The 144,179-nt window shown below is 43.4% G+C and overlaps 3 protein-coding genes across 8 annotated transcripts; all 3 read right to left on the reverse strand.

The window, feature by feature from the left end:
* Nucleotides 1–8,200: 8,200 nt before the first annotated feature.
* On the reverse strand, nt 8,201–71,755 carry csnk1g2b (casein kinase 1, gamma 2b). 5 transcript variants are annotated; one of them, XM_083766433.1, is made up of 12 exons: nt 71,460–71,755; nt 66,438–67,224; nt 38,152–38,221; nt 22,079–22,227; nt 20,131–20,365; nt 19,835–19,920; nt 18,082–18,166; nt 17,807–17,952; nt 17,527–17,607; nt 15,729–15,830; nt 14,927–15,033; nt 8,201–11,274 (listed from the first exon to the last, which is right to left on the reverse strand). In XM_083766433.1, the coding sequence occupies exons 2-12, from the start codon at nt 66,663–66,665 to the stop codon at nt 11,220–11,222; spliced, it is 1,344 nt and encodes a 447-aa protein (XP_083622559.1). In that variant the 5' UTR covers nt 66,666–67,224; nt 71,460–71,755; the 3' UTR covers nt 8,201–11,219. The 5 variants fall into 5 exon arrangements, with proteins under 5 accessions (XP_083622559.1, XP_083622557.1, XP_083622558.1 ...); XM_083766431.1 differs by having other exon boundaries at nt 17,807–17,955; XM_083766432.1 differs by having other exon boundaries at nt 17,807–17,955; nt 71,435–71,755.
* Nucleotides 71,756–101,011: 29,256 nt separating this feature from the next.
* On the reverse strand, nt 101,012–119,214 carry rexo1 (REX1, RNA exonuclease 1 homolog). 2 transcript variants are annotated; one of them, XM_083767786.1, is made up of 16 exons: nt 118,892–119,214; nt 115,600–117,770; nt 115,265–115,360; nt 114,779–114,992; nt 114,384–114,532; nt 113,893–114,030; nt 112,065–112,188; nt 111,684–111,809; nt 108,647–108,787; nt 107,234–107,347; nt 107,050–107,123; nt 106,299–106,409; nt 105,162–105,277; nt 104,460–104,598; nt 103,710–103,830; nt 101,012–102,489 (listed from the first exon to the last, which is right to left on the reverse strand). In XM_083767786.1, the coding sequence occupies exons 1-16, from the start codon at nt 119,082–119,084 to the stop codon at nt 102,401–102,403; spliced, it is 4,116 nt and encodes a 1,371-aa protein (XP_083623912.1). In that variant the 5' UTR covers nt 119,085–119,214; the 3' UTR covers nt 101,012–102,400. The 2 variants fall into 2 exon arrangements, with proteins under 2 accessions (XP_083623912.1, XP_083623911.1); XM_083767785.1 differs by having other exon boundaries at nt 112,065–112,203.
* Nucleotides 119,215–125,789: 6,575 nt separating this feature from the next.
* On the reverse strand, nt 125,790–142,555 carry mknk2b (MAPK interacting serine/threonine kinase 2b). Its single transcript, XM_083766430.1, has 14 exons — nt 142,435–142,555; nt 141,196–141,406; nt 140,683–140,773; nt 140,204–140,305; nt 139,975–140,072; nt 136,788–136,867; nt 136,141–136,214; nt 135,846–135,950; nt 135,273–135,328; nt 135,030–135,125; nt 129,932–130,126; nt 129,379–129,543; nt 129,227–129,267; nt 125,790–129,079 (listed from the first exon to the last, which is right to left on the reverse strand). Exons 2-14 carry the CDS (start codon nt 141,244–141,246, stop codon nt 128,806–128,808), a joined length of 1,428 nt encoding a protein of 475 aa, XP_083622556.1. The 5' UTR covers nt 141,247–141,406; nt 142,435–142,555; the 3' UTR covers nt 125,790–128,805.
* Nucleotides 142,556–144,179: the final 1,624 nt, after the last annotated feature.

Here is a 144,179-nt window from a genome sequence, read left to right on the forward strand (position 1 = left end):
GTTTGTTATTTCACTACTGCCAGTACTTCTGATTGCACGCACACACACACACACACACACACACACACACACACACACACACACACACACAACACTACCCCGTGTCCCACACAACACTGCCTCGCGGATTTAAGCTGTCAAACCATACAGCATTGTCATATTTAAAAGGCGCTTTATAGCTTCTCTCAGCTCAAAGCGTATGAATAAGGAGATAAATGAACAGCTGATGGGAGAAGACGTCAGCTGTGTGTGTGTGTGTGCGCGCGCGCGCGCGTGTGAGAGGGACGATAAACAGTCAGCAACATGTTAAATTTCTACTTCTACTAAAGAAAGAGGCAGCAATGGAGCCATAAGTCCATATCCATAAATTCGGGGACTTAAATTGCGCAAAATACTGTTAAACATGACGGCATCAGCCTGCTGCATCCTCCTAGTAGTACGGAAGCTTAGGGCCATATTTTAGAGAAATGTGGACACGGCTGACAAAAGCGCCACATTTTTTCCACATGTTCTCCATAACCATACGTTTCATTTTGGAAGGGGAGCCACGTCATCAAGATGTCAGAAGGCGGCCATCTTGGCGTTCAAAGATGGCCGCCATGTAATATCTATAAGTGCAGCTATCTCAGCTTCTAAGCCACCTAAAAGGTCAAACTTGGTGTCAATATATACATTTTCTTTGTCAAGGAATGCAATATAACTATAGGGAATATCAATAAGTGACTAAATCTGCCAATAATAGATAATTTTGTTCATTCTGGCAATATATGTACACAATTATGGTTCGTTTTTGGACTTTACTTTGATGTATTCCTATTCTGTTTGGTTTTGGTGCTCATGTAAGTGATGGTGGACAGATTACAGAGGGACCCGCGTCTGCCACCAACCTCTCTCGGGTTTCAAATCAACCAGGAGAAGAGCATGTTAACTCCGACACAGTCTATAGACTTCATCGGTATAACACTATACCAATCTCTTTCACAGCTCGCCCGAGCCAAGACAGAATAGAGGCAATAATACATTCCGCGGCATCATTCAAGAGGGATCGTTCGATTCCTTTTCATGCATGCCTCCGGATGGCGGGGCTTATGGACTCAGTGGTTCACATAACCCGCCTAGCCAGGCTGAATATGAGACCTTTTCAACGCTGGATGACGCATACCTATGCACCATCGCCACCAGAGGGTAACATTGACGTCACAATGAGTGCTGGCCCTGAAATGGTGGGCAGACAGACGGGCTCTCTCAGAGGGCGTCTCTATGGGCAGACCTCTGACCAGGAAAGTCGTCACCACAGACGCCAGCATGACTGGCTGGGTAGCCACACTGGAGGGCACTACAACCAGAGGGATGTGGACAGAACAACTACGGTCCTGCTACATCAACTATCTGGAGCTGATGGCGGTATTCCTCGCTCTGAGGGATTTCGAACCGCGCATCCGAGGTTGTCACGTCCTGGTCAGGACGGACAACACAACAACTATGTGCTACATCAACAAGCAAGGGGGACTCAGGTCCCCTCGCTTACACCAGCTGGCTCTGAGACTCACGATGTGGTGCGACGCTCGTCTACTATCCATCACAGCGTGTCACGTCCCGGGTGTTCTAAACACAGGGGCGGACCTGCTGTCCAGAGGACCCCTCCGCTACGCAGACTGGTCGTTACATCCCCAGGTAGCGAACCAGATCTGGGACAGGTTCGGGACACCCAAGGTGGACCTTTTTGCCTCAGAGCAGGACACGAAGTGCCCTCTCTTCTTCGCCATGGGAGGACCATCGACATTGGGGCTAGACGCTCTAGCACACCAATGGCCCAGGTCCCTCCTATACGCCCCACTGAGTCTCATTCTTCCCACTCTGGACAGAGTGAGGACTCGGGGTCTGACGGTACTACTAGTAGCACCAGCCTGGGGCGTCTGGAGGACGGAGATAGCCCCCCACCTCTACAGCCAACCATGGCAGCTCCCTCTACGGGCGGATCTTCTCACGCAGGCGGGACGAGAAATCTTCCACCCCTTCCCCAAGGACCTAGACCTATGGGTCTGGCCCGTGAGAGGCTAATGCTGACTGAGGCCGGTCTCCCTCCGAATGTTGTCGCAACAATTCAGAAGGCCAGAGCCCAATCAACAATGACCCGCTTTCTCAGTTTGCATACCGGTGGACCTCTACAGGCTTTCCACCCCCCTCCCTTCGCTACTGAAGAGGACAGGAGGCTGCACTGCCTTTGCCCAGTGAGAGTGCTCCGCACTTACATGGACAGAACAGGCCCCTCAAGGATAGGTCATCAACTGTTCATATCCTGGGGTGACAGAACCATGGGAAAACCTGTCACAAAGGTTACTATCTCAAACTGGATAGTGCAGGCCATTCGCCTGGCCTACACCCAGCTAACGCTAAAGGCTCATTCCACAAGAGGCATGGCAGCATCCTGGGCACTCCACAAGGGTGTCTCAATCGAGGATGTCTGCACAGCGGCAAGCTGGTCCTCCCCCTCGACCTTCGCCACATACTATAACCTAGATGTGGCAGTGCCCTCTTTAGCGCACGCGGTCTTGGGAGCTGCCGCACCATAAATGGACTCTGATCAAGTCCATCCCACAAGAGCTCTAGAGGAAATGAGGCAACGCCCCTCCTCCCTCTATAAAACCCAGGCTGCCTGGGGCAGTCTCCGCCCTACCCCAGTTAGCCGCTCCGGGAAGACACTGACAGTCTAAGACTGTCACCTTTCCACCCTGTGGGACCGGGCTACAAACCTAACGTTTATCCCCAGCCCTTATTTATCCTCAAGTCCTAGGACTCACTGGCTAGTTCAGGATACGGGAGTTCATAAGGTCCCATAGAGCGAAATATTTCGCGAACACAACTTAAAAGAACATTAAGGTTACTTTAGTAACCATGGTTCTTTAAGTAAGTGAGCAAAATATTTTGCTGAACACCCTTTTGTCTTGCTCTTGGCAGAAGTGTTCGAGTGAGGCGGTGACGCAGACACAGGCCTTATAAACCCTGAGGCTTTGGGCGTCTGACGTCACCACTCTTAAACCCACAGGACATTAATGATGCCCTGTGCTGAGTTCATAAATGAAATTCTGTACCTCGGTTTCGGAACGAAAACCTCCCGCCACTGGCAGGGAGGAGTCTGAGAAGGTCTTAAAGAACACTTAAAGACGCCACAACCTTATGTGTCTTTAAGTGTGACGCCAGTCAGGGTTTGCCCTGACTGGCTCTCACAGGAGAGCCAGTCCTGTGACAGGTTACAGGTGCTCATGTAAAAGGCACACTGGAATTGCACAGCTCTTTGCAGTTGTAAATGTAACAGATAATTTGAATGTTGTTATCATTCACTTCATGCTCCATTTTTCAATGTATCTGACTGCTAAAAGAGTTGAAGATGATGTAAATATGTTGCTAGAATGACATATTTATTTGATATTGGCACAAATAAACATCTAGTGACATTCTCAATGACCTTATTGCATTCCTTGGCCCAGATAATGTATATTTTGACACCAAGATTGACCTTCTAAGTGGCTTAGAAGCTGGGATAGTGGCACTTATAGATATTACATGGCGGCCATCTTTGAACGCCAAGATGGCCGCCTTCTGACATCTTGATGACGTGGCTCCCCTTCCAAAATGAAACGTATGGTTATGGAGAACATGTGGAAAAAAATTGGCGCTTTTGTCAGCCGTGTCCACATTTTTTTGCTAAGCTGCCTTACTATAGCTGTTGTGTGCTAAGCTAAATCACATCATACAGGACCACAACAGTCAACTCTGACCAGGGTTGCCACATTGACTGAGAGGGAAACAAGCAACCAGGTCTATGAAAATGTTAACAGGCCAGATCAAGTCAGAAACTGTCAAACATCATTGTCCAATGTTGTTTTAGAGCAGTGGTTCTCAAACATTTTCATGTCATGGACCACTAATATTCTATATATATATATATTTATATATATATATATATTATATATAATATATATATGTACTATATATATTTACTATATATACACACCGGTATATATACAGTGTACACAAACCGTATATCTAGGTGTGCCCCCAGATTTTTAGGCTATGAAAAGTGTGCCCTGGGACAAAAAAGGTTGAGTTAAGCGGTGCCCAAAAGGTAGATCACGATCTCGGCCAGCGCCAAAAATGCTCCCCGACAGCATAATCGGAGCAAATACCGGGCAGTGTGTATGAGCCATAACGTGTTGACTACACTACACTACACTAATAAGGACACATAATAATAACTAATAACCCATCCGTTACTACATGTGGAGTCAACTCCCACAATTTCCTTCTTCCCATAGTGCGCGGCAAAGTAACTCTGGGATGAGCGGCCGCGAAATTCTAGTAATCCTATATAGTCTAGTAGCCAGAATGTGAACCCGGACATGTTGAGTAGGCTACACCAACGTTTTATGTTAGACATTTTTAGTACGGGTCCCCAACATGTAGAAACTGCCGGATGCTAACTTGCATATGTTGAGCAATTTTCATAATTGGCATAATATGTGACCATACTATGGTCAACCTAGAAGGCAAAATATTCAAAATTTCATCATGCTTTATCTAGCATGTGATGTGTCAAACTAGGGGTTTTTCCATGATGCTGAATCCATTCCAAGCATTAGTTTACCAAAAAAACACTCATTGGGCTTAAAATGCCATGCCCACTTGCCCAAATGCGCTGACATCATCACATTATGACGGCATTGGCCGTTTTTAGCCCAATGGGTGTTCTTTTTGCAAAACTAATGTTTGAAATGGATTCAGCATCATGAAAACCCCCTAGTTTGACACATCACATGCTACATAAAGGATAAAGCATGATGACATTTTGAATATTTTGCCTTCTATAGGTTGTTATAGGTCACATATTATGCCAATTATGAAAATTGCTCAACATATGCAAGTTAGCATATAGTTAGCATCCGGCAGTTTATACATGCTGGGGACCCATACTAAAAATAAGAAACTACCTGTCAGTGGGGAGTGTTGGCTGATGAATGAATATCAACATCCTAATACATCCTAATACTGGGGGGTCAAATTATAGATCCAAGTCTGGGTTATCTGAGTGGAGCTCCTGATAGATCTAAGTCGGTTATCTGAGTGGAGCTCCTGATAGATCTAAGTCTGGGTTATCTGAGTGGAGCTCCTGATAGATCTAAGTCTGGGTTATCTGAGTGGAGCTCCTGGTAGATCTAAGTCTGGGTTATCTGAGTGGAGCTCCTGATAGATCTAAGTCTGGGTTATCTGAGTGGAGCTCCTGATAGATCTAAGTCTGGGTTATCTGAGTGGAGCTCCTGATAGATCTAAGTCTGGGTTATCTCAGTGGAGCTCCTGATAGATCTAAGTCGGTTATCTGAGTGGAGCTCCTGGTAGATCCAAGTCTGGGTTATCTGAGTGGAGCTCCTGGTAGATCTAAGTCTGGGTTATCTCAGTGGAGCTCCTGATAGATCTAAGTCTGGGTTATCTGAGTGGAGCTCCTGGTAGATCTAAATCTGGGTTATATCTGAGTGGAGCCCAGACTTAGATGTGAGGAGGAGTAGGACTAAGGCCCTATACGTCCTCTCTGGGGGGGGGGGGGGGCACAGAAATACTTCAGTGCACAACATGTGCACATGTGCAACATGTGCCAAATCTGGTGCTTTTAGAGTAGACTGATTAGCGTGAAATATCCTTAAGGACCTGGACTAAAGAGGCCAATTTTCATAATATAAATTATATAAAAGTGGTTCCTTCACAACCGATCTTAAATCTGAATATTTAATTGTATTTCCCATATGAATAAGGACATTTCAGTCTATTTTCTACCTTGTTTTGCCAAGCATATATGTATTTTATTATGTTTCAGCACAGTGGTGGCCGCCATCTTTAAATGGTCAATTTTGAGGGCTTAGCAGCCATTTTTGAGCTTTACGTAATAAATTAACACGATTTGCCTTTGGGGTTCATATTTTGGGGTAACGGACCTAATATGAGAGTTTTTTGTCATTAGTCATGTTTTCAAACTCTCCTTGGGTGATTGTAATCCGTGGAGAGTATGTCTCTGATGTCTTAATTGGTACAGTAGGCAGACGGTTAGGAAGTGTAGCTCAGTCTCAGGCTGGTGGTTGTGTTAGTCCCAGAACACACAAGTCAAGTACCTTCAAAAAAGTGAAGTTTAATAATCAGCCACTAGATGGTAGCATGGCTGCATCCTCTACAGATAAACATTGAATTACACATGAAAAGAATAGACTTTAAAAGATGTAGGCCTATCTAAGAAAAAACAAACAATCGTTGAACAACCAAAGAATTTAGCTTTAAACTTGCACAGATTGTGAGATTGTCAGATTGAGAGATTGTGAGAGAGTAGTATGGAAAGTGAAACATAATTATCCTCCAGTAGTCTACTGCAATTTTCAGTGTCAATTGTAACTCTCAGAATGTTCAAATGCAAGTTTCTGTAAATATACTCCTTCTCTGAAACTAAACTTGACGACTCTGTAGAGGACTCTTGAGATAGAGATTGAAGGTTACACAGTCATCAGGAATGATAGGGATCGCAATGGGGAAAGGAGGGAGTCTGTATGTATGTACTGTATAAAAAGACTATATAAAAGACTTAAATGTGTGTGAAGTGAATAGAAATACTTGTATTGATCTGAGGGGAAATTGTATACCCCAGTTGATCTCATCAGTAAAAGGCAATACGCAATATAGATACATTCAAATTAATAAAACTATATAAAATATTGCACACGTTAGACCTATATTGCACAACACGTAAATCAACACCCATAGATAGTAATGGCCACACGCATGAATGACCTATGCTGCTCAGTAGTGCATTCTGGCATATAGGGAACGAATGTGGTTCAGTCTCACTGAACGTGCTTCTTCTGTTGACTAGTTCATCATGGAGAGGACGGGAGACATCGTCCATAATAGCATGACACTTGGACAGTCTCCTTGTCTCTGGCACTAAGAACAGGGAGTTGAGCTCCACTCCCACTCCTCACTAGGCCTATATCAGTTTGTTGAGGCTGTTGGTCTCCACAGGAAGGCACCGATCAGCAGACTCATAAACTAAATCCGGTAAAACACTGTTGTAAGGAGATGTATACAGCAGCTGCATGTCTCTCAGTACAGTGACATTCTGTGATTATTTGCCATAATCATATTAAACAAATGATCATTTTCGGCCAAATACTACAAGACTGAGCGTTTGGGGGTGTGTCAGCTAGGTCAGGAGGTAACAGGGGGTGCACGGACAAAAATGTTTGTGGACCACTGGCCTATGGCTCGATTGGGCCGGGAGATATTAGACTTTTGAGGCCATTAGGCTGAGGCTGTGAGCCACTTCTACACACACAATCTTACCTATTCTGGGGATAAATGGCCTATTAGAAAATTGAGAAAATAGTTGAAAAGAATCAAGAAAGTTCAGCAGAGACCTCATGTTATGACTATACCCGTTATGACCCCAAAGGGCAGTGGCTCTGTGGTTGGCTTGTGACCTCACCTGAAGTTCCACCTTAGCATCGTCACTGGACACCAGCTCTGGGATGAGGCAGAGGTGGTAGATCTGAGTGGCTGCCCAGCCAAACTGGACGATGATGATGAAGGGGGGAAGTGGGTCAGCTGAGCCCACTGCAGGGTGTTGGCAACTTGGCATCAGAGGCCAAACACGGGCTAAAGACCAAGGGGAAAGAAACGAGCACGCAAACCGTTCCTGGAAAGAGTGCCACAACATAAGCTGCTGGAATGATCTTCTCCTTTTCGCTACAGTGAAACTATGGATGCAAACAAGAGCTGAGATGTGTATTAGTAAGATTTACGTTCTGGGCAAAGTTGTCAAAAGGCAGCAATCAAGAGCTCAGGGGAGGGAGCACTGATAAGTAAGCTGTGGAATACTTACCCAATAAATGCCAGGATTTTCTCTTGCCATATCCTAAGAATCTATGTGTTCCGACAGATTCGTATCCAACAAGGGGTGTGCAGATTCCATCCGCTATTTGCCCAATAAGCAGCAACACACCTGCATATGTGCCCTCGAATCCTAGCACGGCATGGTAATATACTAACAAATAGGTGAACCACAAAGAGGCGCAAAGGTCGTTTAAAATGTGCCCCACCGCATAACATACACGCTTGTAGATCGGTTGGCTGGTAGACATAGATAGCTCCATCCATGATTGATTAATTTCCCGTGATAAAAGTTCCTTTATTCACAGTTAAAGTTCTGTACTTTTCATATTTACAAATACATGATGCAAATGGTTACACTAACAAACGTTATGCAAACACAGTTCAACCTTGGTCTGAGCATCTCCAAATAAACGCTTTCCCAAAAATCTTGTGAAACCATAAAACAAACCTAATGCAAGATTATGCCAAACTGGGTCCCACGCTGGTCAGCTGAACAGGTTTAGCACCCAGAGTCAGCCTAATACCCTAAAGACAGGATGCCAGATTTCCCTCTGAACCATCAATGGACCATTGGTTCCATTTTTGCGCTGCAGTGTCTTCAGGATATCCTGAGATGAATTCTCCCCCGCAAGGGTCTATTATAGAATGCATGTCATCATACACTTGCGCAATGTTGATAACTCAAAGTAGTCAAAAATAACCAAATAACAAAGCTGTGGTCATGAAAACTCGTGAGCATCAAAGCCGTTTGCAGGGGTGCGTTCCCTTTTCACATGAGTGAGTCAAACATGGTACACACTCCACTTGAAACCCAGTTCTTGCTTATACAAGTCAAGTTTCATTTCCCTTCACACTAGACAATTTAATATCAATTTAAATGGTTTCTAGACAATTGGAAAATGAGAGCCAACCCTCAAGTTGACCAATTAGTTTGTCACGGTACACCCATAAAATAATATGCAACATAATTTTCATATGATTACTAAAACGTTAAACAATTTTGTTCCTCATACAGTTAGGTTAACCCTTAGTGGCTTCAGCAGTGTTTAAGTGGAATACTTAATTTTTCAGCTTGATCTCAAACACCCTGGAGTTGACCATTTAACTAGTCTCCAGTTTAGAAAACATTTTAATAAATCATACCAGTCCTGTTTTTCTCCAGAAATCAAAATTATGGATAAGAGAAATAGTTTTTGTGGGAACATAACCCAGAATAAAGAGTTCATATGACAGATGTATACATTCTGGCTTCGAATGATTACTCATTTCCAATGACTCAAAACTTGCTGTCATGATGAAAACAGTCTGGTGTAATAATTCAACCTAAATATTTTAGATTATTTACAATGCAAATCACAGATATTAGGAGGCTCTGTTGGGACAGTGACAAATTCAAGGCCATAAAATTACTATCTCCAATATAGAAACTTAAGCAGAGTTCTGAAATGGCTAACTGTACATAACGTAGATGACAGAGCACCAAGTTGTGGGACATACATTTCATTAGGCCGGGGGGGAAAAAGATAAAAAATAGAAGAAAATGACACATTAGTATTGAGATGCCTAGAAACTACTGTTACCAGCAGCAGTGGTTAAAAAAAGGGGAAAAGTTGATTTTTCATTCCAGTACTAATGATTTGGTGGATTCTTCATTTTAAGGCCCAGCAAACAGCAGTCCCTTCATTTCAGAGACAACAGACCCTGTAAATAATGAGACTACCTCACAAAGCTGCTTGTCCAACTGTGGCCTTCCGATAAATAAATCAAACAAACAGAAGAAAAGACAAGAAAAAAAAAAGTACAAACTGGTTTGAGTTGCTGTCATCATAGTCTCCTAGGTTCCCCTGAGGGTCCTAATCTTTCAACAGTAGTTTACAGTAGGCTCAGGACACAACAATCCCCCCACTGTATGGATGCTTTGATTGTCATAGCAGAGAATGAAGAGAGATGTGAACTCAATATGTATGAGGAAGGGACCTACACAGTACAATCCGGAGTGTTTAATTTACACTCCAGATTTGACTGTGCATGCACTTGTCCCATGACGCACATTAATTTACAATACATCCATAAATGCAAGCCCGCACACAACACAGTTATACAGTGAGCAACATTTGGGACAGATCAGATAAAATCTCATCGCGGGACACTCACTTGAGCTTTGAACATTTTACTTGGAAAGGCACAAACTATGATTTCCTGGTAAATTACCTTGTATAAAGAAATAAAAATCGAATATAATTTTATGTAAATTGACATTTCACGGCCATAATTCAGATAGTCTTGTGAAGGACTCATCCTAGTTCAGTCTTTATTAAGATTTTTCCTTAATCATTAATTTCAAACCTAAAATTTCACTTAAGTTTTTTTCTTACTATTTTCCCCAAAAGTGCAATATAATAATAATAATAATAATATAACAGTAAGAGAGCTTAATATCCATTTCTCTCAATCTTCCACAGTACCTGAGGCCAGTGACTGTGCTACAACATCGACAGACAAAAAAAAAGCCAAAGTGAGAAGGGGGAAAAAATGTATTCCAGAACAGAAAAAGGAAAAGTCTTGGTTTCAATCCAGGGATTTGACTTTGAAAACTGAAGATCCATCTATGAAAAAAAAAAAGTAAAAAAGAAAAGAAAAAAAAGAATTATAGATGAAATGCTTCCTGTCATGTCTTGCAGCGACTGCAGTGATATCATTAGTATAGTTCAATCTTGATCCCACAAATAAAGAACTATTCTCTCACGCTCTCTCTCTCTCTCTCTCGCTCTCTCTAAAAAAAGAAAAGAAACGCAAAAAAGAAGCAGATTTCTTTCAACTCGACCCACACGACAGTTCCCTCAGACCAATGGCTGACTGTTGGAACAATACATGTTCTGTATGGAATCTAGAATACAACTGTTTCAAACAGTATTGTTATTTTTGTCTTTTTTCATATTCACGGTTCATTGTTACAGCTTTTTTCCTCCTTTTTTCATTTTCATTTTTAAACTTTTTTCTCGAGCCCCTTCTTATAATGCAGGTACATTTGTATTTCTTTGACAAAGGAATTAAGTGTCTGTTGTGAAGTCGGTAGGACCACAACATTCCTTTACCCGCCAGTAGCAGGGGGAGCACTGAGAAAGAGAAGTGTGTGTGGGGGTCAGGGGGCAGAGAGTGAGCGATGGTGGGGGTGAGGGGGATATACCAATTGATGGGGATTTGGAAAGAAAGATGGTGATCTTGTGTAGTTGCTTCCATTTAAAACAGTGACCAGAATGTTTTCAAGTCCTCCCCGTAATCTTTTATGTCTTCTATTTGTGCCTCTGGAGGGCTTTCCTCTTTCTCCTCTTGAAGAAACAACAGCACCTGCAGGCAGAAGACAAGTGTGTTTGGCAGAAAGGGACTGACAAGGTGCAGGAATTCAAGCATGGAAATACTAATAGTATTAACTACTAACAGAGTAAAAATTACACTGGTGTGGAGAGGAGGGGCGCTCACGTTCCGTGCTCAGCCAATCAGCTGAGCACATTTCATGCTCCTACACGCAAACACACAAAACTGTGCATTCCGGGCCACACACCCACACACACACATAGGGGCTAACATAGCGCCCCTCAAAAAGTCACAGTATACACTGCCCCCTACTGGCTGAAATATTTATCTAGGCTGCACTGCTAGTGGCCACACCTAATCATGAATCATCATGATGCAGTAGTACCCGTTTGTCCTCAGGTGTCAATGGTTACACATTTACCAATACATCATGAGTGAAGTGTGGCCAGCAGTGCAACCTACTGTAGTTGAAAGCTTATTATACATAGCTTGGTTGAATACTTGATTCTGATTGGTCAATCGCAGAATTCAGCTGTGTGTTATTTCTCGATAACAGACCCATGCCTAATCAAACCCTCGGAGCACCTGCTGTGCCCCGCTTGATTTACTGCTGTTTCCAACATGACAGTCATGTAAACACACAATGTCATTTACAGCTAAACATTGCTCTCAAAAATGTTTTTGAAAACATTTGAGCGATAAATAGACAAAGCAGTACGCGAAAATGGATTCTATTTGATCAACTCACTTCCTTGTTGACAGTGCTGCAGCTGGGCAGACGCCGGCCAGCGCGACACTTTTATTAATTTAGGTATTAAGTAGCCATGTAATAAGCGGGATAATCTCTGCCTAGGTGGTGATCAGCCTTTGTCCCTATTGAGGTGTTATGGAAGCCCAGGTTTGCTTTGATAACAGCCATAAATGCATTTGTATTGTTGAGTCTCATGTCTCACACCTTCCTCTTGACAATACAACCTAGATTCTCTGTGGGGTTCAGGTCAGGCCAGTTGGCTGGTCAGTTAAGCACAGTATTACCATGGTCAGTACACCAGTTACTAGTAGTTTTGGCACTGTGGGCAGGTGCCAAATCTAACTATTTCCGTAGACAACGCCCTGGTAACGTCTGTCCCAACAGCCAGGAATCTTGGAGTTGTCCTGGACAGTCAGCTCTCGTTCAAAGCTCACATCACAGCTGTCACTCGATCATGTAGGTTCACACTCTATAACATACGACAAATTAGACCGTTCCTCACCCAGGAATCAGCCCAGCTCCTAATCCAGACAACAGTCTTGTCAAAACTCGACTTACTGGCCTTACTGGCCTACCAGCATGTGCACTTAAGCCTCTCCAGCTGATCCAAAATGCAGCAGCTCGCTTGGTCTTCAACCAGCCAAAATTCTCACATGTCTCCCCCCTGCTCCGCTCCCTCCACTGGCTCCCGGTCGCTGCCCGCACAGAATACAAAACTCTGATGCTGGCATTCAAAGCAACCAAAGGTATGGCTCCCCCATATCTTACAAGTATGATTGAACCCTACAAACCCTCCCGCGCACTCAGATCAGCCAATGCAGGGAAACTGGAAGTACCCTCACTAAAAACGCCGGGACAACGCTCCACACGTCCCAAACTCTTCTCCCTTCTGGCTCCAAAACTGTGGAATGCACTTCCCATTGCAGTCAGAACTGCAGCATCACTCCCAATCTTCCGCCGTAGCCTGAAAACCCACCTTTTCAGACTCCATCATGGCCCATAGCACTTACCCTAACCCCTTAGATAGCAATTCTGTTGGCTTAGATAGCATTTGACACAGACTTATAGCATGTTATGTAGACAGCACTATAATTGTATTGTATATAGTCATAGCACGCCATAGTACATATGTATAGCATAGTAGTAAATATGTATAGTTTATATGTATAGTGTATGTATAGTTTCATTATATAGATATTCCACTGTTACTTTCTTAGCTTACACATGTTTCATGATAAATGCTTTTATGTGATGTATTCCCATGCTTTTGTTCTTGCTTAAATGTAAATCGCTCTGGATTAAGAGCGTCTGCTAAATGCCTAAATTGTAAATTGCAAATCGAGCTGGAAAGGAAAATTAGCATCTCCATGAAGCCTGTGCATACAGGCACGATGTACTCTAAAAAGATGTCCGTGTTGAAACCATTGTTAAGTTTTCACTGTCAGTGGATCAACACCATCAGTTAACATGTGCCAAAATCACTGTGTTTTGTCAAGCCCAGAGTCTAAACACAACCAGCTATTATATTTTACAGCACTGTGTGTCTTCATACATTGACAAGGTTTATGTTGATCTTCCTTTTCAGGCAACACTTGGCACTTGGCATCATCAAGATTAAAACAAAACAAATGTTTTAAATACTTTATGCACAATGAATTGAGAATATATGAAAGTTTCACTTTTTGAATTATTTTATGGAAGAAAATCAGCCATACTGTTACAGTCTGATGCAAACACATTTTATTTCTACTAGTACCATCTTATAGCTAATTATTCAGCATTTAAGTCCGACGTCATTTTGTAGTGCTACGTTACGTCCGGGTCCAAGTGGTACCAGCTCCCGTCCGCATCTCATTGTAAATAGAATATCTAAATGCGTGAATCTTTTTACAATGACGTTATTTTTCAGAAAGGAAGCCATTGAGGGTTAAAATGGGTCTTCTAAAACGGGTAGTCCCAATACTTCATTGTGATTGGCTGGTTACCGTCACGTGACCGGTGTAAATTTCACCGATAACCCACTCCTGCAATCACTTTGTATCAAACTGCAGCCTTGTAGCGCTATTCTCCCGTCACATAGCCTACTTGCCGAGCACAACAAGGAAATGATGTTGCTCGCTCTGGTGGCGCAAAGCGTAGCTACTTTTGTGAATTCAATAGTTTTATTAGGTTAATATTGCTATATGTTTGTAACCGTTTTATTAGGTTAATATTGCTATATGTTTGTAACTGGCTGGGAGGTAGAAGACCCTCGGCTGCGCCTCGGGTCTGCCTACGCCCCCAGCCAGTGTAAAATAGCCGGTAACCTGAGACCTCTCGTGGCTTATTGCTTAATTAATGCTTCCAACTCAAGTAGAATTATTAATGTTTTGTACAAGTGTCCATGACAACAAAAATATATGATGTGGAGACAATAAAGACCATTATTATCATTATTATTGAAGGTGGCTCCATTTGCTCTGTAAAATATTTCGGGGGCATATTTAGAATGTGTGAGTATGTTGAATCTAGTTTGCATTAATGAGGATTTAGTTGACACAATAAAATAAAATGGCGATAGTATTCCATGTGGGGCAGACGGCCTGTCACAGCCAGATTAGGGAGAGCAGCGCAGCTTTGTTGTTGCGAGGAAAGCAGTAAAATTAGACTTTCGTGGTTGTTTTCGTCTCAGATTTAGTCCGACGGAGCGTCACAGTATAACTCTATGGGGACACAAAAGCGACACAAAAGTAGGACCCGGAAGTATCTCAGGAGGGGGCGCTCACGTCACAGCTAAAATACTTTATAGGCCAACAATAGATGATTCAAAAGAGGACTTATTCTCCCATGGTATATTAATGTATTCTAAAAGCTGCAGCAACCTGGTTTAAACTGTTCTGACTATTTGATTAATAACCGACAGAAACCCTGTGTAAATCAGAATATTAATCTTACTTGGTTTCATCTGCCACTTCGATCTCGGTGGGAGCAGTGATGGGAGCATTGGAGTGTCCAGCGGTGGGATCATCAGTGTTTAGCTCGCCATTTGTTGAGCTCATCACCTGCACGCACCAAAGAGCAGGAAACAAAATGTGTTTCACCTACACACATCACGTCATCGGCTGCGTTGGAGACCATTACAACATTCTTATGAAGTCATGATCGTGTCGTAATTCCAGCCGTGCGAGTGGAGAAGCATAGTATAACCCATTTCCTTTTTAGGGCATAGGATGCAATTCTACCAACAAACACTAGGTGGCATGTTTATTCCACAAAATTATGTCATAAAAGCCTTCTGACCCCTAATAATGAACAAATGGCTATTTACCATGTGGTAAGTCATGAAAAGTTCCATCTACAGACTGGATTCCTCTTTAATATAGATATTCACAATGCTCACCGGCTATGCTCATCGAACTTGACAATGGCTATGCTGTATTGTATGTATTCCCCTCTTCATAAAGGTTTTGAATGACAGTAGCTGCTGGATGTCATGTCTGTGATTAGCCTAGAGCAAATTAGCCACACCGCACATACATGAGCAAATGCAGACGGAACAGGCCGAGCAGACGCAGCCATTGAAAATGGTGTGCGAGCACACAGGTTGATAGACAACCTGGGTGGACAGGCAGTGTGGAGTCACACAGGTTGATAGACAACCTGGATGGACAGGCAGTGTGGAGTCAGTGTTGGGAGAGGAAGCAGAGACAGCCATGCAGCGTCATGCATTAAGCTAGCTGAGCAGCAGCAGCAGTACCTGAACAGAGCCCCCCAGCCGCTCAGCTGTGAGGTGCGACCCCAGAGTCTCCTTATTGGTCACGGGAGTGGGCTGAGACTCACTTCCTTTGGGCTCAGGCGACTGACGCAAAGAGCAAAAGGGGTGGAGGCAGGTGTTGGTGGTCGGATGAGAATGGGAGGGGCGAGGGGGTTGAAGGAGTGGAGGGGTAGAGGGAAGTGAGGTGTTGGGGTGGTGGTGGTGATGAAGGAGGGGGAGGGAGGGTGAATAAAAAAGTGGAAAGAAACAAAAACAAACAAAAGAAATTATAGAAGACATCTCCCAAGCAGAAGCAGGCTTGTTAAGACAAATCTATGTTAAAAGGGGACGGTGGGGAAGCAAAAACGCATGTAAAGCACAAATCAACACACTAATAAATCATGCAGGAATAAAAACAACAGCCTTGATCAGACAGATACCACCTACAGTGAGTACAGATGTACTTTTTAGCTCTGGATATTATTTATCCACTATTTAGCAATTTACAAGTGGTGTCTTATAAAAACTAGTTCCATTTCATTCAATTTCCTTAAAAGGGGAAAGCACAATAACAGCCCTTCAAGAATTCAAGTATTACTCAAAATATTTTCACTTAAAACAGGACCTAATTTGCCGTACAGAGAAACATTTTCATATCAATGTGCTGCCAATATACAGGTTTAATGTGTGTTTTTAGTTAAACAAACGCCATTGACAATGGACAGAGTTTAATGTTTGTTTAGTCGCGAACACAAACATTAAATGCTATTAACAATAAAGAGAATTTAATGTTGGTTTTGTCTGCGTTTGTTTTACATCACCATTACATCACATAATCATAGCAACATGAGTTAACTTTAATATATTAGCGCCCCTCTCTTCACACGGGTGTGATTTTTGTGTGTAATCTGCTGATTTCTGTATAACTCAGGATTTATAACATCATCATTTCAAACAATCGCTCATTGTGGAATACATATTTTGATGCTAAGGTGTGCATAAGCATAAGTTAGGGTTTAATATTGTTAATATGCCAATCACACTAGAGTGGAGAGTAATAAATGGGGGCTAGAGTCCACAACAATAAGTCAATCATAAAACCAAATGTTATGCTTACTGTAACTTTACAGGAAACCATAAGTGAGACTGATCAACAATGAAAACCTGATTTGTACCACATGAGTCAGCAATGTTCAAAAAGTATTTTAACCTGAGACCCGAGTGAATTATCATTTGTGTCCCAACTGATAACATGGCAAGATCAAGGCGTGGAGAGCATGCTAATAAAGGAATTATGGAAAGAAAATAAGGAAAAAGGTATAAAGCTCGTCACACACTAAGCAGCATAAAGCTTGTCATTATTGGTATGAACAATGCCCTGTGCATTTTCAACTCATGCATGCAATGACTAAAGCTTAGGGTGGTTGGGTGTGTGGCATACAATGCTAAAGCCAAAGAAAACGATGCTTCGTTTTACAAATTGAGCTGCAGAGCTTTCAGGATCGCAACGGTTATTTTGGGTGAAATAAGCAGTTTTTCTTTCTAACAGAGCAAGGCTAGTAGGTGAAAGCATTTCATTATTTAAAAAAAAAACGAATGTAGAGTGTAACTGGAGGAAATAGGAAGAGTAGGAGGGGTAGAGGAATCGAACAGCGACCAATTATCTAGCAAGCTTCTGATAAGTTTGGGTCAATAGCAAACTGGGTAACATGACTGACTGACTTGACTAGGTACATGGTTCGTTATTCGCATGTGCATGGTTGGGTGTGGTAGTAGCAGTGGAAAGCAGTGGAAAGCTCACCTGGTTTTTGGTCTGCTGTTGTGCTTTGTCTCTGCTGGGCTGTACAGGCGTGTCACTGGGGATTGGACCTATTGGTGTGGGCTATGGAGGACATACGGGATGAACAGACGGAGAATGTGAGGAGAAAAACCTAATATAAAGTCAAATTCAGAACAAAACACCCACAAGGTGAGGATTGTTGAGATGCCAGGCTTTGCTAAAAGTATGCATTCCCATTATTCATGTCAGAAGCCTGAACAAAGTAGGAGAGGAGAGGGAGATGAGATGATGAATGACTCACAAGTGGCTTGCCGACCCAGTCATATTCATAATCAAAGACATAGCTGTTCCTGTCAAACAGATCAGTGAAGAGTTTCCTCAAGTAGTCGTAATCAGGCTTTTCGAAGAAGTCCAGCCTCCTCACATAACGCAGGTAGGTGGCCATCTCTTCTGCAGCAAAAGGCCACAAATTAGTATCATGTTTATAATATATAAATATCAGTTACAAGTAAAGTGAAATTAAAATGGTGATGAAAAGGTGATATAACAAAAGACACAAAGCCTGTTTCTACTGACCGGGGAAGCTTTCACAAAGCACTTCAATTGGTGTGGCTCGTTTTGTGTCACCAATCTTCTGATACCTCTCCTTCAAAGTGTCCGCCTGAGAAGGGAGAGAAATTGTCAGTTGACAGAACAATGATGACAGTAAGGTCACAAAATAAATCACATAGTTAGTTTATACAGGGACACGTGAGTCGCTTGCCAGAGCTGTAATCAGCTGTCAGTCAGCTGATTGTATCAATCAGCCTAGCTTCATATTAGTCATTCACATCTCAGCTGATCACGTCACACTTCCATACTCCAATCACGCCTCATTCCCTCAACAAGGCGGCCCCTTTAAAATTCGGCTCACTGCTTCACAGTAGCTGCGCTTCCATTGCTTCTCGGACGCTGCTGCTGCCAAACTTGCCTCCACCACCCCAGCCTCCACCTTTGATCAGAGTCTGGCATAGGCTCAAATACTTTCGAATTTACTTCTGCTGATGAGACAATTTGGCCAATATCGATATTTAATTGCTGTTCATGGCTGATATATTACCGATGTCGATATCTCATTCCGTATTAAGTCAGATTCAACTTTATTACCTTATATTTAATATTGTGAGATTGTAGATCTGTTCAAGCTGTTACTTTGGGCTTGTTTATGCTGCTTTGACAAAATTCAGAGAATATCCCAGAGTGCGGAGCCTTTAACGCCAAGTTTAACTGTATACCATTTGTTGCAATAAATGGAGAATCTACTTTGACGTGAGTGTTTCCTGTCCAAAGTAAAGCCATGCCAAATGTACAGCAATTTGGGGCATTGCATAGCTGGTGGGGCAAATTAATTGAATAGGTATAATAATATTTAAATCTCATACACAAGGTGCTTTGTTGTCAACTGTTATTTTCTCTTCTACAACTAGTTGTTGGCACCCCCCCTCAATGTGCATACTGTAGTGGAATCCCCGTCACTGCCAACCGCTACTGTACTCTGGGAAGGGTGTAGACATCCATGTCTCTTCTGTCAGTAGGTGCTTCTTTTCAAGTGACAGTGTGACGTTTCACTGGGAGGACACGCTATCCCTACCCAGTTTGGCTCCCTGCCTAACAGGCGCCCTGACCACTCTGTTGGAGTCACTAGTGCAGCGACAGAGAACACCCTCCACTGTTAAATTATGTTTGTTGGAGTGTCCAGCCAAGGAGTCATCGGAGGAATCGAACCTCATTCTCCAAGTACTTTAGCCCTATGCCCCCGTCAAGGTGCTTTTTATTGCAAATGCATTCCCAAGCCTTTTTTAATTTTTTGTCATAGTCACATGGATATGCACTGGCTACAGGGGGTTCTGTGTTTGACTTTACCAAAGGAAAGAACTACAGCAACGTTTTAAGCATTCATAAATCCATAGATGATAATTCACTTTACGCAATTGACCATGTTCACACAGCGGCCATTTTGCTCAGTCATATTCCTGAAAGGGTGGGGATTCCCTAAACATATGAAATGTGCAGTCAGTGTTACACACATACACACAAATATACAAAAATAGAACACCAGTGTGGAGACCTTCCAGTGCCATCAGGGTGTTAGGAACGGCGTTCTTTTCCTGGGGAGGTGTAAACTTTAGTCTGTGTGCCTGAGGCCATGCGGATGATATGTACGAAACAGGACACCACAGACCACACCAAAGAGAGTGTAAGAGGAAACAGCACCTCTCTGCACGCCGCATTTAAGTTATTATAGAACTCTGACGGCATGAGGGGGACATCCAACAACATGCAACCGCACCTTTAGGCCCTGCCAGGGAAGGCTCCCTCGTAGGAAGTACATGAACATGTGACCCAGTGCTTCCAGGTCGTCCCTTCTGCTTTGCTCTGAAAAAGACACACAAGGTGGGTGAGGGTTGTACGTGCGGGAAAGCCGGAGAACATTTTCTTAAGTGGCTGCTAAGGACAAGAGAGAGTGGCAGGGTTTGTTACTGTACATTTTGGGACTGCCTTCCATTTTAAATAGAACAAACCACTGCAGTTCTCAAGTGAAATGGTTCATCTGGAGTACTGCCTGTCGGTCTTGTATCTCCTCACCTTTGCCCAGGTGTGTGTTGATGCTCATATAGCGTGCTGTGCCCGTCAGGCTCTTGTGCTCCCGGTAAGGGATGTGTTTTTTGGTCTCGGGATCAATGTACTCTTTGGCCAGACCAAAGTCAATTATGTGGATGGTGTGCTGCCGCTTGCTTCCCGGCCGTCCCACCAAAAAGTTCTCTGGCTTGACATCTCTGTATATCAAGCTCTTGGTGTGGACATACTCCATCCGTGTTATCTGGTGGGCAAAAGCGAGAAGAGAACACTCATTCAGAGGCCATTTTCAAATGTAAACATGAGGCTTACACTTTTGCATAAATAAGCTCACAATGAACTAATGCAGCACATAGTACATCAGCACTTTCTCCTGCCAATGTTGTCTGCTCCTTTTACCTTTTAATGTTTTTTAAAAGGCTTTGCCTTTTTTTAATGTGTCTATTGTTTTTAAATGTGAAGCATTATGAGCCGTGGAGAGCGGTATTTTGCTCCCCTGTATATGTGTAGTGTATATTGTGGATTGATAGTAAGCTTTCAATCCTAAAATTAACTAGAACTGCACTCTGTCGAGTGCATACTTGCTTGTTGCACACTAGTAGGCCATAAATGGCCTACTAGTGCGCAAGCAGAGCGCGCAAGTACTTTCGACCGCTACAAACTGTCAAATCTCAGTTTCTCTGTGAAGGAACGTTTGAAATGTTGAATTATTAGGTTTAACTATATGCTACCTACCTACTTTATGCATGTAACTGACTACTTGTGCCTGATATGGCAGTGGTGCCAGATTACATACATGTATACATAGGAGCATTACCTTTAATCCTCCCAACACTAAAACATATCGTCATTACGTCACCATCGAAAACCAATTGCACTCTGGCATTGGGTCCTTTAATCCACATCTTTATTACGTCATCATTGAGAGCTAGTTATACATATACTATGTATATGTATGTAATTTGTAAGTTGATTAGCGGTATACTGTGGTTACTTTGCGCCGTATGCACCGTCCCAGCCGTCCCGCCAATTTTGTTGCGTATGGACCATCCCAGCAATTTTGATGCGTATGCACCGTCCCAGCAAATTACGTAATGACTAATTGTGCCTAATATGGCAGTGGTGCTGCTAGATTACATACATGTATACATAGGAGCATTACCTTTAATCCTCCCGACACTAAAACATATTGCCATTACGTCACCACCATCGATTTTTTTTTATACATATACATAGTATATGTATAACTAGCTCTCAATGATTACGTAATAAAGATGTGGATTGGCCCAGGCCGTAGCGTAACGGTCTGGGCACCGGACTGGTGATCCAGTCGCGGTGTGCCGCGGGTTCGACTCCCGGACCCGACACGGCCTTTACCGCATGTCATCCCCCCATCTCTCTCCCGTTTCCTGTCAGCCTACTTTCTATCCCTTAAAAAATCAATAAAAGGCGTAAGCCGCAAAAAAAAATATCTTAAAAAAAAAAAAAAAAAAAAGATGTGGATTAAAGGACCCAATGGCAGAGTGTAATTGGTTTTCGATGGTGACGTAATGACGATAAGTTGTAGTATTGGGAGGATTAAAGGTAATGCTCCTATGTATACATGTATGTAATCTGGCACCACTGCCGTATCAGGCACATTTAGTCATTACGTCATTTGCTGGGACGGTGCATACGCATCAAAATTGCTGGGACGGTTCATACGCATCAAAATTGGCGGGACGGCTGGGACGGTGCATACGAGTCCCGGGCGAAACTAGTACTTGCACGCTCTGCTTGCACAAGTAATTATGGAGCATAAAATCGCATACAAAATGTACATTGAAGGGCCTCATTAATCCAGTGATGCAAAACATATTTAGAAAAACCTCTGACAAAGTATGAACCTCAACTTCATGGTCACTTTGCAGGTGCAATTTTACCACTAATGCTATGGCTGCCCTCCATACATCCTTACCAGCTGTATGGCTATCATGAGGACGGTCTTGAGGGAGAAGGTGCGGTCGCAGAGGTCAAAAAGGTCCTCTAAACTAGGCCCAAGCAGCTCCAGCACCATGGCATTGTATTTCCCACAGGGGCCAAAGTAGTACACCTGAGGGATTCCCTCTATGGAGACAAACACACAAATGGATTATGTTAATACATCTGCAGTACACTATTAAAATATGTTCCAGTGGTAAAAGATTACCAACACTCAATGTGCACTTGGAGAGCACTTGTTTTTCATGACTGATGTCACCATTTTGCATGCCATACACATTCGGAACAGCAGAGTTTAACTACGTGGTTCTGTAAGCTTTTTCTTTAAGCTGGCGTTCAACAGCATTATAGCAGTAATGGCAGCCTAGATACAGTTAAAGCTGTGGACCTCTGGCTCCGTCCTCAAGCTCCTCACAAAAATAGTGCTCTAAATGGGGGGGGGGGGGGATATATGTTTCACATAGGGGGGATTTATTCATCCCGAATATAGATGAACTTAGATGAACCTCTAGTCAATTGAAATATGCACAATTCCCAAAATGCCCCACCAAATCCAGGCCCTGCTGAACTTTGTCTCACTTTCACACCAAGCTATGATGGGGAACTTGTCATTTATTCTTGGTCATCAAGCTTCTGACAGGTTTGCTAAACCAAGAATTGTAATTTAAAAAGGGGTATAAAAATAGGGTAAAAAAAAGAAAACGAATAAAAAAACCCATTGTGATCATCAAGTGAGACCTCTTATAACAACACCACTCAAGGTACCTGTCAACACCCACGAGGCATCTGCTATTAGCCACCACACCCCGTTTGGCTGTTGTGTGCATGACTTGAGAAGAATGTGGATGGATCGACATCACAATACGCTTTCTCCAAACATAGGCCAACTAGTAGGTTTGACTGTGGGCTAATAGGGGTGCGGTTAAAGAGAACTTCAACAGAATCACAAATCACATGCATAGTTGCCCTCTGCAGACCACACCTAGTAGTGATGCACAGGTCCCCGTGGGGTGGGTGGACTGGTCAACATTTCAGATGCAATTATAGCGGGGCGGGTCAACACATGAAAAACGTGTTAATTATTTGATCAAGTATATGCCTCTAATGATATCCCGGCTGCAGGTCAACTAACTCTACATTGTCATTTAATGTTCCCTCATGTAGTGTACACAATTACAAAGGACAGGGAAAAGATTCATCGTCTATACCCTGAGCTAAACCAAACCTGCAGCATAGCCTTTTAGCCTACCTGGTGCTGAATATACCGTTCCGTTGACTCCAGTTTCCTAAATGTCTCAACTGATTGACTTTTATTTTAATCACGCATCACTAACACCTTCTAGAGCAAGCTCTTTCTCTCTCATATAAACACAAAATGTAGGAAAGAGTGCCCTCTTTATTAATCCCTCATCTGATTGCAAGGCCTTTTGTGCTACTGGGAGAAATATTGTTAATCATTAAGAGTTTTATAAGACACATACTGGCATCTGGCAAACAATGAATTTTATTATTACAACATGTCATGTTTTCCTTACTGAAATCATGAAATCACTGGAGCAAAAATGAATGCTCCCCAATTTCTGCCGACTACAGGAGAAAGAACACCCAAGTGTAGCCTCCGGGTGACAGAATGAATTATGGACTGGAGGAGTGGAGGTCCAAGTTGTCACAACATTTAAAGCACAGTGTCTAGCCCACATTTAGCAAAGTCTCTCAGATGAGAACTTTCTAGTGTTCCGAATAACCTTTCATTTCAGACCCCTCGATACACAAACAAACTGACTCGGTCACGACCTTGTGCTCCAGGCTCCAAGGGTACAGTGTTTCAGGCCATGTTAGTCCTAGCAGAGCTGATTCTGTCACCTGCCACCCATACAGAGCCATTCATTCTGTTCCCTGGAGCTGGACAACAGTGGAGCCAAAACCACAGCATTCACCATCCAGGCTAATACCCGAGGGCACACACTAATCTGCTGGCACAACAGGAGGTGTGAGAGATAGATGGTGAGTGAGTGAAAAGAGGATTGAGGGGGTGGGAATGAGAGGGTGATAGTGAGTGAGTGAGAGAATGAAAGTGCAGATTGATTGTGACTAAGTGTCAATTAAATGAAAAACTCCCTGATGTTTTGCATCTATCTTTTCTCATTGTGTCCGACCTTTCCACGTCAATAATGTCATGTCATGACATGTCACACTACAAGAGGAAGACAAAGGTTTGTCGTTCCCGGCGTTACCGTGGCTAAAACAGAAGATAATGGAAATGTGCACGAAACAGTGTTTAGCAAACGGGCCTAGCAACCGGAACGATTCCAAAAATGGAAAACAGCGAGGCTTTCTTATATCGATTAGAACGAGTATACTCGTCCTGAGCACAAAGAATATTTTTTTGATAGGATGAGTATACTTATGTGTGTTAATAATTGGGACGAATTTTGTGTGGAGCATGTTATGGACATTATTTATCTGGGCTGACGGAAAACAAATTATGAGAGGGGGGGGGGGAGCAGGAGAAGGTGACTTAAAGCCCTAGCCATCGCAGGCTGTCACAGCACTGCACACACACACACACACACACACACACACACAGCACAGCAGATCACGTAACGGTTCGTTTTAGGCGCTGTACATTTACTGAGACGATTTCACAGAAAATATTCAAAAAATAAATGTTCAATTAGACTTTATTTAATATTTAATTTTCAAGGCATTTTTTTCACTGGCCAAACGGGGCCAGTGTATGGCGCCATCTAGTGGCCCGGCCGTTCTGAAAAGTACAACCGGGCCAGCAGGCCAATTGCAATGTCGAACCCTGATCCGGACAGTGAATTACTTATTTAAACTTCAATAGTTACACTGTCCATCTCCATCTATCTTCCCCTCAGTGTGCACGAGCAAGAGGCTACAAACATTAACCTTCTAAAAAGCAGGGACCTGCAACCAAAAGCCTTCCTTTTCAGGCTAAAACTAAGCCTCGGCCCCCGAGAGGACGCATTGAAGCCAAATGGACATACTGGCCAAACGTAGGTACTGCAGCTCAAGCGGAACTGGGCCTAAAATATGAACGCATGAACGACTCGTGGTAATTTCGGCCCGGTGCGTTCATGCATGCAATTCTATGACGTTTGGGTAGAGTGTCAGTCTAATGACTGTCGGACTCTTGGTATGTTGGAAACAAAAGTGGATGGGAAGGGAATTCCAGTGTCTATTATTTATTATTTATAACTATGACTAAAACTTCCAAATATATGTCATTACTAAGCACGTATCTTTGTCACGCGTGTGTGTGTCAGTGCGTGTGTGAGAGAGAGAATGCAAATGTGTACGGCAAGCACACAGTGTTAAGGTATGTGTATTCTGGCATCTGACCAGAGGGATTACGGCTGACCACCACTGACACAACGTCAGTACTACGGAGAAACAAAGTGCACTGCGCATGTGCATCCTCACACTCACACACACCTGCCTGTGCTTAGGCTGGAGGATTTGCCTGGTAGTGATGCCTGTGACAGACGACGCCGTGACAAGTGATCAGTGGGGGGCTGACTCATCAAAGCCAGGCAATAATCTGGAGGGCGTTCAAAAGCCAACAGAGTTAACAGAAGAGGAATGCGTTTTGTGTTTATATCAACGATCCGTCCCACTGGGGAATAGGAATGGAAAGGAAGATGGAACAGCCTACAACCGTGGGCAACAAACGTCACATGAAGGAGAAACAATTGCCGAGTATAATTTGTTTCCCTTTTGTTGAGGACAATTTCTGTATGAGGTCTATTGTGACACAGGCGGCTGCAGAATAGTTAAGCGACTTCCCAAAACTGCTGCCACGGCAACTTGCCAGCGACAACAAAGGCGGTGTAGAACTGTTCTCCCACGCGGTGACCGTGTGCCCCTCCCGTTAATGGTAAATAGCAAACACTCGAAACGGAACATAACAATTGAGCATGATGAGCCAATTACCTTCATCAGCAGAGAGCAATTTACTCACCACAAACTACAGGACAATCAGGCTCGACTACTTCTGTGGAAGAGTCCTTTCCCATGAGACACAGTAATAAACCCAACTAAATCCAGCCTGCAATGAAACGTGTCTATATAAGCCATTTTGCTTTTTCTTCAAAGCACTTTTTGCTACTACTACTCCTACACATTTTGTCCAAAATTCACACAAATTAGTACACAATCTCTGGAATAATGTGATCAAGATGTATCAGTCATTTTTTATATTTAATTCCGATTGGCTACGACTAACATTGCAGGCCCTGGGTAGGCAACCTGGCCTGGCGAAGACCTGCGCACAGTCTACTACTCACACCTCACACTACTCACACCCTTTACTGTGACTTTAAGTTCTAGCAATAGGTAGACAGGAGTCAGGACACTTGTCTATTCAGCACAATGGGCCCTAAACAGAATGAGAATGTCTGCAGCCATTCCCTGGAATGGAAACAGTGCTGCTACAGCCACACACTTCTTTTTCTTTCTCTTTATAGTGACTATAGAAAAATGCGTTGTTGTTTCGAGCACAATCCAGCCCATTGTATCCCAGGCATGATCTATCGAGAGAGAGAGAGACCTGTATGATGTCAGCTAGAGACAATGCTTTACAATGACATGTCAGTTTAGGGCGTGTCATGTAGAGACTTGAAGGGGATGAAGAGGTGGTGTGTATTAAAGATTTAGATTGTTTAGTGAACTGCACAGAGAGGAGGTAGGTGGAGGAAGAGTGACTTCCATTAGTCACTCAGGAGATGTCCTAACAGGGCTGAAATGTGATCAGGCGTGTGCAAACTTGAGCTATAGACTAGTGTACACAAATACCACCAGCATCCAAAAGGACAAAGATCCTACATGACATAGCAAACAGCAATACCCAAGCTTAACAAATCTGTATGAAGTTCCACTAATTGTTTTTCTCTTGGCACCATGTCACTGGTACCATCTCTGTGTCAGCCGGGGCCTGTGTGTGTGTATGTGTGTGTGTGTGTGTGTGTGTGTGTGTGTGTGTGTGTGTGTGTGTGTGTGTGTGTGTGTGTGAAACCTATGGGAATGGACTGACTGCGTGGGGACTAGGGCTGTCACGACTTGATTCAACTTTAGATTTTAACCAATTTTGGGCGGGAACCCAAAATGCACGTAACTTTTGGAAAGTGTCAAAGTAGCTTGTTTACAACTGAAACGGAATTCCTGCACACTAACTTCCTCTTCAACATAAGAGCCACATGTAATGATTAGTCAACACTAGTTTTATTTCTAAGTCTACTTACAGAACATTAACATCACATTTGAGTTCCTTTTGAATGCCTTAAGATTCGAGTGCCAACCCTAACGAGCGAAGGTTCGAACCCTGAATGTTCGGGGACAGCCTTAATGGCCTAACATAATTTTCAGATGTTTTTTAAGATGATGAGATGACAACATTATTGTTAAGCTCAACTCTAAGTAACTAAATAAGTTAGTAAATAACACTGGTGGTCATATGCAATCTGCTTGGGACTTGGTGACGTGGTTCTAGACGCTTATCAAATGTTTAAACCCAGTGTTTTCCACCACTGAAAGGGGTCGCATGTCTAAGTTTCTACTGTAATATAGAATGTGTAAAGGCACAAACACCAACAATTCCCGAGAGGCACGATAAGCTTTGTTCAACAACATCACCGTGGAAATGTCTTTAGTACAGGTCAATTATGTGGGAGTTGGCTCTAAACGAGCCTGGAATTGTTGGCTGTGTCATCTTTGGACAGATCTATATCTTTGTCTTTGTGATAACTGCTAATATGCTGGCTCATATTTGTCGTTTTGCCAGGCTGTGGTATACGGCACTCGTGGAGGCGGCGCATACCCGACAAACCGTAGCCGCTTCCTTAACGATGCGTTGTGTGCCTTCATAACTCACTGGACAGTGGGAAGCAAAGATATGTCCACACTTTTGACTCGAAGGAAGCAGGATGGTTTTCCGATTCTTCTGTCTGTTAACTGTAAACACTACTGGTAGCCTATCATCATGGCTGACTTAAGCAGTGGCCAGTGAACTGAAATCTAAAGTGAAGCAAAGAGACGTGCGACACGACACTACAGAGGTCTCCGTCAACGTATCTCTCTGCAGACCACAGTGTGTGTGGGTCTGTCCTATGCTCCTGTCAGTGTCGTATTTGAGAATATATGAAAGTATTTTTTTTATTATTATATTAGGAGAAGAAAATGAACTTTTACACAATATTCAAATACATTGAGATGGAGCTGTATTTGCCTTGACTAGTAGGAGGCTCAGTTAGGTATGAGTGACTACTGTGTGGCAGTTATGTTGCGTTCACACGAGCAGATGCAACGACGCAGTCTACCATTGTCAATGGAAGCCAGCAACCTGAAGCTATGAAGCAAATCAGACCCTTGTAGCTGCTGAAAAAGCTACAACATCCACAAATACACTTTGTAGCGTTGCATCTTTGTGTCTGCCCGTGTGAATGCAGCATTACTGATATTGCTATCGTGCAGCTGGAGCAATCTGTATTAGCAGTTGATCATTAATGGTCTGCTATCTAAAGAAGGTGCACTTAGGAGTTAAACTGTCAACCACAGAAGAATATAATTTCAGTCCTGGCCTCAGTCCGGAGTTGTTGGCAGGTACAAATTTAAACATGGCATTAAAATCTCAATACAGTTCAAACATGCAGCTTTCCTATTACTGATAGGGGTGTCCAACCGATATCCGTTAGTCGTTAAGAAATTGGTAACAGACAAACAATTCACCGCTATGATATAGGGGAGGAAGCAAGAGTGAATCCACTTTATCAGTATGGCTAAAGTCAGGCTAGAGGCTTGGGGACTGAAGATATTTGTTTCCAATCGCTTCACTTTGGTTGTGCAGGTCAGTGTTGGTTAAAAACAAAAAACCAGTCCCATCTCGCCAGCTCACTCTTTTTCCATGCAAGATCTGTAGCCGTCTTCACCCTCCCTCGAGTGGTATATTATTGATATATGTTCATATAAACGGATATAAAATGTACACAGTAATTTAACGTTGGGTGTGTAACCAAATTGACCCGCTCATTCCATTTTGTGGTCTCGAAACACCTTTAGGCTACTGGGAAAGTGTGGTCATCACAGTGCATGTGTTCACGATAACACACGTAATGTTGTGGTTGCCAATTCCTCCATCCGGGCGGATTGGGACGCGAAAGATCCTGTATGTTTTTTTTTAATGGTTAAGAAATAGCGATTGTTTTCCATAACGGCTAACGGTTAATTATCCCACAAAGCCTAACAGTAACCAGTTAATAAAAATGTCTCCAAATGGCCACCCCTAATTACTAATACTAATCGATCTATGAAGGAAAGTCCAGATTTTTTTCTCATGAATTATCATCTTCCACATCCACTTTCTCTGGAATATTAATAATTAGTGTAAATGGGAATGTTGTAACGAGTTGGTGAGCACAGGAGCAGGATTCCCCAGCAGCTGGGATGTGTCCAAGACAGGAGAGAATTAACACTGTCTACATAAGCTTCTCTCGGCCATTAAACACCGAGGAGTCCACGCTGTGACATATTTGAGGCCGAGTTGCTCTGGGATCACATGGCCCCTTTGACTATGTTGACAACATAAGTAGATTTAAGCTGCTGCCCGGATGACTGTACGATGCCAAAGTGGGCCCTCCAGTTGCATCGTTGAATAGCAATATGCAGCCACCAGTCTGAGGACAATCCTTGTTTCAACTCATTTCATTTCTGGGCCCTAGATAGGCCAGTATTGTAGTTATGTTTTAGCGGCAGCCAACTAAATGCCCCGTTTTCTAGCCTGTGAACGTGGTTGAATCTTGTTCCGAGTCAGTAATATCAGTAAAGCGAGTTTTACTGATATATTCACTGAGTTTTTGGGGGGGCGCTGTGGCACAGTCCAAGTCGGTTGCACTGTCGCCTCACAGCTAGAAGGTTGCAAATCCTGCCAACGATGCTGTGGGTGCTGGGAGCGTATTCTCTCCTCTGCGTCATCAATGCCCATACCTAGGTTGGGTTGGCAAAAGGACCTTTCTGTGTGGAGTTTGCATGTTCTCCCTGTGTCCACTAGGGTAGGTACTAGTTACCCTCACAAAAAACATGCAGTAATCCTGGTCTCTATACTGCCTCTCCCTGGTCAGCCGGGGCACCTGATGGAGGGGAAAGGAACTGGTTGGAATAACGTTGTTCCTTCCTCATCCTACCGGGTAAACTCCACCCCGTCAGGTGATAAGCGGCCTGCATTCCTCATGCATTGTTTGGGGATCTCCCCAGGTTGGCAGGGGAGAGTAGCACACAGGATTACAGCTTCATTACAATCAATGGGGTGTGTGTGTGTGTACACATTGTGTTACTAGTAGGCTACGCAAGCAAATAAATCATGGTCAACAGCTCAAAAACAAGTACAGTTGACATGCCAATCCCCTGAGGTTATCCCCTCATCCCCTCTTAGCAATACATGCTAGGAGTTTCTCTTGGCTTTCTTCACCAGCCAACAGTCAACCATGAAGGCAGGGCAGAAAGACATGCACTCTGGCTGAGAAGGCAATCCGAGTAGATATACGATAATGGCCCTACTGCTTGGAGAAGGCCATCTATAAATAGGTTAGGACAGCCCTAATGCCCCAGCTCCCTATTAACAGTTAAGGGCTGTTGGCACATGCAGCCAGGGAACTGGCAGGTGAGCACTATACTAGAACACCACACACTTTTCAAAAAGGTGTGCGTGCGTGCGTGTGCATGCATGGCTGGGGGGTGGGGACATACAAACTGATGTGATAACAAAAGTGAGCGTTCTGACTATATTAACCTTCCTAGATACCAAATAAAGAAGTCTTAGTTTGATAGCTGTAATGGCCAGTAGTTAGTATGGTGAGGGAAAAATTATAGTTATCTCATGTGGACATGACATTGTATCGTATCTCCCTGGCCCTTTCCATTAGTTTAATGCTAAACTGGCTGCTAGCAAGACTATATCCTTAGAGTGAACACCAACCAGAGTATAACAGATATAATGCTTATCACTTAATCAATTCAATCTCAGTTCATAGTACTAAATTCATTATAGAACAGAACAGAACAATACAATACAGCAGTGTGATATATGACACTGTCATTTGGCTACACAATAACTTCAACAAGTACAACATGACTGTTACACTTGAATACACGTTATTGTCTCAACAGTCATCAATGGAAATCAGCCATAGGCTACATGGAGACAAAGCTAGACCCTATTCAGTCACAGAGATGCAACAATACTGCAACAGACACGCCATCATAGCAGGGTCAAGCAATAGGCTAGATTCACCCACTTGCTCTCACATGGATAAGCCCCCTCTACAGCTAAATGGATCATTCTCACTTTAAAATGATTGTTTGGTAGGCGTGTGGGGAAAAAAATATTTGAATTAGAATCTCTATTCTCGTTATATAAGATTCAAAATCGATTCATAACTTCCAATAATAGCAACAAGAAAAACCAGTTACAGGAGTTTTTACTATATGGTGTTTGTGATATGAAATGCAAGTTTACCATAATCACAGTAAACATTATCATGTCTTCAGTCAAGTGACCCCAGTCACTTCAGCACAGCAGTTGGAGGTGTGTGTCACTATCCAGCTGACCCTCGTTGACCCTCGTTAAAATTACTTGCACGAAAGCAATAATGTTGTGTTTCTGCATCAAATAGAAGTACCATCAAAGCCAAGAATCTTTTACACTACCCTCTATATAGTATTATATAATTTTTACTAGCTAGAGCTAGACTTGGTTTTTAAAGTCCAGAACAATAAGAATACTTTTGCCTGATTAAGACCTAAAGGGTTGAAACATTGCATTTTTGCCATTAAAAAGGTAAGTCTCTTGTGGAGCTCTAGAAACAAGTGTGCAGATGTTTCTTCCTCCTCTCAGAACAAGACTGAAATAATTGAGATTTTTAGTTTTTTATGATAATCGATCAATTTTGTTTGATCTAATCGGGACCCCAAGAATCGTAATCAAATCTTGAGATAGCAGAAGATTCAGAGCCCTATTGTTTGGTTTGGTAGGCAGAGTAGAAAAAAAAACAAATTCTACAATTCTGCTGTCCTCAAAGATAACGATTATACACTTAATGTCTGCTCCTATAGGATCATCAGGTCGCTCATATCACAGGAAATAGTGTCTGTCTATGGAACTATAACGTTTTAGCTCTCGCTGTCGCTTTGACTAAGTAGTGGTCAAATGTCAGCAAATTATTTCTGAATAAATAATGAGGTGAGGTTCCTGTAAGGCACTTTGATGCAAATGTCGTATAATTTTCTATAAATTAACTAACTAAATATCTATGGTACTGTTTTTACTGAGTCAAGTAAACTGGTTTAGTGGTCACAGACCAAAAGGTCTTCTCACTCCGGGGCTTCTGACTAAATTTAACATCTATTGTTCTAAAAAACCTTTGAAGCAGCTCATAGGTGTGAATGAAACCAGATCCTATTGTCTGCCACAAGAAAAAGGGGAACAGTTGCTAAACCATTTGGTACTGGTAAAGAAAGCCACAGTTAAAACTCAAGGATTATATAAAAAAAAAAAAAAAAAAAAAAAAAAAAAAAAGGGGGGAGGTTAAGAGGAAAATCACAAAAGAATATGGATTTTGGGCCCCATATCTCTTAGAACAAATTGATCATATTGTGGGTCGATGCACGATTTGCTTGACAAACAATGTGAGAAGGGGGGTATTAACAGCACCAGGCTACATACCCACGCCAAAGGGCCCAATGCAAGAACTGGTAATAGATTATGTGGATATGATCAAACCCATTTCGGGCAAACGATATCTGCTTGTAGTCGTTGACAGGTTTTCAAGATGGGTGGAGGCCACACCCACTAAGAGAAAGGATGCACAGTCAGTCGCAAATTTTTTATGCAGAGAAGTGTTCCCGCGGTTCGGGATACCACTTCGGATTTCATCAGACAATGGAAAAGAATTTGTTGATAAAACAGTAAAATTGATTCTGCAGAAACTATGTATAAAGCAGCGTTTAGGAGCCGTCTATCATGCCCAGTCCCAAGGCATGGTGGAATCAATGAATGGCGTCCTGAAGAATCGACTTACTAAGATTTGTGAGCAAACAGGTCTTAATTGGATGGAAGGCTTACCCCTGGCATTGATGGCGTGCAGATCGAGTGAAATTCGACACCTGCACATGACCCCGCATGAACTTGCAATGGGCCGACGGATGAATACCCCTGGCATTCATGTAGGGGGGAAGGGTCCAAGCCTCTCAATATTAGAGGATGAAGTGAAGGCATATGTAAAGTATATGTCAAAATTGCATAGAAGCATATATTCTTATGTTTGTACCAAACAGGAACAGGAGGAGAAGGAGGAAGCCGGGCGCACACCATCTAACACTATCCTGCCAGGGGACAAGGTGTACGTAAAAATTTTCCGCAGGAAGTGGTTCCATGGGCGGAGATCCGGACCGTTCCTAGTAACCAGGTGCACTGGTACAGCATTACAGGTGGAGGGGTCACCCACGTGGTATCACCTAAACCATTGTGTGAAGGCACCAGCAAACGACAGCCCAGACCTCATCATCCGACGGAAGGAACCACCACTCGCAGCGCGCTCTCAGGATGACAATGATGGCACTGAGGATGATATGGATCGGCCTCACATTCCTCCAGCAGACATGGAAGACACCAACCTCGACACCGGCGGCCGCTTCAGCACCATCAACATCGACTTCGTCCCTCCAAACCCACCTGCCGACGGCAACAGCCAGGACAGCAGCGCTGAGCCAACTGGGGTTCCGGTCCAGGGGAGAGAACCACAGACTGCTCTCCCCAGGGACCCAAGACCAGTCCGAGAACGGCGTCGGCCACAAAGGTACAATGTCTAGTCCATTCAGTACCAGTACCCAGCAGCCCATGTCCACGGCCAAGCCTGAGTACTCCACACTCATGCAACCGGTACAGGAGGCTCATTTTTTACCAATCATCCAGCCTCACCGGGAGTCAGCAGGCTCTAAGCCGACCCAGACTCCTGTGAAGCCAATTCCACGCGGCAGCAGCCGGCATCCCTCAAGTCCATTGTCTAGGTTGAATGCTATTTTTGGAGTGGTTTCATTCCTTCAGGAAATATCTGATGCACCTGTAACTTCCATTGTCATTACACATCACCTACTCAGCCCGGCAAATACTCCCCGTAATGCTCCTACTAGGAATCCTCCCACCCCCCCAGGTAGCGTTACCTCTCCTAGCCCAGCGTTAATATATACCAACTCGGTTGGAACTGAGTTTCCCCTTATGGAAAGTACTTTAGGTAGTTTTGTCACCTCCACAATTACGTCGCCGGTCACTCATGCCTCCAGGGTACGAACGGACGACACTCCAGAATCCAACAATAAGCCCAGTGTAAAAATAGCTAAGCATAGAATTGTGAGAAAGGTCACTCCAGACGATGAAAAGATTGCAAAAGCAACTGGCTCGTTTCATGTGGGTAGTTTGTTTAACACAAACCCAGGTGACATTCTGGAACCATTATATCACATGGCACGAGCTAATTCTTGGTATCAATGGAGCGTCTTTTCTACTATGGCAATAGGCAAGTCAGACTGTTACTTCTGTGCACAGGCACATCAGACTCATCTCACTGTGTTAAATACACGTTTCAGTTGGAGAAGTTGTGAGAGAGAAAAGAAACAAGCTATACTAAGTTCTAATGGAGTATTAACTAATGAATCTGACCCAAGTTTAGTGCCTCCCTGCCTGGCAGAATGCTTACAATATATGGGATCTGCCGAACATTATGACGAGTCACTGCCAACCCAAGGAAAGATGTCTAGTGAACTGGACATACAGGTGCAAACAGAGCCTTCTACAATCCCTAGTGGAGTGCTGAAACTAGTGGGTACGTTCGAATGCTTTGAAAGGGGTAGACTGGGGACACAGACAGCATCACTAGTGGAGATGGGGAATTTTACTGAGGAACGGTGTGAAGCAATCTGGGATTTATCATATGCACCCCAGGACACCCAGGTTTATGAACATCTGTGCCAGCCCAAGAATGGGAAATTGCCCAGACTTGAATTAGGGGCGATGCTAAAGGGAAAGGTTACGGTCCCAGCTCCCCAAGCATGCCCACTTTACTACGCCACAAGGGCTGTCACAGATCAGTTCTGGCTGTGCGGAGAAAATCATTTATACAAAACATTGCCTTTAAATTGGACGGGTAGGTGCGCCAGGGTACAGGTGGTTCAACCAGTAGTCATCATTCCAACAGAGAAGGTCAACGCTAGGGTAGGGTCCGGCTCTAGGAGAGTCCGACGAGAAGAGGGGCCGCGGCCTACCCCCCAGGTATATTTCGATGCATTTGGCACACCCCATGGCGTACCAAAGGAATTTAAAGCCATTGATGAAGCGGCAATTGCTTTTGGTAGCCTGTTTTCCCCGCTAATTGGAATCGTGGTGGACGCAGAATGGATTAATTACATGTACTACAATCAACAGAGATTTTTGAATTTTACTATCTCTGCCATGGGGGCGATTGGCAAACAACTGGCAGCCACCAGTCAGATGACGTGGCAAAATCGGCAGGTGCTGAACGTAGTTCTAGCCGCCCAGGGAGGGGTATGTGCCATGTTTGGCGATTTTTGTTGTACATACATCCCAAATTCTACAGCGGTGAACGGTACGTTCACTCAGGCAATGGGACATCTACACCAGCTGAGGGCTGAACTTCATGCACACGCCGGAGCCACTGTCGGGTTGACTGGGTGGCTGGAAAATCATCTAGGCGGATGGGGGGCATACTTGGCCACAGCAGGAATGGGAATCGTAGGATTACTCGTCATCGCAGCGATCGTGTTATGTTGCTGTCTACCAATCATCCGAGTGTTGGTGATCAAAGGGCTCACGGGGGGAACGAGCGGAACGATGGCACTGCAGGCCATCCAGATGTCCGTACTCACCCAGGGTACCAAAGACATGGAAGCGAGAATGGACGATGGAACGGATGTATCATTATACACGGATCTGGAGCTGTGTAACTACGCAGAGGAAGTCTGAGGAAGATTCACCCTGTCACTCCCCCGCACAGTTTCGTGCTTGGAAATATTGGCCCAAAGTACCCAAAAAACCCCGTCTGTGTCACTATGGCATGCCCTACCTTTCTGTCACTCAACTCTATTCTAAACATCTGTCCCTCTATCTGTGCTCTGAGGTCCGGCCGGGCCCACCTCGACTCTTGTGCATTTTTTTGGCATGAGAAGAAAAGAAAATAGACATTCTGTGGTTCAGAGTTATTTTGTTGAAATTGGAGTTTAAAAAAAAAAAAAAAAAAAAAAAAAAAAAAAAGTGTTCTATTATAATGTCTACTTTAAGTATATTTTTTATGTGTATTTTGGTTTAGATTGATTAGTTGATGTTCTGTTCATTCCTCCTATTTGGTTTAACCGACAAGTTTTGGTCGGTTAAAAGGGGGGGGGGGTAAAAAATGTGTTTTATCAATTTAGGTTTTTTTTTTCCATTTTCTTTTTCTTTTTGTGGGATTTTTAAGCATAAAAGGGAGGACCTTTCTTACAGTTCATTTAGTTAAATTGTTTATGGAGCATATAGCACCATAAAAGGGAGGAATGTCGTATAATTTTCTATAAATTAACTAACTAAATATCTATGGTACTGTTTTTACTGAGTCAAGTAAACTGGTTTAGTGGTCACAGACCAAAAGGTCTTCTCACTCCGGGGCTTCTGACTAAATTTAACATCTATTGTTCTAAAAAACCTTTGAAGCAGCTCATAGGTGTGAATGAAACCAGATCCTATTGTCTGCCACAAGAAAAAGGGGAACAGTTGCTAAACCATTTGGTACTGGTAAAGAAAGCCACAGTTAAAACTCAAGGATTATATAATAAATCTAAAACTCTAACTAATTGTAGGGAGTTTAAAGTCTCCTGTAAAAGGTATGATAAAGAACATAGGGTTTCGTCATGTTTGTGCTTAGTTTTAAATTCCACTGGTCACACTGTTCTTAATTCATTTCATTTAGAGTGTTCAGTTTTCACGTTATAGTTTCGTAACATTTTCTGACTACAAGTGTTTCCATTCCATTTTTATATACTGTTAAGGTATGAGTAACCATGTTTATAAATTGTGTACAGTTACGTTCAAGTTTTGTTAAAGTTTAAAAACGGTTTATCAGCTAAAGAGCATCGCCCAGTTAGAACCGGATCAGGTCCTTTGTCCTCTCTGTGACTAGTCCCGCCTCTCTCTAGACCGGAAGGAGCTGGGTCTCAGATCCCATTGGATCTCATTGGCAAAAGTCAGGAAACGCCCGCTGCATGTCCAGTAGAGAGGAGGACCTAGTTATGCTATTTAAGGCCAGGTTTGCCAAGAAGAAAGGGTCCTGGGTCCGGTTAAAACTCATCATTCGGCTAAGAGTTGTACTGTGTGTTGCGTAAATCCAGAGAAACCACGGAGAATTTCCTTTTGTTCTCATCGTTTTGTCTTGACTGCTGGACGGCTTTTGGATACAAAAATAAAGCTTTTCTTCAACCTCGTCACATCATATCCTGTTTCCTTTGTTATCCACCGCCGTACACTGGAAAAAGAGACGACACACATGACAGATGAGCCTAGGCAGGCAAGCAGGCAATGTTGTGAAGCCTTCCAGGTCCCCGTCCCTCCCAACCATCTGATTCTCCCCCTGAGCAGTGAGCCGGTCAACCATCCAAGATCAAAGAGCTGCCACTGCGCGGCCATAGAGAGCAACAGCTAATGCATCACAGCACATTGCCATGGGCTGGGCACTGGGCAGCACTGCTCAAAAAGCTATACATCGTATTGAAGGCAAACAAGGAAGCTTTCACTCCTTCCACTAGTTCCTATAGTGGTGCGAAAGCCCCTTCAGTAATGTGTGTGTCTGTCTGTCTGCCTGGCTGCTTTGTGGTATGTTTGGGTGTGAACCCATAAAGTACATTGTTTTTAAAAACACATCCACCCAGTGTGCAGGCCCAGCCCACATTCACTCAGGCCCCAGAAACATAATGGCCCTATACAACAATCCCTCTTACCTGAATTTCCCAACTGTTTGTAAAATCTATACTCCAAATGGAGCTGTGGCGCTCTGGACTTTATGGGTTCCTGAAAGATGAAGGAAACAAAGGGAAGGCATTAGACACAACATTCAGAATCCACAGTTGAATTAATATGCAGCATTAAATAAATATTTGAGCATTCCATTTTCTGTAGGGTACTCGCGTTTAGGGATGGTTGGGTGTTGTAGTGGCATTTGCTCAGGAAAGACAACGTGACAACTCAAAATAGCAAATCAATAGAAAATGTAATGAGAGCCAAGACTAAACAAAGACAGACTCAGTCAGCATTATAGACAGTTGTCGTCTTTGTCATATAATGTAGCCTATTAAATTGACTATTTTCAGGAAAAAAACAGCACTTTAATTGAGTACTAGCGATGTTTACAGTATAGGCAACACCATGTATGATCAATGGCATGGTGAAATGGCTATCCTACCCTACCCTATACTAACTGAAATATCTGCTGTCGAGAAGAAACCACCTAACTCCAAAATGTTCAGGAAATGAAGAAAAAAATAATTATATATATAATTATATATATATATATATATATATATATATTTAGGAAGTGAAGAAAAACCTTATATTTTGAAAACAAAGCGTGTTGTGAATTGTCAATATTGCATGAGAGGGGGAGAGGTGGTGGAGTTAGTTGCTTTAGCAGACAGTTTGAGGGTCCAATGGAGTTAAGGTTTTGATCCGAAGCACTTTTTACTACTTTTCATTGGTTCTATATTTTTTGGAACCAAGCACCAAACACAGACGTAAAGGGTTTTCAATAGCACTAATTTACCAAGACAGGTCGGGTGGCGTTATAATAGGCCAATGTGAAAAGGGTGACATTTCTTCATACGTCTTTGATGACAATTGAATGATTTGAGGCATTTTGTTCCAAAAATGTGTTTTGCAAAAATCCACCTGCTGGTGGCGCTATAACAGACCAATGAAACCGTGAAAAGGGTGTGATATATTCCTCAGCCTAGTAAGAAAGTGTGTGAAAGATTTCACATAAATTAGACTTCATGATTTGAGGCTTTTTGTTCAAAAAGGGCCAATCTTGCAAACTTTGAAAGCCAAGGTTAGCCAATTAGGATGGAATATGAAATATCGGACAGATCCGTCTTGAGCACATGACTATAGACATACTGCGTAACGATTTGCGAGATTTTTGGACAGAATCTGGAGGAGTAATATAAAAGAAAATGTGGTTTACAAAAGTCGGCCTCCTGGTGGCGCTATAAAAGGCAGATGTGAAAAATGCAGGTCAAAGGTTTGTCCTTGGCCTCTAGAGAGTTTGCATGCAACGTTTCACGCAGATCAGTGCTGTTATGGTAAAAAATGTGAAAAGCTGCCTCATGGTGGCGCTATAACAGGCCGTTCTGGAAAATGTGGGGCAGAGGTTCATCGTTGGAATCCAGGGTATGTGTGTGCAAAGCTGGTAACGGACAGAAGGACGGACACACACTCTCCCCATGCCTTCGGCCTGGTGGAGACAAAAAGGAGTTACCGTAGGTGGTTTCCTCCCGACAGCAATGATTTATGCTTATTATATTGGAAGTTGAGCTGTGGTTTTGGTTGTTTGATGCTAAAATTACTATCAATGTACTTCTACTCTACAATACTGTGAAAAATGTGAGGCTACAGAGCCTAAAGTGATCAGCTCTGCATCCAGTGTATACACTAGTCTACTCCTTAACATTGGAGCGTACTGAAAGTGGACGTATTCCACATAATGTTGCAGTGGTTTTCAACCCTTTTCATATTAAGGCCAATTATTGTCTCCACCAGGCCGAAGGCATGGGGAGAGAGTATGTTTTGCACTCCGTCCGTGTGTGTGTGTGTGTGTGTGTGTGTGTGTGTGTGTGTGTGTGTGTGTGTGTGTGTGTGTGTGTGTGTCCGTCCTTCCTTCCGTCCGTTACCAGCTAATCTCCGGCACCATTGGCCCGATCCATGCCAAACTTTGCACACACTCCCTGGACGCCAACGACGAACCTCTGACCAAAATATTCCTCAACGTCCTGTTATAGCGCCACCATATGGCCGGTTTAGGCAAAACACATTTCTGTACATTACTCGTACACATTTTATCCATACATCACACAATTCTCCTGCAAGCCCCGTCTCGCCAATGCTTCATTCTATGTCTCAAGTACATTCCCTGTGATAATTATATCACGTCATTGTCAATACATTGGAGAAGCTCTCTCAGGGCTCGAGATTAACGGCGTCCCGACGTCCCGGGGCATATAAAATATCTATTTGGGAATTAAATGTATCTAATTCGGGAGGTTTCGGGACTAGAGGAGTTTTTAACATTGAAAATGCGCATAACGTGTGCAGCGGCGAACAGCATGAGACTAGCAGCGCTGCTGAGACTTTTTGCACTGTCTGCAGTGCCGTCAGTCAGACAAGTTGACAACAACACACCACCATTCACCCAAACTAAAGGAATCAATATCATATTGCTTTTGCCCCGTGGATGGGACATTTAAATCGGTTGGAAGCGTGGATAAAACCATGGTTGTGTCTTGTGTTCCATATGGACACGGGGCTACCGCTACACTACACCAACGTTAGCTTCCATGCTAGGCTTGCTAGCATGTCTCTTTAACATGTCTCGCATAGAACCTCTCCCTCTGATAGAGCTACATTATAACGGAGGTTCCATATGGGGCTAATGTTATTCCAAGTCCAAGTCAACTTCAAGTAGGAGTTGCAGCCACGTCGGTCCAACCCACAGCTGACCAGATAAAACGGTTACGGCACATTAAATAATATGTTGGTATCCTCTGAAGCAACAGATGTTTTCTAATGCTCAGATTGTTCTGGAATTGCTGCCCCAACACTGTAGAATGCACTCCCCAAAACGCTCTCATTCCACAGTTTTTATTGATTTTATGCCGTGTTCCCCCTAATAAAGTTTTTTATTTGTTTTCTCATGCCACCTATATCCATTTGAGTATTCATAGACTACCTGCATTACTGCACGTTTATCTGTTGGTCTTGATCAAGCAGCATACCACCAGAGTTGTATAAGCTACTGTAGTCACCATTCATTGATTCACCAAAATAACAATCCATCTGAAAATAAACATCACTGTTCTCAATCTCAGGTCGAATATTGATATGTGATTAATTTAGATTAATTAATTACAAAGCCTCTAATTCGACATTTTTAACCCAGCCCTATTTTTCATCTGGGAGCATTTTGACTAAAATCAGTGTATTTTCTCCATCTACAGAAGAAACATGAAGCCAAACAAATAATGTACTGCATGTAGGCCTATTGTATTTATATTACAATAGGAATACAGTTATTAATTTTGCAATTTGAGTGGTGCTTCTTTTTTTTTCTTTTTTTTCTCGGGACGGTATAAATTTACTTTGGGACGGTTCAAATTGTATTTTGGGACAGTTCCGGGACGTAGGTGAATTTTTTTTGTCTGGAGCCCTGAGCTCTCTCTCTCTGAGCAACCTTGATTATACAATACAATCAGTGTGTTGCGTGCCCTGGCGCAGTGGCCCTGCTGCCTATTTTCATACCCAATCAGACTTTTCATAAAGTACTTAAACGAGATGACCACCTTCTCAGCAGAGAAGGGGCCACAACACTGCTCAAAGGGTGAAAGACCATGTCTATCTATGTGAAGACGAAGTGCGGAAGCAATATTCGGCTGTAGTGTGCAAATGTGATTGACATAAGTTCCGCAAACACCTTAAGGCCTTGGTGACGAGCAGCATATATATAATCAACCATTCAGAACATATTTTTCATTACATCTCTAGTAGCAGCTTTACAACCTAAACGTTAATCTGATGTCATGGCTTTTTCGGAGCATTCCTAGCTGCTAGGGTTGCAAACAAGAAATGTCAGAATGTATGCAAGAAAAGACAAAGTAGGTAAATGAGGTGTGGGGAATCTCTTTTCTGGGCTTTGGCAGACTTTGCCGATGCAGAGTACGACCCAATACCAGCAGTATCAGTGCAGAGTGCAACCCTAGCTACCATTCTTTTCAATCGTACAGTACACTGACAGCAAGAGAGGGAGAAAGAGGGAGACTGGGAGAGTGGGAGAGCATGAAACAAGAGGGAGTGAGAGAGTTAAAGTGAAAAATACTGTAAGACATCCAGTGACAGAGACCGTGTGTGTTTGAGAGTGGAGTGGAGTGGAGCATAGAGTAGGAGGACGACACATGACCGGGCTGAGACAGGCAGGGCGGGGCGACACCGTGACATCATCCACATCCTATGTGAAACTGGGGAGATGCGGGCACATGTCACGCAAGTCAGGCCATGCCGAGGAGGAGGAGGCACAGTGAACGAACGGCGGTGGGTAAAATATATATATAAATAATAAATCAAAACAGATGGCACCGAACCACAGGACCTTCCAAAACAGCTTACAGTGGAAAACAGAGGCTTATGGCAGCTTTACGTACTTAGACTCAACTCATCTCCCGGCATGATAGACTAAATGACTAAGGGCAAACCAGGAAATGTCTGATGCATTATCTTTTGTCATGCAACAAGGATTCAACTCTGAAATATAAAAAAGAAACAACTACCATGTCCAACCACTGTGTTATAAAACAGCAGACAGATTTCGGAACTGTCATTCTCATCCCAGTTTTCAGGTCATCGCAAGCATAATCGTTCCCTTCAATATAGTGGTGCTGAAGTGCCAACACCAGGGTAATGTTGAAGCACATTGTCATGTTTTTTCCCCCTAGTATTCAAATCCTATTTAATTTTCTACTTTCTCTGCATAGGGGTACCATTGCCGAAGGGGCAACACAGATTTCTCTCACAAGACACTTTTAAATCAAAAGCATTGCCTGGTGATTGTCCAACACAATCAATCAAGTTTTAGATTTTTTAATTATTCTTGCCTTTTTAATCATAGTTACAGAGTAGAAAGACAGGAAACAAGGAGAGTCGGGCAGTAACATGCAGCAAAGGTCCGTCTGGCCCGGGGATCCAACAGGGGCCTTGTTATCAGGCATCAGAGCCTATGTGGTATGGGTCTTAATAACCACTTGGATAACCAAGTTGATGTGAGCGACACTCACATCAACTTCCAACTTGGTTCCAACAACAATTATCTTGTAGCATGGACAGGTTAAAGCAAAACTGTACATATCAAAACAATCAGTAGTCATGTCAGTTGTACACAGTGCAGGGCTCCAGACAATGTTTTCCACTGATAGCACCGGCGCTGTACTGTGCTGTGACTCAGGGTTGCCTAGCAATGACATCAAGTCTGAGACCTTTCAGATCTACAAGCTAACAAGGTTGTGTGTTGTTTCCGCTAGGATGAAGTTGTAGTATTTCAAGCACATGATTATATTTTGTTGTGTTGTGGAGTCATTGTAATTGACTAAAAGAATAATAATAATAATGAATTGCATTTTTTTAGCGCTTTTCCAAGTGCTCAAAGCGCTTTACAATGGTTCATTCATTCATACATTGGGAGGTGAAGCGGCAACTTCCACCTCCCACATTCACACACCAATGGTGGAAAGCTCACACCGACCAACTCATTGGAGGCAATGTAGGGTTCAGTGTCTTGCCCAAGGGCACTTCGACATGTGGACAGGAGGAGCCGGGATTCGAACCGCCGACCCAGGGATCATTGGACGACCTGCTCTACCTCCTGAGCCACAGCCGCCAAACCATTAAAAGATGGTAATAAATAATGTGATGTCGGACGCATCGCAGCAAGATCAAAGACGGGTTTCACTTGCCAACAATTCCTTTTTACTTGCCCCAGGCAATTACTTTAGCATCAAACGCTATGGCAATTTAGCCAGGAGCTTCTAAGATGTCTTTGTTTGGGACTTAAAAGTTGGACAGACAGAAAGACCAACCAATATCTCCAGGGCTATACAAGGTCATAAATTTAAAACACCATGGCCAAAGATAGCAATCGCCCATAATTTACCTCGTCATGGAAAAGCACAGATGTGATGGAAAGTTGGAAACAAGCTACTAATTTTGGCAGTTTGAATATACCAGTGAAAGTTGATGAGAGGCCACTGTAATGTGTACCTGTCCTAAACCAGGGACTAGGCAGTGGTAAGATAATCATCTTACTTTTCACCCCCAAGGCCATGTCTTCCAAAAACAGTCTCAGAAGTTTAGAGGAACACAATGTTCACGACAAAGACCCCGTAAATGTAACCATTCAAGACCCAACTTTCTTTCTTTTCATAATCCTTATATTAGCACAGAGCTGTAAATAAACATCTGGAGAAAGAATCTTTTGTTTGCATGTTACAAATTAGGGGAGAATTATTTTGATCAGATTGCTTGGTCAGAACTACTTTGTATAATGTAGGATACTGGTAAAGAATAACAAAATTCTACAACATAACTTCTGGATGCATGCATACGGTCTCGTGGTATGGATGAGAGAAGAGCTGTATTTAAGGATAATCAGCATTTCAAGATCAACTGTAATAGTACAATAACTAGTACTATTATAACTATGTCATAGCAGATATCTGTCTGTCTGTCTGTGTCTGAAGAATGCAAACTGACTGTGAAAAGTGGACTGGTTAAGTAATCAATTGGCAGGTGTGGGGTTGCCATGGCAATCAATTGTCTGAGGCAGAGGCTGGAAATTGCACAGGTGAGAGGAGTTGGCCTCATTAGGCCCACTGGCAGAGCCTGATCAGAGCCTTAGTGGTATTTCTGGACAACAGTGTATGCCACCGACTCGAGGCCGAGTACTGCATTCCCTGCGGGGGTGTGGAACGCGTGTGTCGAATTTGAAGTCGGTGGGGCAAACGGTTCTCGAGTTACGTGCATTACAACCATACACGCACACACTTGTGTGGCGCATTTATAGTAGGATAGGTGGCGCATTAGACGAGCACAATTAAATCAAGTGTAGTTATTTATGCATAATAATAGTAGCAAAACATATATTCAAACCACTTTGAATGATGAAACTCGTTAAAGACGTGACGAGTGATCTAGTATAAGCTTTTTTATCAGCCTTCTCTTAACACAGCCCTACAATAGGTACTGTGTGGAGCCTGGCCCTTGGTGTCACGCATGGAGCAGCATTTTGCAGAGTGTGCTGCTGGCCCATGTCCAGGACAGCTGACCCACAGACCAGAAGGAAGGGCTCTTCACTGTCTGACCTGCTGCTGCAGCAGCCGGCGCTACACGTCAGCTGCACTATACCTCAGATCTGAGCAAATGGATGTGAGGAGGATTTTCTCAAACTCTTGACAAGTCCATAAATAAATCAGCATATCGATTGATGGAATAATAATCATTTTACCATCCATCACTCTTAAGTTCTACACACCGCAACACTATTCTTTAAAGGAGACGACATCGTAAGAAACAAAACCTGGCATTTGTTGATATCACCAAAATACTTAAAATAGCACAGCCCTGCTCACATCAAGGCCTGTAGTTATAGAATCACTGGGCTGGGCGTGAAATGAAATGGTCGATGCCATTTCAAGCATCCATGATTAGTATTCTAACTGAGAGAAAAGCGCTCTAAGCTCATAGGGAACATATATCATTATGTCATTGCAGATTAGATGGCGGATTGTATATTTTAACCTGCTGTGGCCTCCCTGGACTTGTGTGAACATTGACCCAACCTTTGCCTGGGATTAAACAGCTCTCCATCTGATGTCAAAAAGGCTAAGTATGATCTGCACCACAGCTCAGGGAGATCAGAACAGGTCAAGCAAATAAACCAACAATGAATGAATGTACAATGAAGAATGAAGAATGAGATGAGGATGGAACTACGGCAGAAAGACAAAAAGTAGCACAACATCAATATCCATTACAAGCCTGCAGTATCGACGGGGTAGTTCGGACAGATTTGTCCAAACAAGAAGAAGTTAAACATACATTTCTTCAGGAAATTCAGGACTGAATTTGAAATGCTCGCACAAGTCTCTGGCCTTAAAATCAAATCAGATCATGACATTACATTCCTAATTCTGGACAAGAAACTAAAAGAAAAACTAGAATATGCCCCATTGTTCATATCACAGTTGCTAATCTGCAATTGTAATGCATTGGTCAACTCCTGCCTAGATAACAAAGGTCTGGAAAAGTCTGAAAATCACCTTCCCTGACCATCTGCTGTGGTGGGGATATATAATATACCCGTATCACTCTATAATTAAGCGAATGTCTGAGTGTGTGTCTGTCTGTCTGTGTGTCAGAAACAGTGCCGTAACTCCTTATTGCCTGCACCAATCGCTCCCACTTTTCACACAGGCATTGACCATATGAATATGGAGGGCGTAACGAAGCCCTTTTTTCGATTTGACACATTAATGATTATTAATTAATTTATTAGTGAATTAAAAACGCACCCGGGTGCAGTACCCCCCGCAGCCACAGGGCGGCAAAACTCCTCTCCCCAGAAATCACGTGTCACCAGTGTCACAAGTGAATTGCATTTTGGGATGGTCACTGATTAATACTGGGACACAATTTTCCGCGTAACTTGAGTTGTTTCGCCCGCTGTCAATTTTGCTCGCAATAGACAGCGGGCGAGCGATCGGGATATTTCCAACCCCCTTACGCATCGACACAATTACTACATACAACAAACAACATGCCACGAAGAACAGCCTCAAGGACCCTAGCGCATTCTTCCACGCACCTACCCTTTTTCACACCGCCCCCAGCCAACACGGAGGTTGTGTGTGTGTGTGCAGACTACTTTCGCTGTGAGCATGTGTGTGTGTAAACTACTTAAGCTGTGAGTGCGCACGTGCGTATGTGTGCACGTGCGTCATCGCGTGGCCGTTTTCAGTTCGCTATAAACACAACACGAGATACAACTGTCTTGAACATAAGCCACACACACACACACAGCGTGAAGTGGCTACAGCGCACGCTCTGGTGAAAACAGCTAATCTACAAGCTCACAACATCACAGGTTGCAAAAGCCATGAGTTCTCTCAAGCCAAAGCTCACAATTGAGACCGTTTTGGACGCAAATCCACCTGCAAATTGGATCTGTGCGACTGTCCATATATAGGTGCATGTCAAACTGGGGGTCCTTGATACTTTTCAAATGGGGCTCTGTGGGCTAATAAGTGTAAATGTTGCGGTCCTTGCTCTTGCCATGAAAACGTTTCCCTACCATGCATTTGGAAGAATACTTTAAAGTTATACTGCTGTTTTTATTCATAAAAAAAAAAACACACACACACACACACACACACACACACACAAATATATTATACAAGTTGAAATCATATGCGCATTGCGCACACAATGTAACGCCTTCGCTTGAGTTATACTTCACCTACTGTAGTCTCGCGTAGTCAGACAACTATTCCACAACCTCCGAATACTATATAGTCTGGAACTACACCTCAGAGTAAGGAAGCTGCCATTTCCATTCACGAAAATATATTTTAAAATATCTTTATCTTTTTATTTTTTAAGATGATGTTTTTTGGCTTTTCTGCCTTTATTGATAGTATCAAGTGAAGATAGACAGGAAAGAGGGAGAGAGTGAAGGGGAGAGACACGCAGCCAAGGTCATCATGAACGGGACTCGAACACGCAATGCGCTGTCAGGCCAAAGCCTATATGTGGCATGGGCCTGGACCACTTGGCCAGCGGGCGCCCCTCCGCTTTAGATTTTACTCATGATTGCAGTTAGGCACTGGGCAGACATCGAACACAGGCCTTTAACTAAAGTACTTTTCTGCAAAGTACTTTTTGACTAGTAACCAGGGCCATGCTTAGTTGTAGGCAAACTAGGAGGCTGCTTGGGGCACCAAACAGTCAGGGGGGATTCACTGCATCAGACGCACGTTCTATGATGTGTAATTTATACTTCTGCAGTACGACGGTTTCGTTCACCAAAAATAACAAATCTACAAGCTAACAGCGCGTCGCTACTGCACCGCAATGCAAGGCAAAGAAGGCATAGTTTGCTCGGCTGTGTTCTGAGCACACCAAAGTCCCCGCTGCCTTTCTACTGGGCAGAGAGGGAAGCAGGAGTTTGTCTACACTCACTGCGCTCTGAACAGAATAATATGTAAAGAAAGACGAAAGAAATGGACGGCCAATTATACTCAGATGTCGAGCGAGTGGAGGTTGAGTAAGGGCTAGTTCCCCAAAATAACTGTACGTCAGTATTAAGGATTCTCGGTAAGGGACACGGACCAAACGAACATTATTTTCAAACTCCTCTAGTTTCGCAGAGGGCCACTTCATACTTGAAAAAACACAGTGTGTGTGTGTGTGTGTGTGTGTGTGCGCTGACTGCGCTGTACACATCCGTCAGTGTTCTCCTCCCTTGCTCTATAATGTAGCCTACATTAATCTGCTCCGCCAAAATTCAAGAAACTTTCATAATGACAATTTAAAGGGAATCCTACTTGATGCTATGTGCGTCCATTGATGGTAGCCTACTCCTTGTAAACTGAGTTTGAAACGTTGCCACGTTCAAAAATGTATCCAGCATTCCATGGGAGCAAATGGGATCAACACTTGCAAGCATAACATTTTAAATCCCTTTAGAGAAAGTAAAACCACAACATAAAGCGGAGTTTCACTTAGGAATGACATGAGGTATTCTTTTTGCCTTGAAGGGCAGTAAATTAAGGCAGTGTGTTGACAAAGCTTAGCTTTTTTGCCTTGAAAATCATGAAAGGCAGAAAGGCATGGTTCTGCTCACTCAAGGACCCCTAAATTAATATGTATTTGACTGCGGACCCCCATCTGAAAATATTTTGTGTGTGAGCTTGTAGATCGGCTATTTTCAAATAGCCAATGTGTATGATTAAAGTCGTTAAATAGATATTTATGATATTCATAAATTTAGCTGGGGACCCCTGGTACTGCTGGACCCCACTTTGAGAACCAATACCATAGGGTGTAGGTTAATCACTTTTCTTAAATGATTTTGCCGCATGAATTCACATAACACCTTGCATATCCCATCGCATAATCAATATTAAATAATATTTTTGCCTGCGTTTTTCTGGAGGGTCTACTAAATGGTATTTAGTTTTTTGTTACGTTGTACTGTTAAAGGTATATTCAGTGATTTCACTTAATTCAAATATCACTTATTTTTTTGTTTTGTTGTGATAATCCTACCTACTATAGAGTGTGCTGGCCATATAAGGAGTTCCTCCCTGTCCCCAGTTAACCCCTGGCGGTCAAAAAACCTTGGGTTTCGTTTTTGACTCTCTATCCTGATTGGACGAAAGGCTGGGTCCCACAGCCAAAAACGAAACCTAAGGTTTTTTGAGTGAAATCACTGAATATACCTTTAAGTAACTTGAAAATAACAATAAGAAATCACACCCGTGTGATGTGAGGGTCACGCTGATTGCTATGATTAGGTGACGTAAACAAACGGTGTCAAAACAAACATTAAATTCTCTTTATTGTTAATGGTGTTTTTAAAACAAACATTGAACTAAAAACCTGTATATAGGAGGGGCAAAACGCCCGAAAAGATATCGTAATAATATAGTTTATCGCGATACGGCTTGAAAGAATATTGTGATAATACTTTTGTCCATATCGCCCACCCCTAGTTTGATCCCTAAGCACAGCCCTGCTAAGATTACTAGAGGTTCGGGCCTCACATCTTAAGAGTTCAGGTCGCTATGCGGCCGTCATTGATAAGAAGAGATATCTAAAATCCCCTCTTTCTTTTACCAATATGTGATGAAACAATATTTTTTAACCTGGCATTATCCGATCCAGGGCTCGAAATTAACTTTTTTTTACCTGGTAGCACTGGTTAAAAATGTAGGAGCACCACAAGTTTTTAGGAGCACACACCAAAATGTAAGCACCAACAATATGTAGTCAATTTTCTTTTGAGGCCTATGTCCACCAAGACAAAAGTGAGGACGCAAATTGTGATTGGCCAGAATGAGATGTATGATGACGAATGATGATAAGAGCTCACTTCAAACAGATGTGATTTTTTTTAAATGAATAAAAACAACAATATAACATGAAATGGTGAAAGTAGCCTTACAAAGCATGCAATTATTATTGTACTGTGAGTATGAGGGTCCTACAAGTACTATAGACGAACAGTTTAAGTCCACACTAATTATCCATAACGTATAAATGATGGATAAGGGGTCAGATAACGAGCCCTTTTCGTGGAGGGTTCAGAATAAAATTTTGACTTGTTATTCATCTATATTAGTACTAGTGATGCACCGAATATTCGGCCGCAGAAAATATTCGGCAGAAAATGGCTAAATATGCATTTTCGGCCTATTCGGTTTCGGCCCAAATAGGCAGAAAATATATCACTGAATAGTGTATGCAATTAATGCATTCAAAGAGCTGAATAAATGTTTTATGGATCCATAATAGTGATTATTATTTAAATTAAGTTTTGCCATAACCATAAAATAACATTTGTAGAATCAAACTCAGGTTAATGGGTTAAGTGAGGATACTAAAACAGCGATATTCAGTTACACTTCATACCAATGATACTGTGCGGGTGTAGGTATGTTAAGTGATAACCACTTTCAACATGGCATTATAGGCAAAAGCTTTCTAAATCTTTCAAATTTTCCTAACATCTACAAGCTTGTAGGTCAACAATCTTTGCTATTTGTTGTACAACAAAGTATATAGTGCTTAAAGTGGCATTCTGGACTAGACCTGTCTGGCTGGAAACATTGTGGTTGCAAGGACTGCATTTCTGACCTTTCAGCTACAGGACTGTGTCAGTCATTACCCAGTGATTGAGAGATTATTTATTCTGTACTTACTCTGTATAAACATACTATTTTAACTAGTGATGCCCCGAATATTCAGCCACAGAAAATGTTCGGCAGAAAATGGCTAAAAATACATTTTCGGTCTATTCGGTTTCGGCCCGAATAGGCAGAAAATATATCACCGAATAGTGTATGCAATTAATGCATTCAAAAGGGCTGAATAAATGTTTTATGGACCCATAATAGTGATTATTATTTAAGTTAAGTTTTGCCATAACCATTTATTTTGCCATAAATCAGGTAGCTTTAAGGTACGGCCATGACAGCAATGGTAGGAAAAAAGATGTATAATATTAATCATATTCGGATATTTGGTATTCGGTTTTCGGCCAACTGTTTCCTATATTCGGTATTCGGTTTCGGCCAAGAATTTCAATTTCGGTGCATCCCTAATTAGTACTCATTACTGTTGGCCTCAAACTTTTTCATGTCAAGGAGCAAGGACACCAAATTGACCCCCATTTGAAAATATATGCCAGGGCTCTAGCAGTTGCCAAACAGCTACTACTTCTACATTTCCCACCCAAACGATCGCGTTTCACAATGCACACTTCATTGAGGTTTTGAGCTACACAACTGGATCAAATGAATGAACTACCGCCGGCAACGAGTGACGCGCATTCAACAATGCGATGAACGAGCACCGATACACACTCGTCAGCTGCTGGGCTCAGACAGTCACCGTAATTAATGTGAGACACGTATGAATTATTCTGCTCGGAATGATCTCATTCTGAGTGGAGAACTAAAATCAATCTATAAACTAGAAAAAGTGCCCTTCCGGGCACAGGTCTCCACCAGGTTATCCACAGATCCGTGCAGTTAGAGGTAAAAACACTTTTCGGCCAGTTATAGCGCCACCTTGAGGCTGAGTTGAAATTGTTCATGTGGCATTTCGTCCTCGGCCTAGTGGGAATGTGGGTGCACAATTTCACGGAAATCACGCGATGTGTTCATGATTTGCAGCATTTTGTTTGAAACTGAGCACTCCTGTTAACTTTGGAAGCCAATCTTAACCAATCAGGATGGAGTCTGATAAATGTGAAAGACCCGTTTCGTTGAATGGCTCTAGAGAGACTGTGTACCAATTTGCGTGATGTTTGGACAAAATCTGTAGGTGCACTGTGCAAAAACTTGTTTTGCACAAAGCGGCCTCCTGGTGGCGCTATAACAGGCCGTTCTGGAAAGTTTGGGGCAGAGGTTCATGGTTGGCATCCAGGGAGTGTGTGTGCAAAATATGGCATCGAAAAACTTGTTTTGCACAAAGCGGCCTCCTGGTGGCGCTATAACAGGCCGTTCTGGAAAGTTTGGGGCAGAGGTTCATGGTTGGCATCCAGGGAGTGTGTGTGCAAAATATGGCATCGACCGGGTTAACGGTGGCCGAGATTAGCTGTTCACGGACACACGGACACACGGACGGACACGCGGACGGACGGAGTGCAAAACATACTCTCCCCACATGCCTTCGGCCTGGTGGAGACAACAAAGGTCTGCTATATTAGCCTTGGAAGTGACAGCCTCGTATCAAGCTTGTTTATGCATATTCATTGATGCAATTGATTAATTGCAAACGTTTTGTTTCTAGGCTATAATAGTTGCGGGGGAGGCTCGGAGCTATAATAGCTGCGGGGGAGACTCTGAGCTATGTTCTCTATCACATCTTGTTTGGTTTATTGCATCGTTTTCCCCCCCTTTTTTATCAAGTCACAGAACATCACTCCATTCACGACTCTATACACTAAAACTAAACAGTATGCACACAAAACAGAGCATGTCGTTTCACTTTCATTCTTTCACCCACACCCACTTCTTCCTCTTCCACAATGATCGATTCACTTTGGCCGCGCTGATGATCAGCGTTGTTGAGCACCCTTCAACACACAACCAGCCGCGGGGGTGATAGTAGCCTACTTCACACAAGCCTCCATGCTTGGATCATGATGTCACGTCAATAGTAACAGTAACAGTTTGCGATACCATTCTGTATTTTATTCTGCTTGTGTATAGTAGACATGTCATTGGTCACGTTAATCAAAGAGGTTATTTATTTACTTCATTATAAAGACGCTAAAATTGTGAAATTCCAAGGGGCTTTTAACATGGGTTCCAGTGGGAGGGATTTGTGGCCACTAGTCCGCTCCGACTTCACACAGCATTGAACAGGCTTTATAGAGCCTTATAGTTGCATTTTCGAATATTATCACAACTTTGTCATATTAAACTGAGACAAAGTAGATGCCAGCGTGATACTCTGCCTTCAAGTAAAAGCAGTGGCGGTTCTAGGCGATGTTGGTTGGAGGGGCTGCCTAAGAAATCTTATGCTACGGGCCAATATACGATAGTATATGCTGATTGATTTATTAACAGTTTGCAGAATTACAGTACATTTCAAGTACAACTCAATACAAAAACATGCTATCCATTGTTCACCCTATACTACAGCATGTTCACAGAATACTGGTCTACAGCAACAACAGCATCAACATCACATTCCACAACAACCCAGCCAGTACCCATGCAGTGCTACTCAGAAAATCTATTACACTATGCTACCCAACTAGTTCAACCTGCAGCAATAGCATCATATTCCAGATATCAAAGTACAGCAATGACACTACTACAGGCCTATACTTTGTTACAGCAAATGCTCCACAACAACAGAAGTGCATGCCCACAACAAACACTCCACTGAACATTGTTTGCATTTGTATGTACAGATAGCTGCTCTTATACTGTCATTAATAATAACAGTACGCATGCACGCACGCATGCACGCACACACACACGCGCGCGCGCAACTGGCGCAAACGGGCCGTTTGCGCCAGTTGCGCTGCGCGCGCGCGCGTCGGTGCCGTTTCGAAACAAGCAACTTGCAAGGCACACACACATGCACGCACGTGCGCACGCACACGGCACCGAAACAACACTAACACACGCACACAAACACAGCCTCTCTCTCTCTCTCTCTTCCCAACTCAATGAAAGCTCGAGCCACTTTCAATGTGATTAAACCAGCGATTATGTTTCTTAACTTTGTGAGATGAATGAAGCAGACCACTCTACCTTTCTGTGGGTCCGGTGTGCGGTCAGCTCACTCAGCTGTCTGCCCCAAGCAAGAATTTCAAACTCACAAAACGTATTTTGTCTCCTTTCCTTTTGTTATATCCAAAATGGACGATATGCTCCCAGTCTCTTAACTTCATTTTCCCCTCCACGGACACGGGACAAAACGGATTATAAAGTAAATAATAAACTTATTTCATTAAAAATAGGCTACTTCTTTCACATCATAAACAACCACACACGAGCAGGTGGCCAGGTGCTGTGATTGGTCAATAGCCAATGACCTCAGGGTCTGAGGCGGGCCTTAGGGCTGAGCACAGCCCTCTATTGGCTCTGGGGCTGAGAGATTTTAGCCCCAATGGCAAGTAAACCAAGCAGGCGTGTCTTGGCAGCTGTCAATCATTCAACGCAATGAAAGCCAATGGAATCATTTTGGGCTGTAAAAAATCAGCCCATTTTGACCTATTTTGTGTTTTTCTTGTAACTATTTGATGCTGTTGCTGCTTTATATTATACCAGAATATAAAAGTATCTATTCTAAAACATTTTAATAATAATTTCTCATCTTTCTCATAAGATAGGGGGGGCTCAGCCCCCCTTGCCCATAGATACGAGCCATCCCTGAGTAAAAGTATCAATACTGCAATATAGATATACTCCGTTACAAGTAAAAGTCTGACATTCAAAATGCACTTTAGTAAAAGTACAAAAGTTGGCGTCACAATGTACGTAAAAGTAAAAGTTAATCTCACTCTGCAGAATGTCTCATTTCAAGTCGTCAAATGTATTTAAAAATAACTATTTTGAAAATAGACGATTTACAAGTTCGAAACGCATTGTGAGTTTGTATTTTTGTTATTGTCAAATGGCCGAAATGTATTTAAGGTTGAAGTGGTTAATGTATGTTTTGTAATAATAATCCAAATCTACAAAGTAACTAGTATAGTAACTAAAGTTTTCCTATAATGTAGTGAAGTAGGGGCACGGTGGCACAGTTGGTAGTGCTGTCGCCTCACAGCTAGAAGGTCCTGGGTTCGATTCCCGCTGGGGACGCTGTGGGCACTGGCGGCGTGTTCCCTCCTCCGCGTCATCAGTGCCCATACCCGAGGCGGGGGTTGGCGAAAGGGCCTTTCTGTGTGGAGTTTGCATGTTCTCCCCGTGTCCCCTAGGGTAGATACCCTCACAAAAACATGCAGTAATCCTGGTCTCTAAAACTACCTCCCCCTGGCCAGCCGGGGCGCCTGATGGAGGGGAAAGGAACTGGTCGGAATAACGTGTCCCTTCCACGCGCTACGTCCGGCCGGGGAAATTCCCCTCTGTCAGGTGAAAAGAAGCAGCTTGGACTCCTCATGCATAGAAGGAGGCATGAGGTCAGTCCGCTGCCCCCCCAGGTTGGCAGAGGAAGTGTAGCGCCCAGGATTACATTAGATAATTGGCACTGGGTGAAAAGAAAACTGGGTTACAAAATCGTGGGATAAAAATTTAATTTAAAAAAAATAATGTAGTGAAGTAAAAGTACAATATTTGGATCAGAGATGTAGTGGAGTACAAGTAAAAGTATTGGAAATATTCAAGTAAAGTATAAATGCCTCCAAATTGTACTTAACACTACTTTTGCCAGGGGATTTTTCAGAATAAAAGGTGCTAGAGTGCAAAGCCCGCCTTCCATTTCCCCCCACAATCGGGAGGTGTAATGTTCCATTACTACCTCACGCTAATAAGTCTGATCTCTCTTTAGAAGCGTTAATATTCCAAACGAGATGCTTGGTTAAGTCGTAAATTAGCTCAGAACATCGGCGTCTGATCAAAACCATGGAGAGCACCATAGATTTAGAGAGAATAGCAAGTTGTGTCTGCCCCAAGGAAGTGAGTGAATGGCTGTGCGCATGCGCAAAACATGTCCGGGAATTCTGAGCAAGGCGTTGCCTAGCAACGGCCGCTGTCAAAAAAGGAATTCAGCTATACCGTTTTATATCATTAAAAAGGACCTAAAGACTTGCATACACACACACGTCCAAGGCACCTCACGGTTTTAATTGAGGACGTCATTAGAATAATAAGTGTTAAAGGGACACTTGCAAAAAAATAAATGTTAATGACGTTTAGAAGTTTTAGAACACTTTCCTGGGGGTCTTTATGTGTGTAATGTGTGGTTTTAGATATTTTAGATTGTAGCAGTGAGCACAGTGTCTCTGATGACATGGACATAAAGACCCCCAGGAAAGTGTTCTAAAGCTTCTAAACGTCATTAACATATATTATTTTGCAAAAAGTGTCCCTTTAAGTACAGTACCTGAGTAAATGTACTTAGTCACTTAGTTTCCACCACTGTTCAGCAGGGTGTGGAACTATGTGGAATAGCCTCAATGTCAAAACCTGCTACCGTGACTGATTTCTAGTAATGTTCACCCGCAGCCCAAGTGGGAATCAAAAGTGTCCGTTTACCATTAGCAGCATGGCGGTGCTTGCGTTTACAGAGTATACAATACATGTTAATGTTTTTAGTCCACTGGAAATAAGACCTGGAATAGATCCTTTGTCTGACTTCAGTTAAACATTTAATCTAAAACTGGCTGTGATATGACATCTCATTTTAGAAACAGCAATTTAAAGTGCCTGGAGACTCCATCTCTACCACCAACCTGCTAGGATCTGCATTGCCAACTGTATGAATCAAGTGAGTGGAGAATAGGCATGGGAATTATCGGTTAACCCATTAATTTCCCTCAATGTCTAACATAAAAATCTACATTTTGCTGCTCTCTCCCTGTAGGCAGTCTTTATGGCCAGAGGTGTCGAGTGGTGTGTGTGAAAGCAACAGCTGGCCGATGGCCAGTCTTTCTCCTGTTTCACTCTGACTTAAAGCCCCCAGGTAGAACCCTCAGCTTCCCCCAGTTCTGTGAAACCTAGCCATTAACTTGAAATTATTAGAAGGGACACTCCATTAATATCTTTGATTAGAGGGCTGCCGCTGAATTTAGAATGGGCATTTCCTGTAGATGTTGGAGGTATCTTGTCATTTTAACTATCCAGCCATTTCAGCAGATTCATCACACTGGAAGGAATTGTTTTCCACTGCTTTCTTTTCGATGTGTACAGGTATCTAAAGAGCATAAAGTATGTTTCTGAACGTGCGAGACTGTCAATCATTGACAACCAAATATTACATTACTGCTGAGCTAGAAATTATACATGGCAATGTTGAGATGCCTCAATACAGTGTACTGTAGTGTATATCGAAAAACAAGTGGTTGTTAGAAAACAACCTATGATAGGTTTTCTTTTATATTCCTGAACGATTAACTGACAATTAAAGGACGCAATTGCTCCAAATAGTGTTTGTTCACAAGCTGGTCCAGCCAGCCCTCATTGACTCCAATGCATGTCAATGGCCACGTGGACCGACCCAGAGTAATCTAGTAAGAGAGTAGCGACACTAGCGTTGACTCCCATTGTAACAATGGAATGCGGAAGTGCTCATTCTATCTCAATGGGATAGTTCCAGCCATAGGAGCAATGTTTGGAACTATAGCCATGCGTATTCCGTTTGCGTCCCGAGCATAGGCATGGTAACGCCCCGCCTGCCTTTGATTGGCCTACCAACACTGCATGTCTTGACTGTCCTCCGAGGTGGATATGCTGGATAGTCTGACGCGAGGTTACTCCGTGGTGGGAAAAATACAAGTTTATCAAACACAGGATAAGATGTAAATTCCTTTGTGCAAGCACATACCTAAGAGTGTCGTCGTGATGAATGGTAGAATGTCTTGATGTCATCCTGCCGTCTTGGTGATGAGTGGTGGTGAATGGTGGGAGCTGGATATGCATCATCAGTAGTGTATCCTTGGATCTTGGGATGTTTCGGCCCTAACACTATACACCCTCCCCAAGGTGGCCAGCTACAGGCTGATCAGACCTGAGCTTGCGCTAATCCAGACTCGTCACGAGAAAGAGAGCCATGCACCGGCGTCATCTCCGGGGGTGCAGAGGCGCAGCTGCACCCAGTGGCATTCTGTTTAGCAGAATATGCACCCACTGTCCTTACTGAAATGTCATGTATTCAGTAGTCACTGTAAGTCACATAGACACATACCTTACAGGGTTGGGGGAAGCTTGTGCGGCGGGCGCGGGCCAGATAGGTGTTGGGCCGCCGCCCATGGGCATTCAAATGCTAATAAGGTGGCTTTTGTTCTGCTGCCAGGTAGAGAGTATAAATGTCGCATACATTACAGTACAGGATTTATTTCCATTTGACTACGAATCTACGATGATGAAGAAGCCACCTCCAGGCAAGAAGAGATTTCTCCAGTCCATGCTACAATTCGGCGCCGCCGCTGCCGCCTCAAAGACCCGGCTGCTCCCACCAGAGCCCGCTGCCACATCGACTCCAGTGCCCGGCGCTCCTGCGCCTGCCGCTGCCAAGACCCGTCTCCCAGTCGGGCGGGATCTGGGAGTCCCAGAGGAGCTCGCTGTCGCCACACCGACTCTACAAGTAGCTGCCGAGGCTGACAGCACTATCAGCGCCAACACAACGGCTCTTTTAAGAGCTAATAGCAGCCAGCCGCCACGCAAAAGCCGCAAATATGTACGTTAAATGGTACGTCAATAAGCGACCGCCACAAAGCGACTGCTTGCTGTTTATCATTGATCATGCTGAAATGTTGAAACAAGATGCTGAAACAATTTAATGTTATAGCTGTAAGGACTCTAGAAACACTTTCCTCGTAAGCGACCGCCACAAAGCGACTGCTTTACTGTTTATCATTGATCATGCTGAAATGTTGAAACAAGATACTGAAACAATTTAATGTGTTCGTTGTGAACTGAAACACTGTGTTCATTAGCAAACTGTAAATGAAGTACCAACCGAAAAAACAAAACTCGTTTTATTTCCACCGCTAGGGGGGGGGTGGGGGGGGGGCTGCACCCACCGCCGTTATATGAACCCGACGCGCCTGGAGCCATGCATGGCAAACTTCTCGTGGGACTATGCATGGCAGGCGCGTCCTATTCCCTGAGTCAAGCCAAAGCTGACCGCATACCTCCTGGTTTGCTACTTCGGTGCCCAGCAGGGGTCTTTCCTCCTCATGAAAAGCCACTGGCTGCTTCTTTCGGCTGCCTCCGATAAAGCTTTGATGGCTGAGCGCTGGTTCTGGCCTCTGACTCCCAGGTCTGCAAACAGTCTGGTAGTAGATCTTGCCACAAACCCTCTGCATCCCACCTCTACTGGGCGGACCTCAGCGTTCCAGCCAAGGTGTTGTGCTTCAGCAGCAAGCTCGGCATAACGGAGGTGTTTTCGCTCATAAGCCTCATCCATAGTAGTATGGTATGATACAAGAGAACGCTAACGTGTACGTTTTATTTTTGTAGAAGAGGCAAACTACCGGTAATATTGTTTATGCCGTTTGCTTTGATGGAATAATTGATTGAACATGCACGCCATAATATGATTTGGGTGTGTTTATATACTTTATTTAGAACACACCCAAATCAAATCATAGTACAACATAGGCGTTATTCAATCAAAGCAAACGGCATAAACAATATTAGTTTGCCTCTTCTACAAAAATAAAACTTACAAGTTAGTTACAAGGCTGCCTTCTGTTGCGCATGCCAAGCTGTCATTCTCTTGTAGCATATTATTTATTTCTCAATCTCACCATGGAGTAACCTCTCGTCTCGGAGGACAGTCAAGACGGGCAGTGTCAGTAGACCAATCACAGGCAGGCGGGGCATTACCATGCCTCAGCCATGCCTATGCTCGCACACAAAGGAGATTCACGCATAGCCCATAGGCACCCGCTTTGCGGTGAGATCAAAGCATGTCGCCACACTCTTACTAGATTACTCTGGACCTACCATACCTTCTTCTATCATAGCCTTGATGAAACCATGAACCTTTAACCATATCCCCCTGCATGCATGGCTGCATAAACATTGGCTTTACATCATTTGTGAACACCACAAAATACTGATATCTGGTGTCCCAAGTAAACTAACATTGGAAAATAATAGTTTCTGGACACCTCTGATTTGGAAAAGAAGTAGAGCAGGGTTAAGTATTGGAATCTATGATCTAGTGACAGATAAATATGGATACAAAAATAAAACATCCATGGCACAGTGCCAGAGCCCTGAATACATAATGATATCAGGGGCTGCATAATCAAAACAATATTGTGAAAAATATGGCGATACTCCTGGTGCCTGGCAGCTCCACCCTCACTTGAGCACAAGGGACAAATCATCTTTTTAAGTCAATAAAGCAATCAGGCACTATGACTGCAAGTGCAAACATGGTGTGCCCTCTACAAGTGGATTCTTTAACCAAAACATCTTGAATGCATATTTATGTTGAGGATCCTACATATGGAAAATGGTATATTTTAATGACTTCTGACAACAACGCTCCACATTCGATCTCCTATTTGGTCCGTTATGAAGAAGCTCAATAACTGCTACACTTTTAACTGGTGAGGGGCTTGTAACCAGTCAACTCAGTTCCCATGATTTTATTTATTTTATACAGGCCTGTCACAATTATGACGCATCACCTAATCACGTTTTTTAGCAAAATTGTTGGAATCGTTTCATTTAAATTCATCGGTTGTTCATACATTTTCAGAAATTGTGGAAATAGATCTACAAATCTCAATGCGTTGCGATATGTAGATGACCCACCTGAAAATGTATTCTCTCTTGGAGCTGGAGAAATAAATATACAACACTAACCATACTGTTAACCTGCCAGTGGTAAGGGGTTTTTATAGACAGGAATGCATAGTTGCATACAATATTAAAAATGCACTTAACTCATCAGAATCAAATTAATATTCTACCTGACTTCGGTTAGAAAATGCCACCCTGTTCTGATGGCCTAGAAACTCACTTAATTTAGCCTAAATGGCATGACTACAGCTTCAGCATAACTACAAAAAACTCCCAATGGAAAATATGACGAATGGCTTTCCATGATCCAGGAAGTAAGCTTAGTAGAGGCTACAATTACACACCGCTCTCAGTGCTATACAGGCCCACACCCTGTGCCACACTTAAATCAATGCCTTGTGTGCAAAGTCAAAATTTGCAGTCACATAATTCTGCACAAAACATACATGGTTGCAGTAGCTACCTGCAAATCAACATCAATTAAGCTCTCCCTGGTTACTTTTATAACCGCTACTAAATCAGTCCTCAAATCTATGTCATGCACGTGTGTGTGTGTGTGTGTGTGTGTGTGTGTGTGTGTGTGTGTTGAGGGCTACTGACTACTGATTCATTAGAGGACCGGCTTGATGACTAAAAGGAGGCTTTTACATGATGTTGACATCCGAGGATTTACATTCAGCATACACGCCAGGGAACACAGGCAGAGGGACGGAGGAACTTGAATCATCAAAATGCCACTTTAATTCCAGCCAAAACATGCTGATGGAGCTTTTGTGTCTTCACACTACTTCTACGACTGCCCCATGGTGAGCTTCTGTAAGCTGCTGAGCTTGCCTGCAATAAGAGCTGCTTGTTATGATTCAGTGGGAGGAAGCGAAAAAGAGGAGGATACAGCAACTCAGATTTCCTCCAGTCAGACACAACTGGCCACGATGCACTAGCCTCTCTTGGATAAGCTGCCTCGTTCTCTTGTGCCTTTGCATCTTAGCCACGTCAAGCAGATGAATAGCCTATCGGTTAAAACAAGTTATTGTCTGGCATATACAAAATGAATAATGTCTATCATACAATTTTGTAATTATTAAACATATTGGCTCAGCCCTAAATACTGGTGGCAACTTTGTTACTGCAATGGACCACCACTGCTGAGCCATACAATGAGAGCACTGCTCTTTATGTACATGACCAACATAAAATGTACAGTGGGCCAATGAGTTCACATTGCTCATGTATATACTCAAGTTATGAGGCACAAGGTCATTCTGATATCACCCCCTCTCCCTGAGCTGTTGGGAGGCCCTTCAGCAAGAGTCTTCATAAGTGTGACTCACTTATCACTCTCCTCCAATGTCCTGGAAATATTATGGCCCGCAGTTACAGCCCAAGTTGTCCATCACTGTCAAAGGCTGGGCCCGGCCCACCTACTCACCACCAGCGTATTACTTATTGCTATTGCTGGACGTCACTAAACTAGTCTATCAAGCAGCAGGTTTAATGACCACCCCATACGTCAGTCTGTCAATGAATGACTAGGTATACAAATGGGGACTATACTGAAATACATGCTGAATAGAAATAACTCTCACCCCTGCCGTACAGAGGGGATTGCCAAGCCCAGATAATATATTGGATGGGTGCATGTACAGTATGTGTCCTATCTTCATGCCCAAGGCAAACACAAGCATGGGGTTATAGAGGGAGTTGATAAGTTGATATGCCCAAGGTAGAGGGAGAGAGAAAGATAATCACATGGCTAAGCCAAAATATGCAGGGTGCAGGAAATAAAATATGTTTAAAAGTCATGAAAAGATAATTACATTTGAGAGGCTTTTAGAGATTTCCTCATTGAATTCAATGGTTATGTCACCACACTGAAAGGGACTGGGGGGGTGAGAACAGCAAAGCACCCAAATCCCTTAAATGAGTCTGATGGGTGGTGGTTCTTGCAGTGAGATGTGTTAGTCAGCAGCCACTGGAAGCTCAAGCTGGTGTTCCTTTATTAAGGCACTGGGATCTCCCCCATGGGAGTAAAGCCTGCAGTGTACTTACAGAAGCAGCTATCAGACCCTGCCTCCAGCACACAGACGTTTGTCAGTGTGAGAAAGTGCCCAGCTGAACCAAAGACTGAACCACTGTGTGTCGACAAGGTCTGCTAACAAAGACGACCTTTCAACGCTCAGCGGTTTCTTCTCTCTCCCCCCTCTCCTTCTCTGGGTCTTTTAGCAGGAACATGTACTACAGTTCCAGTCCAAGTGACAGAAAGCTGTGCACAGGACCCACTAATACACCTTTGTCCGTCTCCACTATCACATGGTGGAGAAGGGTGACACTGGCATTCACCTTTGTCCCAGGTGCAGTCAGGCACCGCCTAGACACCCACCAATGCAAAGTCTGTCAAAGTACAAAAGGCATTCACAACATATACAGTATAAAGGAACAGATCTTCTAGAGAGTAATAAATGCAGTATGCAAGAATTAACTTCCCCCTAATGACTTAGCCTTGTTTCTTGCAGTTTAATTAAAAAAATATATACAACCTTCAACGACATTGTAAAATACCACTTATTAAGAGTCTACCAATCTTTATAAAGACATTTAAAAAGTGTCATTCACATTAGTTATTGGCTCTTGGCCATACCATTAATTTGGTAAAATATGTGTGGAGTCCTATATTTTTTTCATGGATTAATTTCTTAACTATGCGCCCTATTAACACATTTCATATACTTAATGTGTAATCATCATCATCAAATTGCACTGCCACTCCAACTACTCCATTGTCCAAATGGTCATTATAGCCTGCCTAGTATTCTATTCACTTTTGTTACCAAAGTAAATGGCAAACAAAGGAAATACTACTCCTGCCAGGCATGCACCAACAGGTGCTCTCGGAGAACAGGCCTGCTATATGTTTTAGTCCATAAGGAAGAGCTCAGTAACAGCCTTTGACAAAAGAGAGGCCTTACTGGTCAGGCAGTGACATTCACCGGGTTACCCCGGGGAGCTGTGAGATCAGGGACAGACAGAAACATGTGGACAGACAGCTGCACCAGATTGGACGGTCGCCAAGGGATTGACAGAGGAGCAAGACTCAAGCCAGGCTTGGGCTAAGACCTAAACTTGTATTCTTCTCAAAGAATCCGATCCAGATGACACATGGAGCAGTAGAAAATGCATTTACCTAAGAGATTTTAAAAACATCACACCTGTGTAAACTGAGCGGTGCAACTATACATTTATTGTTACTGTACTCTACTGTGCTCTGTACTGTATTGTAGTGTACTGTGCGTGGGTCCCCGGAACATCCAGACCCCCAGGAACGTGCTTAGGGTGCCGGCCCGTGTGGGGGTCCCCGGAACATCCAGACCCCCAGGAACGTGCTTAGGGTGCCGGCCCGTGTGGGGGTCCCCGGAACATCCAGAGCCCCAGCAATGTACTGTAGTGTACTCTGTGCCACTTTACTCTGTGCTGTACTGGCCACTTTAGGTGTTGCAGCTTTACGGGCTCGGACATACATACGGACACACATAGCTGGCAACGCTCAAAAAGCTAAGAACCAAAAGGTGTAAACTGTAATCGCACTGAATTGAGTGAAACTCCAATGCCATTGGCAGTAATGGTAACTTAACTGACAGCTACTGTCACAGGGGCACAAATAAATATGCATCCAACTACAGTACGCAGAAATACACAACTATTAGGAATAACGCATTCTGTACTGAGTGTACTCAAACTGAAGAAATCATGGTTGCAAACATTAAACAAAAAAAGGTATCCTCCAGAACCATGTTGAAGGAGTGAACACTATTAGCACACCTCCTCCTTGCTTCAGGGTTCATTCAGATAAAACACTGGGAGCAGAGAGCCACAAGAGCCATGCAGCAATGTTGTGGTCCTAATGCCAGATCCAGATATAGCTGGACGTCACAGGGATAAAAATACCCAAACAGATGGGAGGGCTCACAGGCAGGAGAGAGACAGTGGTGGCAGCAGCACGTCTAAAGATTTCTAGAGAAGAGAACAGCAATTACAGCCGTATGCTAACCTAACCTCTGCTTTACGTGTGGTTAGCAAAGCCTTCAATGGATGCCTGTTCGGAGATAATGACCTCCCTGGAAGATACAAATGTAAGGATAATCATACACAGACCACTGAGGCCTGTGGAGGAGATGATGCCAGGCCCCTACTGTATGGCCTGGGGTTCAGTTAGCAGGCACCACCAGCTACAGTACAACTTAACTTGAGACTAGGGCAGAGCTAGATTACTTCAATTTAAGGCGTTGTCCGAGAAGAATAGAATTATGGCCCACTACCCACTATTAACTTTAAGTGCATGATGTATGGACATTATGGACAAATCAGTAGGGGTGTAACAATTCCAAGTTAAAATCAGAAGCACATTCTTAATTGTCCCAGGAATTTTCTCTCTCCATCCTGTGTTTAAACTTGATGCTTTCCTTACAATTATTATACAAACACGCATTCGAAGACAAATAAATAACACATTTTACAAAAGAAGCCGCTAGTCCCGCTACTAGTTAGCTTACTGGCATCTTGCATTAGTTTTTGCGATGTCATGGCCATTGCCAGAGATGATGGAAACAGAACTGGAAAATCCAAGCTTCCCTCAAGTCACCACCGGATGGTGTGGCTACATTTATCCTGCAATATGTAAAAGTTATGCCGATACTATCTTCTCAGTTATGACTTCATCCACTGTTTTTCCTTTCTCGTAATTTTGCTTTTCAGTGCAAAACATAGCACACACACACACACACACACACATACACTAGTGCAACCAGCTGACCACAAAGGTCCATCTCAATGTTTGTATCCAGTACAAAAAGGTTAATAGGTTTTGATAAAGCTCTCAACTGTTTAGGTGTGTTGTTGTCGTTATAGTTAAGATCCACTTTGATTAGCACTATTGGAAATAATAATAATTGTCAATAATATACTCCGGTTTTATTTCTGAAGACTACCAGAACCAGTCTACTGAAAGTAGGATGATTAATTTAGAATATGTGTACATAACTTGATGCCATTGGGAAGAAATCAACTAGGAAAAATAAACAAACTACGAAAGTGTGCTCCCCTCGGCCTGGCAAACTTGCCAGGCCGAGTTGCCTACACAGCAAAGTTTGGAATGCTGTTATAGCTAATTAGTAATGAATCTGAAAGATCTGACGGACACATCTTGGTCACATGACCAGAAACAATGTGTACCGATTGTGTGAGTTTTGGACTAAATTTGTAGCAGTAGTAGCAAAAAGTGTGTTTTGAAGAGAAAACACAAAATTACAGAAAATTTAGTCTAGCATAAATGGCTGGGGCCTATGTAGGAAGTTCCATGATACAAGGAAGCCAAAGAAAAAACGTTTTTGATTGTACAACATACAAGCTCTAGAGTTATAAACCTAAAGTGTCTAGTCTAATTTCCCAGTTTATTATTCCCTCCTCTTTGATAAACACAAGCAGAGCTTGGTTGAGTCATTAACAGTACATGGGACCAAGCTGATTACTTCCTGTCTCTCTCACTTAGTCAGCTACACTAGGATGATGCGTTTAATATATTCAATCGTTGGCGGTATTATTGGCGAAACAAAATTAGCATAAACTATATACTGTGCCATGTTTTGCCGTTGGGAGTGTCCCAGAACAGGTGCATTGTGAGTGACTGGAATCCTGCATTCATTACAAAATAATATGTTACAATGCCGAGCCTGCAAATTCATGAAGCAGGATGACCTTACCAATTTGATGGCCACATATTCGTTGGTATAGAGGTTCTTTCCCAGCCGCAGCTCTCCAAAATTTCCACAGCCAATCTTTTTCCCAACACGGAAATTTGGGCCAACCATAAGAACTCCAGAGTTGGTCCCTGAACTCCGGCCCACATGTCCAGTCCTGCTGCCGGCTGCTTTGGACATCTTTTTTCCTTCCTCTGTCTCTCCCTTACCCCCTCTCTTATCAAAATCCATAAGCTTGTGATACCCTGGCCTCTCCACGATTATTCCCCGGCCATGCAAACCATAGAAACTCCAAAACAACGGCCAGAGGACACTTTAGGGAGGGGGAGGGAGACAAGTAACACGAGACAGAGGAGAGGTGCTGCAGTTAAAATGTGCACAGTATCAAAAGACACTTAAGTGGGGTGAAAATGCAGCTAAAGCGCCCGTGTTGTCTCAGGCAGCCCAGTCGCCGAGTGCTTCCCTTTTGTTTCTTCTCGTCCCTCGTTTAGCAAAGAGGTTCCTTTGTCGGTTTCTCCAGCTCCACTCTCAAAGTAGCATATCCCTGCCTGAAGTGGGCAGGCTGTGCTAGGATGCGCCCACGCACACAATACTAGTCATAGATAAACACTTCAAATCACAGCTACTGCATCCACGAGGCCGCTTGGCAACGTCCCCCACAGCGCCTCATTCCTTCGGGTCAATCCTTGGTGAGACACTGGACATTCTCCATGGTGCAGGGTCAGGGCGAGGGAGGCCAACAACGACGTCGTGACTGCAAGTCCTCCTCACTTCGATGTCAGAAAGATATCTGAAAAGTAAAAAGAACAAAAACTGTTATATACCAATCAGTTACTCGAGTCCCTGGGCCGTACGTAAAGTATCGTTATCTTTGGCTTTTTTTGTGCGTGTGTGTGCACGTGTGTGTGTGTCCTTGACCCTTTCATATGTGCACCAACTGTTTCTTGCCCACAACAGAGATTGTGTTCAGAGACCAGTACAAATTAAAATGAACAAAGCAAATGAAAAGATGGTAAAGTATTGGGAAACACACACACACAGAATCAATCATCTATTCTCACAACTCCTCATCATGACCCGACGATATAGTGAATTATTCAAAAATATAAATCTTCAACCTTTTACTTGGAGATCATATTATGTCTACAGTAGCTGTTCCATACTACAGCTGAAATGGGATCTTGTTCACAGACAAGCACAGGGTAAATTCAATAAAGCAATCAATATGAGCGGAAATATTCCACAGTAGACTTAAAGGCCTCTTGTAAAATACAGCCTACTTTTGAATGCACCAAATAGCATCCCAGCAGAAAAGGTGATCCCTTTAGAAAAGGGCTTAAACCAAAAAGCAGGATTTTCATAGAGCCTAAGCCAAATACCATTATTCAAGTCCCTCTCTCATACACAGGGCCTCATCATGGTCATACGGTCTAGTATGAGTAACAGTTTGACTTGACTGTGTTAGGGCCGATTCATACTCCTATTTTACCGCTGTTTCGGCGCTGTAGTGCCGAAATGATTTCGGCTCGTCAGAAATTTTCAGTAGCACCGAAGAGCCGACTTTAGGACGGTACCCGCCCCCCCGAACCTCAAATTACGTCAAATTGTAGGCTCTTCAGCACCGAACCGACTTTTATTCGGCTCTAAAATAGGAGTATGAATCGGCCCTTAAAAGGCCACAAACTCACATTGCCTGCCTACACACATGTTTATGTGCAACACAGCAGGTGTTGAGTGAAGTATAGGCACTACTGGCAGACAGATACCTTTTCCAAAGTGTATAATACTGATACAAATTTTAAAAAATGATGGTGTCCCAGTCATACAATTATTATTATTATATTATATATATTATATGTTTTCAGGAAAACATAACATTTCACATAAATGTTTCAAATCAAACCTCTTTTTTTAAGCGACAACCATAGAAAACCACAGAAAACCAATAGTGGAAGATTAATTGTCCAAATTAATGTGTTCGTGTTGCCAATTAATATAGATTGCCCAATGCCCTATTCCAATATTTCAGGCTGGCAAATGGAATTAAAATGTGATAACCTGCGTGTTGTTGTATGTATGTATGTTATGTCAACAATTCCACAAATCTAAAATAAAACACAATAATTAAAACACATAATTATGTGTTTTATGGCATAAATCATACGACCAGAGCCTAGGAATGAAACTTTCTGGCCCTACTAGAAAGTATTTGTCTGTATTATTTGTATGTACAGCAACAAGACAGAGGCATGTGTTAAAGGCAGGTATGAGCCAGGTCAATCATTAAATCACTCCCTTTTCCTTGTAGCATGACACGTGTTACAGAACAAGTGAGAGACAGCTTAGCCTCTTGTCATCTTGTCTGGTCACCAGATAAGTACAATGGAAAAGTTATTAAAAGCTCAAAGTAAGCTAATAAGGACTAAAATTACAAATTACACAAAGTAATGATTATGCACTTAAATTGTCAAGCAGCCATGAAGAGAATAGTAAGAAATGATTGTTTGATTGCTTCTGAGTGAGACAAATGTATTCTTCCAACTAATGGAGTCAGTCAAGTCAAGATTGCCCTGGTTGTGGATGTTAGGGATTGTTGATGTATGTTACTTAATGTCATATTCGTGCACTCAAGAAGCACTTTGTATTTTTATTTTCTATGTATTGTACTGTTGGACCCAGAGTAGGACATGAAACTGAGCAGAAACTGACCCAACCCCACAAAGCTCGAGGTCACCACCACAAGCCACAATTCAAATGTTAGACATTACAATGAAAATAACCATACTGCAGGGGTAGCCGCAATTTGCAACTCTAGATTTTTGAGTGGTGCAACCACTCCTACAACCAGCTTGCAATGTCCTCGTACGTGTTTGTGTGTCTGTGTGTGTGTGTCTGTCTCGTACTTGTTTGTGTGAGCATGAGTATGTGACTTAAAAATAGCAGTAGGGGGCGCCAGAAACAGTGAGAGGGGTAGTGACTCTAATGAGAGAGAGTGAGAGAGGTAGTGACTCTAATGAGAGAGAGAGATAGAGAGAGAGAGAGGGGGGGGGGGGGGGGAATTGCACCACTCAGTTCACACGTGTGTGTTTTTATATAATGGGATGAATCTAGAGTTGCAATACTCTCCATTGACTCCCTACTCATCCAATTTTCATCTGCGATCTGCTTGTATTAAACGCCGTTAAACTCATCAACATTGCAGCTCTAGGCCAAGCTTGAATTATCCTCTTTCAATCTGCCAAGCTTTTGTGTCATAAAAATCCACCAAAAAATCCACATGTTATGAGCTACTTTCTGTCAAGAAATTCTGTGCAGGTGATAGTCATGGAGTTTGGAAGCACTCGTCGTAAGTCACTGAACGGCCCTACGTACCACCTGTTTCGCATTTGCACATATGAAACGAGTGATTCCAAACTCCAACACTGAAGGCTCATACCAGCCCTTCTCTGTTTTTACTCACCACCGCTCAACGTTATTTCGCGGTGGTCAGCTCACCACCGAAAATCCATATTATGAATAGGCCTTTAGAAAGATTATCACCTGCACAGAATTTCTTGACAGAAAGTAGCTCATAACATGTCTACAATGGATTTGTATTAAACAAAAGCTATGCAAATTGAAAGAGGATAATTCAAGCTTGGCCTAGAGCTGCAATGTTGGTGAGTTTAACGTTGTTTAATACAAGCAGATCGCAGATGAAAATTGGATGAGTAGGGAGTCAATGGAGGGTATTGCAAGTCTAGATTCATCCCATTATTTAAAAAATCTAGAGTTGCAAATTGCGGCTAACTGCAGGGGTATACATTAAGGGAAATTTGCCACTGGTACTTATTATTTTTAATCAACACATAACAGTCAATAATTAATGATGGGATCACAGAACGCAATGTTGTAATTAACCAGACAATTTCACAAAATCAAGTGGCCCTGAGTAAGTGGAAGTTGGGTAACTTCTGCATGTTCTACTGGTCGGAAGGTACTCTAAATAGTACTTCCGGGCCAGCATGCCATTTATAATGTCTATCCCTTACTTGTCACTACATTACACAGATATATACATGATAATAACGCCAAATAGTTGCAGTAGGCCTACTACGATCTAATAAAGCCAACAGTGCCCTGGATGTTTTGCTAAAATATGCTTCTACTACTAGCTAATTTTATTGCAGACTCCTTATTAAAACACAGGCTGCGTTCTGTACTTGTACACACAATTGTGTTTCATGTACGACCAGAGGAGACGAGGAGTGAAACTAAAGTGACCGTTGGGCTAATGTTAGCTGGGTCGACTTGACTAGGCCAGATGCCGTTAAGCGATGTAACATTATCCAACTACTATCTAGATAATAGCCATGATTTGTACGCAACATCAATTCATTTAAATGTCAACCACTAGGTCCAGTGGGTTGCCGACCTGCCGTTAGCCAACCTGGCGACCATAACGTCGCTCTTCTTGGCCTTTGCTGATAGAAATTAGAAACCCAACTAGCCAACGTTCAACTAGCCATTAGCAGGAAACCCAGTCCTACTGTAAACACTTGAATTTGGCTAACGTTAGCCAGCTACGTGAAATATTCATAGAAGCATAACGTTCGCCCGTCCTGTAGACAGCCAACTCTTCATTATGACAGTAAAATAAACATTTTCCACAACAGACACTAGTGTTCATAATTTCACCTGAGAGAGAGAGAGAGCAAGAGGTACGTTTGTTTCGGACAACTCCTCATTTTCTAATAATACTTAATAGAGCAAGAGTGTCACTCCCAAAAATGACGTTTTTTCAACTGATAAAAGTGTGGACACCCGATCATTTAAAATTGCGGAATTTATGTCGAGTGACACGCTCGTGCGACGATGTATAAGTAGCCCTTAAAAGCTCGTTAGCAACCATGCTAGCGCTAACGACAGTGGACGTAGGTTAGGTTAGCACTAGCCTGCATATGCATTGCGGCGCGACATAGCACCGTCGAAAAGAAGAACTCATACAAAAATTAACTTACATCGACGAAGAAACCCATCTCGTACCTTTTCACACGTGAATCATCGAAGTGTCGTCAGCGTCACGGTTGTTCATTTATTGAGACGCATTTTCAGAATGTATTTGTCTGCTGCTGTTTCCTTCCTGTGGTTTTCTGCTGTTGTCTCTGTCTTCATAAGCCTCCCCTCCTGCCGATAAGCAAAGCATTAGCGTCGCACTCGGCAGCAGCCAACACTACGTTACTCCAGAGCCTGCGTTACTACTCCAATGCTGACAAATGAGCGTGAGCGCTTCTCCCTTGAAGAATACAAGCCAACACATCAGGGAGACGTACGCAGTTGCATTGCATGCTGCGCTGAGAGGAGACTACACTTAATACAATTTTTGCACAACAGAGACAACATTAGACCCCGTACCGCCCTATTTCTATTCTTAGCTCCATCAAAAGTGATGGCAATTGGAAAAATGGTCTATGAATGAACAGGTTGAAAAGTATCTTTCCAATAAAGAACTAATGTACGAATTCCAATCTGGCTTCAGAACATATCCCACTCCACTGACACATGCCTCCTTTATTTGAGCGACCATGTATCAAACACAAGGTGGATGCTGGCAAATACTGTGGCATGGTCATGCTGGACCTCCAAAAGGATTTCGAAACTGTAAGTGTAAACCACTCCATACTGAATCTGATTAATAAGCTATTTCTATTCTTAGCTCCATCTGTTAAGTGATAGAACTAATAGTCTATGAACAGTTTGAAAAGTATCTTGCCACAAAAAACGAATATGTACGAATTCCAATCTGGCTTCAGAACATCCCACTCCACTGACACATGCCTCCTCTATTTGAGCGACCACATCAAACACGAGGTGGATGCTCGCAAATACTGCGGCATGGTCATGCTGGACCTCCAAAAGGCTTTCGACAACGTAAACCACTCCATACTGATTAATAAGCTAAAAGCAATTGGTTTTGATAGCTGGATGCAATCCTACCTGGAGGGGAGAGAACAGATGGTGGAGGTGAATGGAACACTGTCCCTCTCCTTTCCCAGTGAGCTGTGGCGTTCTACAAGGAAGCATACTAGGACCATTACTTTTCCTAATTTATGTAAACGACATGACATTAGCTTGTGACTGCAACTTGTTCCTGTTCACGGATGACTCAGCACTGCTGGTCTCTGACAGGAACAAACTGCAGGTTGAAAAGGCCCTAGGCTCTGACCTCATAATCTGCACGACTGCACCCTGATAACAAACTGATAACAAACTATCATTACACCTGGGAAAAACTGAATCCATTCTCTTTGGATCAAATAGTAATCATCTCAGCAAGGCCGATGGCTTCTCAGTTAAAGTGGGTGACAATATTATCACACGAAAAGATGAAACTAGAAATGTACTCTCTCTCTCCAACTTGCGCCTTGCACACAAGTAGGCCATGTATGGCCTACTTGTACGCAAGCAGAGCGTGCCATGAGGTGCGCTCACCACTGCTGGTACGACTGCTGCTCTGAGTCCTAAAGCTCTCTGCTGCTGTCTGGGGACGACTGCTGCTCTGAGTCCTAGAGCTCTCTACTGTCTGTCTGGGTACGACTGCTGCTCTGAGTCATAGAGCTCTCTGCTGTCTGGATACGACTGCTGCTATCACTATTAAATCACTATTAAAAATGTACAAAAATCCATAAATTATGCCATTAACTTATCAGTGCTTTACTGCTGGTCATGTTTAGTTTTTGAATAAATTGATGATTAATCATTAAAATAGCATTATAGCTCTGTCCCCAATCGCACTCAACCCCGTTACACAAGTCACTCTCCCCTCCATAAGAATACTTAACTGGCCCTTTAGTGACATCACCAACAGGAAGTGGCATTCTAATCTACAAGTCTTCTGAACAACATGCTGCAGAAAGAGGCAATCTCACACCTTATTTTACAATGTTTTAAGAGTAATTTCTACTCTCACATATGGTCGTAAAGCATAACAGCTCAACTCCGTTACATGGAATAAAGATAGAAAACAATTATTTGTGAATTTATGTTTGTTATTTCAACAATATAGGCCTACCTGTCAAAATACTTCCTTAATGTCAACGAAGTCCACACTCACAACACCAGAGGGAGTTCAACAAACCATATGCAACCCAGATTCTGCTTAAACAAGGGTTTAAATTATTTTCTCTCCTTCATCCATCCATCCATCCATCTTCAACCGCTTATCCATAGTCGGGTCGCGGGGGCAACAGCTCCACCAGAGAGCTCCAGACTTCCCTCTCCAGAGCAACATTAGTGACTTCCTCCTGGAAGGCCAGTGAGTCGATGTAATCCCTCCATCTGCGCCTTGGTCTACCCCGGGGTCTCCTCCCAGTGGGACGTGCATCGAGGACCTCCCTAGGGAGACGCCCGAGAGGCATCCTAACCAGATGCCCAAACCACCTAAGCTGGCTCCTTTCCAGGCGAAGGAGCAGTGGCTCTACTCTGAGTCTCTCCTGCGTGACTAAACTTCTCACCCAAATTCTCTCCTATGCCACTAAAAAGTGGAACACCCTACTATTAAGCTATTAAGAAATGTTAATCCCTTAATGACTCCTTCAAACCCATGTGTCAAATGATGCAAATGATTACTATGTATGACAGGGGTGTCCAAAGTGCGTCCCGCAGGCCAAATGCGCGGCCCTGGGACGAATTTTATATGGTCCGCAGCTTCATACCTGAATTGTATTATGGGCATTTTACCTTGCTCGTGTGGTTATATTTGGTAATGTGACATTTGACTGAAAAAAGTCTGAGTTACACTTTTTGTACACGGCACACACCTGACCATTAACATTGAAATTAAATATTGATGATGATAGTTAAATAGAATCGTTTAAATGCGATGCATATGTATGTGACTTTGTTATATGTCCAAAGGTACATTATGTCAGGAGATGTAGTTGGCACTTGGGTGTTTAAATATTTTCTAATATGGCCCCCTTTGAAAAGGGACACCCCTGATGTTCTTTTTACTGTGACACATGTAGCCTACTGCCTCCAATGTAGCAGGTAGATATTCACTGTAGACATACAGGTAAATAGGCTAAATAGCGTCACATACATGGTTTTTATTTTCTGATGCACATCTTTTCTCAGTTTCACGTAAACTAGAACTCACATTTGATCTATTGGTCCTTGAGATATTCATTACTGTGGGCGCAGAGAGAGAGAGAGAAATTACAATGTTACAAATTACTGTTACAATGCGACAAATATAAAGACATCAGAGAATCATTCTTCCCTACATTTCAACAAAAATATAAAGAATTTGAATCCACGATTAATAACTCATCACTTCAATATGTTCTGGGAGAACAGTCCAAATGCAGTTTTGGCAGCAAAATACATGTGGAGTTGTCATCAACTGAGGGACAGCCAGTGGACAGTAGAGCCAGGTACTGTATATCTGGCTGAACAGGGTCATTAAGTTGCTGTTATGTTTCTGTCTGTTACTTTATTTTCATTGTTACTGTATTGCTTGTTGTTCATTATTGTTGGGATGTTTGTTGTTGTCTGTGTGTGCAGAGAGTTGTTGTCTCTGTGTGTGCAATGTTGACTTTTGAGAGAGAGAGTGAGAGATATAGGCGTAAATTCATCAAAAAAGTATTTTGATACAAATACTGGGTCAAAAAATTTATCACAATACAAAATATAAATACTGGTCTGAGAAATGTATGAGATACAAAGATGTATAGGAAATACAGGAAAATACATTTTATAAAAATGTATCCAATGATTAGTAAGGTCGAAGATTGCCATTAAACATAAAACATAACACACTTTATATTTGAAGCAACTGTGCACACACAATATTGAGGCCAATATTTCTGATATGACAATAGATATATCCACAGTTGGCCCTAAGGTTTATTCATCATTGTGAGAAAAACAAACTCACATCATGCTTAAGAGTTTGCATATTTTTATGGAAAATCATCTGATTTAGTTTTAAATGTGTTTTGTCTGTATTTTATTCCACAAAGTATTAAGAATTATTAAACAACAGTTCATATTATTTCCAATGTTCACATTTTCAAACCAATCATTTGTGTTACTGTATGTATTTGTTACATAAGAAGTGCTGTGCAACCCCAGTGTTGTCAGTGTCATCAGCATCACTTTGTTGCTACATGTCAACACATACCCTGAAGAAGGCAACTAGCTTGTCGAAACCTCTCCTTTCTGTTATAAAGTTTGTTTCCCGTGGTCAGCACCTCCCTACTCTTGGTGTGCGTTCCTACCATTTTGTTTGACATGTCAACACATGACTACTCTTGAAATATAATACAAAGAATGTTATAGGAACATATTCTAATTGTGATATTTTGCCTGCCTTATGTCATGAAAAAGAGTCAAGTCATAGCTTCAACGAAACAGAGACATAATAACATTGACTGAATTAAAAACCAGTATAGGGGTGAAGAAGACAATTAATCTGCCATCATTTACTATACAACCTCCTCCGAGAGTACTGGTGACACAAATCCCCCACTCTACACTTTACAGCCCTTTTAAAAGACAGGTGTACAACACAACTCACTGAACAGCTTATGCAGCCCAAACTCCATCTGTGTTCATGTTGATGCTGGTGATGCAGCAGCCTTTCTCTGCCTTATTATTCAATATTTTCTGCTAATAATACCGTGCACCTGGGTCCACATGTCCACAGCCCTGAGGACAGTGTTTGTTGACGAAGGGGTGTGTGTGTGTGTGTGTGGGGGGGGGGGGGGGGGGGGTTACTTCAGCAAGCAGTTTGAAGGGGACAAGCTACAGTTTTTAACAATTGATGAGGGAAGTGCCCCTAAGGCAGGGCTGTGTTGCTGTATGATGGGCCAGAACGCTGGTGTGAGGGGGAGCTCCATGGACAGCATTTCTTGAGCCTGTGGACATGGTAGGTGGCTGTGTCGCTCCCCGTTTGCAAATTGATAAAGCAGAGGCGAGTGTATTAGCAGCTGAAGGTGGGACTGGGAAACATCAGAGTCTGTAGGGGAGGAACGAGTGGGAACATCCTTGATTTCTGCACGAGGTGTGTGAGAAGGAGGACTCTCGTCATCTTCGTCATTGTGTATTTTGTTGATGTCGTTTTTGTCTTTGGACCTCCTGACCTCATCTTTTCCCATCTTGCTGTAGGGTGTTTCCTCCAGAATGTAGTCCCTGGAAAGCGGGGAACATCTCTGACCTTTACGGAACTTTGCCCTCCTGTTCTTGAACCACACCTGGATGAGACAGAACATTGTTTCAGTGTGAGCAGTAGTTGTTTATTTTTATTTCTTTATTTGCAGTTGAACAAGTGTAGCAAAGTGACTCAGTGTACTCTCCGCCTGAAGACCTGTTTGGCTTTAGTGTCTGTTCCTATGTGGGAGGCCCAGGTTCAGTTCTCAGTTGTTACAAAAGCAATGTAGTGAGACATTAAAGAATAGTTTCTATTAGTTATTCCCTAAATTCAGTTCATAATATAAGCAAAGGAGGCATATCAGCACCTTTTCCTACACCCCTCCCTAAAAAAGACAATCATAAGACACTATTGTTGACAACACTCATGACTGAAGCTAGAGAACAATCAATATAGGTGTTTGTTTAGTTTCAGGTAAGGTTTGATCTTGTGAAGAGTAGGCTATCATGTTATGCTGACCTGAATTCTTGCCTCAGGCAGGTTGATGCAGACGGCTAGTCTCTCTCTCATGCTGACATCTGGGTACTGTGTCTGTTGGAAGGCTTTCTCCAGAGCTTGAAGCTGGGACACCGTGAAGGCTGTGCGGCTGCGACGCTGCTTCTGATGGTTGCCATAGCGAGCTTCTAGAATGAGCTCTGCTGGGACAGGGACAGAATGAACCTGTCACCAAAACAATCAGGACTTGTTGAAAGGTAACAATGTGGACCATGATGAGAAGCATTATGTATGTTGACCCACTTATTCTCATAAATTCATAAATTGTATTGTAATTGTATGAAATTCCTCAATTGCTACATGCGAGATGTCATGACCTCAGGCCTCTTGTCCACCTCGAAAGGCAAATATGCATGATGATATAATATCATTGCCAAATTAGCCATTGGGGCTGTGGCCCAGGGACCCTTGGCTCTCAGTGGCCCTTCGGGGAAATTGGGCTGCGCGGTACTGCGTTTGAGGCCCTGAAAAGGGCTCCTGGGGCCCTTCACTAGCCAATGATTTTGTTCAATTTAGGTCAAAAAGATGATAACAAAAAAATCATGAAAGTTCTGCATGCCCGCGCAGGCCCCCAGAGAATTACCAGCCCAGGGTACCTCGTGGGGGTTAATCCGCCCCTGTATAATATTTGACACTGTAATTAATAATAACCCTACTGGCATAATTGCATTATTACAATATACACTACTTTTGAGAGTGAAGGCGAAATAGGTCATCTTTGAACAAACTTTCAGGACTTTCAACACTTGAAAAAGATACGTAAAAAAAATACTATAGGCTTAGTTACATCACCTTTGTTGATAAGATACTATAAAGAGGTAAGCCTATATTAATGTTATTACATGTGAGAAGTTCTTCTGAGAACCTACCTGCCAGTCTCTCAGCAACAGCAAGGGTGTGCACTGTGGGACTGGCCGAAGAGTAAACTCGGTACTGTTCCGCCATCTGGTGGTGAAGGTCAACCAGCATGGAGTTGAAGCCGTGATGAGGATACACGCCGTTGCCACAACTTGATGCACCGCATAAACTCAAACGTGAATTCATGGTGAATCTATATAATATAGAGCATATATAGGTAATATGGCCTGACAAATGCATTGTTAATTTGAAAGTTTGTTGGAGAAAAAAATAGCTACATATTTTAAACCTCAACATCCGTAAGTAGGCAATTGTATGAAAAAGTTAACATCGTGGCAACAAAAAGAAGGGAAAGTTAATATGCAATTATGCATGTGAACTGCTAGCTAGCCTTCTAGGCCTATATGAAAACGTAACAGTAGGCTAAGCTATAGTTCCCGTGCGTAAAATGTTGATGGTATAGTGGCTGAATATTATTAAATAATAATAATAATAATAATAATAATAATAATAATAATAATCTACATTTGATGAATTAACCTTCCAGTGAAGAACAGAGCTGGATTCATTTCTAGTTTACCTGATGCACAAAAGATCGTTGTGCACTTTTGCACATAGAGGTCCAATTAAGTCCCAAATATATCCCAAATTCTGCGCTGTCCTCGTTGGGTGCACCACACCTACTTCATGGATCAAATTCTCCGAAATCATTCTCACCCACAACTATTTAAGAAGCATTTACTCTCGACTCCCCTCAGCCATTAGCCAATAGAAAGAAAGGTATTAGCTGGGATTAGGTGCGATGAGGGAAAAGAGGGAGGTGCAGAGGCTCAAGTTTTTGAAACTATTGAACTTGGGAGATTTACGCCAAGGATCCCCCTATAAGCGAGCGATTCATTCCTCCCGTTAAAACAATTAAAACAATGTGGTCGGCTAATCTCCGAGGCAGGACAGATTAAAATAACAGCCTTTGATTGTCCTGTGTTCTCAGACCTCTTTCTCCCATACTCCTGGCTTTGACAGCCTCCTCTCAGAGGGGGGTTCTCTATGGTTTGTTTTGCTAACAGGCACCATATTTTGCCCATAAACTGTCAGCATGAGAAGTTTAATCTAGACATTGCCCATTGAAACCAATTTCTTAAGGTCCAACTGAGCCAAATTCTAAAGGCTCCCAAAAAGAATACTATTATTTCCAGCTAAATAAGGAAAATAACAAAACAAGGCTAAAGCCTTCCATTATCATTATTAGTATTAATCAGTCAGTCAGTCAGTCAGTCAGTCAGTCAGTCAGTCAGTCACTCACTCACTCACTCACACACATACGCGCATGCATGCACGCGCGTGCACACACACACACACACACACACACACACACACACACACACACACACACACACACACACACGCACACACGCACACACACACACACACACACACACACACACACACACACACACACACACACACACACACACTTACATTGTGAATGTTGTGTGCAAATGTGTTAACAGAGTGCCATGGGTGTTTGGGGTTAGCAAAGACAAAGTAAAATATAGCACCAATAAAGCACCAATAGGGTATAGTAGGCTAAGCATCAGATCGTAACAAATAGGCTACAGTAGATAATGTTTCCCAAGTATTTGTTGCCAATCATCAATTTTAAGATGTTGGGTAAGAAAGATGTAGCTACTGGCTTGCACTGGGTAAAAAAAAAACTGCACCACAACAACAAAACAAAACAGCTATAACTTATTTCATGAAAGAAACCCATGCTGTTCTAAATAACATGTTACTTTAACATGCATCAGGATTCACTGTTCAACAAATGAGATGTTTATGTGCTGTGGGACCATTCAGGAATGAATAAAGTTCTGAGGTAAAAAGAGAAGATATTCTGTCCTGTAGTGTTTAAAACGGCTAGTAAAAGGGTGTTATGCTCCTTTAAGTCCTTTTAGAAGAACCACGTACACATCCATGGAGCCTCACCCTGTAGCAGGTGAAAACCTGTAGGGTTTAATATCAGTTGTCTATGCATGGAGAATCACCATGGCATTTAGAGCTCTACTAGAAATAAGACTATGAAAATGTGAATAATAACTTTGATAGAACATTAAGCTTTGTCCAGCTTCTTGTCATCAAGCAACCAAAACAGGTTATTACAGGTTTCTGTGCTGTGGGAGTAGAAATAACCATGGTTCACCTCTTCCAATTTCTTTTCACTTTCACTTCAGACCTCCAATATGTGAAAATGTTTGTGTTCTTTCTCCCTTGGCTTTTTTCCTCCTCTTTTCGCTGTTCTTGGCTGTCAAGCTATATTAGTGTCCGATAGAAATAAGTCATTTAGAAGAGGCTCTGTCGGCCAGCCCCTCAACCCCACTAAAAGCTCCAGGATTAGGTCCCAGAGGCCTTTGTCTCCGCAGCCTGCAGGATTAGGGGAGATTTACTGCAAAGAGAGAAAAAAAGTAGTTATTTCATGGCACTTTCATGATGAAACCTGGCCAAAGCTGTGTTGGCTGGGGGGATTATAGTCACACAAAGAGTACGGTTGTGTGTGTGACCCCCCTCCCATAGCCACCACCCTGGACTCACTGCCCCCCTGGATCACTTACCCCTCTGCAGGCCTGGCAGGGTCTGGCTGGGCTCACCTCTTCCCTAGCCCCACTGTCAAGATACCCAGAGTTCACTCCAAATGAGTGATGGCCTCACTGATTAGCTCCTATCCCTTCCAGCCATCCACCGCCGACCTGCTTTGTCTTCAGTCCTGTAGCAAACAAAATACAAAGAAATCGAAAAATACAGAGTAATCCGAAGTGTAAAATTGGACCCGCAATGGTCAATTTTTAGTGTGCAGCAAATGAGTGGACACCAATGCCCATTCCCTGATGGCATGAGATTATCATTCAACATAGGTTATCATTCAACAACATAGGATTATACAACATCTTGCGATGATGCCAGCAACATGGGAGTAAGTATGCCTCAGGATTCAAGAATGAATAAAGTTCAGAGGTAAAAAGAGAAGGTATTCTGTCCTGTACTACTGTAGTGTTTAAAACGGCTAAAAGGGAGTTATGCTCCCGGACCTTTTAGATGAACCACTTACACACATCCATGGATTACAGCGAATAAAAGACAAAGTCTCACCCTGTAGCAGGTGAAAACATGTAGGGTTTAATATCAGTTGTCTAATAGCATGGAGAATAACCAGGCGTTTAGAGCTCTACTAGAAATAAGACTATGAAAATAACTTTTATAGAACGTCAAGCAACAAAAAAGGTTATTGCAACGTTGCTATAAGGCACATTCAAGTATTGACTGCAGGTGTTTGGTTTGACTGCAATGATAGACCAGTTCAGGAGTCTTCTGTTACTGTACAAAGAGGAATAAACAATTATTATATAATATAATAATAAAATCCCAAGCAGAACTCTGTTCATGAGTTCTTTTTAAGAATAGTTTTAGATTGATATGAAATGGGAGGCAACTGAGGACGATGAGGGTGGAGGAGCGGTTTTCATTTGACTTTTTGTTAATGTCTCCTGTTTAACAGATGTTCCAGTTAAGAGAACAGAACACCCCTGCAGCCTGCTTTGCCAAAAAACAGACCTGTGCTTTCTTTAATTACTTATCAATAGTGGAAATTTGTATTGACAAGGAGCTGTCAGCCGGGGAGCTGTTTGTTGTCAGTTATCTGTGGGAGAGACGCTCAAAGGCAGGCCCCCTCGGAACCAGCCGGATCGATTGGCATGCAAAACACAATTGAAACCCTTTCACGGCTGTGATGTTAGTACTGGAGCATGTGGGCCAAGGGGGAGAGAGCAGCTATGAGCTAAACACTTCTTCATTGGCGGAAATCAATAGGGCTGGGTGGCCTTTGACCTGACGGAGACAGGGAGAGCTGTCGGTGGGTCAGTAGCCCCTCTTAAGCCCCTGTGAGTGCCAGGATCATGCTGGGAGCCCTGACACTGACTATGACACACTCACAGCTTAGACTGACATTGCTCTGTGTGCAAACCCACAAAGGACACACACACACACACACACACACACACACACACACACACACACACACACACACACACACACACACACACACACACACACACACACACACACACACACAGAGGGCTCCGTCTTTTGAGCTAATTTAGAACTTCCTGTCTGAGAGCTAGCTAATTTAAGACATCCGGTTGCCTTCAGAATAAAATAAGGTTATTTAATTAATAATTATTACATTACATTATTAGTATTATTATTACATTACAGTTATTGTAAAGACACACATTATGTTTCTGTGTAAAAATAAGTAATTAAATAACATCAAAAAGTTATCTAAATGGATAAATGCTATTCACTGGAGTGAATATTCTATTATATTCTAAAAACGACTTATAAATCCTAAAGAAGTCTATACTTCACTGTGCAACGGTCCTATGCTGGACAATAGCAGATATGCAAACTCACAGCACATCTCATTCAAGACACTGAACTTGCAGATCTGCCATTTTTGAACACGCTATAAAGTTAACCATTTATCATGCTGCTCTACGTGGCACTGCATTCTGTGACATTAAACCAAATGGCATTTTCCACTCTATGACACTACTGTTCTACATAAAATAGGCTATTAATTGAATCAATCAAACTGCATTAACTAACAGAGATACTACTAACCAAGCTATCCATGTCAACATGCTCTATATGAGTCTCAATAACAGGTATAAGTAACGTTTAATGTTTAGTAATTTTAATGTAGCAGAAGAGGCCATTCATTGAACAGAGTTTTGCACAATTTTAACATCCCAGATCGATTGAAATATGAATCTACTGTGCTGTGCTACACCATGATATATTAAGAGTACAATAACATTCCATTGTGAATAAAAACGTATTAACCACAGTGTAATGCTAAAGGTTTCATCACAGGGCTGTCTGCTTCATGTAATATCATTAAAAGTGTTGTTGGTGACAGTTATATGAGTTGGAAGCATTAAGACCCATTTTAACCCTCAATGGCTTCCTTTCTGACAAATAACGTTATTGTAAAAAAAAAAAAAAGATTCACGCGTTCATATGTAGCTATTTTGCATTAGAAGCGGATGGGACCAAGGGACCCGGATGTAACGTAGGGGCAATATGACTACAATATGACTACAATAGATTCCCGGTTAAATCTCGCGGGCGTGGCCTCACACCGGAAGGAAGTGCCGCCGCCCTCAAATACGGAAGAGACGCGTGGAGGTAGGTTTGGTCAGTGTTTGTTTGGAAGTGCCACGTCACCATCGGTCTTCGGAGCAAGTAAGTGATAAATGTTATTTAATACTTAACGCTGTTGTTGTTTGTGTGTTCAAACGTCTATCACTTGAAGTTACTTGTTATGATGTTTATATATGATGTTTGTACGAAACTGTAAAACAGTGTTTCAGTAGCCGAATGGTTAGTGTCGAAGGTTTATAAACAACTATGCCCGGCCTCAATGTTTACTAACCGTCGACAGTACCCACTCGACTACCGAAACACGGCTTTAAAGAGTAGTATTTACATATCTAAACACAACAAGTAACTTCAAAAGTGATAACATGTTTGAGCCACGGACCACCATTTCACATTAATAGACTCTCACAATGGTGGTCAGTGGCTCAAATGGGTCTGAGAGACTAGATGGCCTCAAATGTTGGTCCGTGGCTCAAACGCTGAATAAATAATCGACTAGAGGTGAGAAGAGTATTGTCTGGTAGGTAAAAGGACAAACATTCTGTGAAAATTGGCACGAAGCAACAAACATTCTTTGAAATTGGTGGGAAACGATCCCGGGCACTCATGTTAACAAAGCTCAGTCACTAACCACTATCGCTATGCTACAATCAGCATTATAAAATCCAAGGATCAAAAGTAGCAATCTTCTACATTATCTAATTGTGTAGTTTTTTGGAAATTAAGCAGATGCTTAACAACAATTGAACTATTGAGAGTGTAAAGATCTACTATTGGGGTCAATTTGGTTACCTAAATTAAATTGCTCTGTATTGTGACAGTAATCATTGCTATAGAGTGTGTGTTCAGTAACAGTGTTAAATAGCTCTATAGTGTGACAGTAATCATTGCTATAGTGTGTGTTCAGTAACAGTGTTAAATAGCTCTATAGTGTGACAGTAATCATTGCTATAGTGTCTGTTCAGTAACAGTGTTAAATAGCTCTATAGTGTGACAGTAATCATTGCTATAGTGTGTGTTCAGTAACAGTGTTAAATAGCTCTATAGTGTGACAGTAATCATTGCTATAGTGTGTGTTCAGTAACAGTGTTAAATAGCTCTATAGTGTGACAGTAATCATTGCTATAGTGTGTGTTCAGTAACAGTGTTAAATAGCTCTATATTGTGACAAAATCATTGCTATAGTGTTTGTTCAGTAACAGAGGTCTCCCGGTCTCTCCAGTTTTTTGTTAAACACAGTCCCATAGTAACGGTACCTCTCATTCAGTCCCATTCACTCCCATTCACTTTTATTCACTCCCATTCAGTCACATAGTAACAGTACACCCCATTCAGTCCCATTCACTCTCATCGTATCAGTCCCATAGTAACAGTACCTCCCATTCACTCCCATTCACTCAAATAGTATCAGTCCCATAGTAACAATACCTCCCATTCACTCCCATCCACTCCCATGCACTCCCATAGTATCAGTCCCATAGTAACAGTACCTCCCTTTCACTCCCATTCACTCCCATAGTATCAGTAACTCCCATTATCTTGCAACACAGCAGCCAAGTATATGCAGAACACATATACACGCATTTGACACAAACAACAAGACAATTTACATAAAGACATGAAGACAAGAGCAATATCCACCGCTTAGATTATCCTGTGGCTACTACAACTCCTGATTAAACCCTTTTCTATTTATTAAAGAGCTGGAGAGACAGGAATATTCCTGTTACTGAACACACACTATAGCAATTATTACTGTCACAATAACTTTGTACTTTTGCTACTGATGTTTGTGTGCAACATTTGAGCTGGTGTCAAGTCACCTTAATTCAAGTGATAGATTATATACAGGGGCATGCCATATGGTCTACCTGCACAGCCTTTGTGATTACTGGTAGATCATGATGTACCTTTTGGGCACCCCTGCAATACAGGATTCCTGTCCAGAATAGTTTTTTATTAAATATAGAGGGTTTAAGTGTAGGGTTTGTCATGTTGGTGTTCTCTATAACTTTTCGTCCTGGGCATGACGTTAAACTGTCCAGTGTAACTCCAAGTTACATGGGGTGGGTATGGTTTGAGAGTTTGTGATGCTCAGTTCTTTTTTTGCGTCTCGGTTCCTCAGGTGGAAGCTGCATAGTTGGGTTTTTGATGGGTTGGGTTTCAAGTGGCTGGTCGTTTGTTTAGATATTGAAAAGGAGGGGGGCGAGCGCGCTACCTTGTGGGAGGCCGTTCTTTTCGGCTTTCCATTTACTCCTCTGGTCATTTAACTGAACATAGAAGCGCCTGTTGTTGAGGAGGCTTTTCCTGACCATTGTGCGGTGTTGGACAGTGTCGTAGGCAGCAGAGAGATCTCTGAATGCTGCTCCAGTTATTTGTTTCCCCTCAAACCCATCCTCAATGTGTTGGGTGAGGTTGAGCTCTGTCCAGCACAGGAGCGGCTGGGACGGAAACCAGCTTGGTCTTTAGTCAGCTTGGTATCTATGAGTGGCAACAAGGCGTTGGAGTAGCAGCTTCTCATATAGCCTTGTAGGTGATGCAGAGGGAAATGGGTCGGTAGCTCTTTGTGGATAATGGGTCTATGCCATGTTTAGGGATTGCAACCACGTTGGCCTTTTCCCAGACAGAAGGGATGGTTTTCTGTGCTATGCATGTGTTCAGCATCCCCACAAGCCAGGTCTTTGCGTTGGGTCCCAGGTGCTGTAACATTTCTGCCAGTAGGTCATCAATCCCTGCTGCTTTTCCGGGTTTCAACTTTCCCATTGCAGTTTCAAGTTCTTCTAGGTCGAAGGGTTTGGTTTGAGGGCTGGCTGATTGTGGTTGGTCTGATACCACTGTGCGATGGTATTCTCCTGTGGGTCGGTGGCGGTCTTGGTCACAACTGGTGGCCAACAGTTGTAACCAACACCGCCACCGACCCACATAGAATACCATCGCACAGTGGTATCAGACCAACCACAATCAGCCAGCCCTCAAACCAAACCCTTCGACTTAGAAGAACGTGAAACTGCAATGGGAAAGTTGAAACCCGGAAAAGCAGCAGGGACTGATGGCATACTGGCAGAAATGATACAGCACCTGGGACCTATCGCAAGGACCTGGCTTGTGGGGATGCTGAACACATGCATAGCACAGAAAACCATCCCTTCTGTTTGGAAAAAGGCTGGAGTAGTTGCAATCCCTAAACCTGGCAAAGACCCATTATCCCCGAAGAGCTACCGACCCATTTCCCTCCTCTGCATCACCTACAAGCTCTATGAGAGGCACTACAATTTCTGAACAGACTATATTTACATCAATATGTCTGGGTCCCCACCTACTCACTCAGGGTTGACGTGTCACACCTGCAGTGATGGGAGGGGCACCAAAATGTGGTATTTTGATTGTTTAATGGGGGCACTCCCTTAGTATAAAAGTGTATGTTTTGTGTACACATGACCTGATGAAGATCAAATGGATCGAAACGCTGTCAGTATTTCAACAAAGAACGTCTTTCTTATACCTGTGGTGTGCGGGCTCCATCCAATACCTACACCAGTTGTGATGCAACAGAGTTTGCTGTGACCGTTGTGAATTATGGGTGGTGTGGTTTTTGCCAAGACGGTGGATTGTGGCCCATGCCTTCCTGCTGTTATTTGACATGTTGGTGTTCTCTATATCTTTTCGTCCTGGGCATGACGTTAAACTGTTCCGTTCGAGAGGACCAGCGACCCTCGAATGTAAACGGCCACGAAAGGAAATTATGTGTGTGTGAGGTGTTCTCTATAGGTTGGGTTTCAGGTGGTTGTATTGTAGTAGCTTGACATTTCTTGGAGGGCACTTTCAAGGACAGACTCAATCTTCTGGAAGTCTGCTTGTTGGGTCGTAATGCAGAGGTTGTCGGCGTAGATGAAACGCTGGCATTAGGCATTGGGTAGTGGCTGGTCGTTTGTGTAGATATTGAAAAGGAGGGGGGCGAGCACGCTACCTTGTTGGAGGCCGTTCTTTTGGGCTTTCCATTTACTCCTCTGGTCATTTAACTGGACATAGAAGCGGCTGTTGTTGAGGAGGCTTTTCCTGACCATTGTGCGGTGTTGGACAGTGTCGTAGGCAGCAGAGAGATCTCTGAATGCTGCTCCAGTTATTTGTTTCCCCTCAAACCCATCCTCAATGTGTTGGGTGAGGTTGAGCTCTGTCCAGCACAGGAGCGGCTGGGACGGAAACCAGCTTGGTCTTTAGTCAGCTTGGTATCTATGAGTGGCAACAAGGCGTTGGAGTAGCAGCTTCTCATATAGCCTTGTAGGTGATGCAGAGGGAAATGGGTCGGTAGCTCTTTGTGGATAATGGGTCTTTGCCAGGTTTAGGGATTGCAACCACTTTGGCCTTTTCCCAGACAGAAGGGATGGTTTTCTGTGCTATGCATGTGTTCAGCATCCCCACAAGCCAGGTCTTTGCGTTGGGCCCCAGGTGCTGTAACATTTCTGCCAGTAGGTCATCAATCCCTGCTGCTTTTCCGGGTTTCAACTTTCCCATTGCAGTTTCAAGTTCTTCTAGGTCGAAGGGTTTGGTTTGAGGGCTGGCTGATTGTGGTTGGTCTGATACCACTGTGCGATGGTATTCTCCTGTGGGTCGGTGGCGGTCTTGGTCACAACTGGTGGCCAACAGTTGTAACCAACACCGCCACCGACCCACATAGAATACCATCGCACAGTGGTATCAGACCAACCACAATCAGCCAGCCCTCAAACCAAACCCTTCGACTTAGAAGAACGTGAAACTGCAATGGGAAAGTTGAAACCCGGAAAAGCAGCAGGGATTGATGGCATACTGGCAGAAATGATACAGCACCTGGGACCTATCGCAAGGACCTGGCTTGTGGGGATGCTGAACACATGCATAGCACAGAAAACCATCCCTTCTGTTTGGAAAAAGGCTGGAGTAGTTGCAATCCCTAAACCTGGCAAAGACCCATTATCCCCGAAGAGCTACCGACCCATTTCCCTCCTCTGCATCACGTCTTTCTTATACCTGTGGTGTGCGGGCTCCATCCAATACCTACACCAGTTGTGATGCAACAGAGTTTGCTGTGACCGGTGTGAATTATGGGTGGTGTGGTCTTTGCCAAGACGGTGGATTGTGGCCCATGCCTTCCTGCTGTTATTTGTCATTATGGTGTTCTCTATATCTTTTCGTCCTGGGCATGACGTTAAACTGTTCCGTTCGAGAGGACCGGCGACCCTCGAATGTAAACGGCCACGAAAGGAAACTGTGTGTGTGAGGTGTTCTCTATCATTTCATTCCAGACTTCACTGTCTATCTCCTGTGTTTTCCATTCATCTTGAGCGTTACACAGTCGTCTGATGTGCGCGGGGAGGTGCCGGCTAGCGCATAAAGGCACGGACGGGACAGGTGTTGTCTTGACCCATCCCGTGATGATGCGACAGGTGTCATTTAGGGCTGTGTCGACCAATTTGGTGTGACGTGATCGGCTCCAGCTTGAGCTGGCATACTCTGCTGTAGAGAAAGACAGGGCCATGGCAGTTGCACGGATTGTTTGTGGGTCTGCGCCCCACTTGGGAGTTCACTAGTTTTCACAGGATGTTATTGTGGGTGTTGACCGTGGCTTTTGTGTTCTCCAGGTGTTTTTTTGAAGAAGAGTGTCCTGTCCAGTGTAACTCCAAGATACATGGGGTGGGTATGGTTGGAGAGTTTGTGACCATCCCAAGTGACGCTCAGTTATTTTCTTGCGTCTCGGTTCCTCAGGTGGAAGCTGCATAGTTGGGTTTGTGTGTGTCTTTCTTTTTCTGTCTTTCTTTCTTAGGACGGAGATCAAGGTAGACGCCATAGGAAGGCTCAACACTAGCCGATGCCCCTAGAGATCCATCCCAAAGCTTCCCTCAGGGAGCACAGCAAGCCAGCTAGCCAGCAAGCCTGCCCAGTCAGCCAACGCAGCCAGTCAGCTCCGCCAGTCAGCCAGTGTAGAAAGTCAGGCTGCCAAGCCAGAGCATATCAGCCCTTGCAGTCAGCCATTGCAGCCATACCAGCCTTGCTCAGTCAGCTCAGCCAGGCCTCTCTTGAGGCCTGGCTCTCTGTCTGCCTGGCCCGGTCTGCCCTGCCCTGCCTTGCAGCAACAGAACCAGCCTTTCTGGAAAGCCAGCCAGCTCAGAATGCGAGCTGAGCAAGCCAGTGCAGCAGCAAGCCCAGACTAGGTTACCGCAGCCTTACTGTGCAGCCACAGCCACTCAGTCTAGACCAGCAGGAGCTGGCCAGGCTCCAACCCTTGCAGCGCAGCCTTAGGCCGGACAGTCCCCCTGCCTGCACTTTGTTGCCTTCCTGGCCTGTCTGCCTGCCTAGGCGCCTCGGTCTTCCTGTCTGTCTGCCTTGGCCTGCCAGTCTGAAACTGGTTTAGACTAACTGCGTGCTTGCCAGCTGCGCTGGCTTGCTGAGCTCGTATTCTGAGCTGGCTGGCTTGCCAGCAAGGCTGGTTCTGTTGCTGCAAGGCAGGGCGGGGCAGACCGGGCCAGGCAGACAGAGAGCCAGGCCTCGAGAGAGGCCTGGCTGAGCTGACTGAGCAAGGCTGGTATGGCTACAATGGTTGACTGCAAGGGCTGATGTGCGCTGGCTTGGCAGCCTGACTTTCTACACTGGCTGACTGGCGGAGCTGGCTGGCTGCGTTGGCTGACTGGGCGGGCTTGCTGGCTAGCTGGCTTGCTGGACTCCCTGAGGGAAGCTTTGGGATGGATCTCTAGGGGCATCGGCTTGTGTTGAGCCTTCCAACGGCGTCTACCTTGATCTTCGTCCTAAGAAAGAAAGACAGAAAAAGAAACACACACACAAACTCAACTATGCAGCTTCCACATGAGGAAGGCAGGCAGGCACGCAGGCAGGCACAAGCTGCCTGCGTGCTTGCTTCGCCCTCCAGTTGCTGCTCCAGTTATTTGTTTTCCCTCAAACCCATCCTCAATGTGTTGGGTGAGGTTGAGCTCTGTCCAGCACAGGACGGGACGGAAACCAGCTTGGTCTTTAGTCAGCTTGGTGTCTATGAGTGGTATGAGGCGTTGGAGTAGCAGCCTCTCTTGTAGGTGATGCAGAGGAGGGAAATGGGTCGGTAGCTCTTTGAGGATGATGGGTCTTTGCCAGGTTTGGGGATTGCAACCACTTTGGCTTTTCTCCAGACAGAAGGGATGGTTTTCTGTGCCATGCATGTGTTCAGCATCCCCACGAGCCAGGTCTTTGCGTTAGGTTCCAGGTGCTGTATAATTTCTGCCAGTATGTCATCAATCCCTGCTGCTTTTCTGGGTTTCAACTTTCCCATTGCAGTTTTGAGTTCTTCTAGGTCGAAGGGTTTGGTTTGAGGGCTGGCTGATTGTGGTTGGTCTGATACCACTGTGCGATGGTATTCTCCTGTGGGTCGTGGCGGTGTTGGTTACGACTGTTGGCCACCAGTTGTGATGCAACAGAGTTCGCTGTGACTGTTGTGAATTATGGGTGGCTCCCTGAGGTCCTTGATCGCCATTGGGTCCAACAGTGGTCATTGAAGCGTGCACACACATGCACACATGCACCTACACACACAGGGGCACATGCGTATGCACACCTGGACCTTTAAATGAACAACAACACAAAAACTAAGGCACTGGTGTCGGACTTCTGGTTTACCGGAACGGGGTTCAACTCCCTGCAGTGCCCTGCTCAATGTGTTGTATTTCATTCATTGGTCCATGGTCTCAGGTCATTGAGCGGCGCGCTATAGTGTGCGATTCTTCATCATTGTTGAGGATTTTTTAAAGGTGAAAATCAAGGAAAAGCAAAAGGCTATAGTCCATGGTCACGGACCGCATACTGGTCAAGGTCATTTATACTGGTGAAGATCATTTACTAGTCTTCTAAAGGTCATTTATACTGGTGAAGATCATTTACTAGTCTTCTAAAGGTCATTTATACTGGTCAAGGTCAATTACTAGTCTCATGAAGGTAATTTATACTGGTCACAGTCATATACTGGTCACGGTCATTTCTACTGGTGAAGGTCATTTATACTGGTCAAGGTCATTTGTACTTGTCAAGGTCATTTATACTGGTCAAGGTCATTTACTAGTCTTATTGAAGGTAATTTATACTGCTCAAGGTCATTGATATTGGTCAAGGTCATTAAGTGGCACGCTATAGTGCGCGATTCTTCATCATTGTTGAGGATTTTAAAAAAGGTTAAATTGCAGAAAAGCGAAAGGCTAAAGTCCATGGTCACGGAGGGCATACTATAGTATGTTGTTTTTCTTTTTTTTGGTGGTGTGCGGGCTCCATCCAATAACTACACCAGTTGTGATGCAATAGTTTGCTGTGACCGTTGTGAATTATGGGTGGTGTGGTCTTTGCCAAGACGGTGGATTGTGGCCCATGCCTTCCTGCTGTTATTTGTCATGTTGGTGTTCTCTATATCTTTTCGTCCTGGGCATGACGTTAAACTGTTCCGTTCGAGAGGACCGGCGACCCTCGAATGTAAACAGGTGTTGGGACAGGGTCAGGTGTTGTCTTGATGCATCCTATGATGATGCCACAGGTGTCATTTAGGGCTGTGTCGACCAATTTGGTGTGACGGGATAGGCTTGTAGGTGATGCAGAGGAGGGAAATGGGTCGGTAGCTCTTTGGGGATAATGGGTCTTTGCCAGGTTTAGGGATTGCAACCACTTTGGCCTTTTTCCAGACAGAAGGGATGGTTTTCTGTGCTATGCATGTGTTCAGCATCCCCACAAGCCAGGTCTTTCCGTTAGGTCCCAGGTGCTGTATCATTTCTGCTAGTAGGTCATCAATCCCTGCTGCTTTTCCGGGTTTCAACTTTCCCATTGCAGTTTCACGTTCTTCTAGGTCGAAGGGTTTGGTTTGAAGGCTGGCTGATTGTGGTTGGTCTGATACCACTGTGCGATGGTATTCTCCTGTGGGTTGGTGGCGGTCTTGGTCACAACTGGTGGCCAACAGTTGTAACCAACACCGCCACCGACCCACATAGAATACCATCGCACAGTGGTATCAGACCAACCATAATCAGCCATCACTCAAACCAAACCCTTCGACCTAGAAGAACTTGAAACTGCAATGGGAAAGTTGAAACCCGGAAAAGCAGCAGGGATTGATGACCTACTGGCAGAAATGATACAGCACCTGGGACCTAACTCAAGGCCCTGGCTTGTGGGGATGCTGAACACATGCACAGCACAGAAAACCACCCCTTCTGTCTGGAAAAAGGCCAAAGTGGTTGCAATCCCTAAACCTGGCAAAGACCCATTATCCCCGAAGAGCTACCGACCCATTTCCCTCCTCTGCATCACGTCTTTCTTATACCTGTGGTGTGCGGGCTCCATCCAATACCTACACTAGTTGTGATGCAACAGAATTTGCTGTGACCGTTGTGAATTATGGGTGGTGTGGTCTTTGCCAAGACGGTGGATTGTGGCCCATGCCTTCCTGCTGTTATTTGTCATTATGGTGTTCTCTATATCTTTTCGTCCTGGGCATGACGTTAAACTGTTCCGTTTGAGAGGACCGGCGACCCTCGAATGTAAACAGCCACGAAAGGAAACTGTGTGTGTGAGGTGTTCTCTATCATTTCATTCCAGACTTCACTGTCTATCTCCTGTGTTTTCCATTCATCTTGAGCGTTACACAGTCGTCTGATGTGCGGGGGGAGGTGCCGGCTAGCGCATAAAGGCACGGACGGGACAGGTGTTTTCTTGACCCATCCCGTGATGATGCGACAGGTGTCATTTAGGGCTGTGTCGACCAATTTGGTGTGACATGATCGGCTCCAGCTTGAGCAGGAATACTCTGCTGTAGAGAAAGACAGGGCCATGGCAGTTGCACGGATTGTTTGTGGGTCTGCGCCCCACTTGGGAGTTCACTAGTTTTCACAGGATGTTATTGTGGGTGTTGACCGTGGCTTTTGTGTTCTCCAGGTGTTTTTTTGAAGAAGAGTGTCCTGTCCAGTGTAACTCCAAGATACATGGGGTGGGTATGGTTGGAGAGTTTGTGACCATCCCAAGTGACGCTCAGTTCTTTTCTTGCGTCTCGGTTCCTCAGGTGGAAGCTGCATAGTTGGGTTTGTGTGTGTCTTTCTTTTTCTGTCTTTCTTTCTTAGGACGGAGATCAAGGTAGACGCCATAGGAAGGCTCAACACTAGCCGATGCCCCTAGAGATCCATCCCAAAGCTTCCCTCAGGGAGCACAGCAAGCCAGCTAGCCAGCAAGCCTGCCCAGTCAGCCAACGCAGCCAGTCAGCTCCGCCAGTCAGCCAGTGTAGAAAGTCAGGCTGCCAAGCCAGAGCATATCAGCCCTTGCAGTCAGCCATTGCAGCCATACCAGCCTTGCTCAGTAAGCTCAGCCAGTCCTCTCTTGAGGCCTGGCTCTCTGTCTGCCTGGCCCGGTCTGCCCTGCCCTGCCTTGCAGCAACAGAACCAGCCTTTCTGGAAAGCCAGCCAGCTCAGAATGCGAGCTGAGCAAGCCAGTGCAGCAGCAAGCCCAGACTAGGTTACCGCAGCCTTACTGTGCAGCCACAGCCACTCAGTCTAGACCAGCAGGAGCTGGCCAGGCTCCAACCCTTGCAGCGCAGCCGTAGGCCGGATAGTCCCCCTGCCTGCACTTTGTTGCCTTCCTGGCCTGTCTGCCTGCCTAGGCGCCTCGGTCTTCCTGTCTGTCTGCCTTGGCCTGCCAGTCTGAAACTGGTTTAGACTAACTGCGTGCTTGCCAGCTGCGCTGGCTTGCTGAGCTCGTATTCTGAGCTGGCTGGCTTGCCAGCAAGGCTGGTTCTGTTGCTGCAAGGCAGGGCGGGGCAGACCGGGCCAGGCAGACAGAGAGCCAGGCCTCGAGAGAGGCCTGGCTGAGCTGACTGAGCAAGGCTGGTATGGCTACAATGGTTGACTGCAAGGGCTGATGTGCGCTGGCTTGGCAGCCTGACTTTCTACACTGGCTGACTGGCGGAGCTGGCTGGCTGCGTTGGCTGACTGGGCGGGCTTGCTGGCTAGCTGGCTTGCTGGACTCCCTGAGGGAAGCTTTGGGATGGATCTCTAGGGGCATCGGCTTGTGTTGAGCCTTCCAACGGCGTCTACCTTGATCTTCGTCCTAAGAAAGAAAGACAGAAAAAGAAAGACACACACAAACTCAACTACGCAGCTTCCACATGAGGAAGGCAGGCAGGCAGGCACGCAGGCAGGCAGGCACAAGCTGCCTGCGTGCTTGCTTCGCCCTCCAGTTGCTGCTCCAGTTATTTGTTTTCCCTCAAACCCATCCTCAATGTGTTGGGTGAGGTTGAGCTCTGTCCAGCACAGGAGCGGCCGGGACGGAAACCAGCTTGGTCTTTAGTCAGTTTGGTGTCTATGAGTGGCATGAGGCGTTGGAGTAGCAGCCTCTCTTGTAGGTGATGCAGAGGAGGGAAATGGGTCGGTAGCTCTTTGGGGATGATGGGTCTTTGCCAGGTTTAGGGATTGCAACCACTTTGGCCGTTCTCCAGACAGAAGGGATGGTTTTCTGTGCCATGCATGTATTCAGCATCCCTACGAGCCAGGTCTTTGCGTTAGGTTCCAGGTGCTGTATAATTTCTGCCAGTATGTCATCAATCCCTGCTGCTTTTCCGGGTTTCAACTTTCCCATTGCAGTTTCGAGTTCTTCTAGGTCGAAGGGTTTGGTTTGAGGGCTGGCTGATTGTGGTTGGTCTGATACCACTGTGCGATGGTATTCTCCTGTGGGTCGGTGGCGGTGTTGGTTACGACTGTTGGCCACCAGTTGTGATGCAACAGAGTTCGCTGTGACCGTTGTGAATTATGGGTGGCTCCCTGAGGTCCTACCAACAGTGGTCATTGAAGCGTGCACAGACATGCACAAATGCACCTACACACGCACAGGCGCACATGCGTATGCACACCTGGACCTGTAAATGAACAACAACACAAAAACTAAGGCACTGGTGTCGGACTTCTGGTTTACCGGAACGGGGTTCAACTCCCTGCAGTGCCCTGCTCAATGTGTTATATTTACATGGTTCATTGGTCCATGGTCTCAGGTCATTGAGCGGCGCGCTATTGTGTGCGATTCTTCATCATTGTTGAGGATTAAAAAAAAAGGTGAAAATCAAGGAAAAGCGAAAGGCTATAGTCCATGGTCACGGACCGCATACTGGTCAAGGTAATTCATACTGGTGAAGATCATTTACTAGTCTTATGAAGGTCATTTATACTGGTCAAGGTCATTTACTAGTCTCATGAAGGTAATTTATACTGGTCAGTCATATACTGGTCACGGTCATTTATACTGGTCAAGGTCATTTGTACTTGTCAAGGTCATTTATACTGGTCAAGGTCATTTACTAGTCTTATTGAAGGTCATTTATACTGCTCAAGGTTATTGATCAATATCAATGACCTTGATGACCCCAAGGTCATTAAGTGGCATGCTATAGTGCGCGATTCTTCATCATTGTTCACGATTTGAAAAAAGGTTAAATCGCGGAAAAGCGAAAGGCTATAGTCCATAGTCTCGGAGGGCATACAAAAATGTGTGGTGCTATACAGGCCGTTCTGGAAAATTTGGGACAGAGGTTCATCGTTGGCATCCAGGGAGTGTGTGTGCAAAATTTGGCATCGACCGGGTTAATGGTGCTGGAGATTAGCTGTTAACAAACTGACGGACACACACACACACACTCACTCAGAGTGCAAAACATACTCTATCCCCATGGCTTTGGCCTGGTGCCATACCGTTATTAATTATTGCCTACAATGTCAATTGTGAAATTACTTTACCGTTGCAATGCAACATTTACATTTCAACGAATGGACCTCGTAAAACAAAACAAAAACCAAGGCACTGGTTGTGGTACTTCTGGTTTACCGGAATGGGGTTCAACTCCCTGCAGTGCTCTGCTCAATTTGTTGTATTTACATGGTTCATTTTTATTTTCTGCTCATTGTGTTGCCTTTTCATAGATGATAACCCCCAGGTTCTTTAATGTGTTTGCACTCCCTACAGTTAGGTTACCAAGTCTATTTATTTATTATTTCTGTTCACTAGAACTAGAACCAATTACCAAAGTAGGCTTTCTAATGACACAACTCGCCTTTGTTTTTATGTGTAGCAAAAACGTTCTTTTTATTTACGCCAAAGAGTAGAGGCTGGTCTGCATTCATGCGAGCGGGGAAGTTTAGAGTAACATAGCTCTAAATGAAACGCATTAGAGCTATGGACCAGAGCTAGTAGTCATAGCACTTCATGGTATATGCATAGTTTATATAGTTTCATTATAGATATATTAAACAGAGAGGACTGGAGTCAATTGGGTTATATTATGTTTAACACTAATTTGAAGCTGTCAAAATCTGACAGACTTCTGGCGGCCATGGCCACGCCCACCTTTTGGTAACGCCCACTTTCGGCCAAGCCCACAAAAAGGACCCCCCATGTAATTTGCCAGGCAGGCTCCACTCTCAGACAGATATTTGGCTCCGTCTTATGAGCTAATTTAGAATTTCCTGTCTGAGAGCTAGCTAATTTAAGACATCCGGTTGCCTTCAGAATAAAATAAGGTTATTTAATTCGTTAATTAAATAATTGTCAATGCCCCAAGGCACAGCACTTTTTTGAGCGTTGACCCCAGTAGAAGGTCTGCTGCTGTGAATTTTACACCTCTCCCGCTTAGCGGAGAGTGTGGTGTGGTAGAAGACATCTCCCCGAACGCGTGGGTATGTCCAGATAGTTGCCTCGCGGAGGCCTCTTTGTCCAGTGTCCATTCTGGGTCCGGAAACGGTACTTTTTTCAGCGTTGACCACAGTAGAAGGTCTGCTGCTGTGAATTTTACTCCTCTCCCGCTTAGCGGAGAGTGGGGTGTGGTACAGGACATCTCCCCGAACGCGTGGGTATGTCCAGATAGTTGCCTCGCGGAGCCGTCTTTTGTCCAGTGTCCATTCTGGGTCCGGAAACGGTACTTTTTGTCAGCCTTGACCCCAGTAGAAGGTCTGCTGCTGTGAATTTTACACCTCTCCCGCTTAGCGGAGAGTGTGGTGTGGTAGAGGACATCTCCCCGAACGTGTGGGTATGTCCAGATAGTTGCCTCGCGGAGGCCTCTTTGTCCAGTGTCCATTCTGGGTCCGGAAACGGTACTTTTTGTCAGCATTGACCCCAGTAGAAGGTCTGCTGCTGTGAATTTTACACCTCTCCCGCTTAGCGGAGAGTGTGGTGTGGTAGAGGACATCTCCCCGAACGTGTGGGTATGTCCAGATAGTTGCCTCGCGGAGGCCTCTTTGTCCAGTGTCCATTCTGGGTCCGGAAACGGTACTTTTTTCAGCGTTGACCACAGTAGAAGGTCTGCTGCTGTGAATTTTACACCTCTCCCGCTTAGCGGAGAGTGGGGTGTGGTACAGGACATCTCCCCGAACGCGTGGGTATGTCCAGATAGTTGCCTCGCGGAGCCGTCTTTTGTCCAGTGTCCATTCTGGGTCCGGAAACGGTACTTTTTGTCAGCCTTGACCCCAGTAGAAGGTCTGCTGCTGTGAATTTTACACCTCTCCCACTTAGCGGAGAGTGTGGTGTGGTAGAGGACATCTCCCCGAACTTGTGGGTATGTCCAGATAGTTGCCTCGCGGAGGCCTCTTTGTCCAGTGTCCATTCTGGGTCCGGAAACGGTACTTTTTGTCAGCATTGACCCCAGTAGAAGGTCTGCTGCTGTGAATTTTACACCTCTCCCGCTTAGCGGAGAGTGGGGTGTGGTACAGGACATCTCCCCGAACGCGTGGGTATGTCCAGATAGTTGCCTCGCGGAGCCGTCTTTTGTCCAGTGTCCATTCTGGGTCCGGAAACGGTACTTTTTGTCAGCCTTGACCCCAGTAGAAGGTCTGCTGCTGTGAATTTTACACCTCTCCCGCTTAGCGGAGAGTGTGGTGTGGTAGAGGACATCTCCCCGAACGTGTGGGTATGTCCAGATAGTTGCCTCGCGGAGGCCTCTTTGTCCAGTGTCCATTCTGGGTCCGGAAACGGTACTTTTTGTCAGCATTGACCCCAGTAGAAGGTCTGCTGCTGTGAATTTTACACCTCTCCCGCTTAGCGGAGATTGTGGTGTGGTAGAGGACATCTCCCCGAACGTGTGGGTATGTCCAGATAGTTGCCTCGCGGAGGCCTCTTTGTCCAGTGTCCATTCTGGGTCCGGAAACGGTACTTTTTTCAGCGTTGACCACAGTAGAAGGTCTGCTGCTGTGAATTTTACACCTCTCCCGCTTAGCGGAGAGTGGGGTGTGGTACAGGACATCTCCCCGAACGCGTGGGTATGTCCAGATAGTTGCCTCGCGGAGCCGTCTTTTGTCCAGTGTCCATTCTGGGTCCGGAAACGGTACTTTTTGTCAGCTTGACCCCAGTAGAAGGTCTGCTGCTGTGAATTTTACACCTCTCCCGCTTAGCGGAGAGTGGGGTGTGGTATAGGACATCTCCCCGAACGCGTGGGTATGTCCAGATAGTTGCCTTGCGGAGCCGTCTTTTGTCCAGTGTCCACTTTATAAAGTCCATGCACTCCAGTGAATAGCATTTATCCATTTAGATAACTTTATTATTATTATTATAAGGATTTAATTACTTATTCTTACACAGAAACATAATGTGTGTCTTATAGCATCATATAGCATCATTTAAATGCTTAATTTGTAGTTTTAATGTGCAAATTAAACTTTTTTTCAATACTCTAGAGGGTACTCTTATTTTGAAGAGATCGTCCACCGGAAGTCTTAAATTAGCTCACTAGATTAGCTCACTAGACGCTGCCCACACAGAGCATGGAGCTATGAGCATCACCTGTATTGTATGCTTCATTGGTGATTAGCACCATGTCATATAGCAAAGACAAGGACAGTTATCAATATAAATGAGTATAAAGAAGTTATCCAGACAATCTCTTAAACTGATTTCTTAAAGGACAACTTTAGTTTTTTTCAACCAAGGTTCATGTTTTAGGTTGTTATTAGAGAAACTAAAAGATGAGTGTTTTATTTTTTTCATTTGCTGCTTTCTTTCGTTTTAGGGATTTTAGCTGTTTTTGACAGGGGGGCGGGGGCATTCGAGCATGGGGCTAAATATGTATTTTTTTACAACATTTTATAGCGATTTCTTTTTTAATTATTTACTATAGTCCTAATAAACCCCTGGAAATTTCATCTGGCCACAAAACATCACGAGATCTACTGAATGTGTCAAACTGACATTGAGCCTATGACACACATAGTGTGGCTTCCCCCCAGTAGGCTACCTTCACATTCAGTAGATCCTGTGATTTATTTGTGGCCAGATGTAATTTCCTGGGGTTTATTAGGGCTATAGTAAATAATAAAAAAATAAATCTCCATAATATTTTGTAAAAAAATACATATTTAGCACCATGCTCGAATGCCCCCGCCCCCCTGTACAAAACAGCTAAAATCCCTAAAACGAAAGAAAGCAGCAAATGGAAAAAGAATAACACTCATCTTTTACTTTCTCTAATAACAACCTACAACATGAACCTTGGTTGAAAAAAACTAAAGTTGTCCTTTAAGGTCCAACTGAGCCAAATTCCAAAGGCTCCCAAAAATAATCTAAATGGGAACGGTGGAGAACTGAAGTCTGAGAAATGCATTGCATTTGGTAATTCCAGTCTTAGGACGCCTTATTATTACCTTCCTATTAGCTTCTTATGATTTGCTGCCCTCCTCCCTTGGGAGTATGCCCATAGGTGGCTCCATGGGCAGATCAATATGAGGGTCTGAGTAAAGATCAGTCACTTAATTGGGCAGCAGGACTGAGCGATTAATGTCAGAGAGAGGGACAGGCAGCTGTGGACTGGCCAGCTCAGCATGGCCTGGCCACAGGGTCAAGGGCACCAACAGAGGAGGGAGGGTGCTACTTGGTGAGCTCCAAACACACCCTTGCATAAGACCTTTCAAACAACCTTTCCTATTTTAAGCCTGTCCATAATACAAACTCCAAACAAAGGCTTTGGTCAACTTGCAGAGTTTCATAAAGAAAATAAAAAGAATATACAAATTTGCTGTCGCATGCCGGAAATAGACGATCTCTAAGATCTACAAGCTTGTATTACATAGAATGCATATAGCAGATGATAGTATTGTATGACAAAGTGTAAAGCAGGCTATATAGTATACATCCAGAAAATGGTAAAGCACAGCATTCAATTGAGAATCGAACAGGGCAAGTAAATCAAGCATCAAGTTGTCTTTTCCTCTGGTTTTTAAAAGAGATAAAGCCTCTCTGTCCCTCAGCATGGGGTCAATTCAAAGTCCCTTGGAGCTCAGTCCAGGGCCCCATCCTACCCCCTAGCGACCCCCGCTAGTCAAAAGGTGATCACAGGGAGTGTGTCGCTGATCGAATTTGATAATGAAGAAGACCCCTCTAAGCTGCTTTGCCCCACATGTTAAAATCTCTTCAACACTCGATAAACACTAGGACGCCCCCTCCATGTCACTTGAACAATGTGTAGGTATTGATTCCAGCTAACTGGCTCTTTAATACCTGGGGTCTGTGGCCTGGCCTGGGGAAATGCATACTGACATGTGACAGGAGGAGCTCAATAGGAAAATGCTGAAGAAAGAATGGGCTTCACCATTTAGCATTTCTCTCCCATTTTGTTTTAAATTACACATCTGCTGAAGAAAGGAGCCTCACTCCCTGCCTCTGCACCTGCTGTTATAGGACACATATATGGGTGGACGGATGGGGATCACAAGAGTCCTGTGCTGTACTGTAAATGAGCTTAAAGAACTGTCAAACAGTGTTGGTTTGTAATTTACAAGGTTTGTTAAGGTGCATTGACAAGTCAGCATCTCATTTTCACTAGTCATTTTAATAGAAAAAGATAACCCCCCCCCAAAAAAATGAACGAATACAAAAAGAAACTACTTACAGCATATTTACAGCGCTCATGTACAACATCTTCCATCTTACTCTCAACATAAAATGGCACGTTAGCTTGTATACTATAAATTATAACTGCAATTATTGGATCTCTAGATCAATACTGAACCAAGGTCTGACATTGTGAAGGACTATACAGTATGTTCTTTCTGTGCGATTCCAATACCTATCTTTTCTTTCATGCAGTGCACAGGGCACAAAGAGACTACTGAATATATTCAATATCATGTTTTGTACTATTGAATGAATATATTCTATCAAATCTACCAAACTGGTAGTAGCAGAGACATTAATTAAAACCTCTGTCTGGGGAAGTATTATAGAATTACTCATATTTGAGAGCCAAACAAATGACCTTAATATGAACCACATTAAACCTGATGTGAGTATACAAGAAAAGGGTGGGGGGAAAAACAAGTGCATTTAGGTAGCAACGTTCTGTGTTCCATAGCCTCTATGACATTAATGCAATAATTTACTCTAAAAAGTAGTCACTTGTGACTACAGGAGTATGCATTATTATACAGATGAGGTACTCGAAGACATTGGCCCTCTACAACACAAGGGCCTTTCTATAGTGCAAGTTGGGCTGAGCATAAGGCTCGGCAGCAATAGCATATTAATCACCATGATTCAACAGACAATGCCCTGGCATTTTACATACTCTAGCACTTCTATAGAAAGGTTTTATTTGTGAATCCTTGACAAGACCTTAAAAGAAAAGACCAGACTCAACCAGAAGAAAAAACATTTGACAGAAGAACACAGAAATAAGGTAACATAATTCACACTGGAAAAATCCTGAGTGAACTTGAACACTCAGGATTTTACAGTGTTGAACCGAAATGAGAAAATGATGGTTTGCCTCAGATGCTCAGCAGCAAAAGGGGCTTGCACTGCAATGCTCTTGACGGATAGGGAGGTAGCGCCTTTCAACACCAACAATCAGAGTACGCTTTGTCCCTGGTAGAACACTAAAACCAGAGTTATATTAAGCTTTGAGCAGAAGTCGCGCGCATTGTGAGCTTGTAGATCTGCTGTTTTCGGTGCGCGACCCCTGCACACAACAAAGCATAACGCAGGCTTAATGGGCTGAACCATTGCTCCTTTATCCGCCCTTCCCACCCTCTGTCTTTCTTGACAATGAGTAACACCATAATGAAGCTCCAGCACTGGACTCAACGGCCCATCGAGGCCACCAGGCAGCGCTCCACTGCAGCATTTCAGTCTGCAAGAGTGGTGTCAGCTCCACATGAAGGCAGGAAATTATGAGGGGAGAAGAGTGGAGGGTCAGAGGTCATCTCTTGACCTTTGCGTCCTCCTTGAGCTTCCAAAACATGAGCTCCATGCAGGCTGAAGCATCCTCGCTGGAGTCGTGGCCCTCCACTGGAAACACACACAAGATTGAAAATAAATGAGTGTCATGACACAATCTGTACAAATTGCATTTATTGTTTGTTTAGGGTCCACCCCTAGACTTTCTATTCCACATTTACAGCTATATAGATACAATAATAGAAATGTAGGGTTACTTGCTGATTAATAAAAGTGTCGGCCCGGATCTGGTGTGGACTGGTACACCGGTCTGGTGTAATGGTCTGAGTTTCTACAGTAGGCTACAATGTAGCTTGACAGTGCTTTGCAGGTTCGAGTCCCGTTCCTGATGAACTTTTCTCCCTCTCCCTGTTTCCAGACTGACTATTGTGCAACTATAAATAAAGCCCAAAAAGCCCCCCAAACTTGCCCAAAGATATCTTAAAAACGTCCACGAAGTGGTTCAGGAGGTAGAGCGACCGCTTGGGAAACAAAGGTTCCCATTTCGATCCCTGACTCCCTGTGGGTTAGTAAGTGTGCTCTCGATGGTATTGTATGGTATCCTCTGCCGTCAGTGTGAACATGTGTGTGGATGGGTGAATGTAATGCAGATTGTAAATAGGTTTGGGATCCTGTAGGATTTTGTAGGTGTCTTTCCGGCACCCCAGAGCTCCTATTTTGAAGGCATCCCGGCACAGATTGTGTTAACAGTCCGATTCCAAGGGACATTTGAACACATTTCACAGTTGGAAGAAACTCCAGTCATTCAATGTTAATAGTATTTGTAGTAAATAACAGTAGCACAATTTGAAATTTGTAAGTAATAATAAGTCTCCAGAAAAATAAAGTAGTCTGTGTGTTGGACTAGGGCAGGGATGTAGAACTCAGTTTGGGGTGGGGGCCGTATTGGACGAAAACCCTAGTTACTAGGGTTTGACTGGATTGCACCCCACCTTGTGGAGAGGGGGAGTTAAGGAAGTGTAGTCCAGGAAGGAAGTGAGACCAGTGTCTGTGACATCACAGACACTTAAAAATATCAAAAACAAGGTCTGACAGTGTGATAAACCCGGTTCTGGAAATGGTTCCAAATGTGATGGAACCGATTGCGGTTCCTTAATTTTGGATCCAGTTCCGGATCCCCAACCCTAATTATAAAAGTGATCTAGGGATCCACATGGTAATGGCATGGACACACAGACCGACCCCGTTATAGATGGCTAGACTGCAGAGCCACGCAGGAAAAGGGTATTCCAGTATACACACATAGATCATCTTTTGCTTGAGCTACTTACCATTGTCTTGGATGATCCGCTTGAGGTGGTCGGCCATGAGGTTCCTCAAGGCACGCTTGTAGGGCAAGCCAATTCGGTGAGGAAACACGATAGCTGTGTCCACTACCATACTGTGGATAAGCTGGAATAGCATGGCAGGAAGAAGAGACAGGTTTTAAAAGGTTTAAGCCCATGATCAACTTGACAGTAGAAATGTTAACTTGTTAAAATGTTAACACCAGACTAAAATAAAAAATGACAGCCTCTTATGCACAAACCACACCAATGGGTCGAGACGCAACAAAGCGGTTTTATCGTTCGTCGCAACGATGTGATATGTCCTGTTGCACTTCGGTGCATGGTGGTGCATGTCGACCCAACTGATTAAATTCAAAGGAGCTGTGGTTAATTGCTTGCAACAACATGCATCTATTTGTGTCTATATGCGTTCTGCTAGGAACCGTTGGTGTGGTTTGGACCAAACTTTATAATTTGTGGGGCTACAAGAATAAGTCCCATATCTGTAGCTAAGTATAATACGGTACTTTGGTACAGTACATCTGTAGTTTAGGAGCAGTTTAGGAGAAGGAGCATACATTGGGATACCCATCTACAGTATATTGAGCAATATACTGACAATTTCACATAATTCATTGATGGTTTATTTTATTCCTGGATGATCTACACTATAGTAACAAACTACCAGTCATCATCACACATACCCATGGAGGGCATTTGGGTTCCAGGTTGAGATCTACTGAGTGAGAGTACCTTAAGAGCTGAAAGGTCGCTCTCCAGACTGTGTCCTACAAGGATGGACTCTGCGCTGAACATACTGAGTAGGACTGCCTGAACATCTCTTATCGTGATGGTGGCACTCTCCAAGTCCTCCTCCGTTACTCCTGAAAACCTGCTCAGTCGATAAAGACGTAGTGTGTTTGGAACAGTATCTAGGACTGTGGTTATTTGAAGGCATTCCGACTTACAAAACAAAATTATGACTTAATTATGCTACATTAACAAAAACTTGCACACACTGTACTGTAAAACTCTCTATGCTATAACTGTTTTGATATTCATCCAATCGTCAGTTGTGTGAAGCAAATCGAAAGGATCAAAATGACAGGGATTAAAGCGTAGTTTTGGAAAAGCAGGCCTTCTTCAAAGAAGTTGGGGGAGTTTAATGCTTGTTTACAAATAGACTTTGGGAGAAATTCTATCTGTGAGACAGTACACAGTGGACGACTGTGAGAGAAAGTGATGAGTGACATGGGTTTGTAAGCCAAAGCTATCCGTGTGTGTGTGTGTGTGTGTGTGTGTGTGTGTGTGTGTGTGTGTGTGTGTGTGTGTGTGTGTGTGCGTGGGGGCGAGCGTAATTCTCGTATGAGGTGGTGCTTATAGCTGCCCAGTGCCCATCCATGCGCAAATGCTACCATATCAAGTTGCAGGAAACTAGTAAGAGTGAAGTCTCACCGTGTGTTGTAGTCGACCACTTGGCTGTCAGGTTTCACAAATGTGTCGTAGATTACTTTGAGCTCAGAATTTATGACCGTCACCCTGGTCAGGTCCAGTCCTTGCTTCGTATAGCACTGTTCCGCAAAACGAGCACAGAGTGAATAGAGGAGAGCCAGTGTCTCCATCTATAGGCTGTTTAAATTGAATACATTTTCAACTGTGGACATTTTCTGAAATGGAATCCTGTCCCTCACCATCAGTGTAATTTGTATTGTACTTTTACTCCACTACATTTGTAACTGTCGGGGACACTTGGTGTTAACTTAACTTTAATTGTTATTTTTCGTTGCTTATGTGGTTAACCTTTAATTTGACATTTCCTGTAATTTGGTTCCCCTTTTACTTTGGAACTTCCTGTCACCGCACCGACACGCACATAAGTCTGCTCACATCACTCACCTGATCATTCACACACGTAGACAGCTGGTGGATGGAAAAGAAGCTCCACTTCCGCGGACGACTGCCGCGACGGCCAGATTCCCGGAAACGCTCTTCTCCGCGGCAGTCGTCGGCGGAGGTGGAGCTTCTTTTCCATCCACCAGCTGTCTAAAAACCCGGAAAAACAAGCTGCGGACAGCTTCTTCTGTCCGCAGCTGTCCTAATAGGTGACACAGTGACAGGGGAGAGAGCAGCGTATGTTTGAAAGTAGCAGCGCCAGACGGTATGTTTTATTTTGTTTGCAGCATTCATGTTCATACTAATTGTGCAATGTTAAAAACCTGCTAGATGATGTGTAGCGTTGGTCGACTGTTAAGTGAACCTGTCCATATTGTCTGCTTTGCTGGGACATTGACCCATGTGCCAAATACCTGCATCTAATTATCCCTTAATCGTTTGGTGATGTTTGAAGTCTAAGGTGGCTTTCTACTCAGCCTTTAGCCCCTCAGTTAGCGGAGCGAGGTACAGACTTACCTTTTGTTTTGTTTGTTTGGATCTCTTTCTTTGATTTACTTTGGGTTTAGTTGCATTTTGTTTGGTTTATTTTCATTGTTTGTGGTGCTTTTGATTCATGATCTGCTTGTTTGTTTATGGAAATTACTTGAGTTATATATATATATATATAAACATTTGAGTACTTTTTCCATCACTGCTCACCATCTCACAATCCAGAGCGTACACGCCTCCGTTACCGTCTGCGGGCAGCTGTTTACTGAACGTCGTCACATAGCCGTCCAATGACTCCTTACGTCCATCCTGCACATGTTGCTGTGAAAACACAAAAGGTTACAAATCACACACTAGAGATGATCTGACTCAGTCTGCACCAAATGAAAGGACATCTAATGAAATCAGTATGCGTCTACTTCAAAGAAAAATAATGGTCCTGGAGACTACCATCTTCTACTCTTACTGTGAAAAACAATGGCAATATATTGCCCCCTAGTGGTTTAATGTACCCGCTGCATGGATGCAAACTTCAAATAAAAAGTCTGAACCATAGTTCAGTGTGCAGATTTATCCTTTAAACTAAGTATGTGACCTTTTGAACCCAGTACCCACTCTCAATGTGCATATAGTTAACCCCAATGGCAATAGTGTAAAAGGATCATTACTACCACTGTTACACAACACAGTTGCATTTCTAACAATCCAGCAAACAGAAAAAATACCAGGCATATAAGAGAATGTCAGAACTGTGAAAGGATAGGTCAGGATAGGTCAGTACGTTTTTCTTTCCATCACTGATTGGTGCCAAATCATTTGAGAGGGAGAAAAAGTCAAGTTTGTTGAAATAAAAAAAGTTTGTTGAAGGTTTCACAAACTGGATCATTCATTGTCTGATTTCTTAATAGACAACAAAGAATGACATTGAATGATAATATATACAGGTATTAGGAGTTGTTACCTTGGTCACCTGGCAACCTTGAGAGCCAACAGCCCCAGAGCAGCAACTGTAGCTCGTTTCCCAGCCTCCAGACACTGGCAGACAGACAGAGAGAGTGAGATAACAGAGCACAGCAGTAGTTAAGATTTGATTATACAAAGACATTAACGTGATAAGTATTTGGCATAAAAATTTACAAGTGTACCTTTGTGCCTCCGTAGGCGCCCCCAGTGATTATTACACTCCTCGTTGCGCACACAGTTGCCATTAACGTTGATCCTGTATTCTGTCCCACATCGACAGCATATCTTGGTGAATGCTGGATACGTATCATAAAATAGAGGGGTAAGATTTAGACGAAAAAACCTTAAATCAATCTCAAACACTTGCATGAATGAATATGGACAGCTTTAGTCATAAACGATTAATAACTAGAGGGGAACCTATGGGTAGATCGGTTGGATGGGCGGTTCTGGACAACAGGATATCTATATATCTTTGCTGTCAGGCAGAAACCAGCAAAGAATCTGAAAATCAAGATCTTTTTTTTTTTAAGTGGTGCAAACCACTTCTACATCCAGCTTACAATGCCCTGTACGTGTTTGTGTGTGTGTGTCTGTGTGCGTGTTTGTGTGTGTGTCTGTGTGAGCATGGAACGAGAGAAGTATGTGACATGGCTGCCACCTGCTGGACGCACGGGAGTTGCACCACTTGGTTCACACTGGTGTGATTTTTCTTCAGCAATTGAAATAAAAGTAAAACCTTATATATTTTTAAACAAAGCAATACTGCCTCACAAAGTCAGTATTGTGACTTTACTTTATATATTGTCAGATACTTGTCTTGCACGAGAGGGGTAGAGGGGGTGGAGTTAGCTGCTTTAGCAGACAGTTTGAGGGTCCGATGGAGTTAGCTGGTTTTATCAGAAGCACTTTCTAATATTTGTTCATTGGCTCAATATTTTTTAACCAACACAGAGTAAAGGGTGTTCAATAGCACTGATTTAAGGGGGGGGGGGATTACAAACATGAAAAATGGAGTTAGCTGAATTCTGCCGGACAGCAACCAATATGCCATAGGCATATAGATATCCAGTAGTCCAGAACCTTTGCCATTCCATATAGTATATGGACATATCAGTCGGATCAGCGGTTCTGGACAACCGCATAACCAAACTACTCGATGGTGGCCACGCACTCCCTTGAGTCCTTGCCAATTTACTTGAATGGTATGTGATGTCATTCACAGTCCAGATGTGCATATGACCATATATAGGCATAGCAGTCGGATCTGTGGCTGTGGACAACATGCGTGGCATATATGCCCAGATATGTGCGTATCGGGTACGTTTATGGTCATGTCGGAGTCATAGTGACATGCCTATATATGGACGTATTCATGGTTATGTCTGAGGGTTTGTTTATAGTTATGTTTTATGGTTATGTCTGAGTCATAGTGATGTAGCCTTGGTCCTGCCTATACAGTATATATGGGCGTATCGGGTTTGTTTATGGTTATGGCTGAGCCAGAGTGATGTGTCCGTGGTCTGCCCCCCCTGCCATTAGCCAATTTTAATATAATAGGATATGAACACTGCTGGGTAAACATGGTCACTCACGGTCTGCAGGGGCCTTCGTCTCCGGTAGTTTGTGGATCACAGCCCGCCCGGATGTATCTGGGTTTGATCTCGGGTATCCATGCTCCTGGAGCTGCTCCTCTGTCAGCAGGTAATCGTTCAGTTTCCTGTACAACACCACCTCTGCACAGAGAGCACATGACAAAACACTTCCTCAATACCTCCATTATAACATGGAGCATACAGAAATACAAGGAGGAATGTTGTTTTGTAACATTGCTCTTGTTCTATGTAGAGAAAATTGGCCACTAAGCAGATTCACTTGAACAATTGGGAGTTAAGACAGGAAACACTGCTGCAGGAATTGATCCATTGTTTCTGCAGTTAGGGGAGTCCCTCTAACCGTCAGCCCACCATGTTGACCTTAATATATAATGCAAAACCAAGTAAAGTGTGAAGCGCTGGTGGCTGCAGGACACAGGGGCTCGCAGTTTACAGAAAACAAAATAAGAACAACTCTTCCTCTGGGCTTGGTCACAAGGATAGGATACTGAATCGGACACAGGGGCTCGCAGTTTACAGAAAACAAAATAAGAACTCCTCTTCCTCTGGGCTTGGTCACAAGGATAGGTTACTGAATTGGACACGGGCTCGCAGTTTACAGAAAACAAAATAAGAACAACTCTTCCTCTGGGCTTGGTCACAAGGATAGGTTACTGAATAGTTTCATTAAACAGCCCTACGCCTCCTCTTCGCTGAAAAAATAATAAACAAGCTAGAGCTTCAGTGATAAGTCCTACTAACCTACATGCAATATAGTGCTATATACTGTACCATACTGCTGCAGTGTTGGGCAATATTACTTAGGAGAGTAATATCTTTACTTTACTTATTACTCCTTAGAAAAAGTAATAATATTACATTACTTATTACTTGGAATCAAGAGTAATACTGTTACATATTACTTTATATTACTTTTCAACCGGGCCCCTTCCACCCGCAAAAAGAACACAATCTGTTTAGCCAGCTCCTTTTACAACTGAATCCAATTCATTGGAATAAGAAGTCTCCAATCAGCCAAACTGAATAATTGCAGGATATACAACAAAAATAGTCATCAGTCTCTCATCAGCCTTTTTATGCTGCATATTCCACATGGGATTCAACATCAACAATCTGAACTGCACACACATGGCTGCAGCATCTCAAAGCGGACAGTAGGCCTATATAATACATAAATAACAAACAATAAAATAAAGCAACAGTCTCTGAACTTTTTGAGGAAGCCTCTCAAGACAGACTGTTGACTCACGTCCAATTCAAAGGAAAAAGAGGGCGCTGCTATTCCTTTATTTGCCGATGGGTTCTCAGATTGGAGGCAGCCTAACATTGGACCTCAAAGTTTATTTTTCCAATGCCAGAGCGGTTGCGCAAAGACCCACCCGGCAGCACTGTTTAATGCAATTTATTTGTGCATCATTGCATGTATAAGTATTTTTGTTGACAAAGTTGTAAATGTCAACAGTATAGCCTAGGCCTATATCCATAACATAAGCAAGCAGAAAGTAGAAGCCGTATCCGTGTATCAAATTGTGAAAATATTATAATAACAATAATAATAATAATAAAATGATTGAAAGACAGAACTAGTGTATTGTCTGCTAGCGTGATGCTTGCTTATTCTATGGATATACATACTGTTGACTTTTACAACTTTGTCATGAGTAATAAAAAAAAAAAAAGTATATTAAACACACACAAATACATTGCATTAAACAGTGCTGACTCCGGGCAGGTCTTTGAGCAACCGCTCCGGACCATGATGGATCTGATTAAATGAGGCCGTGTCAACTGTTCATGAGGGACGGGTTAACCTCTCGTCTACAACAATACACCCAGCGACGAGCCAATTCTTCAGATTTGTGTTTCTCGTGCGTCTTTAAACAGATGCTTCAACACGTTTAGATAAAGTGTTTTTTTGCACAAGCAAAGTTTACAGCAGACATTAATATACTTGGCATCTTTGACGGACAAGAATGCAAAATAATACCGATACATTTCTTTGTCATGGTCTCTATTGTTTTTTGGAAGTGAAGCGAGTGAGACCTGAGACGAGACCCCAGACGCATACGCTACGTCATAACTGTGCGCAGGCTGTGCAGGCCAACAAAAACAGATCTACAAGCTACAACGCACGTCTGTTTTTACTCGTTGATAGCTTGTAGATCTGTTCTATTTTTGCATGCCATGCAACAACCATCTACTATGAGTGCATAACCGAACGAATGATCCAAAACAAATGACGCTCATTTGTAAGTGAAAGTAATAAGTAACGAAGCGTGTTTTGGCGGAGTAAATAGTTACTATATTACTATTTCTGCAGAGTAATTCGTTATATTACTCGTTACTGGAAAAAGTAATAATATTACAGTAATATGTAGTAACTCGTTACTGCCCAACACTGCTGCTGACTGATTTTACATTCTGCAAAAATAGCTTACAATGCGTCTATTAGATTCTACTAAAGGAAAGGACTGCTATTCAAAGGCTAGGACTAGGAGCCACCACAGTGGTGCACGGTTAGAACTTAAACCATTATCTAACCTGTGTGGTTTGGGAGGTGGTCTAAAAAAGCTGTAATGACTATGACAATTAGAACTCAACAAAGGTGACCCGTCTGACAATCTAGAAATTCTAGATAACATGAAGGCCTTCATAACAACGTCACAATGCATCACAATGTGCCGCAAGGGCCGCAACACATTGTAAGCTGGTAAATAAGCTTGTTTTCTGTGTAAATATTTTGTGTAGTCTAGGGAAGAAATCTGACCAAAAGCTCAACTAAGCATATAGGGTTTAAGAGGTTAAATTGGATTGTAACGTGAATGTCACGTTACAATCCAAGGGCACGATGAAGAACAGAAAAAAACAACAGCCAAGAATATAAAAATCCCCAGCAGAAGTGAACTCAAGCACTGTATCAACAATCAAATTCACACCCTTGTTTATATTTTAGGGATACTAGGGTCCATTTGTGACCATGGCCAAAGGAAGCCCTACATATATCCCTGCTCCTCACCAGTAAGTTTCTCCTCCTGCTGTCTGCCCATCCTGTTAATGGTGAAGCTGGTGGTAGCAGCCAGACGGCCCCCAAGCAGTTCCTCATGGGACAGAGCCTTCCTGTTGCCTGTGAATGCTGGGGCCTCTAAAAAGGAGAACATGACCGGACAGAAAAGAAATGTTGTGACAGACGAGTCCTGCACACATACTTTGTACACGACACAATACTTACTTTGATGTTTTGCTTAGCTTGGGCTAATTGCATACATTTGGTACACAAACCTGCGTGTAGGTGTGTTCACACGGCCATGAGGACGATACAGCTGAAATGTACATATTGACTCTGTACTGTGCAGTGCTTTGATTTATTGTTGAATGAATGAAAACTGAGCTGACATACTGGTCACTGGTGAGGGAGCGTAGTTGCTCTTCCCGCGAAGCTTTTTCAGAGTGTTGACGGCTACGTTGAGGTAGATGTTCTTGCTATTGCTGCGGTCGTACACAGTCTTCTCCTCATCCAGAGCCTGAAACAACAGACCCTGTTACAGTGGGGTTCACATTTTCCATGGTTCAGGGTTGTATATTGTTACATCTTGTGTACAGGTACATAAGAGTAAAACCTAATTTTGTTTCTACTACATCGATCTGATAACAGCACTAGGTCAACCCGGACGAATAGGGATTGTCATACTAGACATGTCATATAACCCAACGTCCTAGTCGAATATCCCCATCCACACTACAGTATATCCAATGAGCAACTCTCCCAGATCCGATAATATGAATGGAAGTGAGTCTTCGTTAGTCTGAGTTTGCTACGTTTCTGAAATGCTGAATGTTAATTGCGAGTCCACATTTTGTCTTAACCGTTTTCAAATGTGGGCATTATTACTTGCGCGAGCAGAGTGTGCAAGTTGATGACGTTACTTAGGTACGTTTGGTGATCGGCTGGGTATGTATGCATGTACAGCACCTTTCCAAAAAAAGTATATATCATGGAAAAGTTGGTTTATTTCCATAATTCCATTCAAAAGGTTTAACTTTCATAGATTAGATTCAGTGCACACAACATAAATGATTTCAAGTATTTATTCGTTTATCTTTACACAATTTTGGCTTCCAGCTCATAAAACCCACTAAAACTGAATTTCAAAACATTAGAATACTGTGAAGAAATCACCATTTACTCCTCATTTTTTGCAGAGCATGAATGTTTTAATCTGAATGCCACATTAAGAAATTAGGATCACATCAAATCAAACAAAATATGGTACTTTCAAAACAGAAATGTCAATCTTCAATACTTGGTTGGGAATCTCTTTGCCTTCATCACTGCCTCAATACGCCGTGGCATTGAGATAATCAGCCTGTGGCATTGGCCAAGAGTTATGGATGCCCCTCATTTTCCTCTTGACAATACCCCATAGATTCTCAATGGGGTTTAGGTCCGGTGAATTGGCTGGCCAGTCAAGCACTGTGATGGCATGGGCATCAAACCAGGTTGTGGTGCTTTTGGCGGTATGAGCAGGGGCCAGGTCCAGCTGGAAGATCCTCAGCAGAAGGAATCATGAAGTCCTCTAAAACATTCTGGTACTGTTGTGGTGACCTTGGATTTAAGAAAGCAGAGTTTACCAACACCTGCACTGGACATTGCACCCCAAATCATGACTGACTGTGGATATTTCACACTGGACCTCAAGTAGCTTGGATTCTGTTCCTCACCCGTCTTCCTCCAAACCCTTGATTCCCAAACACTTTACTGGGATTCCATAACTCCCGGGCAATGCCACAGGCTGATTGCCTCAATGCCACGGCGAGGCAGTGATGAAGGCAAAGGGATTCCCAACCAAGTATTGAAGATTGACATTTCTGTTTTGAAAGTACCATGTTTTGATATGATTGATTTGATGTGATCCTAATTTCTTAATGTGGCATTCAGATTAAAACATTCCTGCTCTGCAAAAATTGAGGAGTAAATGGTGATTTCTTCACATTCTGTTTTACGTTGTGTGCACTGAATCTATGAAATCTAGTTAAACTTTTTAAATGCAATTATGGAAATAAACCAACTTTTCCACGATATTCAAATGTTTTGGAAAGGTGTAAGTATGTAATGTATGTATGTCGGGTAATTTTTAACAGTTCCCTAAGGACCACCTGTAATTATGCCATTGCAAATGTGCCATAAAGTGTTATGGAAGGGGGCGCAGAGTGTTCTTCCTCCATACCATCTGAAAGGCAGCATCCTCTGACGGGCAGAACTTCACACATTCATCAATGAAGGTGTTCAGGTAGCGCTGGCGGACGTTGGTCGGCACCTTAGCCCCAAAGTCAGTAGGGATGACAGGACGCTTCATTGAAGAGCTCTGGGACATGGGGAAAAATTGTATTTATTTAAAATATTAGACATTTATAAAAGGTTCTCTATTTATATATAAAAGCATAAAAGTTAGTTAGTTGCCAATGTGGAACACCAGTTATCAAGGCTAGACAAATACAGCGCTGTGCATACAAAATGCAAAGCAAGAATAATATCATATCAGTAGAAGCCAAAACAAAAAGCATGAAAATACAAATGATAATTGGTAACGAAGACAAAATATTTATCCAAAAAGCCTGAAGTCTTAAATCCTACAAGACATGTCAGTAAGTAATTTATAAGGCAGGTATGATGGCATGTGTGCGAATAATGAGACACTGTAAAAAGCTGTGCTAATACCTTCATGGTGGGTGTGTGCGCTACCCTCTTCTGAGCAATGGTGGTGGAGGTCTTGGACAAGATACCAGTGAAGGTGTGGGTCTTGACAGACAGATGAGCCGTGAGGTTAGTGCTGGGGGATAACACTCGACTGGAAGCTGGCTTGGCATCTGCAGGTATCGAGTTAAACACACAGATTACTTCAATCCACATGACGACTGTCATTGTACTGGTACTGGCTCACAGCTCACACATGGAAGATTTTGAGATGGCTGGGTATTCAAATTAGTTGGAGGAAGCATAGTAGCATACAAAGTAAAAGTAAAGAATTATTGACTCTAATTAAAAGTGAAACCCCAAAGACAATTAAAAAAAAAAACTTGAGTTGGAAATAGAAGTTGGAGATGGTGTTTTACCATATTTGGTAGAGGACCCAGACACTGGGTTGGGACGGTGTGCTATTCTCTTTCTCTCTCCAGAGCAGCCAGGGCTGGGGCTCAGGGAGGCTGAGGCACTCTTGACAGCGGCAGCAAGCTGGGCAGCCTGCTGCTGGGCTATCTGCATCCGTTGGTAGCACATTTCCTGGGCTGAGGGTCTCTTGTACGGTCGCACCTTGGGGGTTGTCTCAGCCTGGCAAGACAGGTTAAACCATTACATTCTAGGGATATCTACTCCAGAACAAATAACCACACGAACGAGAGGATAATTACTGTTGTAAAGGCCTACATAGCCTACACCTACATTATGCTTCTATGCAAATAATGTATCATTGTTAATGTATGTTCTTTGATGCCTTGTACTTCTCTGTGTAATCTCACAATATATGGTTACATTACTTCTCTTCAATGAATATATATATATCCTAATCCAGGATGATGTTAAAATGTCAAACTCACACTTACTTTTTCAGCAAAATGGGACACCCTCTTCTTCTGACCAGGGAAGAGAGTAGTTAAAGTGCTCTCATTGCCTTCTTCATCCTCTGAATCTCTAGAGGGCTGAGAACAACACACTGACATGATTCCTAACGACAACAATTGTCATTCAAGACATAATCATGTTGTTGTTTTATTTTGTATTATATTCATGGGAATCTAGGCAGTTAAAACTGGCACGAGGATGGGACACTTACAGAAGGTCAGGTGGATTAAACACAGTCGGCATGAGATATCACTGTCTGTTTCAACTACTGAATGTGTTGGGTTAAAGGATGAGGACGGTGCAGCAATAGGCCTACCTGTTTGGCTTGTCTCCCCTTGTCCTCCTTTTTCACGTCTTTGGACTCGTTGAAGATCCGCAGGCACTCCTCCATGGGATCTGAGTCAAAGTCCACATCCGCCTGGAGGGTTGAGAAGTCCACTTCTCCATAGTCGATGTCCTCTTCCACACCGCACTCACCCTCGTCCTCAGAGGAGGAAACCGTGATCACTGAGGCTTTTCTCTTGTTCAGACCTCCTCCCCTCTTTAAAGTGCTGTCCAATGTCCTTGCCACAACTTCCTTGACGTCATCGTCTGCCTCATTTGCGGGCTCCCTCTCATCCGGGCTCTCGTCGCCAAAAAGGTCAGCATGGCTCAGACTTGCCACTCGCCGCTTCTTCTTGACTGAAAGGTTCCCATCAGAGGAGCTGCTGCTCTTCTTTATCTTGTCTTTAATGCTCAGAGAGCTTCCTTTAATGTTCCTGCTACTGCTGTTGGATATGCTCTTACTGCTGCTGCTGGAAACACTCTTACTGCTTTTCTTGGTGTCCTTTTCCATCCTGCTGCTGTCTAGTTTACCATTGTTGTGATGAATCTTCTGCCTGCTGTGTTCCTTTTCCTTGTCCAATGACTTGGGTTTCTTGCTTTCCCCTCCTCCATTTTCCCTGTCCTTATCTCTCTTGCCCAAGTCGCCTTTGACCCTTTCTGCGCTTTTTAACTTGCTGTCGTTTCGCTTCTGTTCCCTGCCTTCCCTCAGAACTTTATCGTCCGATTTGACCTTGCTTTTCTCATCATCTTTCTTTCCCTGACTGTTGCCGTCTTTTTTCAAAGACTCGCAGACTGACTTTTTTGTCGACACTTTGTCCTTGCTGCTGGGTATGTTTCTATGGTTACCACCATGACTACTGCTAGATGTCTTACCCAAGTCCTTTTCGACTTTCTGCGCCTTCTCACACTTGCTGCTCTTCTTTTGAATTTTGATTGATTTTGAGACCGCCTTTTCATTCTCCTCTTTATCTTTCTGCAGTCTATCATCCCAGCTGTCCCACTCTTCTGTCACCCCTGCCTGCTCTCTGGACACCTCCTTGCTCCTCTGTGTCAGCATACTCAGAGCTCCTCCCATTACCTCCTTGCTCCCTGCCCCAACAGCATCTTCAACTGAACCACCATTGCCTTTCTTTCGTTGGAGGCTGCTAAGCGAAATGGGCCGGTATTCTGTCCCAGAGCTCTCCTCCTCAGAGTCAGAAAAGGTGTACTTTTGTGTGTCTATATTCTGCTGCCGAGGCTTCTTTGCTGTCGGCACGTACTCATCATCTGTTGATAATCGGCGGGACCCTGACAGTTTACAAGATTTGCCCACCTCTATCTTAGCAGCCTGTACACTCTCATCCCTCTGTTGCCGAGGCTTCTTTACTGCCGTCGGCACGTACTCCTCATCTGTTGATAATCGTCCCGACCCTGACACTTTATGTGCTTTGCCAACCTCTATTTTAGCAGCACGTGCACTCTCATCCTTCTGCTGCCGAGGCTTCTTCACCGTCGGGAAGTACTCCTCATCTGTTGATAATCGCCCTGACCCTGACAGTTTATGCGCTTTGCCCACATCTACCTTAGCAGCCTGTGCAGTTTCATCCCTCTTAATCTTCCCGGCAATTGTGGCAGAGTAGTTGGAGAGGGGGTCATACTCCATGTCTGTGGATGGTTTGGAGTTGTCCAGGGTGTATTTACACTTAGAGGAGGAGGAGGATTTGTGATTGGAGTATTTAGGCACGTGAGGAGAGGAGACCTGGGGGGTGTACGTCTGAGAAGCAGACTTTTTCACAGAGGTGGGGACATATTCCATAGAGTTAGCATGGTTCCCCAGACTGTCTGAATCCAAAGTGTACTTGCTGCAGCCAGGGGTGGGATTATAGTCCACTGTGGCCATTTGATAACTCCCAGGGTCATATGCCAAGTGCGCTGTCACTGCTGATGGACTGGATCTGTTTTTAACAGCTTCCACCGGTGCAGGCAAACTGGCGGAGGAGCTCGGCTCATACTCGTCATCCCCGATCTGTGAGAGCTTCTTCTTCTGGCGTTCCACCTGAGTGCGGACCGCCTCAATTTGCTGCTTGACCAGCTCCAGAGCACCACTGAAGTCCCCTGATGAGTCTCCATTCTGCTGCTCTTCATGCCTTGTGACCTCTGGCTTGCATGGGTCATACCCTTGTTCTGAAATAACAAAACATACATCACATGGCACTTTAACCCACTCAGGGCGGGAACACCTTTTGGTGTATTAAGCATTATGTTTATGCTTTATTGAAATATAGCAGATCTACAAGCTCATAGCGCAGCACAGAGTGCTGTGCTACGTGTCGCAGATCTTTGAATATATATTCTTTCAAAGTGAACGTTTTTAGCTAAAATATTTGCTTCTGGTAGGGTCCCTGGAAGGAACACCATATATTCAGATGGGGTCCGCAGCCAAATACAGATAATTCTGGGGGTCCTTGACATGAAAAAGGTTGAGCACCACTGACATAGAAACATAGGTTTTTCAGAAAACTGTTTCTGGATTTAGAAGACATTTTATAGAATTTGTTCTCAGGTCTACTTAACAAAAGATCCCAATGTTGAACATTCAAAACCCACAGATAAATATTCCGTTCAGTTACCTAAGATTTCCAGGGCTTTTTGATTGATTGATTTATTAACAGTTTGCAGAATTACAGTACATTTTCAAGTACAACTCAATACAAAAACTGTTAACTGTGAGTGGACGACACCATAAAGCATTACACTTGTTTACAATAGGGCCCACCATTTTCAATTCATCAAAACATTTAGAGACGCACGAATATACACAACTATATAGTCAAAACAGGAAATCATCATAGGAGATAAAAAGGGAAAAGAAACATACAGTGAGGGGGAACAGGGGTGGGTGGGGGATTCAGATTTTAGGGGGCCAGTTTCGAATTGCAGCCGTCCGTAGGTGCCCTTTGAGAGCAGTTTTGAAGGAGTCAAGGGATTCGCATGTCTTAATGACTGTAGGTAGGGCGTTCCACATTTTGGTGGCATAGGAGCGAAATTAATGTAGTCCCTTGTTTGTGCTAACACACTAAACACAGTAACATCCTCAGTGTTCGTTTTATCCATTGTAACTAAGTCAGAGAGGGTCCATTTGGTTACATCCACACGGGATTTTACTGTGCGCATGCATTGTGATATAAAAATATAATACATGCAGACTTTTGCGCAACGAAACCAAAACTGCTGCACATTAACACGGATAGCCGTATGCTAAAAACAATGTTAACTACATCAACATAATCCAAAAAAACAAGTACCCTTGTGTTTGGACTGAAGATCTCTCTGCTTTTTGGCATCGATCGCGGTGGCGAGTGACGTCCGTCTCTGTTGGCTGCTGTGTCTGAAGTGACAGTACGGTCTCTTACACCCATTTTTGTCGCCTTTGTCGTCGCTATATTCCTTGAAAAACGGGCAGTCAATCCCTCGGAAGAAACCGGTGGACCTCAGCATTATCTCCAGATAATTCTACCATACCCGCCGGCAAGTGTTCGGGTTAATGTAAATTCGAAGTTCGCTGGAAACAATACATTGAAAGCCTTTGTACAAGCAACGGAATAATAACAACGTCCCTACGGCGCCATGTTGGATGGTCGGAAAGGAAATTGTCGCGAGAAGTCCCACTCCCACGTGTCGCATTCTCTACTACGTCATTACAAATACGGAACACAGACCCCAGGGCACACATTTCTTTACTACTCTATGGTCGTATCCTAGTCTCTCAGTAGACGTTTGCTTTTTAGGCCAATTTAAAAGGTTTAGCCACTTCACTTCAACCATATTTCACACTTAAAATACAAAAAAAATTTGTTAAACGCCTACATAATAGGCCTACTAGTAATACTGCATGATAGACCTACCTATACATGATTATAATCACTGATATTCTGATAATAAAAAGCAATAAAACATACACAATAAATTAACGATATCTACCAACTAGATATCCGACTAGTCAAACTTCAAAGGTCGAGCTTTGCAGTCGATCTATTTATCAACTCAAGTCAAGCAAGCAGTTGATGTACGTACTGGTATTTGTACTTGATTGATTGATCCAATTATGTTGTTGAAGTTGTAATATGCACACACCGCACGCGCGCGAGCGCACACACACACACACACACACACAAAGGCATTCAGTTAGTCTGGTAGTGGCACAGCCATTCTGGTCTCACCCAAACACAGTGAAATAGCACGGATTGGCATTTCCGTACATACACGCCTAGAAAACCCCAAAATCCATACACTGAAATCCTCCCCAGACTGACGGAGGGGCGCTGCCTCTACTGAACTAGAGCCACAAAAGACACCGAGTTGCTGTGTCGAATGTTGCAAAGTTTGGTAGAGCCAATAACATAGAATATTGTCAAACCCGATCTCATCCAAACACAGTGAAATAGCACATAACTAGAAAAAGTGCCCTTCTGGGCACAGGTCTCCACCAGGATTTCTTCCTCAGCCTAGTGGGAATATGCGTGCACAGTTTCGCAATCGGACGCTGCGTTGAGGAGTTGTGGCGATTTGTACAAATCGGGCTACTCCTGAAAACTGTAGGAGCCAATCAGGATGGAATATGAGAAATCAAACAAACCTGTCTTGATCACATGACTATGGAGATCATGTGTACCGATTTGCGTGAAATTTGGATAAAATCTGAAGGAGTAATAATATAAAATGTGTTTTACATAATGTCGGCCTCCTGGTGGCGCTATAAAGAGCAGATGTGAAAATTCCAGGCAAAGGTTTTTCCTTGGCCTCTAGGGAGTTGGCATACAAAGTTATCCACAGATCCATGCAGTTAGAGGTAAAACACTTTTTTTTGTTTGAAACTGAGCACTCCTGTGAACTTTGGAAGCCAATCTTAACCAATCAGGATGGAGTCTGAGAAATCTGAAAGACCGGTTTCGTTGAATGGCTCTAGAGAGACTGTACCAATTTGCGTGATGTTTGGACAAAATCTGTAGGTGTACTGTGCAAAAACTTGTTTTGCACAAAGCGGCCTCCTGGTGGCGCTATAACAGGCCGTTCTGGAAAGTTTGGGGCAGAGGTTCATCGTTGGCATCCAGGGAGTGTGTGTGCAAAATTTGGCATGGACCGGGTTAACGGTGCCGGAGATTAGCTGCTCACGGACACATGGACGGACGGACACACACACGGACGGACGGACGGACGGAGTGCAAAACATACTCTCCCCCCATGCCTTCGGCCTGGTGGAGACAATTATTGGCAATTCCATACAATACTAGTGAAAGCCACGCCTCCGTTGTGGTCAAAACAGTAGTAATATGTAGGATTTGGATTTTCTAGGCGTGTATGTAGCCTACGTGCTATTTCACTGTTTAGGTGAGATCGGGCTGGCACAGCAGTATAGCACCACCTGACCTTCATACCAAATGAGGCTTTAGTTTACAGTTACACTGTTCAACAGCACCTTCTCAAAACCACCAATCCACGCAATGTTGTGTTTGTATTACAGGCAGTTTTGTTCCATAATTTGTTCACTGCGGTCCGTTGGTTTAGATGCCGCCACACTGGATAAACTTGATTGGTGTGGGAGCAAAGATTTTCTTATTTTGGAGGAAATACTGTCGAGGGTGGGCATCGTCTTCTCTATCCAATCTCCCCACAATGGCACTGAGTGAGGAGGGTCAGACCCTAGGACTCGAGATCGACGGGAGCCAACGTGAAGAGAGGAACAACCTTAAGATCACTGCTGAGGTTGTAGATACTGACTCTGTGAAGGCCTCCAACTGTACCTTTCGACACAATAGTCTATTGTGTCGAAAGGTACAGTTGGAGGCCTTCACAAGGGCACCTACGGACGGCTGCAATTCAATAGACCATGGAATGGTTCCATTCTCATTAATAGGCTTGAGGAATGGGTAGGTATACGGGGACTGCTTTACAGTGGTTTGCCTCTTACCTGTCAAATAGGACTGTCGCTGTTTCCATCAATGACCACGTGTCAGCCTCCGCGCACTTAAACTGTGGTGTGCCTCAAGGTTCGATTCTTGGCCCTGTTTTATTTTCCCTGTATATGCTACCTCTTGGCGTTTTAATTAGTCGTTTTAATCATATTTCATATCATTGTTATGCTGATGACACCCAATTTTTCTTTTAAATCCTCTCAGCATTCTAACCTATCTATTTTAAAAGAATTGTCTTAATTCTATTAAGGACTGGATGTCCCAAAACTTCCTACAGTTGAACCCTGACAAGACTGAGATCCTAATTATAGGACCCGAGAGCACCCACTGTGAAATACAGCAGTCTATGTGTATTACAGCACATTTTACAAGGTGTCAAAGAATCTAGGTGTACTCTTTGATCACCAAATGAGTTTCGAACCACATATTAAAAATGTTGTCCAAACATGTTTTTTCCAACTGAGAAACATTGCTAAAATTAAAACATTATTAACATCACAAGACCTGGAAAAATCGAGCTTACGCATTTGTTGCTCCTACGCTGTGGAATGACTTAACACTCTACTTGAGAAACGCTGTCTGTTGACATCTTTAAGAAGCTGCAAAAAACTGTGTGTGACGTGTCGTGTGTGTGTGTGTGTGTGTGTGTGTGTGTGTGTGTGTGTGTGTGTGTGTGTGTGTGTGTGTGACACGACACACACACACACGCACACGCACACACACACACACACACACACACACACACACACACACACACACACACACACACACACACACACACACACACACACACACACACACACACACACACACACACACACACACACACACACACACACAACTGAATCCATTTCTCCCCCAGCAGTTTCCAGACAGTAAGAAAACCTTCCACCAGTGGGAGACAAATGGCCTACTTGTAATGGTGCGTTCATACGGGCAGACTCAAAGACAATGGGAGAGTAACTATCATTTGGAGCATGCAGCATCATTGCGTCTTTGCATCGTCATGTAGTTGGCTTCCATTGACAATGAATTGTAGACTGCGTCGTTGCGTCTGCCCATCTGAACACAACATTAGTGCATTGTTGCTGACGTAACCCATGTCCCCTAATGGCAGGCTGGCTACATGAATAAATTAACCAGCACATTGATGTTGCGTCATTTTTGAGTGGTGCAACCACTCCTATAGACACCTGTGTGTGTCCCTGGGTGACTGGGTCCCTGGCTGGCAGTGTTGGCAAAATATTACTTTAACACTAATATACTACTTATTACTTATTACTTTTAAAAAAAGTAATAAAGTTACACTACTTATTACTCCCTGAGAAAAGTAACTAGTTACTTATTACTTTACTTATTACTTTTTTCTCTCGCCCCCAGTAATTGCATATTTTGTCCCCAAAAGTCTTACTTTGCATTTTCAACATTAGCAGGCCCCCCTCCCCTATTCCGCAGTGTTTATTTAACTCATGATGATGGATCCATTTGTACACATAGATTAGAAGTAGATTTCGACGTGGAATATAGCTTCTTCCGTATGCACAACTTGCAGCGGACAATAATGTTCATCTCGTCTTGATCACGGACATACTCAAAATAATGCGAATAGTTCCAAGTATTGAATGTTATAACGCTTTGTTGTGCCGGTGTTTCTGTCTCCTCCACCTCCTCCATTGTTAGTTTATTTACATCTCTTCTCTCTAACAGTGCAGTCTAACGAGTTACACACACTAGTTTAGGTTGTTGTTCCGGTTTAAGGTCCGCCCTTCTGCATCCGATACTTCACACATACGTACCGACGAGTGTGCATCGTTTCCGTATCCTCTCTAGAGTCTAGATCTAGAGCGCATCAGCAGTCTGCAAAGCAACTTGACTTCAACCCAGTCTACCATTATAAACAAACACTCAAACCCACAGTTCCACCAAGGCTCGTGAAAATAGTAATAATATTACTTTTGAAAAAAAGTAAATGTAATATTATTACTCAAAATGTGAAAGTAACTAGTTAAGTTACATATTACTGGAAAAAAGTAATAATATTACTGAAAGTAGTATATTACTTAAGTTACTTGCCAACACTGCTGGCTGGGTCTTTTTTTTCACAACGAAGTGTCACTGTTGCGCAGCCTAACACACACACACACTTGACACACACAATATGATGATTTGGGGTGTTACTGTACAGTACAGTGACAGTACAGTACAGTAGAGGGTCCCCCACACGGTGGGCGTGTTTTCGGATTTTTTTTCCTTTCCGTCGGTTTTCAGAAAAACGCATCGTGTGCAACCACCTTAACTCTGTTATTTCTCAACCATTTCCGGACGCGGGCGGCTCGCCGGAACCGGGCCAGCCCACTGGGTGCGTTCCTGGGGGTCTGGATGTTCCGGGGACCCCACAGTCGCCCACACAGTCATTTATTGAACGTTTTCGGGCCGGCACCCTGGCGAGTTCCTGTGGGTCTGGAACTTCCGGGGACCCCCACACGGATTTGCACCACTCACTTCACACAGGTGTGATTTTATTTTATTATAAAAGTATAATATACAAAAGTAGCACAATAAAATGGAAGTAGCATATAGGCCTACAAACACTTTCATATAATGTTCCATGTCCATGAAGCTTTGAGAGTTTGTGTAAACACAAACAGTCCTAACACAATGCCATTGGTAATTAATGGCTATAGCTTTGTGTGTTTGTGTAAACACAAATATTGAAAGCCATTGACAATGATTGGCCAGCTTTGAGTGCTTGTGCAAACACAAAATTGAATGCCATTGACAATGAATAGCCAGATTTTGGTGTTTGTTTGGGTAAACACAAACATTGTGTAAACACTGAAGACGAAGGTGAGGACGCAAATTCTGATTGGCTGGAAGGAATGAGATGTATGATTAACTTAATTTAATTTAATTCACACCACACGGGTGTCTTTGTGAGTAAATTATAATAAACATTGTATTAAATCCCATGCCTTTACATTTGCCTAATACCAAAATAGCTGTGTTGTACCCATGTACCGCTGTTTTGAGCTATTCTATTCTATTCTATTCTACTTGCCAGACATGTTGAGTACACGAAAGTTGTATGTTAGAAATGTTGAGTATGGGTCCCCAGCATGTAGAAACTGCCGGATGCTAACTTGCATATGTTTTGCATCATGACGGCTATGGCCGTTTTTAGCCCAAGGAGTGTTTTTCGTCCAAAAATAATGCTTGGAATGGATTCAGCATCATGAAAAACCCCTAGTTTGACACGTCACATTGACACATGCTACTTAAAGTATGATGAAATTTAGATTATATTTTTCCTTATAGGTTGTTAATGGTATGGTCACATATTATGCCAATTATGAAAATTGCTCAACATATGCAAGTTAGCATCCAGCAGTTTCTACATGCTAGGGACCCATACTCAAAATCTTTTTTATTACATTTTAAACAGAAGCCCAGGGGCGGACCCATACTCAACATTTGTAACATAAAACTTTGGTGTACTCAACATGCCTGGGTTCATATTCTGGCAAGTGGAGTATATCTAGGCGGCAGCATATGGCTATGATATCATGTTGTACTTGGTCAACTCTAGCCTAGATGCAATGGAGTGCAATAACAAGCAATACTGAATGACTAAGAATGACTAAAAATACTGGGGAAGTGACACATGTTGGCATTTAGAGTGAGAGCATGCCCTGATGTGTTCAGAAGAACTCTCTGAGACTGTATCTCCAGGGAAAACATGAGGGCAGCACTTGCAGCAGGTTGCATCATGAGAACAGGTCCGTCTGCTCTGAGAACCCCCACAGGCTCTCTGTGTCAAGGTGATAAACCAACACGTTGTGCATAGGGATAAGATGACTGAACTGAACTCATGTTTACCAACAGTCAAGGACAAATGAGCCATATAAGTCAACTCACGTATCGGGAGTGTTGCTGATAAAGTAAAAAGGATTTACAGTATTAAATCAGATTACCTCAGCTAAAAGATAAGGCTGCTATAGTAAATATGAAACTGGAGATTAGAAGTAACAAAGTACATAAACAAATTGCCTAGCCTAAAGTGGAGCCTACCAAGTACTACTTCAACTTAGTCTACAACTTTGAGGTACTTTTACTTTACTGGTTTTTTGTAGTTATTACAATTTTATTTTTGTGGTCAATAATAATTTCTACCACTAGTGAGCACGTCATTTCATACAGTAGTGGTTGTCAACAAAGCAAAAATAACAAGCAATTTGTGGTTCAAAGCATTTATTGCATTATTTTCTTAGAAAAACAATACAAAATTCTGGAGCAACTGTCATAAATGTTGCTTTGAGTGAACTGCAATCATTCACATGGTACAGTAAAGTGCTTATATTAAATGGGGGGGGGGGGGGAATATTTGAAGGTTGCATTTATTCCAAATATTCTTCCCATGAACATGTTGGGCTTGGGGTGGATTCTGACAGTGTTACAACAGTGTTGGGGGGGGGGGGGGGGACAGAAAACAAAAGTGGACAGAAATCATAACCCCATCTCCTGTCCATTAACTATTTATAAAACGTTTGATCGATGCTGCTGGATCTTAAATGCTTTGCCTGTGGGCTACATTCAAATTGTGTAGTTGGTACACTATCCATTTAAATTATTGACTGAATTTTAACACTTCCTGACTTCAAAAATGACTTACAATATAAAAAGAATTGAGGCTTGGGATATCATTCTATCCCTCTCCCCAATAAAAAAAGCAGTCCAAATTACTGCATTTGACAAAAGTAGAAATGGTCGTGACCAAGGAAACTCTTATACCCCTCAAGATATTAGAGAGTATGGCCCAAGTCTTTGTGCATTTCCGAGAATCCCAACCCTAACAAAATATAGGGAGAAACTTGTCTGGTACTCAAAGGGAGAAAAAGGCAGAAATACTGAATTGAGTAGGTATTTAAAAAAAAAACAGATTGCCTTAATCATCATCTTAATGCTTTGTTTATATGACTGATAGCAAAGTAGTTTCCCAAACGGAGAACAAAAACAGCTGCATACACAAATTTCAAGTAAGTCTTACTATAAGACATAAAACCCCACAACGATGCATCGGTAGAAAGGTTGTTTAGAACTATTACAATCAGTGTCCTAGTATCAGCATAATGGGCCCTTTGACACCAAGGGAGACATTTTCCAGAGTACCGCACGCTGTTGTGCAGGCAACATCACATGGATCACTAGTTACCCATTTCTTGTTTAGGAGATGGATAACTCAACTTTTCACTCGTTCAATTACATGACTTAAACCCCTCTTTGGTGAATGGCTGGTGTCATCAGAATGCATCATCATGCTATTACCTGTCATTTACAGGAAGACACAACTTATTCAGGTTGAGCACTGCTGACACAAATGAGAAGTTAAACAAAAAGCCTTCCCTGGGCACGAACCGCTCCAGATAAACAAAGAAACTTTTGCCACCACCTCACCTCTTACACCACATACTCTGAACTCTCAAAAACATATACAAAGACAATCTTTAAAAAAAGAAAGAAAAAAAAAAGTAAAACATCCGGTGTTCCACCTGAACTGATAAACACCTGCATTAGAATCACTATAGAAAAGAGCTTAGAACAGCCAGAACAATATCAGTGTGGCACATAGACATGGAGTTGAAACAAACAAAGTCAACTCATTAATACAGCTACATGTCCTTGGAAGACTTTTTTTTGCATTTTATTTTTCTGGAATGCTTTTCCTTTTTCTAACCCCTATCCATTTCTTCATTTTTATATCCTACAAACACTCCTTTGCCTATTTATTTCAATAATCTTGTTCTAGGAATTTCCCCCAAAGTCATACCATTTTTGCCGGTAACTCTGAGCCGAGGTCATGTAAAGAGAAAAAGGGGGGAAAAAAGACATCCAACCTTTCCAAGTTAACGAATTGATTAACGTTTACAAATTACACTCAGGTGACACTAGCTCACTTGTTTTTCCATGGTTTCCCAACCCCCTGCTTATTTTACCTTTACATCTAATGCATATTCTGGACTCTTGGTGACAAAAACAGGTTATAATTAAAAAAGAATATATATATATATATATATATAGAAAAAGAAAGTGAGAGAATTGTGTCTCAAAGAATGTAACACCAGACCAATTTCAGCTCCCGAGCCCGTTATCAAATGATGTAGCCGTGCCAAGAACATAAAGTAGTCATAGTCCAAGCTTGACTCAGAGGCCCTGTTGTTTTGGTTGTGGCCATGCATCACAACCCAGGGAAAACAATCCAGGAACGGTTTAATTTCCTGCCTCAGATGTGTTGATGACATTCCAGAGGAACTGCTCGATTACAACTTAAGCATCATAAAAATAAACATCAGTAGAGCCACCGGTAGTTGGGCTGGGCATAGGTTCATAATTGAAAAACACATCTGCATTGACCAGTAACAGTGGTCAAGCTATAACTGGCTGGTTATAGACAGCCTCGTGGCTTTAAGAGCTTTAACATACATGGCCACAGAAGATAGAATGTGGCTTTATCACACTTCACTCACACAACAGACTCAGTTGTGAGGAATTTCTCTCAAATGGAAATAGAGAAAAAATAAAAATAAACGTGAATGCTTCTAGAGACCCCAAATCATCCCCCCCCCCCCCCAATAATGGACCACACCAGGCACAGATGCATTGGCTTACACAGCCCCTTTTTAACCCCCTACACTGAACCCCTTCTAGACAGAACGGCCTTTATCTTGGCATATTGCATAAGCTTGTATGTATCTGCAGAAGGGCCATTCGTGTGTATACATACAGGCAAGAGAGCATTCCAGATAACGTAATTCACAGTGGATCCAGTTGTAACGTGTGGAAGCAGCACAACAGGTTGTCCTTTGGTGTCTGAGCTTGGTTTTAAAGATACAAATGTACTAGTTTCTTCTGAATCGAGTTGAAGGACAAGAAAACATAACTATAAAATAATGCCTACTCCCCCTTCAACCCAGATTCTAAGCTGGCCTACCCTCCCCCTAGCCATGCATATTTGTTTTGATATATGCAGGCCCTGGATTTATGTGCTTATTTAAGTGCTGCAGAGGGGCACAAGGCATTTAGCAGAAGGGATAGAGGCAGCAGTCTCCCTTTACAGATCAGAGAAAGCCTGAATGACTGAGGAACCAAGGCCAGCTAGAGTCAGCAAGGGGCCCTACAACTTGGGAAGGGAGGATAACAGGGTCACATGATCCGAGTCAGAATGAGAGATCAGAAGTTAGGGTTCGGAGGGTTCAGGCACAGTCTCCCACAATGACTAGGGGGGCCAGAAGCTGGCAGAGTTCTGCAGCGGAGACAGGCCCGCCATTAGGCTGGCCGCTCCTCTGCCTGCGCCCGGCCAGCTTGGAGTTAGAAGGACGTGAGAGATGCATGGAGGAGCAACTGCTGGCATTTATGATCAGCGGACCCTCCTGTTCTTGGTCCTCCATTCCATCCTGCTCAGCCAGCTGCCGGTTCATAGCCATAGCCTGGCCAGTGTAGAATGTCAGGTCCCTGGCATTGCTGGTCCTGATTGACAAGCAGACACAACCATAGATTAATAGACTAAAACAGTGACACACTGCCAACAGGAAATTACTTTAGGAAATAATTTCATCTTTAACTTGCAATACAATTTCATCTTTAACTTGTATATGTTCCAAAGAAAAGTCTCACCTCTGATGAATAATGGATGTTGGAAAAGTGTTAAAGGCACCCTGTGTAAAGAGAAAAAGACAGGTTTCAACAGGTGGCCCAATACACAAAAACATCCTTCCATAAACATGCAGAGAACATGTGTTTGAGGTTTCTGATGAGTGTTGACCTACCCCCTGCACCCACGGGTGCTGCAGCACCTGGCTGGCACTCAGACGTTTTTTGGCATCCCGTACCAGAAGTTTGGATATAAGGTCTTTGGCACTTAAGGAGATGTGAGCCCAGTCTTTCGCAGGAAACTCATACTTTCCTTCCTGGATACTCTCAAACAAAGTGTTCTGAAAAGAGAGGGGAGGGCAGGGATAGCATTTTTATCATATACACACTGTGACCTGAGGAGGCAAAGGGTTCAAGTTACACTTGTGTGTGGAGCACGTCACGTGTACCCTGGACTATATAATGCAAGTGTGCAGGGGCGGGGGGCTAGGTTATGTTGTCTCAGGTGCACTCCAGCAACAAAAGTAGTAGTAACGGGATAGAAGAAAATGAGAGAGAGATGGCTTAATCGACTGGAGTCTCCCAGGGGTCTATAAGCCCACTCCCATTTCCCCTCCTACATCAAATATCTTAAGTGGAAATAGCTATTCTACAAGCTCAATGTGACATTTTTGCAGAATGTTTGCCTCAGAACAGCGACACCAGAGCTCATCTGGTTAACATTCTCACCTGGCATGTGTGGCAGGGCTCTCCCACTTCCCAGCCACAGTCGCCTCCACAGCGGCCTACAAAGGGCGGGTAGCCACTCAGCATGATGTAGAGGATGACTCCCAGGCTCCACAGGTCACAGCGCTTGTCATAAATGGTGGCCTCCTCACTGAAGGCCTCCACCACCTCAGGTGCCATGTACTCTGCAGAGCCACACTGTAAAAAAGAAAAGGGATGGGGGATGAGACAGAGTTTTTGTTTTGTTAGCCCCGAGGGAAATAAAGTGTGAGTCACAGTTGGCATCTGGCCCCGGTTGGTGTTTTGTGTAAACAACACGGTGGTAGAGACCGTTACTTAGTACAATAAAAGCAGAGAAAAGAAAATGTGCAGAGAAAGTGCACACAAGCTGGCACTGTCAGCAGCAGGGAAGAGAACAAAGGTGTACATTCCTTAGTTCAGCTGATATCTCATGTGCTTCTTTATAGAGGCTGGGGCCTTGTGTGGGGGGCTGCCTGTATGAGAGTCACATGGTGGAGCACTAGGAGTCAGCAGGGGCAAAAAGCTAAGGGGGCCAAGAGGGGGAGGGATAGCTTATCCACTGTGGTCGATCCATTTGAAATTACTCCAATGCTTTCCGCTCTCTTTTGTGGAAAATATAAGGAGGCATTAGCAGGACCATAATGTGCAGTCATCCATCCAAGGCAGGGGAAGGGCTAGGCAGGTTGGTGTGGGTAGGCAGGCAGCAGTGTGAGTGAGTCATTGTCCATTTTCAGCACTCTGCTGAGCAGGCCAGGCAAGCAGAATGAGCCGAGAGCAAGGGCAGCCTCTCTCCAGTGGTACCATGTTATGTAGCTCAGACAGAAACTAGGCCAAACACTGACTGAGCAGGGGGGGGGGGGTTAAGAAAGAGGATTGGCTGTCCAGCAGAACCACAAACAGGGCTGAGCCCCTGCTCGTTACGCAACTTTCTAGTTCCAAAACACCAAATGCCATTTTAATACCCAAGGAACAGAGGAAGGGGAGGGGTATTAAATGTAGTGGGTCTCTAGTTCAGCAAGACATGAACAAAGACATTCCAGACAGTACTTCCTCCTTTGCACAGCTTTAAAGTAGCCAGAAACACTTAAATCAATTTCAACTTATACTTCATGAATTGAAGTTCTTCATACGGCGGTGTTGTGGATAAATAGCCAATCTAAATTTCTCTAAATAAGCATCTTGATTTTGTTATTCTCATTGAAGCAGTCCTCAGTGCTCTAAAGCTGAAATGCTTTAGTAACGTTTAGTCCTAATCCAAACCCATCATCCTCATGGTGGAATGTGTTTACATAGAGCAGGCCTCCATTGTTCCCTAGTACCATGTCCCAGCTGTCTCCTGGCTCCTCCTCCACCCTGCTGCACCCTTATGTAATGAAATTTTGCTGTGCAGGAATCTCAGCTCAGACAAAGCGTCTTCTGTCGGGCTCAGCCTCAGACAGACCCAACCCCCACCACCATCGTCACAACCACTGCCCCCACAACACACATCCCAACCCCCAGGATCCAGGTCAAATTCAGCTCCCCCAGCCCAAACAAAAACACCACATGGGCAATTTTCTTTTAATGTTGTTAACAAGGCAATCTGATGATGAATGTTGGCTACTGCTGTATCAAAGCCACCGATTTGAGAGCTACTTTCAATCTGACAAGCTCAACAAGATCTACCCACCAAAATAGTTTAAAAATGTACCTGGGGGGCTTTGAAATGGCGGCGCTGGTGTTACATATGAGACAAACGCACCTGGAATGGGAAATGGAGGGGGGAAATTGAATTGGTAGAGTTTTTCTTTTTTAAATAACCTTAATGTTACTGATGTTTGTGACTTTGTGTGCACGTATTGCATTGAGGGTTTAAGCTGACAGGCCTTTTTTGATGTCAATCAAGTCACCTTAAGTGTCAGATGCCAAAAATAGTTTATTTTGTATTATATATTTTTAGGGGCATGTCATCTACCTGAACAGCCTTTGAGCTCATGGAATACTATAACGTTTTGCTGAGCTTTTGAACGTGGCAACGTTTCAAACTCAATTTACAAGGAGTAGGCCATCATCAATGGATGCACGCTGCATCAAGTAGGATTCACTTTAAATTGTCATTATGAAAGTTTCTTGAATTTTGGCGTTGCAGATTAATGTAAGCTACATTATAGAGCAAGGGAGAACACTGATGGACGATGTAACACACAGTGTGTGTTTTTGCAAACTATGAAGTGGCTGTCTGCAAAACTATAGCAGTTTGAAAATAATGTTCCTTTACCGAGAATCCGAAATAGTTCCATAACACTGACGTACAGTTATTTTTGGGAAATAGCCCTTCCTCAACCTACACTCGCTTGAGATCTGAGTATAATTGCCCGTCCATTTCTTTTGTCTTTTACATATTATTCTGTGCGTAGCGCAGTGAGTGTAGACAAACTCCCTCTCTGCCCAGAAGAAAGGGGCGGGGACTTTGGGAGTGCTCCTCAGAACATAACCGATCTATAAGCAAACAATGTCTTGCATTGCGGTGCAGTAGGGAAGCGTTCTTAGCTTGTAGATTTGTTATTTTTGGTGAACAATACGGTCGTACTGCAAAAGTATAAATTACACATTATAGAACATGCATCTGATGCAGCGAATTTATCGTGATGGAAACGATAACTCTAAAAAGCAAGTATCGTGGAGACATTGTATCACCATCATCCCGACGATATTTATCACCATATCGAACACCCCTATTACATCGCATCACCAACACTGTACATCATTAGGTGTTCATATATATATATATATATATATATATTCAGAACGGGTAAGGTCTAGTCTTTATAATGCAGGACTTCAAATCATTCCACTCAGGTACTGGTGCCACTCCTGTGCAGGCTTGCATCAGTCTCACCTCCAATCCCTCTGCAATGTACAGATGGCAGATAATCAGCAGACGCCACCAGAGGATTTGTTGGCAACGCCGTCTGGGGCTTTCCTCAAACCAGGTGACTGGTCAGACCACACAGTCAGCTGACACCCACAGATAACAAACACACCTTTGCTGTTGGTAAACTAAAGGCTTATGGCGAAGAGGCTTACAGGAACAGATACAGCTCTGTCATCAGCCCTGCAGCTGCATCTGAATCTGGGCCAAACAAACCCAACACAACTGCTGCAGCTCTTCACTTCCCCTTAGGAGCATCACAAGTTCTGTGTGTACTGTATTTGCATGCAGCCAGTACACAGCCTCGTACAACGACATACATGCAGTTCATTGGTGCATGTTATGCACACATGTACAGTCAGATTTAATTTAATGTTCAGCAGACAGGCCGTCACTCGCAGGCACACTGAATTCTTAGAAGAGGCTGGAATTAGCATTTTCCTAGAAACGACTCCTCCCCTCTGCGACTGCCCTCCCTGTCTTTAAGCCCAGCACATACCAAATACACAGGCTACAAACACAGTATGTGAGGACTAGTTGAGTTCAGCCCTTGGAATAAATGGATGCAATGCCATATTCTATTGAGCAATAACCACAGTAGGAATGCAGGCATAGGGGGAGCGAGCGAGTGCTACAGCAAGATGAAAAGATAAGATTGCCCCTGTGTGTGATCAAGGCAAAGAAAACAAGGGAGAGTGCGCATGAGCAGACTTGGCTGTACACCCCTCCCCCTCCCTTCCCCTCCCGCCGCTCTGGCCAATCAAAGCACAGTTGCTAGGTCTGGGGGGCAAGACTAAATTTCGAGAACAGGCTGTAGGCATGGCCTTTTGTATGGAGAACAGAATACAAAGAAAATGCAGACTTGCACAAGTGTGGTGAGGGCCAGTGGGTGGAGACAACTATAGGCAGAGACGGGGTTGGTGGTTTATGGCATGTTGTTTTTCTCATTGTGGGTTTATACCAGAGAGAGGGGGGTTGTTATGTTTTGATTTCCTCCACTTCCTCATGACTGGATAAAGCCCTGTAAAACAGTGCGTTCCCTCTAGTTGTCTTGCAACATTTCAAGGATAGAACACCAGGTCCTGTCCTTTACTTTGTTTTAAAAAAGCTGAAGATAAAAGGTTAGCTACTTGGCTCATTAAATTATCTGCAGAAAGAACAAAGACACCTCTGAGAAGCACAGCAAAAAAAAACAGGCAGAATGAAGCAACTGTTCAAAAAGAGCAGGCATGCCACTCACTCTTGTAAAGTCTTGAGGACAAACGGGACAAATGGGCAACCTAGAAATGAAGCAGCTCCACCCTCTAGTCAGCATAGACTAAACATGCGAGAGACCCTAGTGTCACCATAACTATTCCCCCCCACACAAATAGTACAGGGATGGGCCGTCCGTCTGGCTAAAGAAAGCTCAGGTTACCAAGGCAGAAACCCCCTACCATCCATCCCACAATTCCTTCACTCCCTACAGCTATCTTTGTCACCTGTTCTAGTCCATCGATACACCCGGCTTGACAACCAATGCAGACTCATCTGTTGACTCAAACAGTGGAAAACCTTTCCTTTGAAATGTACCCTCCTAAAACTATTCCAAGTTGCCATTCTGACTTTCAAAGCTAACCTCCAAGTTAAGTGCTCTACCTTGTGATGATAAACACGCATAACCCAACTCATGTGCCTCACTGTTTGGGACTGATAAGCAGCAGGATGTGGACGTTAGACCAAGGTGCGTATCTACCTGAGTGTAGCCGATATCTCAGCTATGATAAGAGCATGAGAGCTGCCAGGGAAGAGACAGTGAGTTAGCAAACGTACACAGGCTCAGAGTCAACACCCGACAGTGACCTCATTGTCCTCAACCTCAAGGACCAGAACACTTCCTCTCCCAATCAGGGGGCTTTCCTGTAGCTAGCACCATCAAGTATTGACCAATAGGCATCCAGCATTGATAAGGCATTGTTTAAGACAAGCAACAGAAAAAAAGGAAACACCCTGCTTATACACCTCAGGGTGACAAACTATAGTTGCAGGCAATGTGACTGAGATTAACCTTTGCCTTGCTCCTTATATGTTTACAGTACCCCTCCCAATAGCATGCATTTCCCTTCTGCTATTTATACGTGCCGACAAGTCACAAATAGGGTGAACAGACGACTGGGCTGGCAGACTTACAGGAGTTAGCAGCTCAGGAGTGGAGATGGGTGAGCTGTCACTGTTCAGCTTGATCCCACTGCCTAGGTCAAAGTCACAGATCTTGACAGGGGAGATCTGACAAAAAGAAGAAATCAATACAAAATGTCAATTATGAGAGTGAACAAAATACACAAATGTTTGTGTGTAATTTATCACTGCAGAGACAGACATTGCCACCCTAATAAGTGCACTTCTAACTGAGCATGCCTGTAGTAAACTCACCTTGTCTGAATTCTCACACAGGATGTTTTCAGGTTTCAGGTCTCTATGTGCCATTCCTGAAATAAATACACCTAATTAACCACCACCCGACTGAAAAACACATATTGACACAATATTTGCCCCTTTGTGTAAAATTTTACAATTTGACATTTAAAAAGGTCTTAAGTCCTTAAATAAACTGTAAAGTTTTAAATGTGCAGAATACCCAGTGTACACTTGTATGCTATATGTTGGTGCTTTCTAATACAGAGCAAGTTAAAAGCCTAGCGACACCAAGGCTTCCATGTCACTGTGGTCTGTGTGAAGTCTGTTAACAGGAAGGCAGAGTGGAGCGGTGCGAGGCAGCCGATTTATTCTTCATTGTATGCCGGTGTCGCATGGCAAATATAACTAATCTACAAGCTCACAACGTGTTGCATCAACAACGCATTGTAGACTTTTAACTCGTCTCTCATTTACACAAGGCACCGTCGTACGATTAAGTAAAGCTTTAGGGGAGACTTCTCCAATATAGCCAAATAATTCCCATTCCTACAAAGCAATAAATCTGTGGACCCTTTAGAGTTGACTTACCTTTGTTATGCAGGAAATCTAGAGCGCTGGCGATGTCCTGCACCACAACGCTGGCTTCCTGCTCACAGAAGTGTCGCCTTCTGTGAATCTGAGCGAGGACAGACCCTAAAAATAAAAAAGGAAAAAAAAAGGTGAACAAGTGAACCCCTTCATTACTCTGCTTTGACAGCATCTAGCCACAACATACTGGTGGAATGGTTAAATTTACCCCACACAGACTTGACAGTAAGAGGGGATTTACCATATTGTTTAACAAATAAAAATGATTTTTAAACCTTCTGCTGGATGTACCAACCTCCTCTCAGCTTTTCAAACACCAGGTAGAATTTGTCTTCCTCTTCAAAAAACTCAACCAACTCCAGGATATTCCTTTTGAGGGAAAACACAGAAAGGGATCAGCCTATGGTAGTGGCATGAAATAAAAGTCTGGCCAGTTACACTTTACTTAAATGAGTTGAGCTAAATGGTTTAACATAAACACTACAATATAGATTTTATATAGTCTTGTACTTCATTGACACCACCCTCCCCCAGGAGTGTATACTCCTACAAGCTCACAGCATTTCATTGTGATCTTTGTAAATCCGCCATTTTCATTTTTGTTGAAGGTTCATCTAAGTTTGTCAAAAGTTGACATGTCCAGAATAGGGCACTAGGGATCACGTGGTAAGGGTATCGCACCATGATAGTCACATGGAAGTGTAATGGAATAACGGGGCATGAGCACCATATTTTGAGTTTAACCCAGTAAACCGGGAAAGCATCAGTGCCACTTTAGATTTTTTCGTTGGCTATTCAAAATGACATTTTCTAAAATCTTGAAACTACTGATTTAGAAGGCATATGTAGACTCGGCCTCAGGTCTCAATGGCTTATAATCTGTGGCAGTGTCGCACGTCATTGTGGTAGTGAAATGACTGCTGGGTTATGCTGTAGGGTTACCTGTGTCCCTGGCACTGGTAGAGCATTTCAACCTCACGGAAGACACGGCTACGGCTGTGACCTGGCCTCTTCTCAATGATCTGAAACGGAACGCAATGGTTAGAGGAAGGCTCCAGACAGTTTAATATAGGTCACAGATGGAAAAACACTGATTATGTATTACTACATATGGCAACTATAGGTCACAGATGGTATAGCACTAATCATGTGTACTAGTATAAGGTACCCCTGAATTTCCTGGGTTGCTTCCAGTTCAACCTTTACCCAGTTCACCCGACAATGCAGCAAGGATGGTTAACCTACTTCTACTGACATCCTGCCAAAATGAATGTGTATAGGTACCAAACCTCTAAATATAGCATTTGTGTGTGTGTAACCTATATTCCAATCTTAAGTGCTTTTAAGTAGCCATGGTGATCCTTAGTGACACCAAGAGTCGAGACAAAATAGTTTTGATAAACAAAACGCTCCAAATATAGCTAGCAGATCCTGGAAACAACATGGTTGGGGCCCCATGCAGGCCGTGTATCACACTGCCAAGAGAGACAGAAAGAGAGACTGCTGACACCAAAGCAAAGGGCCTGAATTTTCCAGCCACAGCTATTGTCTGCTCATGGGGTGTGCATGGTTCTCTTCCTGCTAGCAGGATTATAGTTGCCATTGAAACCCAGTGGGGCCAGAGTGCAGTGTGTGTGTCTAGGATTAATGTACAGACAAGAGGCTAGTGTGCAGCCTAAAGCCAACAACACACTGGACCACATCTGAGTCAGCATACAGACAACCCACATCAGCCCACTTTCTCCCAATCACAACAAACTAATTACACAGACTATAACATGTAAAAATGTAAATAACAAAAAAAAAAAGACAGGAGCAAAACAGATAAATTGTCATAAGCAGATACGACAGTAATAGCTAGGGGGTTTATGAGTTGGACAATACAAACATAGCATCAGTGCCCCAGGGAAGAAAGACGGTCGGGTGAGGGTTTACTGTTGTGCGGAAACAGTCACGTACACCACCAGAGGGGGGGATAAATCAGATTCACAGCAGTCTGGCTGTGGAAGAGGCCCAACTGAGTCACGCTGTGGCTCTGTAAATCTATCTAAGCTTGTGAAAGAAACCTTGAGGAGGAGGGGTAGAGGGCTGAATCCCAAGACAGACGGGACAGGCAGGCAGGCATGGCTCACAAGCTCTATGGCCTTTGTTGTGATTGAAACACCACCACCCCCTTGACTAGGTGGAGGAGAAGGACATCTGGCAGGAGTAGTCTAAACACACCCCTAACCCCAACTGACCTCCTCTACTAGAACTGCACCAGCCCCCCCCCCCCCCCCCCCCCCATACTGCTAGGTCCCAAGAGAAACATCCCTGGGTAAACAACATGACTAATGCACCATGTTCACTTGTGGGAGCCTGTGCGCAAATTCCATTGCAGTATTTATTCAAAAATATATGCTCTTTCACTCAAGGTGACACTGCGTTGAACTATCGAAAATAGCCCTTGAACTGGAGTGAACTGCAAATTGCAGTCTGCAATAGGCTTTGAATGCCGAAGAGTAAACCTCTTGGGGCCTTTGGAAATAATCAAATTGGTTGGCAAAATATAAATGCATCTACGTTCAAAGGGGGAAATATATATATACACACACACACACTCAAAACAGGACCAACAGAAAAGTTACAAAAACATGCAGCAGCACAGTGCAGAAACCATTTGTCAGTACACGCCCCATTTGAGAAGAAATAAAGCCCTACTGCACAAGGAGAACAAAACTGTGTAAACACCCCAGGACACAGTCCTGCACCCCTCCTCTCTCCATATGTGGGTTTTGTTTTGGCATGGCCACAAGTACACAATGTTCCCGCCACTAGAAGCATCCACAGCCAATAGGAACAAAGCAAAAGGGTGGGTATTGTGTTCCAAGAGCTCTTATAGGCTAATGGAGAGAGAAAACAGTGAGGGGATGTCTGTGTGAACAGTGGCATTCAAAAACTAGAACAGCAACATCATAACAGGGGGCCCTACAGACATCTGCTTTGGTGCACTGAAATGGGAAAACATTGACTTCCTGTCCCAGGACCGTAACACACACACACCACACCAGCGAGGTTAGTTAGTAGTTAAACAAGCACTGGTACCAAAACCAAATCCTCGAGGACACAGTTGGTGACGCACATAATTAACATTACCTTCCTGAACCCTCTCAAAGTTATTCTTCCATGGACATTGAAAAACATGAAATGGTACAAGAACCCCATTGCATTACATGTCCAGTACTACTACAATGAATTCACAGCCCAAGGCTAAGCAGTATCCACACACATTCATTTGAAATGTAACATCCACACCACTCATCAGCATGGGAAACAGACTTAGGCAGTGGGAAGGCATCATATTAAGAAATCGACCATCTATGCATCTACAGGGGAGGGAGGCCTACTACTAGGTGCTACAAATTATTTATTATTACAATCGATTAGTGATTCATCCAGTATTTTATCTTTGCCCTCATTTAGTAATCCATATCCTATGAATCATTATACACAGGTCTGATCCTCCATAATTAGGTTGACCAATGAATATTCAAACAAATAATGTCATCGGGTTACACATGAGCACCCGTTTTGTATCACTGAACACCCCTGCATACTTCCTCATTCACTAATGCTTCATATAGTGAGGCTCCGGTTGACGTGTGACATCACACCTGACTGTTATCTCTCTCTGAGGTGCCCTGCGTCAGAGCCTGTTTCCAGTGGCAGTGAATTGAATTGAATTGAATGCTAGTATGAAAACCAGTCGAGGTAAAAACTAAACTGGTGATATGCAGAGAGAAAGAAACTACCTTGGTTGTCATGGGGAAGCTTCATAAAGACATTTACCAAACTAAAAACATGATTTAGAGGAGAGTGGGTGTTTGCTGAAGTATGCTGCCATGGCACGTTTTGTGAAGAAAATGCACCAATATAAAAATGTAGATAATAGCCATTCTGATTTGACCAGAACTGTGCGTGGGCTCAATAACCAGTTGGTCACATGTTCATTGCTCACATGGATACTAAAATTCAGACTACAGTAGTCAAAGAATCGCAACAGCCCTGAAATACTGTTATGGCAATACATAAGGTCAAATCATGTCCAGATTCAAATGGGCCACAATGATTAGGGTTTTAAGATCTTTACCTTAACAGCATATTCATTGTTGGTGATTAGGTTGATGCACGTCAACACCCTAGCATATGCACCTTCTCCTAGGACTTCTTCTTGCAGCCTGTAGACATCTGCGATGGAAAGGTTCATGGAAAATATAACTTAGAATAATGTCTTTAACAGAAATGTATTTATTAATATCTTGACCTTGCTTTTTTTTAACATTGTTCTGAGATCAACATGCTGACAAACCGTAGCTTACCCTCAAAACGTCCAGAGAAACTATCAGTTGCCCGGCAACGTTTCTTCTTCTTGTTTCTCTTCTTAGCATCGGGGATGTCAATAGGCTGGCTAGAGGGTATGTCTATCAAAGAAAAGCAAAGAAGTAGAAGAGGGGGGGGGGGGGGGGGGGGGGGGGGAGTAAGTGAATGCATTCACATTTCTAATGAGCAGCACACTCATTTGAAAATCATTATTATAAAGCATTTTAACGTGCATGTATGAAGAAGTACATTAAAAATGCTAAACATGTCTTCCATGTTAATGCCGCCTGGCCTTAATTGCCATTTCAGTTTATGTTGCGATCATTGGCCAATGACCATTTTGTTTACAGAGAACAGGCTCCAATAATCACCTACTAGGCCACTGGGGTGCAACAAGGGTTCTACAATCTATCTCACCCTTCCAGGTCCAACATAGGAAAGTTACTGTTTCACAGACTACAGACATAAAACCACTCACCATGTCTTGGGGAGGAATCAAAATTAAATGACGAATCAAGAAGATGGGATCCATTTTTGGTGAAGTCATCAGATTCAAATGGATTTTGGCCCTAGAGGAGCAGAATATAGTAATTGAAATACCATTTAGACAGACATATGGGTCAATACATCATTGCATTAATACATTATAGCTTCTCTAGTCATAACTAATAAAAACATGCCTCCCTGTACCATATAAACGGTTAACACACTAAACGGTATACACACTTTCCGAAACAACCACAAAAGGTTATGGTTATCTGACCATTGTATAATCATAACATGTATGTTACATGTTGATAAACATGCAATAGCATTCCCTGCAAACACCACACCAAACCATAAGGCATACCTTTCACAAAGGAAAATGTGGTTTCCTTATGTTCTCATTAGATTATATTATAACCATAGGAAATGGTTTTGCAACATGTACACGTTTGTGTGAAAATTATTGTATTGTATGTTATTGTTGTACTGGTGTCAAATGTCTCACCTTAAAAGAGCGGTGGAATCCGGTGACTTCGGTGATTTTATTTTGCACCATATTTACTCCGATTTGGGGATTTTTTGTGTTTTGCGGCGGCTGCAGTGGTTTTGTGATTATGTCAAATTGCACTACTCTGAGAACAGTCGTTCCAGAGACAGAAGCAAATGATCACACTGCGCTGGCTGGTCAACTTGCTGCGGCGCTTTAAACGGGAGCCCTGCGGGCGACAACACTGCAATTTTAATGTAATGAACACACACACACACACACACACACACACACACACACAAGACAACACACTGCAGTTTGAATGACACACACACACTAGACTGAGTCTGACTTTAGCCTTCATTAGATGCAAATGTAAAAATCGATAAAATAGCATATAATGTACCAACGATCAACACAACAAATTATTTCTTTATAACGTCTTTTAATCAATCACTACACGGTGCAGCTTTGATAATATAGCAGCCTGCAACCGACATCGCCCGCTACATTCAAAACACACAAAACCAACCAACGCGTTCTAAACATTATGCATTTGTACAATTTAACCGGTAGCTATATAATATTTAATAAATGCTCAAGCAGCTATGTGACCCAGCCGTTGGGTTCATATAGGACGCGAATGGAAACAAGACCGCAAGGTGCTGCTGCCTATGATCCTTTTAGACCAAGTGTTTGACTGTACCAATCATGTCGCAGCAGCAACACTGCGTGGCTGCGTGCACAAACAACGCGCTCCGCTCCTGGAGGTAAAGACTGATATCTACGTCGTCGCAGGAGGCACTACCATCGATTAAATTAAAATGACGTAATTTAAATTAAAACGCCAAGTGATTGAAGCTTAATGTTTGCACTTTGACAAGTCTATCCTTTCTGCTTTTCTTTGACCAGGCACCCCCTTGAAAAAGGAGATTGTATCTCCGTTTTTCCTGGTTAAATAAAAAAGGTCACATAGCGAGACACAGACTATATTGTATAAATAGAGACTTAATGCGATTTAACGTGATGCAATCCAGGCCCACGATGCTGTATCACGAGATCTGATCTTGTCAGTAAAGCTATATTTAGAGGCAGCTAAAGTGAATGCAACACCAGTGTGAAGCTACAGCTAATGTTAGCCTCTCGAAAACATAATTATGTCGCGTCAGACGAACTGATACGGTCGGAGACTTTAATTTGGGCTAACGCTTGCACGCACACAAAGCCTAGGTTAACGCCACTAACTTGTCTACTCACCCCGTTAATAATTTTACAGCTCCAGTGTTAACGTCGTTGTTTTGACCCACTGCTTGTAAGCCGCGGATGATGGGCAAGGGGATACGCGTGATCGTACGTGCGTCGAAGGTGGTGGAAAAATACACGGCGACGAGGCTTTTTAAAGTCTCTGTCCAGTCTCCTCCCAGCCGGCCCAGGCCCCGCCCACATCACACACCCCCTCCTCCTTTTAGAGGATGACGTGCGTGTGCCTTTAAATGAGAAGAGCAGGCCTGATAGGGCCTGATAGGTTTCAAGTAGGGCGATAGAAATGACTATTAAATCTATTAATTCAATTGACTATTAAAAGAAAACTGACTCAAAATCTCGGCAAGATGGTAAGGCACTGCAATAGATTAGAGTAAAATTTGAATGGAACTGAGCCATTAAAGGCATTGTTTTCTTTTTAGGCCCCACAATGGGAGGTATGGCAATGCATGGGGGAATGACATGACTGTTATGTGGGCACCAACCAACAATAGTCAGGGGTTCTTCTAAGGTTTATTGTAGGCCTATTTTGATGGAGGTTTTTTTTATGAGTATGTACAAATGGACATGGAGAGAGGCCTCCAAAAAGTAATAATATAGGTGTGTGTGTGTGTGTGTGTGTGTGTGTGTGTGTGTGTGTGTGTGTGTGTGTGTGTGTGTGTGTGTGTGTGTGTGTGTGTGTGTGTGTGTGTGTGTGTGTGTGTGTGTGTGCGTGTGTGTGTGTGTGGGCGGTCTCGGTGTGTGTGTGAGATCTGCAATCTAGACAGATAATCGTGCAAGTGTTAAACACAAACACACAAGGCTGATATGCTCAGAGAGAATGCTTGAGCCACGTGCAAGAATCGGATTCTCACAGATAGAGGAATTCTGAGCCTCACTGACAGATAGGGTGGAGGTGACAAAAGGCTATGTCTAACAGCCTATAGTCAGACGAGACGACAACCAATAGTCCGGCAGACCGGCACCCAAATAGTCCGACATGCCAATAGTCCAACATGCGTACTGAGGGTATGCGCGTGACATCATCATCAAACCCGGAAGTTATGCGGGAACTACTGAGTAGCAAAAGAAAATACTTTCTGGCCTTGACAGCCCATACATCCAAACAGAAAAGTCCTATTTGATTGCATTAAACGACGTTAAACAATGTTAAACTCACGTTGCCACTCAATTTGCCACTCGATTTTACATTCACTTTATGCATGCGCATACCCTCTATAGTCCAACAACCAATAGCCCGGTACCCCAAAAGTCCGACACCCCAATAGTCCGACATACCAATAGTCCAACATGACTGCTTACATACAGTACAGTACTATGATTGGTGATCATATTATAATTATGAGTAGTATTATTACTTGTGAGGTATTATAGATATTTGTATATATTGCCTAATATTATATACATATTTATCAGAGTTCTCACATTATTATCAGGGATACACAGTACCAGGGTGGAGGGAGTGCCTGTGTGTTTTCCTCTAATCCTCTGCAGGTGGACTAATTGATGATTGACACCTAGTAGGCCCCAGGCTTACTCATCTACGAAGAGAAAAGCCTGGTCACAATCTAAGGCAGATACGCTATCGGTGGAAGTGTCGGTCTGGAACATCCGTCAGATGAATTTCCCCCGGATACGATATTATTCCGACCAATCACAACACTTGTTTCATTCACGGAGAATGTAAACTGATTTGTAAAGCATCAACATAATTTCCTTGAGCGGTACTTCCGCCAAAA

This window comes from Protomyctophum parallelum (assembly GCF_964188405.1).
Source record: "Protomyctophum parallelum genome assembly, chromosome: 6".
NCBI classification, from domain to species: domain Eukaryota; kingdom Metazoa; phylum Chordata; class Actinopteri; order Myctophiformes; family Myctophidae; genus Protomyctophum; species Protomyctophum parallelum.

Coding starts and splice junctions, on each gene's coding strand:
- csnk1g2b (XM_083766431.1), bottom strand. CDS start 66,665: ATGGATTTTGATAAGAGAGGGGGTAAGGGAGAGACAGAGGAAGGAAAA. Junction 22,228..38,151: donor CAAACAGTTGGGAAATTCAG/GTAAGAGGGATT, acceptor TTGTCTCCATAG/AGGGAATCCCTCAGGTGTAC. Junction 17,608..17,806: donor ACTGGGTCGGCAAGCCACTT/GTGAGTCATTCA, acceptor TGTCCTCCATAG/CCCACACCAATAGGTCCAAT.
- rexo1 (XM_083767785.1), bottom strand. CDS start 119,084: ATGCTGAGGTCCACCGGTTTCTTCCGAGGGATTGACTGCCCGTTTTTC. Junction 114,533..114,778: donor TGGGTCCTCTACCAAATATG/GTAAAACACCAT, acceptor CGATACCTGCAG/ATGCCAAGCCAGCTTCCAGT. Junction 102,490..103,709: donor GCGGATCATCCAAGACAATG/GTAAGTAGCTCA, acceptor GTGTGTTTCCAG/TGGAGGGCCACGACTCCAGC.
- mknk2b (XM_083766430.1), bottom strand. CDS start 141,246: ATGGTGCAAAATAAAATCACCGAAGTCACCGGATTCCACCGCTCTTTT. Junction 135,126..135,272: donor TGTGTGAGAATTCAGACAAG/GTGAGTTTACTA, acceptor TCTTTTTGTCAG/ATCTCCCCTGTCAAGATCTG. Junction 129,080..129,226: donor ACATCCATTATTCATCAGAG/GTGAGACTTTTC, acceptor CTTGTCAATCAG/GACCAGCAATGCCAGGGACC.